This window comes from Amia ocellicauda, chromosome 4, assembly GCF_036373705.1.
Source record: "Amia ocellicauda isolate fAmiCal2 chromosome 4, fAmiCal2.hap1, whole genome shotgun sequence".
NCBI lineage: Eukaryota > Metazoa > Chordata > Actinopteri > Amiiformes > Amiidae > Amia > Amia ocellicauda.
The window spans coordinates 39,072,468-39,188,024 of record NC_089853.1 but is presented as its reverse complement, the minus strand read 5'-3'; the positions used below and the strand labels follow the sequence as shown (position 1 = coordinate 39,188,024).

General features: G+C 44.7%; 2 protein-coding genes across 5 annotated transcripts; one reads left to right on the top strand and one right to left on the bottom strand.

Moving 5' to 3' along the window:
• The first annotated feature begins 25,159 nt into the window (after nt 1-25,159).
• On the top strand, nt 25,160-31,267 carry eif2s2 (eukaryotic translation initiation factor 2, subunit 2 beta). Of its 2 annotated transcripts, XM_066702106.1 has the most exons (10): nt 25,160-25,313; nt 25,870-25,932; nt 26,457-26,637; nt 27,094-27,194; nt 27,449-27,581; nt 27,738-27,838; nt 27,955-28,103; nt 28,540-28,596; nt 30,156-30,241; nt 30,442-31,267. In XM_066702106.1, the coding sequence occupies exons 1-10, from the start codon at nt 25,299-25,301 to the stop codon at nt 30,615-30,617; spliced, it is 1,062 nt and encodes a 353-aa protein (XP_066558203.1). In that variant the 5' UTR covers nt 25,160-25,298; the 3' UTR covers nt 30,618-31,267. The 2 variants fall into 2 exon arrangements, with proteins under 2 accessions (XP_066558203.1, XP_066558204.1); XM_066702107.1 differs by lacking the exon at nt 25,870-25,932 and having other exon boundaries at nt 25,165-25,313.
• Nucleotides 31,268-35,056: 3,789 nt separating this feature from the next.
• Nucleotides 35,057-103,797, bottom strand: raly (RALY heterogeneous nuclear ribonucleoprotein). Of its 3 annotated transcripts, XM_066702105.1 has the most exons (9): nt 103,712-103,797; nt 46,060-46,462; nt 43,493-43,565; nt 42,688-42,735; nt 41,351-41,508; nt 40,920-41,033; nt 37,902-38,035; nt 37,621-37,666; nt 35,057-36,577 (listed from the first exon to the last, which is right to left on the bottom strand). In XM_066702105.1, exons 2-8 carry the CDS (start codon nt 46,313-46,315, stop codon nt 37,625-37,627), a joined length of 825 nt encoding a protein of 274 aa, XP_066558202.1. In that variant the 5' UTR covers nt 46,316-46,462; nt 103,712-103,797; the 3' UTR covers nt 35,057-36,577; nt 37,621-37,624. The 3 variants fall into 3 exon arrangements, with proteins under 3 accessions (XP_066558202.1, XP_066558200.1, XP_066558201.1); XM_066702103.1 differs by lacking the exon at nt 37,621-37,666 and having other exon boundaries at nt 35,058-36,577; XM_066702104.1 differs by lacking the exons at nt 37,621-37,666; nt 103,712-103,797 and adding an exon at nt 102,728-103,654 and having other exon boundaries at nt 35,058-36,577.
• Between the last annotated feature and the right edge of the window lie 11,760 nt (nt 103,798-115,557).

The window sequence follows — 115,557 nt, the reverse complement described above, 5'->3', positions numbered from 1 at the left end:
CAGACTGATTAGGCACTAAACCGCATCTGACTGTAGCAGCGCATGAGTCTGCGACTGGTGGCACTCCGGACTGCAGGATGTATTAATTGCAAAGTGACATTAGCGATGGCAGTTATTAAATCAAGCAGTAATCAGGGAATGTTATCAAATGAGTTTTCTTTCCTGCAAAATAAACAGGATAACTTGACTAAAACAACAACCTTTCTCTAGCTTCGGACTGACTACGCTGATTTCCAAAGCTTCTAATTGGAAAAACGCCACCATATGTATCTTTTCAACATACAACCTCATATGTTTGGAAGTAGGCCTGTGTGAAGCCACAGACACTTATTTGATGGCTAGTTCTTAAAACCTTTACACACACACATTCACGCATTACATATGTGTATTGCTCAGAAAAGTATTGAATACATGTTGCCTGGCAGTTAGAAGCTTGTAAAATCCATGTTTAACCTTAAAATGTATTTCTGAAGAGTGAGAAGTCTGTCCATTTTATGATGGTCTTAAAACAGACCTCATGGGTAGGATTTAAAGTTGCCTTTGACAGGAGTGCCTATTAAGCCGGAATATTTAAAGCATGTTGGTATCTTGTTTGACTTCCTCCCACTACTGCACTGAGTAGATGATCATGTTTTAATGGTCGTGCACTAAAATAGTGGAACTGAAATTGTACCAATAATGTACCAAAAAAGCAAGCCTCCCATCTGACCTGGAATGTCAACACCCAGGGGGGGGGGTTTCCTTGCGAAACTGGGGAGAAGGGGGGTTGTTTCTAAGAAAAAGAGAGTGAACATCTCGTTCTCTTGCTCCTTGTTAGGTATATTTATAGATATAAAACATATACGTGTTGCGTTGTGACCCAGAAACCTGCCGGTGCGTGTACTGATTTGTGGGTAAACTATAAACTTCTCTGCAGCTGATTTCTGACCCAGACAACATCCCGGGCTGACTCGGATCTCTTTCTGCTCCCAGGAGTTTTACGATATCCGTGGATGTCTTTGCCTCATCTCTGCAGGCCAAGCCGCTGCCTGTGTAATTTGTTTCAGTCGCACTCACTTAATTTTCCTGTCTGTCGTTCGTGAGCATTGTGAGCCCCCGGTCATTAGTGGTTTCAGTCAGCTTATTGTCAGTCTTACGTTTCTTAAGGGCTTTTCAAAAACATTGCGTTTAGTAACATTTTCAAATGTCAGCATTAAAACAGATGCTGAACTTTCCAGTGTGTGCTGATATCCACCCACCTGTTTTGTATAGGAAGACCCACTATTGTGATTATGTGTTCTCCTCCATAGAGGGGGGACTTCTGCCACAAAATGGGCATATCTGATATTCTCTTGTATTTGTCAGCCTTTCATTTGCTGCATCGTAATGTAGGAGTGATAGATGTTGTTTAAAGAAATAGCTTTTACTGTAACATTGCGTAAATGGAATACCCTATCTATATTTAAGTTACAGTATGAATATGTTACACATATATTACAAATGGACGGATACGCACCCCTATGTTTAGTGCTTGCTGCCTCTTGGCCTGCGCCCTGAAGCCACAGCATACAGTTGCTTGGGCTGAATTTGGTGGAACTTCATAAACCTTGTTGGCAACATGTTTTTGGCAGACTTATAGATATTTCTAATGTTATTTTGGTCGTATGTGTCTCCTAAAGACAATGCTGATTCATAAGTCATGTGGCGTAGTAATCGTGTTTACCAAGGGGAGCCTGTTTATTTTAATAGATATTTAAAGTGACACATTGGCAAGGGTAAAGACCCAATAGACGCATCATTAAGGCCTGAGAGTTTCCCAGCCTTGAGTGCCTGCGAAGGCTGAACCCCTTTGTTGAGTTGCTGACAAAAGGAGCGACTGATGTGCCTGAAGAAGAGAGCGGGGAAAAGGCCACAGCAAATTGCTTCATGCTGTAAAATCTGTGTGAAAAATAAACGAGTAAAGCTGTTTCTTAGTCTAATAGTATCATTGAAATGTTAATTACCATAATGTTTTTAGTAGTAACTCGGTTTAAAGGGTGATATAGTCATTTATATCTGTCAGGTTTAAGAGGGCGGGTTCAGAAACTAAGAAAAGCAAGTGGAATTGAGAACAACAAGCCAATAGTTGTGGATTTAAAGACAATAAACTCCACCATTGAAATGCAAACAGGGCCGCAGAGTGACTGTATCCAGGTGTCTGAGAGGGGCCTGGTTCTGCTGGTTTTTAACTGAGGTGGGAAACATTCAGACCACCTAGAAATTCACGAATGAAAACCTTGTGCTTTCTTGTGTTCAAATCATAATCTGTTATTCTCACAGGACTTGTTAATATGTAACCTACCTGAAATAAATTATAAAAGATGCTGAATGGATTCATTAACACAAATCAGCCAATTGGAATACACACACATGCATCAAAGTGTTACAATATAATAACACAGCATAAAAAAATGCACAAACTATGGGGTTTAGAGATACATGGAAATACAAATCTCTAAAATAAGACAATCCTAAATAGAAAATGACAATGCCTTATATCACAAACCCAAAAAGACTTCCTACCTACACCAAATAATGTTTTTACACCCTGCCAGCATGAGAAGCCATTGCCAGCACTTAGTGAAAATCATATACACACTGATGGACATTCAGCAGGTTTAGGAAACAGTTTCGGTCAATTAAATCAGAATCCCGTCCCATCATCTTTGTGGTGTGGGCTCTTTCACCCAAACCTCACTCTAAGCAAATGGGAAAAACTTTTCCTTACAAACAAACATACGACAGATCAGCTCTTTGAGATGGAAATTCCAATAGGAGATAAATAAGAAACCTAAAACCGATGGCTCTTATTGGGACAAACGACAGGAAAACACGACTTACATGAACTTGCTCAGTGTGCCGGGAATGTGTGCATCTCCGAAATCATGAGGAAGGCCGCTGAGCATCCGGTGTGTGGTTGTGATCGAATGGCATGTCTGGCTCCTTAGTTACAGACGAGCGCTGCGGATCCCCGCTGAGGTGTGAAACCACAGTGCGCTGGTGCGGTTAGTGTCTGATGTCGAGGGAGGAATCTTTCTGTCTTTATGGTTAAATTCACATAATCCTTGCCAGTGAATCTACAGTTACAAATGTGCTTGATGGGCGATGAAGAGAGAGGAAAACCTAAAAAATAAAAATAAACGGAGACAAGTGTTGGGTTGTGTTGGAATGCAACACATGCTTGTACCCACATAAGTGATACTAAGTCAATAATATAACAAGTGCCTCCATCTAACACTGACTCAGAGCAGGTTCAGTGCGTTCCTTAACTTCACTGGTTAATTTTCCTCTCCGTTTTTTCTCATTTGTCGAATGTTTTCCCTCCGATCAAAGAGCAAAGCGACCTTATAGAATTTCATCAGACAAACAGTCCATGGTTGTGAATCCACCAGTGGGGTAATAGATTGCAGACAAGCAATTAGCTGTGAAATATGCAATGAATAAGGCAGGTTCAAAATGTGTATTTATTCAGCTTCTCAGCATCAGTATGAACTCACTTTTTATAATGAGCTGGGATTATCTGCTTTGAAGCCACAGATTTGGGGCAGGTTTATCAGCGGGTCAAGATTATGTTGCTCTCTGTTTCAAAGCTAGGAGCAAATTATCTTCGATTACTCAGAGGAGGAAATCACTACCATAAGGAAACACAGTGATACACCTGAATATCCGTGACCCGACACACAGGTCTCATTGCTCCCAGTAGGGGTAGAAACACTTGATTTAAAGAGTGAAAAAGCAGGCGATACATTCACAGTGAAACTGTTACAAATGCAAGCCTTAAATGTGATACATGTGAGATATGTTTAAACTTGCTTTGCAGTCATTATTATTAATAATTATTTGCCAGAGTGGCATCGGAGCTTTATTTGATGAGGTGTGTGTGCGTGAGTGTGAGTGTGTTTGTTTTCTATACAGACACAAAGAAGGTACTCCTGTTGTAAATACTGAATACTATTACATAACCTATTGTGAGCAAATGCATTCAATTTATCAGTCATTTATTTTTGTTGTTATATAACAAAATGAATTTGTTGTGCTTCCTGCAAAACATAAGAGAGTATATAGTGCCACAGATCGTGGTAGCTACTCTTAAAGGCACAACCATAACTACCCAATCTTGTAAAAACTCAAGATTCATGTTTGTGTCTAATACTGAAAGGAAAAATAAATAATAAGTGATGTATAACTATAACTACATGATGTCTGGCAGTGATGAAAGGTTGCTGCGGAAATCTGAAAAGTACTGCTGATAATCCTTTTAGACTCTATAAAAGAACCACATTACACATACATGCATATATATATATATATATATATATATATATATATATATATATATATTTTATTATCTCAGCACCTTCTTGTTGTTGAACTGAATTGACACTCCATCTGTCTGCAGGAGGTAACACATACATGTGTAGCATGCACACAAGCCAGACGAGTTTGAATATCTTTCAAGGAAATTAAATGAAGACCCTAATTGGTTTTGTGGAAATAAATGTATAGAGAGTTAGAATGTACACACTACTTAAGGTGGGGTGAAATAATTTAGGCTATACATCTATAAATACATTAGTGCAAATTAGTGTGCAGGTAATATACTTCCTGTTCTTCCATTAGAACAGAGGCAGGCTAAATGTTTGGGGCTGGAATATATGTTCTTGTTGTTGTTATATTCTGAACCATGATTACTCCCCAATTAACTCATAATTTCCTGTGTTTAAATTATTCACAGTTGGCCCATAGTATTGAGCTTCCAGGGACTTGTTGTGATCCTGATTTTATAGGGACTTGGGAGGCATCAAATTAGTATTGTAGGCACTGTCTGCGGAAAGTGCAGAGCGTATTTTGATCTTTCTGCATCTGAAAGGTTGAAATGTGAATACTTGAGTTTAAAACTGAATGCTTTGTTTTTAAATTGTTATTGCAGGCTATGATATACTGTTTCAGGCAAATTATTTAGAAGAGGGTAGGAAACATCAAATATTTGAATATCAGAAGAGATAATATGGTAGGTTAAAGATGTGTCTCAAACCCATTAGGGATTGTAACTGTATTTGCAATATATACAATGAATTTGACTGATTATTTCCCAAGGGGTGTAACTTCTGGTTTCTATTTCCTATTTTCCTTCCAGCTCCAGTTAAATAGTTCATTATTTTAAATAGCCTCTTTCCCCAGTAACATTTTGTAACACTGAACGAAACAAGTCCTGCTCACGCCACTATCTAAATTAGTTTAAAGTTGTGGTTCTATCTCTGTTAATGTAGAGATTCCAGCCTCACAATTATTTCCCCTTTGACGGGAACTCTGATCTCTCGGTGTTTAGGTCAGACTTGGGTTGTAAAGAGCAGTGAAAGATCACTAAACAATAACCACAGATCATTCACTGACAGCACATTTGTGAAAACAAATTAGCCTTCAGAAGAGCCTTTTTTAGTACAGTAATATATCCTCCACTAGGTGGTACCATGGGTTAGTTTTCATGTTGAGCTTTAAAATGCATAATATTTGCTGTCAAGAAACAATGCAGAGTGTGACGTAATGTTGTTTAGTATGTTTGTGTTATAATCTATGGGGTGCCACTCACCCCCCACCCACAGCACTGACCTGAAGAATTAATTCAGTCCTGAGAGACGCATAGAAAAGGACTGAACTGACAGAGCAGTGTTTACAAGCAGAGTGAGAAGTGAGATCACAGACCTCTCCCACTGTTTTGGTCATGCCAGGTTTGCACCCCTGTGTACCATTTGAATCTATCATAGGAACAGGCATTGTTCACTTTATTTCCCATAAAGTTAAGTATGGGAGGGTTTATTTCCACATTTAAATGACAGAAAGGCTGTGTGTGATGGGGGAAGGCCACAGAGCAGATGAGAAGTTGTGTATCAGGTCTGGTGATGGTTTTGTGCTGTATATCACTCGTGAAGTGTAACATTGCGTGCAGTTTTTCATAACGTCAAGCACAGGCAGGCTGTGAAACATTAGAGCTGTGATTCAAAATAAATGAGATGTGTTCTCGAAGCTGAGAGGGCTCTGCTGCTCCTCACTCTGCATAGGAGACGTTTTGTGGGATGAATAAAAAACTGTCTCCCTGGCAGCATCAAAACGGAGTCCAAAGTATCCCAGTGAGAGTCGTACATTGAAGTGTAGTCTAAGATCAGAATCTCCTTCTCTTTTGTCCACTTTCAAAAGATCAATTGATGTTAAACCCAGGTGACAACTGCGGTCTCAGATCCAGATCAGTTTAAAACAATAAATGCTGTGTCTCTAGGAGATGCTGACCCATCATCATGTGACTGTCTGTGTTGTGGTGGGATTTCACTCTGCATGTTTCATTTTCCTTAAATCTCTGAAACAGACAGCTTGCAGGGGAAACCTGAGGATAGTTAGTTTGGAGAATATATGCACTCTTCAGACCAACTGGCAGAAATTAACTTTAAAATAATAATTCAAGGATTTAATGGCATTATTATTATTATTATTATTATTATTATTATTATTATTATTATTATTATTATTATTATTATTCATGCTCTTTGTAAATGTAAACATGTATTAGATCATCTTCAAATCGAAATTGGTACGCCTGAAATCAAGATGGAGGAACAGACCAATTAAAATGAATGATAGTAACAAATATGTTTTGAATATTCAAACAAACGCATAAATAAATACTAAATTCTGTTTTGATTCATTGGTTAGCGTGTGGAATGCATGAATGAATGCATGGGCAGAGAGGAGTCAGGGTTGGCATCTGTAAGATTGGGAAACACCCTCCTGGCACTCTGTAGGATTGTCCTGAATCTAATCACTCGAAGCAAAATGTCTCACACGGAGGACGAAGCAAAAACAAAGTGTTCCTCGAACTAGGATTCAATACACTGTTTCTAATGATTAACACATGGTACTGTTTTTAAAAATATGTAAGCATATTATGTACTTGTACTTTTATTTCATTTTGTTTGTTCAATCCCAACATATAGCTGTACTTCATTTCAAAACAATTTATGAAGTATTATGTTACATAAAGATAGAATGTAAACATTCCAAGCTAATCGCAGGAGAAAATATCTTATTTCGCCCATAGAAAGTAGAGTGATCCTATATAGTATGAAAATAAAATTGAATCTGACAGACATTTCCTGAAATAGCACTTCATAACCGTAAAATCCTGCCACACTGGAAGCAACATGGGCACTCTCCCTCACTTGGCCTCCGAGTTGTGACTGATCATTTTGTGTACAAATGTGGGAGACAATATCGTCCAGCAACATGTAGTGCAGACAAGTGATTTAACAAACATATCTGTGTTTTAATTGAAGGATGAAGAGGGGGCACAAATGGACACTGGGCTTGTTGACAATTTGGCCATAGTGACAACAGGAGCTCCCCTGTGCTCTGCTGGGCGGTGAATGTGTGCTGTCGAGAGGATGAGCGTTGTCAACCAAATACTGTGTTGCTGTGAATTTATCAAAAGCACAGAAACCCCAATCCCTTCTCGAACAAAAACCCTGTGGAAACATGTTCTGGAGTTGAAGACACAGATGCTACATTTCTTCTTGGCAAATTTTGATATAAGGTTAGTAACGACAAAACAACATCTGGGCAGTTCCATGTGTGCCGTACTGGACTCCCAGAAGGGGTTCACTTGCATTGCCACTGAGTGGTTTCTGCTTGTAGTGACTTATGGGAAATACAAAATCAGCCATTTCTGGTGCTACTGAAACAACACATTAATGTGCATGTGTATGGAACACACAATTACATTGATATTTAACATCTTCAGTTTCTAAATTCCTCATTGCGTGTCTATACAGGTCATTTGAAGCTAAGGTTTAATGCTTTTTATTTTGAATAATAGTAAATAAAAACATTTCTGGTGTTCAAAAACATGGAATGTGAATGAATTCACCTCACAATGTTAATAACACAATCACATGAAAATCCTAGTGGATCCTGTGATTTAATACATATGAGCACCAACAATCAGGCATTTTGAGAGGTTAGCATAGATGTCCACCTTTTCCTGGCATTGCCCATTTAAGCATTTTAGAATATACTGTAAGAACAAATCCATCATTCATTTCAACTGTCCCACACAGCTGTCCTCTCACATCACTGTCAATCTCACCAGAGTTTGGTCCAGAAACGGGCTGTAAATGGTACTTGCACACAGTCAGTGCAACTGCTATGAAAGCAAAACCTGGAAGTCGTTGCAATTTCTCTGGAGATCTAATCTGATCTAATCACGACACTTAAACGGACAGCTGGATATTGACAAGGAGATATTTAACCTACAAACAGTGCAGAGTTAATTACTTGCATTACTGCAAAATCTCTTTCAGATGCTGGAAGAGTGAAGTGTGCGTTGGGGTGAAAGTATGATGGAGAAACTTTACAAAATATTCCCATTACGAGTGGTAGGTAGAGAATAGTTATTTGTCTTTCCTCTAATGTTAAAAATATATATTTGTCATGTTATGATTATATAGCACATCTGTGCACTGCTTCCCCCCTGGGATTCATTACAGACTGTGTTGTCAATGTAAGCAAGCAGCCCCCAAGCGTAAGATGCGCAGCACGCAGGAGCTGACGACGATCTGCCTGGAGAAGTTACTGAAAACGCTTCCAGAGCGGTTGATGAATCTATTTAAGAGCAACAGGAAGAGCCTCCTTCATTTTGCCAAAGCCAGAGGAGGACTCACAAAGTACTGATGAGGTCTGGTATTTAGACATCTGTGATATCGAATCAAATCATATTTATATGACACCTTCTATACAGTCTGTTTCTCAGAACACTGTCCAGTAAAGCATTTACAATATAATACAACATATTTTCAAAAATAAAATATTAAATCCATTGTCATATAAAGATCTAGTTGATGAAAGTGACTTCAGTCCTAACTTCAAAACAGTTTGAGTGATAGATACATGTATATCCTATTGATACATATGTAAACATAGTTATATACATTCTTAATATGTTACCTGTATATGGAGTGTTCACATGCATTTCCATGCTAAACCAACTTTAAAGGTATGAATAAATCTGGAGACTGTGTTTTAATCAGTTATCCCCTATTTAGTCTTAAATGCATTATTAATTAAAGATTTTACTATCTAACAAAGGAAGAGTTGAAATCAGTGAATGAAATTTAATTCCCTGAGGATAAATTGCTAGTGAGATGACAACATAACTGATATGTACATTCTTTTTTTTATTATTATTTTAAAGCAAGAAATGTACATGAGCTCGATGGTGAGTTCAGAGTGATTGTGGCAGCTCAGCTGTGAGTGCGAGTTGGAGCTAAAGTTTGCTGAATACATTCCTGCCCGTGTTATTGTAAAATATAATTCGCAAAACCCCTTTTCTCACAGCAAAAACGTTCAGATAAATCTACAAAGTTTCCCCCATCAGAGCTGCAGTCTTTGTAATGACATAGGGAATATTGTGATACGTAATTACGGAGTGAGATGTCAGGATTCTCAGGGCACCTTGTTCAATTGAAGTCTCTTTTCTTCTGACCAAGCATGTGGTTAACATTTTCCATTTGATCTATAACTAGATGCAATGTAAGTTCAGCATGCTCAGCCTAAAAGATGAGTTTCACTCCTGACAGCCATGAAATTAAGCAGAAGGCATAAACGCCAGTGCAAGCCCAGAGAGCGATTTGCCACTTCTGTCTTACCTTGTAGAAAGATGAAAGATGAGTCGACGTTTAAGTCTTCCCTGCTGCAAATCTTGGATGTGGATCTGAGTGAAATTCACGAGGCGATTTTCACTTAAAAGCTCCTGGAGGCCCTGGCACCCTGCATCACCAACCCGAAAAAGGTGTGTGCGGAGCTGGATCAGCTGATGCCTTCAAACCCTGGGTCAGCACTGGCTTGCTATGAGGTAGGTTAGTACTATTCAATCAAAGTACTACAATTAAACCTCCCTGGACAGAATATTCAAACTTGGATTAAAAGATTAAAGAAAAAAAAGTATGTTCCACATTAAATGCAAAAGAACAATGTATTGTATATAATATATATGTAAGCGTTCTGATCCGATGGGAAAGTGAATGGCTGCGGAGTAGGTCTAGTGTTTCTAATCTTTTGGAAGAAGTTTGAGTTTAAGCCCCTGGTTGTCTGTTCCTCAGAAAGCCGAGCTCCTGTCAGAATGGGCTGTGGCATTGCTACCGAGATGGTTTTGTAAATGAAGTTTTGGACCGTATGTTTGCTGGCATGGTTTCGTATATGTCTGTAGGCTGCCTCGTCCTCCCACCAATCGTGTTCTCAAGAAATCCTTTAGAATTCAAGACGTATGGATGCCGTTTTGGTCATAGCTCTAATCGAATTTGTTTTTTTCAGTCTGTCTCCCAAATAGCTTTAATCACGAACGTCTTACACGGCACACAGCTCAAAATCTATTTTTTTTCCTGCTAGATTCTAAGACATGCTATCGGTTTGACATTTTCTGTTAAAATCCCACATACATTTAGTTCAGCTCCTAAAGCAACAAAATGTATAACCCGCCTATCAACTAGGAAATATTTTGCATAAATGCTGCATGAAAAGCATTACAGAGAAGCCAGTCTCCCCAAGCGGATGGATCTGAACAGTTTAGTGGTAATGAAACTGGGGCTATTCCATAATCCACACAGAGTGACAGAGGAAGAGAGAGATTCTGAGATTTTCTTCAGGAGCTGTATGTTTGAGTATTTAGTTTCCCTCAGCAATTTTGAAGAGCTTACTGGGACTGTAGGGGGGGTGTGAAAAATACAAGGAGTGGGTGAATATAAACTTGCTATTGCTACCCAGGTAACAAAATATGTACGAAACTCTGGAAAGAAGCCTGTTGCTTCAGTGGCCTATCAAGCTGCTTCAAAACAGTTGTTTTCCACAATGTGGCTGGTTCAAAACTCCCACCACGTTGTACACAGTTTAAACTCTTCAAATTTTTCCGCCTGCAGTGCACTTGTTTGTGTTTTAAGCAGTTTGTGTCGAGGATTTCAATACCTTCCCAAGATCCCCTCAAAGGTTTAACCGCTCAGAGGTGGGGAGACTAGGTTCGGTTAACCTCTCTGTGCAGGACGTGCCGCTGCAGTCCAGGACTCATTCAGGCACCTCTCATTAACTCCTTCCAGTGCAGCTGGGTGTTTTTTTTGTATAATGGAGCTCAAAGCATTAAGGCATGACCTGTCAAAATGTCTTCGGTGACCAGTCTCTCTGTCTCAAAATCCCATACCTTTCTGTCCTTAATAGGCAGACTAAAATCGCTAATAATCTGACTACAAACAGAGTTTTAATAAACTACATCCGACTTGCATAACAGGAACAATTTGGATCATAAATTACTGGATGTTCACAGCAATGGCGGTTATAGAATTTCCTTTGTTTACCCCTTTAAATGAGACTAGGGCACAGACGTGAGCGTAGCAGTGTATTTGCTGTAACAGATTGGACACCAGCCCAGAGAAGTGTTCTTTCCCAATTTAATTATGTTCTCTTTCTGATGCTGTGCTGACAGTTTTTCATATGTGTTACGTTGGCCTGATGTAATTTATCATGATGTATCACAGTTCCTGTCTACAGTGTTTTAGATTAGATAGAAAAGGACTTTTTTAATCAAGAGCACAATCAGTGATGTTAAACTTTCCTTTAAGTGTGCCCATTTTGTTGTTAACTCACTCAGGGATACAGTATACATTAGATGCATAATTATAACAATTGGCAATTCCTTATCCATCATCATGCATGTACAAGCACTGAGGATCTGGAATGCCATTTTTCTGAACTTAACCCTTTTTTGTGGTTGTGAGCTTCAGGTGAAATTTTAAATATTTTAAATATCTGAGGCAAGAAAATTATAACTATAAAACAAAGCAATGAAAGCTGAACAGTTTTCCAGTGCTGAAGCAATTAACACACGTGTTGCTGTATTTGTCTTCTAATCATTTATGAACAGATTCCTCTGCAGTTAGCTAATGTAGAAACATGTTTTTATCATGCTAAAGCTTTTCCATTTCAATTCCAATGTAGCGTGTTTTATGAATTATGAGGTGAATGCTTTGGCCACTTATCCCATGCCATCCCCCTATTCTGGCTGCAGAGAACAGTTCTTTGCAGTTCTCTGATTATTGGGACTGAGGCAGAGAGGCTGCTCCAGTTGTTTGATGGGTGGCCCAGAGTGCATTTTTGAATGCCAAGAAGAGGGGAAATCTATATTTTTGGAGATAGTAAATAATTTTCATTTAAAGCAGCAGTTCACGCTGATTATTCCTTTCTTCACTGCATTTCAGTTTGATTGTCCATGTGATAACTTAATCATCTCTTCCGTATTTGTGTTTATAAAAAGTCTCACTTGTTTTCCCATGTGATGTCTCTCTTAGAACTGAGTGTTTCTCTGCAAGGAACTTGCATTGTTATGAGTACAGAAAACGCAGTGACAGGATGTAGAATTACTCACATCTAGCAGATTTCTATTGGTCTCTGATCACAGTCCTTGAAACAAACTCACCTGCTTATCATTCCTTTTTATTATTTATTTATGTAAATGCTTATGCACAACACACAGGAGTTCAGCCAAGATACTGTCCATACAAAATAAAAAAGGTAAATAATGATTGATCTTTCTAGGTATTTTAATTGACTGTGTGGATAACTGCATTGTATCGTACATGGGATAGCTTTTATGTGATTACATGTAGCATATCGAATTTTTTCCACATTTTGTCACAGTATCCTGTAAAAATGTATTTATTAAATCAGTTGCTTTTTGTCCAAACCTACATTATAGATTTTGACTTTTCCCCCCCAGACATTGTGCATCTGAATAATGTGTTACCTTCTGGAAATGTATATGCCCACATGGGTCATCAATATATAATTTGATCAATTTTTATATTCCCAGAATTGGTATTCTATGCTTCAGATTATATTTTAAAACCAGGATGGAAATATTTTCTGATTATTGTTCTTGGTGCCACTGATTGTATCTGTGTTGTGCATCTGAGAAACTTGACATAGTAAAACCGCCAGTTTATTAAAATGGAAACCGTTAGGACGACGGATTTAACAGCTCTGAGATGTGAGCACAGCAGAGTAGGGCAGCATTATCTCTTTCTCTTTGGCAAATTCCTGCAGTGTAACACACAAGTCCTCTGTGATTAAAATGTTGTTGTTCTCTTGCTTCATAAGAACATGTATTTTGGCATTTGAATTAGATCGATTACGAAACACTCCCTGCAGGGAAGCTGTCAACAGGTTGTAATTTAAAACTACCTTTTTATAGAGGACCCAGTAGTACAGCAGTTAATCACTGGTTGATGGACGCTGAGAAGAGCTCCAGTAAGAGAGGCTGACTTGGCCTCTTTGGCACCTGGGCAACAGAACTCTGCTGCAGTGATCAATTGATTCCTGCGGTGAACGAGGTGAGACCTCGGGCCAGGTTAAATCAAAACTTTTACCCACCCACTAAGAGCAAACAACAAATCTGTACTTCCTGGTTATTATATTTATGAGTAGGGGAGAGAAGCAACTGACAAATCATAAAACCGCCAACGAGTTTAGGTTGGTGCTTTGCTATTACCAGGTGGGATAAAGTGATGAATTAATCTGGCCCTAGTCTGTTGCTTGTCACAGTGTTGATACAGGAGGATCAGCTTGTGATGGATTCAAATACGATAACGTGTTTGCACTATAATCAATCATGGCAGGAAAAAAACAACATAAAACACTCAGGACAGATGCTCTGACAGATAAAGACATTGACTTTGGCTGCCTTTGCTAAAAATAAATTAACATATGATAAATATAAATATGACATTTAAAAGTTAATAATATTGTGGTCTTTTTAATTTGTAATTACATTTTTATTTTAAGCATGACAATTGGCAAGATATAGGATACTCTTTTCTGTACAAATCGCATACTGAGACATCACTCAAAACGTATTGAATCAAAGAAGCATCACAAAGCCGTATGGGCCATGTGTAGAAAGAGAACCACTGGTTGCTATGAGCTCTCTCCCAAGGAACCCAATACCTCTGCACTACACAGGGACTTATCTGCACTTGGCATACAGTTAAAAGAGTATTTAACTGTTTTTGTAATACATCCTCACTGAAGACTGTCTCAGCCCATTGCAAATAAACCCCAGAAACTAAATATCTTATGTCAACACACTGTGTGTGCTCTGTGATCTGGGCATTATATGTTCAGATAAACAGATACAGGCTTTTTGTGAGAACAAATTGTCCCCGCTTGTAGGTAGAAATGTATATATCTTTTTGCTCCATCTGGACTTAAGGCTTGAGCCCGGAGCACCAGGAAACAACAAATAGAGCTATTGGGCTCAGATGTAGCAGATTCAGTACAAACAGGCCTCAGAGCTGTAATAAACAAGACATAATCCAGGGAAGGCCTCTGTAGAATTCATACATTCACTGGCGGGGCTTGTGAAATTCCAATGTGCAGATAAATACCAGCGGTTGGGGATGATATATTTCATGTTTTATTTTTATAATTTCCCACCATTGAAAGATTAATAATTTAGGAATGTTTTGCATGTTCAATGAATCTGTCTTTTTTCTGTGTTAATTAAAGATGATATATCTGCGGCTCACATGTGTATCTAATCCATTGTCTTGGGTGGAGAATCACAGTCTTGGACCAATTTTATGCCTCTGGAAACTGGCAGCCATGGGAAGGCTGAAGAACAACAGACTGTGGGTTAAAGGGTTATGCAGCGCCTCTAACGATTTATGACTTTGAGCATTACTCAGTGTAGCTGTCTCCTATCAAAAGGATCCCTTCTCCACTGCTCTTGTAAGTGTTTCTCTATCAGCTGGAGATCGGGAGGCAGTGTACATTTATTCTCACTTCATCATTTCAGATTGGAGGGGATCCAAAGAGTCGCACTGTCACTGCAACGGCATCCACATGCATCGTCTCTCCTGCAACAACGGCCCTTCTGTCTCCTGGTGTTACACACACTCAGGATGGCAGGTATTGACTGAACTCGTGGCCTTTAAAAATTCCCTCACTCCCTGGTGACGACATCCACTTCCAGGGATACTGAGCTCCAAGTCAATCATGTCGTTCTAGAACGCTTGGAGATGGGAGAGTTTGGTTCAAGTTTGCTCCTGAAAATAGCATAATGTGGGCATAGGTGCGAGAAGATATTTTGAGCAGGGGGTGCTGCCAACTGAAAGTAAAATAATGAGGTCATTGCCATTGTTAATTATTAGTTGCTTTATCAATATTTTTGTTTATGTCTTTTGCATGGAGGAGCGTAAGAATAGTTGTATAATACACATACACCAGCTACACACACAAATCATGATCACAACAATTAAAAAAGAAACAGAATAGCCTACAATAATTCTACACACACTTGTCTATGAGTAGAGGATTATAGTTAGCCTACCAAAATGCCTGTTAGCAACATGGAATAAACACATGCCTCAGCCCACAGAGTGCAGAATAAATCACAACACTGGATATAACAAAAACAATGCTTCCATAATACACAACACTATAGCCTAGGCTAACCCAAAACTCGCTTTTAGCACTCGATTATAGCCGATACGCACTTGCCATCTACCAACACAAATGTATAACTGAATAGATTGCAAACAGAACAATAAAAATGACAATGTATTGACGATGGCTGCACTTGACCCTATTTATCTTACCAGCTGCACATAGCAAAGGGTAAAAAACAGCAGCACATTATAAAACATTCTGTGGGGCGGCAGCGTATAAAAAAATATATACTGCTCTCTGCTAAAGGCGAACTTGCCATCTACCAACACAAACTAAAATTCCTAGTTCCACATAAAATTCCACGTATATTCTAGGAAACATCTGTTCTGCATCTTCCCTTTGAGCTGCTATGCCACCGCACACCCCTCTTCCTCTGTGGACTCAAGGCTGTGGTTCCCTTATTTCTCTCCTTTGTCTTTGCCTTCTGACTTGCTGCATTTCTCACCAATACCAACTACTTGGTCACCTTTTATAGGTGATTATAGACTGATTGTTGATTGAACAATTGAGCAAGGAGGTTCTGCACATGTGCAGTAGAGATGCACACTTATGGAGCCAGTGCTATCTTCTGTGAACAAATGATCTAATTTTGTTTGAAAAGACTTGTGTAGAGTTGTTTATTGTGCATAAATGTGAATGGCATTTGCATTTTGTGAGAAAGCAACCATACATTAATTACTGTTTTACAAAAATGTATCTTGTTCTGGAGTGTTAATAACTTAAAATAAATGCCTTCTAATTTTAGTTGACTAAAATGGGATGAAACGAAAATTCAACACAAGACTAATGGACAACAGTATTTTGCGAGGCGGCCGGGTAGGGAGCTGTTTCATGGTCTAATCATAATCATGCATGCCTTGACTCAGTCATTGTGTTCGCTTAGCGCAGCTAAACGCAGTTCTGCGCAGATCTGCGCTGCTCTACCATTGGGATCGGTGGGATTCTGCAGATCTGCGCAACAGAATCCGACCTGATTGTACACAAGCGTGTTTCGCTAAACGTTGAATGCTCTTGATGAGATTTACGGTATTGGGCTTAACGTGAAGTTGATACAGATTGTGTGAAGTTAAATGCCTGTTCTTTTGTATATAGGACTGGTAAGTGCAGGTCTTGTAATTAGTAAAGTTATGATCTAATTGGTTAACCTATTAGTACAGTTAGTTAAGACAAGTGAAGACAAGTTAATTCACGCTTGGCTACAGTAGTGCTTAACAATACGCTTATGCTTTTAATATCACTTCAAACATGCAATATTTTGTGTATTAGCGTAGGAAGTCTTTGAAAATTAAATGTTAATGCAAAAGCCATTTGAAATGTTAATATTGTCAGTGAATGTGCGTACTGCAATATAAAAATACAAATGGATGATTGTATTTGCATTTTGACCTAAATAATCTGTGCATTAAAAATAATAATAATAATAATAATAATAATAATAATAATAATAATAATAATAATTTAAAAAAAAATGCAATTGTGGGATTACATTTGCATTTGAATGAAGTCCTCTATATGCTTCCATGCTGTCCTTGGAACTCTATTCTTAAACACACATTTTCAAGAGAGACTTGAAAAATGTGAATCACAGTAATTTGTGACCATGAAGTTTACAATAGCTGTTTGTGACATGATTTCAAATCAATTCCAAATTAAGTCAATCAATAAGTTTGATTGTATCCATCCACTAATTGATGTAATGACATAATGCATAATAGTGATAATGAAGTAAAAAAAAAATACATTGACTAAAGTGTGACTAAAATTACAGTTCTCGTCGACTAAAACTAATGAAAGATGAAAGGACTAAAATGTGACTAAAACTGATAAACACTTCAACATTTTAGAGCATGCCTGCTCTCCTTGTTTTGCACTTGTGTTGTTGACTTGTTCTTCCCAGCAGGCGGACACGAACCCACGGACACAACGACTGTGCGCTGCCAAGTACTGTTTGTTTACTTTGTTAACTTTATTTAATTGTATTTCTACTGCACCTATATTCGTAAGGGCAGCTACTGTTAGTTACTGTCTTACTTAGTGCAGTTTGAACCATATATTGACGCTTGCATGCATATACTATTGTAGAGAGAGATTGCACAGTGTTGTTGTGGGCTTAGCTTCTCCTTTTCTGCAATCAGAAGAGGCAATTATGTAGAGTTTAGCATTCCAGACATTCCAAGCACTTAGTTTGTCCACCGCTGTACTAGGGCGTGACTTGCGGGATCTGGACAGAGCAGTGTAATCCAATGTAATTCAGTTGTGCTCTCTGCTAATTAGTTATAGGTCGGCAATTTAACAGACCCCCACCCCCAGTCCTCTGCGCCAGCAGCCTCAGTGCCCCCCTTCTGAAGGGCCATGCTTACAATGGGCAGGGACTCTAGCTGCGGGACTGCCACTCAGCTTCCAACAAGCCTGACTTCATCTCCACTTTTGCCTCCCACCTCTCTCTGGATTCCTCCCTCTCACTGAGACATGGATCTCCCCGGAGAACTCAACCACCCCTGCCGCCCTATCCTCTCTGTTTGTCCTGTCCCACTCCCCTCATTTTACCGGGTGGGGAGGAGCAACAGGGATCCTGCTCTCCCTTCTCTGTCTCCCCCTTAATCTCCTCTATCATGACTAAAAGCTTTGAATTCCACACAGTAGAACTCATCTTTCTGTCTCACCTCTTCCTTCTAGTTCTAGGGACCAGGGGGGCAGGAAGCTCTGACAATGGGACATGTTCCACCAAGGAAAGAAAACCAAGGGAAACTGCTAGTAGGAAAGTCCTGAAATGTTTGTACCTCAATGCCAGGAGTATAAGGAACAAGATGTTAGACCTAGAAGCCACAGTGCTGGCATGTGACTAAGATGTTGTAGGAGTGACAGAAACATGGCTTACAGAAAATGATGGGGATGAATACAAGTTATACATACAGTTTAGGAGAGACAAAGAGAAATCAAAGAGGTAGTGGGGTAGCATTATATGTCAGAAATGACATTGAGGCAGAAGAACTCAAATTAGATCCTAGTAACTAAACAGAATCTTTGTGGGTTAAACTTTTGAACAAGTGATCTGGGGAATTAGTGGCAGGAGTGTGTTACAGACAACCCAACTCAGATATTCAGAAAGATGTTGCATTGCACAGTGTAATCAGGACTGCATGTAGCAAGGATGTGGCTGTTATAATGGGGGATTTTAAACATCCCAAATATAGACTGGGAAAGCCCAGTTGGGACTACAGAAGCAGAGATAGAAATGGTTGAGATGGTAAATGACTGCTTTCTAACTCAAGTTGTCAGGGAACCAACCAGAGAGAGCGCATGCATTGACTTGATCTTTTCAAATGACCAAGACAGAGTCAGAGGGACACTAGTTAGAGAACCAATTGCAAACTGATCACAATATGGTTAGCTTTGAGGCATTCTTTCAAAAAACAAGGACCAAGTCTAAAACAATGGTCTACAATTTTAGAAAAGTAAACCTTGAAGGTATGAGGTGGCACTTAGAATAGGTAGACTGGAGCACACTGGATAGAGATTCAGTTGAAAATGGATGGGTATATTTTAAGAATATACTACTTGAGGCTCAGGATAAATTTCTACCAAAACTTAGCAAAGTGAGGACCAAAAGACACTGGCCAAAATGGTTTAATAGAGGTATGCAAAAAAATATCAAGAGAAAGAAAATGTTGTATAGCGCATACAAAAGGGATAGAGACAAAACAAAATACATAGAATATGTTGAGCTGCAAAGAGATCTTAAGAAAGGGATCAGGAAAGCAAAGAGGGAAATAGAAACAAACATAGCTCTTAGAGCTAAAACTAATGCAAAGACTATTTTTCAATACTACAACAGCAAGAGGACAATAAAGGAGGAAGTGAAACATAAAGGGAAAAAATTGAAGTATCTTGGAAAACGAACAAGATGTGGCAAATGTTCTAAATTAGTATTTCACAGGTTTTTACAGAAGAAAAAACAGATAACATGTCAAGTTAACAACCAGTCCAGTCAAACCCTAAGAGAGATCAGGATAAATGAGGAGGAGGAGAAGGTAATGACTAACTCTGCCTCCTCTCCACTCTCCTTCCTCCAGAGCCGCTCTTTTTCATCCCTGGCCCCTAAGTGGTGGAACGACCTTCTCACTGAAGTCAAAACAGCAAAGTCATTGACCTCCTTCCGGCGCTTACTCAAAACACATCTTTTAGGATAGGACTATACGTCTTAACATGCTTCTTGCGTTACTTGTACTCGTATTATTTTGTTTTCCCCTTTGCTCCCTTTCCCATAGCCCTTGAATGTGATCTTTTATCTTGTCTGCACTGAACTGAACTGAACTTTTTCACTCTGGAATAGAGGAGACTACGTGGGGACTTGATTCAAGTCGTCAAGATCATGAAAGGCATTGACCACATCAAACCAGGGGAGCTTTTCCAGATCAGCAGGGACACACGCACCCGGGGACACAAATGGAAATTGGGCTTCAAGGCATTCAAGACAGAAAACAGGAGACACTTCTTCACACAGAGAGGCGTCACAATCTGAACAAACTCACCAGCGATGTGGCTAAAGCTGAAAATTTGGGAACATAAGAATAGACTGGATAGGATCCTTGGATCACTTAGTTATTAATGGACACCAAACGAGCATGATGGGTCGAATGGCCTCCTCTCGTTTGTAAACTTTCTCATGTTCTCTACCATCCTCGTGGCCCACTTGCACATGAACTCAACTTTCTTCTCTCCTCCCTCCCCTCGCTGTCCTCACCTACCATTCTCCTGGGAGACTTCAACATCCAACCAACCAACCTTCCTTTTCTTCATTCTCACCTCTCTTGGACTCTGAACTTCCTCTCTCCTCCTGTAGGTCACAAACCTACAACGTGTGCCCTGGACCCTCTCCCCACTTGCCTCCTTCAAGCGACTACTGAGCTACTCCACTTCATCTTCTCCCTCCTCAACTCCTCACTCCTCTCTGGCTGTTTCCCCTCTGCATTTAAACAAGCTGCTGTCATCCCACTCCTCAAGAAACCTACTCTTGACTGCACCTCTCCTCAGAACTACCGCCTTGTCTCCCTACTCCCCTTCCTCCCAAAGACCCTTTAGCATGCGGTCCACTGTCAGCTCTCTGCATTTCTTTCCCATCACTCACTCCTCAGTCCTCTGCAACCCGGCTTCCACACAGCTCACTCCACTGAGACGGCTCTCCTGGCTGTCACTGACTCTCTCAGCTGTGCTCAGGTGGCCTCCCTCTCCTCAGTCCTCATTCTCCTTGAACTCTCCACAGCATTTGACACCGTCGATCACTCCATCCTCCTCTCCTGCCTCGCTGACCTTGGAATCTCTAGTACTGCTCTCACCTTGTTCTCCTCCTACCTCAGCAACCGGACCTACAAAGTGTAATGGCGAGGTTCCTCATCCACCCCTCAACCTCTCCACACAGGTGTTCCCCAAGGCTCAGTCCTGGGCCCGCTCCTGTTCTCTCTCTACACTCGCTTCCTGGGCCCCCTCATCGCATCCCATGGCTTCTCCTACCACTTCTACGCTGATGATGCCCAGATCTTTGTGTCTTTTCCCTCTTCTGACCATCTCATCCCCTCTCGTATCTCTTCCTGTTTTTCTGCTATCTCCGCCTGGATGCACTTGCATCACCTCAAGCTCAACCTCACCTTCTGCTGATCTCTCCATCTCAATCCCTTTGGAATCTACGATACTATCTCCTTCTTCTTCCGCTAAGAACCTAGGAGTCACCCTCGATCCTGCGCTCTCCTACACCCAGCACATCACCACGCTGACACGCACCTGTAGATTCCTGAGCAACATACGCCGAATCCAACCCTTCCTCACCAACTATTCGACTCGTCCAGTCACTGGTCCTCTTCCGCCTGGACTACTGCAACTCCCTCCTGGCCGGCCTGCCTGCATCTACTACCCGCCGCTCCAGCTCATCCAGAACTCTGCGGCTCATCTGGTATTCTCTCTGCCCCGATTCACACGCTACTCCACTGCTCTGCTCCCTCCACTGGCTCCCGATAGCGGCACGCATTCAGTTCAAGACACTGACCCTCACCTACCGCTGTCTCGACCACACTGCACCAAGCTACCTTCAGTCACTCGTCTCTCCATACATCCCCTCCAGACCACTGCAGTCTTCCGGTGCCAGAAGACTAATGCCTCGGTTCCACTGGCTTAAGCACCGTGCCATGCCATGCCGGATGCGTCCCAGAGCTTTTTTTGTAAAACCAGGCTGTTGTGAAGCCAATCCCCTCTTATGGGAGGAGCGGAGCGATTGTGGGTTTGGTTTGTGTTTCATTTTAAAAACAAAGACAGGAAACACTACGAGCGATACAGCCTGACGTGGAAAGGTCTATTTTATTGTTTCTGCTTTACATGATTGTAAACAGCGTAATAAATACACGTTTCTGTTAAGAGAGATTAGGAAGAGCTAAACGTGTATTGACATTATATTCAGACAAGCATGTTCCCATAACAAAATGTTTCCATGTGCAACAATAACTACATATTTGCTATTTAGTATTAATATTATCATCGTTTGTGCTAGTATATATGTATTTTAAACGGCACAACACGACTCCCTTAACTTATTACTCTTTCTGCAGATAACTGCAAACAATACTTTTTGCCATATTATTTATAATTTACTTATCAGACGTCCTTGACCAGGGTAAGTTACAGTTGAAACAAAATACACACGTTTCACGATTAATCATCCAGCTACAATATAGAAGGTTGTACTTTAACTAAAGTGCGCACGTCTCAGTCATGGCGTTTATGGACGCATTTATTAAACCAGTCCTTAATGTTTTAGAGGGAAACCCACATCTGCTGTATTAATGTATTCATTAATTTATCTTGTAACTGAATCATGTTCCTTCACACCGACTGTCTGCGGATTGTCCTGCACACATTCACACACACAGCCTGAACACCGGCCAGCTGTTCATACAATATTAATACCATTGGCTGCTACCGATCCGATTATTATCCTTCAGTTTATTTTAACTAGTCACAGCACTGCACCGGTCCTGTGAAATCCAAGTTTTTAATACACTCGGATATTAACTGTAAGTAGTCATTGTTTCTGTATGTGGATTTCACTCCGTGCTGCTAATAAAACTAATTTCTTCATGATCGCACACGGCACTTGAGATGATATCTTCCGACACAATGTCTCTGATCTCTTCCCTGTCTGTCTGCAAGTCAAGGTCACATCTTCGCTTTCAGAAGCGGAGATATTTCCTCAGTGGTCGTGACGGACCCTTACGGCCACGTCTGGCACCAGATAGTTAACCGTCCACAAAACACGGACGAGTCCGGACGCGTCCGCCAGTGGAAACAGGGCATAACTCTGCCTCCTCTCCACTCCCCTTCCTCCAGAGCCTCTCCTTCTCATCCCTGGCCCCTAAGTGGTGGAACGACCTTCCCACTGAAGTCAAAACCGCAGAGTCCTTGACCTGCTTCCGGTGCTTACTCAAAACACATCTTTTCAGACAATACTTGTAATTCAGTCCTTTACTCTTCTGTAAGATTGCACTTATACAACGTATTTTCATACTACTTGCCTTTGGTTACTAGTCCTCATATTGTTATTTTGATTTCCCTTATGCTCCCTTTCCCTTGGCCCTTGACTGACTTAACATCTTGTCCGCTGTCAACTTTTATAATCCAGGATTTAAGACCTCATATATTGCATACACTTGTGTAAATTGGAATTTGTAATGTTTTATGCTTTGAACTGAACTGTATTTTTGCACTTTGTATTGCACTTATATTTTGTAAGTTGCCCTGGATAAGGGCGTCTGCTAATAAGTAAATAAATTAATAAATAAAAATAAGAAGAAGAATATTCAAAAGAGTAAGACTAATCGAGTAAAATTGTAATTTGAACTTCGTGTAATGAGAAATATATTTTAACAGATACGCCATTGATCCATACAATATTCACAGCCATACCATTTTCAACTCTTTTATTTGTATTGAAAAATGCTGAGTGTACATCTACAGTTTCTTCCTTAATCAACTTCTTGCTACATTTTTGTGAGGCTCCGATCCCAGAAGTGCACAGTACATTCCGCTGGCAGAATACAGATGCTTTCTGACGCACACAGTCTTCTGCACAATATCATCTCACTCTTCATATGTCAGTGGTTTTGAGCACAGCACTCCTTGGTCCACAGACTGCACTGTGAAAGGCAAAACCCCATAGGAAGTTGAAATTGAAAACATCTGGAAACTGTAAATTGAATGGGAAAATAAAGGGTAAACACCTATGCATTGACATGGATTTATTTAGTTTTTAGGATTTTTTTTTTATTATGGCTGTGAAGAAGTGGGACATTTTAAATTTTTCATTCAGAACATAGGGTAAATTCAAGAGTATATCAGGTTAATGTGGCAGTTTTCAAGGCCACTGTTTACCCAACCACAGTACTAAGACATTTAGATTTATTGGAGTTTAATTGTAAGACAGGTCTAAAGTAATTAATGTATGAGTGTGTATTATGTTAGTGATATGTACAGCTCTGGAAAAAATTAAGAGACCACTGCAAAATTATAAGTTTCTCTGGTAAAATGAACATTTTTGTTTTATTCTATAAACTACTGACAACATTTCTCCCAAATGCCAAATAAAAAATATATATATTTAGCAAACTGAACGTCAGCACAATCCCACAGTTCTGCAAAAGTAGCTGTAAAATAACAGTTGGCTATGAAATTGTACACAGAAACTGCAGACTAGCTGTCTATGCCAAACATTTTTGAAGACCATTTTGGGCATCTACATTTTTGTAGCATAGCTAACAAGAGGCAAAGTGTTTGATCCTGAGGTAGAGGCAGAACCACAGCTCACTTCCTGGCAAAGGGGCTGCCCCTGTCAGCATGGCCATGTGTTTGTGTGTGTGATTATAAAGGGGAATTGAACAAGACAGGACTGCAGTTATTGTAATTGTAATTACATATTATAAAACACATTCTAAAAACAGTTTAAATAATCCCAGGGCTATTTCCATTGTATGATGATGATATTGATATTATTATTATTATTATTATTATTATTATTATTATTATTATTATTATTAATAATAATAATAATAATAATAATAATAATAATAATAATACATATGCTTATAGTAACTTACATACTCTCATTAACATGAATATAACTGCTATTATACTATAGCTAATAACTATTTCATGCACATGCTTTATTATTATTTCTTACCTTATACCATCTCAAATTATTTGTAACCGATTCAAAATTCAAATAATGAAGCTGACACACAATTCTCGAAGCTAAATCCACTGTATGATCAATAAATACTAATAAGAGATGAACGAGATTCTCACTAAAATAATCTCACTGAAATATGGCAAAATAACTTCATAGACGTAAATTACCTCTGTTGTTTAATTTTTACTTAGCTATATTTCAAAATAATATATTAAGATAATATGTACATAGAATTTGAAAGGCATTACGTATGTATCAGGAAAAATGCAAATTTCCAAGATTCAGAGATTATATAATAATTAAAACCTTTTTTGTTTCGAAAACTACAGATCCCGGCAGGCTTTGGTCAGGCTGTGACGTACGCGCGTTGGGAAACGGGAAGCCCGCACCTGCGCAGTGGGCGAAAGCTGATGCAAGAAACTAGTCGCAGTGAAGGGGGAGCAGTGAGGAGAGGCGCTGAGCGATTGAATTTCACAAATAACAGCAAAGCAAAAACAGCGAGACACGGAAACCAGACATGTCGGGAGACGAGGTGAGTCGGCCGCTGTTTCGGTACATCATGCTGGTTGCCCTGCCGTGCATGTCGGCCTGTGAAGAAGGCCAGTGTGCAGGCGGCGCGGGTCGGGCCTACTCGGGCTGGCGGCGCTCTCTCCCGGGTCCCCATGTGAGCGCCGTCCATGCTGCCGCACACGGGCTGCAGCCCCCGGTGCAACGGGCAGCCCCGGCAGAGCGGCGTGCTTGGACACCCGCGGGGCGCAGAGTGCGAGACGGAATGAATGACTGCATGGCGGCCGCGGCTGGGCTGAAGGCCTTTCTAACCGTGTGCTCCGAGGGGAGATAGTTTGTAACAGGCCTTGCCTTCAGGACGAGTTTCTGACACCCTGACGAGCGGTCCAGTCCACTGGGCCTGAGGCAGAACCGGATCCGTCTCATGCGGTGTCCCGTCCTGTCTCTGACTGTGACAAAGACGTCCCCATGCTCTCCATTGGCCCGTCATCCCTGTCCCTGACCACCCCAGTGTAGGAAATCCGCCCCACACAACGCCTGATCTTTGATCCTTGTATTGCTTCTTTTCTTTTTTTAACAAGGAATTTAGTTTAACCCCCCCCCTCCAGCAGGGCTCCAAACCACCCTCCAACAGCGACCAGCAGGTATAGTAGAGGACAACATACTGTCTTTATGTCTAATGAGATGTGCAGTGGGACAAAACGCAGTATAAGGTTTAGATTGTGGTCCCTGTTTATGTTTGCGTAGAAAGGTAATGGGGAATGATGCAGTATTATTATTTAAACTAGGGGTTCCCAATCCTGGCCCTGGAGGCCCCCTACCCTGCTGTTTGTTCTTCCATCTGAACTCTTAATTACTTAATTGAACCTTAATTGAAGTAACAATCTGCTTAGAGTTGACTTTATATGGTGTAATATGAGCTGGTTCATTAATAAGGTCTTCATACAATGCTGTACGTAACTTAAAACTCCTACTGTTTAAAATAATTAAGATTGATTTAGGAAATGAAGAGTTCAGTAAGGGTTCAATTAAGTAATTGAGAACTTGGTTGGAACGAAAACCAGCAGGGTAGGGGGTCGTCTAGGACCAGGGCTGGGAACAAAACTGCTTTAAACAAACAGATTGGGGGGGCGGGGGTCCACGGTTGTAATTGTCGCTCTCTCTGCAGATGATCTTCGACCCCAACATGACAAAGAAGAAGAAGAAGAAGAAGAAGCCCTTCATGTTGGAGGAGGAGGGAGGTGAAGCGCCCAGTGAGGACACCCAGCCCCCCGAGACCAGGGAGGCCGAGCCCGAGGTGGGGGAGGACCGCGAGCTGGACCTGGACGAGGACGAGGGCAGGAGAAAAGGTTAACTGTTAATTGTTATGTTAGTGAGTCGCATGTATACACACACACACACACTACATGGCCAGATTAATCAATAAAGGAATGCAGTGGAGCAGAATACGGGCTGTGAATCAATAAAGCCCCCTGGAGGTTTGAACTCGGGTTATTCAGCACAATAATGTCAGCTCCTTAATAATCTTGACCTTGAACGCTAAAACAGGATGGGTCAGGGTCTTCCCTGGACAAGTTTCTCCCTAAAGGATATAGCCTTCCTTGAAGCTGCTCTATCTAGGCTAGTGTAAAACACGGTCTTTGTGACTTAATCATGTCTCTCTGGATCTCTGGGCAGAACCAAACCGCACAGCCACTGTCTCTGGTGTCCTGCTGTGTTGTCACCCGTCCCTGGTGCTCGTTGTTTCTTTGACACAGTTTATTTAAGTTTATTTTCCTCCTGTCTTGTTTTTACATTGTTTGCAGAAGCATCAGATGATCTGGACGACTTGAACTTTTTCAACCAGAAGAAGAAGAAAAAGAAACCCAAGAAGATATTTGAAAGTGAAGTGGAGGAAGGCATCAAGGTCAGTACCGATTCTCATCGATGGTTTATTGACGGGGGGGACGTTCCGAGAGTGAGAGCCCTGTGTGCTACTGTGCATTGACACTGAAGACGGGAACCACAGCAGCTGAAAGACTGCCATTGTGTGTGTTTTCTTTTCTGAGCTGCTGCTGAAATAGTGTTGAATAAGAGCTGTGAGAATGCAGTGCAATAGTATTGCTACTGCACCTTTTCATTAGATCCTCATCATTCCTCTTCCTCTGTGTTTTCCCCCAGGAGCTGAAGATCGAGGGGGAGCAGCAGGAGCCCATGGAGGAGGACGACCTGGACCTGGTGCTGCCGGCTAAGAAGAAGAAACCTAAGAAAGTGGAGTTCCAGGAGGACGGGGAGCTGCAGGACAGAGACGAGAGTGAGTGTCGGCCCGGCTGGGTCACCGCCGCCTGCAGGGAGGGAGGTGCTACTGTATCTGTGTTTTCAGTAGTTGTGTTCAGTTGTGCTTTAAGATGGGGGGGGACTTCACAGGGCAGTGGGACGGGAGGGTGACGGCTCCGCTTGTCTCTCACAGCTCTGGAAGACGAGGACGGGAAGAACAACGACGGGATCACCTTCAGCACGCAGACGGGTCCGGCCTGGGCGGGCACAGAGCGCGACTACACGTACGACGAGGTATGGAGCAGCTGAGCACCACCGCACGGCCCGGGCACGGGAGAGCCGTGGCCACTCTTGGAGCTCTGTGGGCTTTTGATAAATAAAGGGGATTAAAAATCATCTTTCCTCCTCAGCTCCTCAACCGCGTCTTCAACATCATGCGGGAGAAGAACCCGGACATGGTGGCCGGGGAGAAGAGGAAGTTCGTCATGAAGCCGCCGCAGGTCGTCCGCGTTGGAACCAAGAAAACATCATTCGTCAACTTTACAGATATCTGCAAACTGTGAGTGCAGCCCCTCCTGTCCCCGGCCTCTGTCAGCCACTGCGGTTATTTATTTAAGTGTTTTATTACCTAAATTCTGGTCGTTTTAGCTCTGCCATTGCAGTTTTCTTTATGTTTGTACTCTAGAACTGTATTTGAAGCCCCCCACCCACCAGTGCTGAGGAAACCTTGAACATATTTAACATGAAACGCTAGACATGTTTCTAATGAAGAGCTTGAAACAAATTGAATGGAAAATCTTGGAAGCATTCAAATTGTATCTGGCATCGTTCCTACAGTAGTCCTTCTGTTGGCCAATGCGTTAACTGTTATTGTTTTAGTCTGATGTTAGATGTAACCTTTTGAGTCACACTTGTGAGCCCTGTGTGCGATGGCGTATGCAGCTGGGCCTCTACCCTGTGTCTCACCGTGTGACCCCTTCCTCTCCTGTTGTTAGGTTGCATCGTCAGCCCAAGCATCTCCTCGCCTTCTTGTTGGCTGAATTGGGAACAAGGTAAGACTACCAATCACAGCCTTTGTGTTTGAAAGTCCCGCCCATCGGTAGTCTGCTGACTCGGGGTGCTGGGGTCTCCGTACCGGGGCCGTGTTGGGGCTCAGTCAGCTGACTGCCGTGGCCAGGGTAGGGCTTTGCTGGCTTTTTTGTTTCAGTATTTAGTATTGTTATGATAGGAAGTATGTGTTTGCATACAAAGGTGTGAAGTCACACACACAAACTATGCTATGCATAATTCCACCCTGTGCTCAGCAAATACGCGGGGCACCCCTCACCCCCGCTCAGACTGACCAGTGACAAATCTTATGCATTGACGTTTTGAAAACTTGAGAGCTATGTGGGTGTGACAAGCAGGCTTTACAAGTCATTCTGCACAGAATCTGCAGGAAGTCTGCGAATTCATTGGCTAAATTGTCACATTCTGATGAAATTCTGTGCAAAATGGTGCAAGTCTGCACGACACGCCGACAGAGCTGTGCCTGGTAGTTGGTAGTTTTCTGTAGGAAGTCTTCTTACAGGCATGTAGCCGGAGTCATGGATAAAAAGGAGAGGTTGAAGAGTTGTAAAACAGACTACAACTTCTGTGGGTAACTGGGATTTAATAAAAGGCTGTTTTGGAATTGTTGTCTGACTTTTTAGAAGTATTCAATCTAAAATAAAGGGTTTAATTTATGTAGCTGCTGAATTGAATACGTACTGTCTTATTTATGATTGATTTATAGCTCTATTGGGATTTTATTTATCTAAGTTGTAAGTGAATATTCAGTGTTTATAATTTATTATAGCGCTATTTGCTTTTAGCACAGCTTAAGAATTAATTTCTAACAAAACGTGTCGCTGGTTATAAGCTCGAAGAAATGCCTGTGATGAAAAGTGTGTGATAAATGGACGGGAAACCTTAGGCTCCATTTAAGAGTTGTTTAAAAAAAAAAAAGATAAGCAAGACATGGCAACTGCAGTGCAATCATCATTAAAGCCTTACAAAGCCAGTGCAAACACAGCAGCTCAGTTTAGTGCCCTGCTGAGAAACACAGAAGTACAGCAATGAAATCAGATCAAAGAAGACAGTGAATCACAGGTGTATTGCCCTGTTTTAACAGATACGTACATTAAAACCACAGCACTGTAGTAACTATTTGATCTGTATTTATTAAACAGCACCGTGAAACTGAAGGGCAGTGAGAGAAATGAAATGCTTAAAACAGAATAGTAAAATGCTTGTATGTAAATGAGTGCATTCATCTAGTGCTGCCCGCAGCCAGAACCTCCACACACATCACTGAAGCACACATTTGTAACACTTAACAACCACACAAACCATGAAATTGATTAATTTACATAATGTTCTTGCAATATTTAATTTAAAACTAAAAAGTGTATTTTAAGTTATCATTTTAACGTCTGGGATCTGCCACCTTTTCAGCCGGGCACTCTGATTTCTCTTGAGGCTGCGGGTTCCCAGGCGACTGCCAATCAAAAGCAGAACCATTAATTATCAAGTGTTTAGTGGGGTTAAAAAATCCTGGTTGATTGAATGCTGTTTTGTCTTGTTTTCACAGTGGCTCCATAGATGGAAACAACCAGCTCGTGATCAAGGGCAGATTCCAGCAGAAACAGATTGAGAATGTGTTGCGAAGATATATTAGTAAGTTTTCTGTCCTTTTGTTTTTTGTTTCAGGTTTGAAACGGTTTTGAACGCATACCTCTCCTGTACAGAGAGAGTGCACAGTGCTTACTCTGCACTCCCTTCTCTCTTGGGGGGTGTGATAAACCCACGCTCAGTGCTCGAGCTCTGAGGGTCTGTGTCTAGGTGCTGATGTGTCTGTGTGTCCCTCTGTCCCACAGAGGAGTATGTGACGTGCCACACCTGTCGCTCCCCGGACACCATCCTGCAGAAGGACACGCGTCTGTACTTCCTGCAGTGCGAGACGTGTCACTCGCGCTGCTCCGTGGCCAGCATCAAGACCGGCTTCCAGGCCGTCACAGGCAAGAGGGCGCAGCTCCGCGCCAAGGCCAACTGAGCCCCAACACGGCACCAACCGCAAGGCTAGCCAGCGGCCTGGGGGGGATGGGTGGGCGGTGGGGAGGGGAAGGCCTGACCGGACACTTTTATGGATTCTGGGTGGGTTTATTACTTTTTGCTTTGCCAAGAAGAAAAATAAAAAAGGAAAAATTAAAAAATGCAGATGAAGACCGGCTGGGTCGCCATGTGTTATTTTGCATTCAGTGACCCTCCCTCCCTCCCTCCCACTCCCCGCCCTGCTCAGAGCAGCTCTCCTGGGCGACACGCTGACACCTGGTGCCCCCCACCCACCTCATTTATTTTGTTTTTTTTAATCTTCAGATGATCCAAATATTAAAATGTTAACACAGTTTATGACAATCTGATGATTATTTTTCTGTCCCTGGAGTAACGAGATCTTTGACAGCGCAAAAGACATCTGCGTAACATTTTCCTTCGTCCCCGCTCAGTCTGCTGCTGTGGCTTGTTCCTGCTGGAGGTCTGTGTGTCTGTGGTCTGTCAGACTCGCAGCGAGAGGGTTTTCATTTAGTCTCTCCTCATAACGGGAAATCATACAGGAAAGCGATGGAGATTTTGTGCTCAGTGTTTCTAGGATCGTGAGTGAGAGTTCATGTGAAAATCTGTGAAAATAAAGGAGTGGAATTTGAAGCGATTATATAATGTTTTTAATAATCAATTGGGGGGAGCGATAGGTTGATACTTCGAGTCTTCGCTCTAGAAATAATGAGAATCCTAATCCTGCTTTCAGATGAGTTACAAGGGCTCAGCAATATTCAAATTTCAGAAGCACAGATGAAGATGCGCTTAATGCATCTCCACGTTCTAGGTGTGTTTTTCTCTGGCCAAGGCAGTTTGCACCCCGCATGCTTCATCTCCAATAACTCTGAACCGCAGGATGAACCTCTCTCCGGGGGGCCGGGTTTGATCTGGGAGCTCAAGCTGTTTCCACCAATTTCATTTCAATGTCTAAAATGCAATGTGGCAGCTGTATTTGTCCTCCCAAATTACACCGTTGATAGTGCAAAAATGGCAAGTGGTGTTTACAAGAAAGTGAAGGCTGAAGGAGTGATTTATATTGATTTCTTATTGTGTTTTATGTATTTTGGCCGGTTGAGCCATGAGGAAGGGTGCTGTGAGAGTGTAGCTACTGCAGAAGTGTGTGTGCCGCATCACAGCTGCTCCCTCTCCAGTCTGTGCTTCACTGAGCTGCTGATGTCTTTCAGGTTTTTTTGCCATGATGATTTAAAATAAAGTAACTCTAATAAAACCTGACACCCCTATTGAGCCTCTGTTTCTGTCATCCAAGCTGCTCAACACTAGATATTGGATGGACTGTGGACTAGATGACCTGAAATGAGAGAACAAGCTTCTCTCATGTTATTCACTGCAGTGCCTGTTGAGTTTTTGTTTCTATTTTGGGCAACAGTTAACTTCTGTTGTTCAGTGAATGAGTGAAAGTTTTGCTGTGAGGGCCTTGTTCACACGTGGCTCTCTGTGCTGGGCAGTGTGTGTAACAGTGATTCAAGATGGATAGCATCCTAGACATGACATCACCTGTTGAGAATCCCATAGTTCACCTCTGGGGTGAATTGGAATGGCAAATCACTAACACACACACACACCTAGAAGACTGAAGACCGTTGTTTCCTGTCAGTCTACGTAAACGTGGTAAGGGTGAGAGAGGGCTCACCCCTCAGACAAAACACTTCAGGATGTAAGCAGCCACCTGGATGCTTGTGCAGTGGCAGTGCATGATGGGAACTCACTATGGTATGGTGGCCTTGTGGAGATGCCCAACGTTGCTTTGGTTTAGCAGGAGCAGAAAGTGTAAGTGCATAAATCACTGACACTCTTCATCTGCAAGACGGGGTGTGGGGAAGGTTAAAAAGTTGCAGCTTTTCATCTTGCCATATGAGGCAGGTATCTTTGCCCCATCTGCCAAGCTGTTAAATTCCAGCATCTCCAGCCTCTTCTGTGCCGAGATGAAACATGGAGCCTTTACTTCTGTCAGGTCTTTACGTGAGGTTTTGCTTTTCACTCTCCTCTCCAAAGTCCGGGAAAGCTTTATTCAGAAACAAATTCCAGATGCTCATCATAAATTAACTTTGAACATGTTTTATTTTAGGATATTTTCCCATCACAGAAACCCCCCCTCCCCCCCACTAAAAACGTTCGGCCCATATTAGGTGTGCTGACATGGCATGGTTTTTGATTAATCCGAGAAGTCTATAACCTCTAATCAAGAAGATATTGGCGGCTTTAGTCCAAGTTAGAATCACTGCTGTGGAGGACAGGTGAAAAATGTGAGTTATGGTCTATGGTTTATATATAAAAAAACATCCAGACTGAAAGCTAAACAAAAGTTTTGTGGTGTGTTGTGCATCATAGCAGTGCAAACCAGGAAGCCTACAGTCAGACCTCAGCCAGTAACTTTGGTTTAAATCTAATTTTAGGTGAACTATTCCTGCCCCCTACCTTGCCAGATGTCTGTGGACTCGGGGGTGTATAGTCTCGTGAGCTGCCGCACACTTACTGCAGGGTCACCTTGGGAGTCTGTGTTTGTGTGTTCTCTGTTTTGGAAGTTTCTATGCAGGGCATTTATTTATTTATTTCCCCAAAGATTTCTACTTCTGTTATTTTAAACTCTTTGTTTCTTGTTGGACCTCTGGAACTTTTTGCAGCGTGTGATTTGGTAACGTGGGCCTTTGCTCTGCTCATTCTCGTCTTCTCTCCAGCTCTCGTGTTTAGCATTTGCTCTGTGCCCCCTGCCTCGCTCACCCTGCTGGTGCGGAGGCCGGTTTCCACTCCATAGCGAGAAGAAGGGTGAAAATTGGATATCTAGTCTTTTCTGCGGACGTCTTATGCTTGCATTGGGATGCTTTTTAGTTGCTGTAATGGTTTAGGTTCTGTGTTCGGTCTGTTGGAGTGAACCAGGCAGGATGGGTGGGAGGGACGCTCCATCCAGGTGGTTGCCGGTGGTGCGGGAGAAGTTCTGCCAGAGTTGGCGCGGTTTCTGCTCTCCAGTTCAAAGGCGGTTCCCGGGGGGGCTTGTGTGGGTGGAGGGAGCCGGGGTAGGCAGGCATCGCGTTCAGGCACTTCGCCGCAGATGGCCGCTAGCAGCAGAGTTTCCACAGAACGGCCTTGGCACCGCGCAGTGTGGAGAGACAGGAGCTCCTGTTTAAGATCACTGATCACTCAGTCCTCGAGGTGATGTTGAGTAATGAGCGGTTCTGGCTGCTTCACTGCATGGGAACGGTGTGTGTCAGCATTGGAAATTTCACTGGGGTTTCTGCTCTCCCTCTTCATGTTATTTTCTTCTCTTATTTTTTCTTTAATTAATAGATTTATTTGCTTCTATGTAATTCTCGAAGGCATGCACACATTCCAGCAGGGTCCTGTATAACCCCTGCACAGACGAGCTCAGCATAAGGGAGGCAGTGTCCTGTTTTTAACTTTGAAAAGCCCTGGGAGGGGAAAGGATTAAGGGCTCAACGATACAGGGAATCCACATGCTGATCTTGCCACCACATTTTGATGCGTGGAGTCTGCTCTGATTGTGGCTATCACTGGAGCCTGTGCAACATCAATTAAATCCTTTAGGCCTGCGCTCTGTGTTTGTTTGTAGTATAGTAGAACCTGATATTGCTGTTTATTATAATGTTGTTGTTGTTGTTTTGTTAATTATTCTTACAAGTATATTTATCTAGTTGGCCCATCCTCAGAAGAAAGCACCGTTGAACACCAACACAACCTGCAGGGGCTGCCTGACAAGTCTGCACTGGGACCAAAACAAAAAGTCTCAATTTGATAATGCTATGGCTCATTACAAGCTAGAGGTGTGAGCTGCTTGTGTCTCTGTGGGCAGCCTGGAGGGAAGCAGTACTGAGTTAATGAGTGAGGTAAGGAAGACTGCATTTAAAAATGAATTTCTGAAAGTGGAGATAATAATCATAAAATAATGACAATAGCAGAATGGGGTTGTCCGAGGTCACCGCACAGATTTAACGAGCGACGCCGGAGAGAAATACATTCTGGAACTCGTCTGACGCATCTTTGTAACAATCAAAGCCAATTCCCCAGATCCTTAGGTATTTGCTCTTAATAATGATGAGATGTTTTGTTAATAATTCTTCATCTCCTCCACAGAGAAACAAACAGATGTTTGACATTACCAAGAAAATAAATTACACTCAAAATTGGAACCTAAGTTAATATTTTCACAAACAATGCGCTGCCAATCTAATAATTGAAAATGAATCAGTCCCTCACAGCTAATAAATGTTTTATTTTATTTCATAAGAAATTAGCTCAATCTTTTTTATTACTTCAGCAATGTTACCCAAGGCCATTTTTAGAATGGTATTAATTTTGCATTCTTGTTATTGGTCTTGAGTTTCTCATAACTATTTATTTATGGGCTTAGTATTTAGTGGGAAACAATTTACACTTAAACACTGTCCAAGGACTTACACACTGCTTGGTTCATACAGGCTCACTCCCTCACTCCCTCATGGAGAGTGGCGGAAATGGACTGACACCCTTAGAGTGACCCACAGCGCGAGAGAAGGCCCGGGACTCGAGTGCTGGTGGAGAGGGGAGAGGGGAAATCGGGGAGCTGGCTGCTAAAAGTCTGCCGTACAGGAGGGAGCTATAAAAGCCAGGAAACAGGATGTTCTTACTCTTGGCTCAGACATTCTTGCCTCTTTGTTCTCATATATAATCCGAAGATCAAGTGCATCTGTGCTTTGCGGTCTGCACCTGTTGGCGACTGAAAGGATTGGTCTTCTGCAGTCAACTCGTTCTCTCCTGCCCTTCTCATTGTTTTTTCTCCATTCCGGTTTCTTTATTTCTGAGATCCTGCAACCAGGGACTACAAACTTACCTGTCCTAGTGTTCACATAGGGCTGCACTGGGCATTTAGCTGACCAGCTGGCAGAGTCCCGAGTTACCCGGGCGGCTCTGGGAGACGCAGCAGTCTGATCTGTGAGAGTGGTTTTCCCCTGCAGATTCCATGAGTCTAAAATTGGGTTTATTTTATTGGCATCTGGTATAATCTGAACCTCGTCTTAAATTCTGGACGGTGCAATACCAGAGGCCATATAATCGGAGGGGCAAGTACTGTCTTCATTGCATCAGCAGTTCTGTGTTCATCATGTACAGCACCAGCTGGCCTGTGTTTCAGGGCGCAGCTCTGTCACGGCCATCGGAGTGCATTGTGGGAACGCACACAAATAAAAACAATCTGGACACAGTAGCGGCCGGCCAGCGAGGGGGACCAACACCCGGGACGTGAATGCTGATGCGTCACTGATGCGCAGAGAAATGAAACTGATCACAGTTCAGAACAACCCACTTTCCTTTTTACAGCTCTCAGTTACACAGATTCAGGCCACAAGTTAACTTTTCGTTTATTTACATTTGTAAAGATCTCTTGCAGTCTTGAAAGTGCAAGCAGAGAATATGCACAAGTAATTAAAAATAACCATTTTCATTTTTTTTCTTTTTTTACATCTATTTTAGATCCCATATATAAATAAAACAACAGGAAGATTACGAAAACACAAGGGATGGTGGTGGGGGGGTGGTGGAGGCGTGGTGGTCATGTTCTCGGGGTCGGTAGCACTCATAAAATGTCCTCGTTTATGAGAATGCTAATATTCCACATGGTTGGAAAAGTTTGTTTTGAACCCCACAAGTTATTGAACCTTTGTTTTGTTTTGTTTAGTTTTTCTTTTGAAGCCCAGGAAAGCCAAGTTTTGTTGTGTGGTAGATTCAGGCAGTAGAACAGTTGACTTGTCTGTTTCCAGGGAAGCTTTCTACTTCAGCAGGCTGGCTGCTCGGTCTCTGGCGGAGGCTGGTGTTGAGACTGACGTGCCCGTGGAGGTGCGTCTCAGCGCTGCGCCCGTGGGGCTAAAACAGTTCATTTCCAGTCGTCAGTCTCTTCAAGCACCCTGCCGTCTGGACAAGGAAAGGAAGAGCAGTGTTAAGGTGTGGCTCAGAAAAGGGGGCCACACGCACAGACAAACAAACAAACGCACGCACACTTGTGTGAGAAAAACACACACACAGCAGACAGCGGTTTTGTTCGGTATGTTTACTGTAACATAATGTAAAAGAAATGCATAAATCCCCCCCTGGCATGCTTCCTGAGAACCCAGAACATTCACTCCCTCTGCTGTAAGGTCTTCAATGGTTTTCATATTAAACATAATCAGTCTGAAGCTCCCAGAGTAAACAAACTCCTGAGTGACAACGTGTGAGCCAGTGCTGCGGCAGCCTGGCGGGGGAGCGGGTGCAGGCCGAGGTAAATTGGTGTTGAGGCTGCAGGCAGCGCACAGGGCCAGGAAAAACAAGCCTGGCTAAGATGGGAGATCGCAGAGGCGTGACGACAGTCAGTCCTGCACACTTACTGCTGGAGACGCTGTGGAAATCAGGATCAGGTTCACAGCCTGGCACCTTCCCTTATTTCTTTCTTTTCGGAAGGATTTATTGAGTGTAAGAAATAAAAAGAGAAGTGTCTGCACCCGCGCAGTGCAGCTTACTCAGATATCAAAAGCGGGAGGAAAGAGACTACCTGATTTATCTTTAAAAAAACAACCCAAACAAATAAAGAGAAAAGTGAGAATTTCGCACTGCTTCGTACAATCACATCTGCGCTTGCTTTTGCAGTGAGTAGAGGGAGTCTAGCGGCATCGTGCATCGTTCCCATACCTCTGAGTGAGCGAGAGGCGAGACGGAGGACAGACACCTGCCGAACAAACAGGCAACGGTAATGTTTTGTATTTGATGTGCTGCCGCCGCTTACACTGGATAGCAGAGCAGGGCAGCTGTGTTAAGGTTCAAGATGAAGCCAGAAATGCAAAGCGCAGGTGTGCCTGCCTCCCGTCTGGCCAGGGGAAATGTATTTCTCTTTCTCGTCAGTGGTCTGGGCTGGTGTGTCTGTAATTAAGTCAACACGAAGGATCGACCACAGGGAGCAGCGAGCAGCTGAGAGAGCTTACCCTTCTACTGCAGGATTGACTCAATTTCTGAGAGGTGATTGTTTTCCTAGAAAATTTAAACAGAAGGAAAAAAAAAAATGAAGATTGAGTGATATGGTGGTTTTGTATAAAAATGTTTCCACACACTCCCTCTGTGCCTGTCTACACCTCTCTCTATATAGCAAACCCACACATTTATCTGTTTATATTGGATTCTAAATGTATTACAAATATATTAAAAAGTATACACTGTATATGTTGTACATATGAGTTTTCCATACAGGCCACATTCCTTCCCTTACCAGGTCGTCCTCGCACTCGTCCTGTGTTCCGTCCCCTCCGTCTCCGTTCAGCGGCTCCTCCGTCAGGTCCTCCGTGTCCGAGGCCGAGTCGTCCTGAGAAACCTCACTCTTGCTCTCCTCCGCTTTCCGCATCTCTGAGACACAGTCACACTCGGTCAGAGCCACAGGGTTAAAGCAGTGAATAGCATCTCGGGCATTTATTACAAACACTACACACACCTTTTTAAACCTCTAGCTCAGAGGTGGGGAACGTCCGGCCTCCGGGCCGTATATGCCCACTGAGGCTGTTTGCTCCGGCTCTAGAGTCCATTTGAAAAAAATAATTTCTGTGACATACACTTAACACTAGAAGCGCCGAGCTTATGTAATAAACATTTCTATTGTGTTTTAATTGCATAAACACGAAAATAAATAAGTTATAAACACATTTACATAGAATAGCCAAAATCGGGCTATTTTCACCGGTCATTAAAATACATAATAACTCAGATATAACCCATATTCCTGCCTTCCCTTTACAATAGAGTCAGTCTGGCGCTCCAGTGGCGATCTCTACCTGTCTACAGTCTTTCATGTGCTTGAGAAACACACATTGTACAGCATTACAGATGTTTTCTTACAGCTGTATTCAGATTGAGCTGATACAGTGATTACCCGCAAATAAACATGGATTGGGAACGGAGATTGAAGAGAGCTCGTTTTGGAAATGCGGTGTATATGAACAGGACTGATACAGGGGATCAGTGACACTGGCAATGACAGATCACTCGTGGGTTTGTGTCAGTGCTGTGAAAACACTGCGAGTGAAACGCAGGTCCGAATGGCACCGAGTGCTTTTACTCCACTGATCAATATGCGACGCTACTGCACAGTACAGAGAGCAATAGCGCAGCACATCCAGCACAATAATGATTCAGGACATTATCAGCGGAGCAGCATTTATTGCGATGCTATATATTCGTGCAGTAAAAGTGTCACCTGGCGAGGCTGTGAAAATGCAGTGTGAGGGACGAGCTCATACAGGGAAAGTGCAGAAACTGTCCTGTGTGGACTGTCGAGCTCTCAGGTATTCAGGCTAAATATATAGTGAATAGTTTATTGAAATACACTGATTTTATTCGCTATAGCTTTAAGTTTACACAGTCTTGAAAATGTTTACTTTAGTGTACAATTATGTTTTGATAAATGCAATAGTTATTTTTTAACTATAGAATATTGCTTTTGAGCATTATTCTAATATTTATGTTTACACTTTGTTTAATTCTCTTATTGTATGCTGTTTTTGAGCTTTTTGCTTATTGTAGGCTATATAGTTATTTATGTTTTGACTGCAGTGTGTGCGTTTAGTAAAAAGTGATTTGTTCTTGCATTGGAATGTAAGTTTCATCTGTATTAATGTTTTGATGTAGGCGTATTAATTAAGGTTGCGGCCCGTGAATACATTTGTGAACACTCGAATGGTGCTTGATAGGAAAAAGGTTCCCCACCCCTGATCTAGCTCAAGACATTCACGAGCTCCTAACAGGCAACGGGCGAAGTACAGTGAATTTCCAACAGCGGGTCTTATGGAAATCCCCTCCATTTCACCCGGGTTGACCTGCCACTCCACTGACAACACAGACACACAGACACATGATCCACAAATCAATCTGCCTCATCCCTGATGTTAAACAAGCCAGATCTATTCATTTACCCAATTATTGTCAAGACCGACAAAAGCTTGGGCATCCTGCTAACGGTTTATAAGTCGCTAAACCAAATTAACAAAGCAAATTTCCACTGGCGCCTTCCCCCAGAGTTGATTATCCACAGCCCGAGCCACGGCGGAGCTGCCAAACAGGGCTTAAATCGCCACCAGAAATCATTACTGTGAACCGCTAGGTGTGGGGATATCCTATAAAGATTCATTGAGGCCCGAGGCTTTCCTCCCACACAACAAACAGAAAACAAACGTTAACTGCGCATCAGCTGCAGCTCCTCAGGTGTGAGGGCAGTAAACGCACGGGGCCACAGTGTGTGATAAACGGTCTGCAGGAACCCCGGGCCCTCGCACAGAATAACAGCATCCACAACACGAGGGAGTCTGCCCTGCGCTCACTTCCCCTTCCAGTCAGCATGCAGCGGCCGTGTACAGATCGACTGCTGGAGTGGGGCGCAGCTGTCCCCCAGCAGAGACGGGGATGCCCCGCCCCGGGCCTGGACTTGGCTACGCTGGAGGCCAGAATGATCTGTACCGTCAAACTGGAGTCTCATGGACCGCGGAAAGGAGAGGGAAGTTAAAGAATGAAATGGATGAATGAAAGGGGGCTCGGTTTGCTCACATCGAGGTGATTGACAAGGCGCTTGGAAGCGTTTCGGAAAAGGGAGGTGTGGCTTTTGTAGAGTTTGACTATTGTGTTCATCAGCTCAGGGAGACCCGTTTGACAGCCTGGTAGCTTTGTCCATACTGTGCTGAGCAATGGCACCATCTACTGGTGAGAGAAGCCATTACATTACAACCTTCACACAGAGCCAGATTTCCTTTCATTAGCCTTCTATCTGTATCTGATGAATTTTTACATCTTGCATTAGTTTTTTATTTATTTGATTGTATAAAACATGGTCTGTGAAATATTTAATTAACATGTATATATGTAGTATATAATTGGCAAGACTGTTAATTGTAAGTCATGCCAATAAAGCACCTTAAATTAATTGTGAACGAATAGACTGATATTAGATTTAATTTCCTTTTATTTATTCTGTGTTTATTCAAGGCTAATGCAGCCACACGCTCAATCCATTAGATTCAAGGCCCTAAACATGGCTGGACCGGCGCTGATATCTGTCCAATGAATGAAACAATAATGTCAATTGAAAAGGTCTGGCCAGAAGTCCTTGGATAAAGACCCCTGGGGAACACTTTCCTCTGTCACGACCGTGAGCAGCACAGTGTGTGTGTGTGTGAGTGTGAGAGAGAGGGCAGTGTGTGTGTGTGTTTGTGTGTGTATTCCTCTGTGTGCCGGCAGTTCCACTGACCTATGAGGCTGTGCTTGTCGTCTGTGATCTGCTCCAGTCTGCCCAGCAGAGCGTCGATGTTGGATTTGATCTGGGTGAGCTCTGACTTAATTGCCTGGAGTTCGTTGGATTTCACTGCAAAGTCAATTAACAACAGCAATTAGCAAGTAGAAAAAATATGTATTATGTAATTTCTTAAATAATATTTACCCAACACAATGATTTAACATGCCCTGAGGCTTTCTTAATTTATGCTGATTAATCTATTAAAATTACATCATTTACACACACCTCTAAAACTCCCTCTTTTTCACTTTCCTCCTGAAATCGCCCCCCACCCCCAGCGACACCACACCCCCTCTCAAATACACCACACCCCCCCCAGCAACACTGATTTAATCGCACTCTCTCCTCCCCCACCAGAGACCCCATCCCTCCCCCTGCAGGCTCACATTTCTGCTTGGCGGAGCTGTTGGCGATGGAGGCGGATCGTGCCAGCAGCTTGACCGGCAGCGACTTCACCCTGCGCACCAGCGGCACAGCCACACGGGGGCGCTTCACCGGCACCACACGAGGGACTGGGGACACACGCCCTCTGTACTCAAAGAGTCTGGGAGAGAGAGAGAGAGAGAGAGAGAGAGAGAAGAGAGGGGAGGTGGAGATGGGAGAGAGACAGGAGTTAAAAAAAAGGCGTTTTTGATGACATCCATCAAGCAACGTGCCAGCTTCATTAACTTGGTTTAGCAACTGAAACAAAGGCTGGAAAAACTGGGCCGAGTGCGGCGCTCCCAGGATCATCCTCGCTTTCCTGAAGACAGAGATCGGAAACTACGCTGTGCTCGGCCCGTCAGTCATGCTTTCACTCCCCCTCCCTGCCAGGCCACCCCTGCCACTTCCACAGTGAAAGGGCTCAGTGGCCAGTGCCCCCAGCCCCCACACCTGGCCTTCAGCACGGTGTCAGAAAGCCTTTGAGATCACTTGAAAGTGAACAAGTGTTTACATTTCTGTGTGGCACTGCGATAATATACTGGCATATCAAAGCTGACTCGGGAGCAGTTATAACTCATGGTGTCAACATCACAGGCAGGCTGTAAATGAACACGCTGGCCTGTTTCAGTGGTTTACATGTGTTCTACACATGGATATTATGTCAAAACATCTGCTTACACAGACGTCCTGCTGGGTGCAGCCAACCAAGCCAGCCAGCCCACCCGCCCGCACGCGCCTCTCATCCAGCAAAGGCTGAGCCAGGAGAGACAGGACAGCCAAACTCAGCAGCTCCTTGTGCGCACGTCAGACTGTTACAGGCGGTTACCAAAAACCTCGGCTGCACCAGTGAGGTGTTGTACGGAGCCTGCTGAAGGTTGAACCGTCTTACTAGCTACGGCAACCAGACCTCAGCTCTAAACTGGACCAAACCAGTTATACCATTGAACCTACAGCTAGTCCCAGTTCATGTTATGCCTTGCAGCTCCGAAATGCCACAGTGCTCAGTGTGTGCTGGAGAAGGACAGAACTTCAGGTTCAACACCAGGGAGAAACTTGTTGAGAAGTATCCCTCTGGTGTCACTGTCTGTAGCGAGCAGTTTAACCACAGTGAGACATAAGGACAATGTCTTCGGCACTCCGCCCGTCGGTTTGAGCTGTACTGCAGCTTTATCACAGCCAGACTGCCAGTACACACACACACACACATGCAAGCAAACGCACAAACATGCACAAAAGCACACGGGGGTACAGCAACTAAAAATAAGCGAGAGAGAGAGAGAGGGAGAGAGGTTGATCGTACCTGTCATAGAAGTCGTCTCTGTAGTAATCGTAGTCAAAGTCATAACCACTGGGAAGCAAAGACAAACAGCCAAAAAACAAAAAACAAATCAAACAAACATAAAAAACAGACCAACAAAATAAGTACAGCTATAAATAACCTCATCACTGGAAATATCATACTCTTGTAATCCTGCTTTGTCTCAGTCTCAGCACTACAGCGGTCCAGCACACTGAGTGAAGAGGAGCTCAATGGGAGTCCAAGCAGACCGCCAAGCAGGGCCGGGCGAGGGGCCGCGCACTTCAAAGCCCGAGTACATGTTTAAAGTCACTCTTCAGCTCAGAGACCTTAGCGTGTAAACACAGCATGCAGCCCCAGCTAAAGTCACATTGCCAGTCAGCTCGAGGCAGCGCCATGACATACAAACAAAAATGCATCTTCATTGTTTTTGTTCCAATATCTACCATTATTTTCCCGTTATTTGTCTCACACTGATTTAATGCATAGGATCAATAATGCTGATCACCTGTTCTCTGTAATAGTTGTTTTTAGTCCCTGCACTGGCTCATATACAATAACCACATTTCATTTTGTTCCAGAACGAAGTGACCAGCTGGACACAGTCATTTATGTATTGAATTAGTTCTACCACAGCTGAGTTTTGCATTAGTCAATCAGCAGAATGAGACTAATGGTCAGTGTGATACTTCGTAGAGTCTCTCAGTACAGGAGATTATCTCCTGTGTGATGGTATGGAGTCATGGGGTCACGGGGTCATGGGATCGATTAGTAGCTCCCCCCACAGACAGAAGCCAGTGTGAATCACCTGTACAGAGCTGCAGCTGATCGCTTCAGTCCTTTGGGCCGGTTGGGTTTGGGCTCCCCGGCCATGTTGATATCTGAGAGAGAGAGAGAGGAGACGGAGGGAGGTTCTGTTAGAGTGGTCTGATCCCCATGGGTGAGAACAGAATCACACCAGAGCTGAACACTTTACTTATTGCATTAATTCACTCTTTTAATTAATGCACTTTAAAACACACACACAAAGCGATTAGCAGGAAAAACACAAACAAAAAGTATCACTTTGGGGTTGGGTGATAAACAGCAAATGGCATAAAGTAGAAAACACAATTCTAGCGCATATCACGTCACTGGACGAGGCGTCACGCCTCCCTGGCAGCAGGGTCCCTGTCCTGACGCGTCGGCTGTGGCTAAGCCTGCTCCTGTCCACCCAGCCCAGCTGTCCAGTGTGAGATTAATAGCACTGCAGCCTGGCCTCTTCCACACTCCCAAACCGACCACTTTAAAGTCTGCGTTGCCCACCAGCACTCAAACAACAGCCCTGAACTCTGTACACTGATTCTGAATTGAAAACCGGCCACAAGCTAGGACACTGTGGAAATAAATAAACACACACACACACACATGCATACATGATTTATTTAACGGCGGGTGTTAGAGAATGTGGAGTGCTGGCTGAGGGTTACGGGGCTGTCCCCTGGCTGCGCGGCTGTGTGGCTGCATGTCAGTACTCCAGGTCAAATGAAGGGTGAGCGCGAGAGGAGCAAACGCTGCAGGGAGAATAATAAGGCATTGTTTCCATAGCATACGATGCATTGTTAATGTGACTGCAATGCACCTCCATACCCACTAGAGGGTGGCGCAGCATCACCTCACGCCAATTCGCTACACTTTCAGACTCTCTCTGTCTCTCTCTCTCTCTCAGCTCCAGCCTTGAATCTGAGCATCTTTTCCATCTCCACCAAAGCCCCCGGGGGGGATTCCCGAATGTTCTCGGTGCAGGAAGCAATGGGATTAGGGTAAGACTGCAGAACCTGCACTCAGCTTTTGGTAAAGGATATGAGCCACTTAACTTGACCACGAAAAAGATCTGTGCCACAGGAAGGAGTCGGGGGGAGAGAAGCAGAAGGCATTAGAAGACTAAGCAGCCCATTGTGTTAGTTTGTGTGTGTATGCGTTTTATCCCGTGGAGTGTGTGGAGTGTGGATTATGTACCGGGCCCAATTCCATTTCCTCACACATCTCTACTAAGCAGACTGACGCAGGTGGCGCCTTTTCCTGTCACCCCTTTTCCTGACCCTGATTTGGAGGAGAAGGTGGGAATGTAACGGAATGGCAACAGCAGGATGCTCCGGTCGCCGAGTGAGGTAACGCTTCGCAGACGCCACCACTGGGCGAGATGCAGGTCGGTCTGGTTAGCAGAAACAACCAAGGTATTGCGTCCAAACACTGCCCAGCCTGGACAACCTTGAGCACGACAGCAGGCTTAGTTTAGGGACGTAAAGGGCAGCTGCATGTTTGGGGACAGAGATAATGGGATTTCTCCGGAGGACGTGGGGGGGGCGCGGGGGGCCTTGAGGGGACCTGCCTGAGGTTAATCCCAGAATGTCAGCAGCCAATGACACCTGTCAATAACACACTGCCTGGGGGGATGATAAGGAGAGCAGAATTGATGAGTATTTCAGACAGGCGGCTCTCACAGCCCCCCACGAGGTGCTCTCCCATCATCAGCACCGGAGTCCCCTCTGCCCTGAGCCCTGAGCCAACACTAACCCCCTCTCCACACCAACCTGCGCTGGCAGAATGAACCGCACAGTATTTCTGTCAGCCTGATCTCACTGACACTCATTTTGTTGTGTTTTTTCTTTTGGTTTATTCACCCTGCAGTTGCTCTTTTCATCCACGGCTACAGCTGAGATGACCTTCCCCATTATCTAGGCACGTTTCCTAACCGCTGCACTTTCATTCCAGCCTGTGGAAGTAAATACCTGATCTGAAATTACCACTACAGACAAGATCAGCCCGCCCTGCTGTGTCCTGTAATGTCTGGGGTCAGTGCGTGGGGCTGCGTGGCAGACAGCACAGCCCCGAGGCGGGACAGAGACACGGAGGGGACCGTCACACTGAAGACAGAGCTGTTGAGGACGGCCATTGGGGACCTCCTCAGAAAGCTCACACTTTGAAGCCCCTGTTAAGCAGGTTAACTATAGGAACAGCTCATCTCTTTGAACAGCTTGTGTAACATCTAATCATGCCTTTCGTCAGGATAACAGAAAAAACAAAATCGAATTTCCAACCTGGGCCTCAGATTAACAAAAATGCTGTTGGCCTCCAGAGCTCCACTCCTCCTGGGGACAGAGAGAGGAAAAACCCCAAACAAGCAAAACCACCCACAACAAGATTGTAACAAAAAACAAAACAGGTTTGATCAAAAACAGCAAGAATATAATAAACAGATGTATAAAAAAAAAGAAACAAAAAAGGATAGAAAAGAGAGGTATCCCCAAAAAGCATTAAAAAAGTGGTGTGGTGGGGCGGGAGTTGGGTGTGTGGAAAAACAAGGAGGATGCTGAGGAGTGGGAGACGGCGTACCCAGTGTCTGCCCGGCCAGCACCCGCCCGTTCTCCCCCAGCACGGCCCCCCGGGCGTGCCGCTCGCTGGCGTACTGGACGAAGGCGTAGCCCTTGTGCACGGAGCAGCCCAGCACCCGGCCGTACTTGGAAAAGATGGTCTCCACGTCGGTCTTCTTCACCACGGCCGTGTTGAGGTTCCCGATGAACACCCGCGAGTTGATGGACTTCGGGTCGTTCTTGTTGGTGATGTTACTGGTCTGGACCTTGAGGGACATCTTCGCGGTTTCGCTTTCGCTTTTCCTTTGTTTTTGGTTCTCTCACACCTTTTAAATGTTCTTCTTCTCTCTCTCTCTCTCTCTCTCGCTCTCTCTCTCTTATTACTGTGTCTTGTCCTCGTCCTCCTCCCCTTTCTCGTTTTTCAACTGCACAGTACAAAAAAAAAAAAAAAAAAAAAAAGAGAAAAAGAGAGACAAACCCGTTACTCATAGGCAAGAAGCAGTGGTATATGCACATGAAAAAGAAAAAAGAAAAAAACCTAAAAAAAAAAAAACACATTTAACCGCTGCAAAGGTCTGAGCATGATACTGCAGCTCAAACCAGAGCCATGCTTTTTTGCAGGAAAAGGAGAACAGATGCCCTGATCGCTGGCCCGCTCCAGAACCAGAGGGCCTCTGTCCGTCCTGCTCACCGTGATGAATGAGACGAGTGCCGTGGCAGCAGGTGAGAGGATTGGGGGCTGCTCTCGGGTCAGCAGCGAGATTGCAGAGACTGCGATGGACCTCACCCGTTCCGTATCCTCCTCTCTGGCTGCACAGAGCCAGCGCTCACAACTCATTTACACAACACTGCTGGTCAGAGCCCGTCTGCAAAAACCACGATGACACTCTGCCAGCACTGCAGGAGGGATTGTTACGGGGTATTGATGTGTAATAAAAAATAAATAAAATACTACTACTACAAATAATGATAATTTGATATGATGTTGCCGCTACTACTACTAATCATAACAATAATAATAAAAAGATGAAGGGCTGGAGCAAATCATGCCTTTGAGCTGCAAAGTGCAAACCTGAACCCTATTGCACTTTATTTGAGTGTCAGAAGCCACTTTCTACTGCTTATAGATCAAAACACGACAGGGTACGAGCTTGTCATTGTGGCCAACCCAACACCAACAACATGCCAATAACAATGCAGGACATGGAAACAACACGCACTAAAACAAAAACAAATTACCACTGAACTTTCACTCAGTTCCACCTGTGCCCTGTATATCATGGTGGGACAAATGGGGACCCTGCCTTCCCCTTCCTGTCGGGACTGTAGTGACAGAGAGAGGCCCCACCAGGTCACCAGTCCCTAAATAATTCTGCCATTGACAACAACGCTACATCTCCAGGGCTGTGACATCATTCAAAACAATGCCGAGGAGAGGGAGTGGGGGTGGAGGGCAAGCCTGTTCTGTGTAATGGGCATTTGAGGACATTATTTAGATTGAATACCCTGATCGAAAGCCTCCTAATGTCCTTCTACTGGAGCGCAGCCAGGTTACCTGATGAATCAAACCAGCTGACAATGGCCGGATGGCAACGGGGAGTCTGTGCTGAAAATAGATGACCAGGCACGGTTACCCAGTCTACTCCCCGCTATCGATTTTCGAGCCGCTCCATCCATCCCAGCTGGGCTCAGGCGCTCAGTGGCGGTCTCTGCCAGACAGGAGGAGCTGGCGGGATCTGGAGAGCGAACAGCGTCGACAGCTCGGGTGTCGCAGGAGTGTGAGCCGAGCTGAGCGAGCAGAGCAGGGCAGAGCGCGACAAACAGCACAGTGTGGTTTAGCTTTCATTTGCATTAAATCCTCTTAAATCCTGCCTTCGTTTGTGGTGTATTAAACTGAGATCAGCAGGAAGCCCTCGGACTTACAGAACAGTGTGCTGGCCCTTACACAGAATATGTACATAAACAGTAATTGCATTTGGCTATTGATTCCCCAGCTGCGGTCTGTGGACGCAGGAGGGGGGGGTCCTGGGCAGTGCAGGACCATCTCTCTCCTGCTCTAGAGACAGACAACGTCTCAGACCGTAAGACAGCAGGCCCTGCTCACGGCCCCTCCCTCCTCGGTCGATGTCATAGATTTCGACAGGGTGCCCTTTCCCTCCGCTGGCCCCTGTGTTGCCTGCCATTGCTCGGGGTCATATTGTTTTTCTACCAGCCCGTACAGCAGTCCTGTGTCTGGAGAGACGGGCTCCTGCAGTGCTAGAGGCAGCCGGGGCGCTGCTGCTGTTGGCTTTTCCCTCCCCTCTCTAAAATCCAGCTCAACCTCTTTCTAACCCCCTTCTCGGGAGGCTCCCCCATCTGACTCGATGCTCTGTCATGTGTCGGGTACGCAGTGTGCCGACAGCCTGCCAGCACGCATGAGCCACGGATTGAGTCCACGGGAACTTCTGAAGGACACTGAACTGGGACTGGGAGAACAAAACTCTGGTAAACTGCTGGTAAATACGGCAGTGTGGGAATGCCCCAGTGTCTCACTCTGGCTCTGATCACTGCAGGTGTGTAAAAGCCAGCCCCCCAGTGCAGGTACAACCACACACGTGTTTGTGTGTATTGTGTGAATTGTCATGTTTGTTCTATTAGATTTGCTGAATTAAAAACTCTCTTCACACACCAGAATCCCCCTCCTGCAAACATCTTGTGTACACGGCGAGCAGCAGTCTAGTAAACACAACCGATTTATTAATTTATATTTGCACCATGGGAAAAACTCTGATGCGCCACACGAGAGACCCGCAATCCCGTGCGAGACGTGGCGTGAAATGGCCTAGAAGAGGCAGCCCGTCACTAGCACTTCATTAATATTACACAGGAGTCAATTTACCCACTCGCTTTCTTTTCGTTATCTCTACTGAAATAAAAAGGAGCGTGTCAATAATGAGGACACGCTTAATTGAAATCTACTTAATTGACAGCAGTTGCCGTGGGACACTTATTTCTAATCTTTCTCGCCAGTTTTTTTTTCTTTCTGTTCTGATAATCGCATTTTGCAGGCTTACTCCACTGAGGCTCTCACAACTCTGTGGCTGTGCTGGTGGGCTCGGTGAGCGACACACACCAGGGAGACCAGAGGGGAGACCAGCGGGGGGACCAACCGCGCAACGGGGGGGGGGGGCTGTGGTGCCATTAAACCGTGCACCGGGAATTGGAGCAGGATCTACTGGGAACGAGCTGCGCAGCACACGGGGTCAGACAGTGCCATCATGCCAGAGCCAGAGGGGAGTTAAAATGAGGAAAACCAATCAGGGTAGATCCTTTCTGACACTGGCCTTTCCGCTGATCTACTCTCTCTGTCTGTTATCTGAGCCATCCATCTCTGAGTGTTCTGATGTGCGCAATATTTGGGGGAGGGGGGATCATATTTTTTTTAATGATTTAATTTAGTTGTTGATCACATTCGGACGAAATGGTGGGGTTGATCTTCTGATTGAATGTTTGCCCTGTGCTAATCCCAGGGGTCGGGTTAAGGGGAATCGTTCCCACGGAGCCTGGTGTACAGGGGAACGAGGTGCACGAGGACCCAGCCCGGGGGGGAGGCGTACAGGGGCGAGCAGCTGGCAGCCGCCCCAGTGGGATTCACAGAGTTTGATGTCTTGCTCACCAGCATCCCCCCCCACCGACTTACTCCAGGGGTGGATCTCGCACAATAATTAGCAACACTTTACAGCTCTGGAGGCGGTGGCGGCGTGAAGGTCGCCCTCCATCATACCCCAGCGCCGCGCTCTCACTGCTGATCGATCGGCGGAGAAGAGCGATTGACTGCTATTCCCCAGGAGTTATGGGGTGACAGAGCGCTGGCTCGCGCAGACTGCAGCGCAGGCACTTTTCTTCTCTTGTTTTTTTTATGCTTCTTCTTCCTCTTCTTCTTGGGCGCTGAGCCGCCCCCCAGCGCTACTCCGCTGGCCTCTAATTGGACACAGAGCCGGAGCAGGGGGGCGTGGGGGTCTGGGGGCCCGTGCGGAGGTGCCTGAGCGTTTATCGACTGAGAGACTGGAATGGGCGAGTTGTTCAAACACACTGTATGTGGTTGATGTTCGGAACTCCCCAAAATACATACCTCTCTGACATTAGCGAGGCAGTCCGTTTTGCTAGCCTGTTGCTACAGTCAGAAATACCCTTGTTGCCTGGAGACAACGATGTCAACTGTATTTTGTGGTTCTTAAAAATGCTGCCATTTTGTCTGTTGCTGATCTTTTCCTCCATTGTTTGAGAAAATAATTAAATATTCCTTACTGCCAGCGATATTTCCATAGATACACAGACACAGACACATATATATCTATATTTATAAAGAAAAAAGAAAGTAGTCACTTTAATTAAAGAGCTCTGCTGCCCCTTGTATTACAGAATATGATCGCATGCTAGGACTGTGATCGTGGCCTGGCTGGGATGAGGCAGTGTCAAGGCAGAGCTGGGGGCCCTAGGCCAGAGCTGGTGATGCTGATAAAGTCAACACAAGGCTGCCCGCACAGCGCATCACTTCACCCGGAGCAGGGTAATCGAGTGCCAGGGCGGCGGCGCCCCCGGCCATCCCACAGGCCACACACTGCCTCCCTCCATTTAACTTTAAAACAGTAAATAAATGAAGATCTCACATCTGCAGAGCTGGCAAAGTTCATTCCGAGTGCAGGCGCTGATATTCCGCCGCGTTAGCCGCCCCCAGCCCTTTTCTTTGCTTATCTGTGTTTATCCAGCTTCAACGGCCTGTGTCTCTTCTCCCTTCACTGCCCCCCCCACCCCGGCATGGCTTCACAGCCGGAGGAGCAGAAGGTCAGGACTTCTGCAAAATCCCTCTTCCATTCGAGCAGAATCGTGAAAGGGAAGCAGAGCAGGACTGCGCCCTGGCACCCAGCTGCATTACCGCCTGCGCATGAGGACACGCAGGACACGCTGAGAACATAGGTTGCCATACCATAACACAGAACCCCCTCCACACGTGTCTTACACACACGGGGGCTGATACAGTTCAAGAACGACAAAGACTTTCAAAATTAGAATTTTTCTTTCATTAGGTTGCCAGTTGTCATCAGCACAATATCTTAAGCTGGAACTCAAAGAAGGCCCACGTGGCTCAGGGAGGAGTGATTCAGACGAGCACGCATGAGACCGCCAGTGAGATGTGCTATTGTTTCTCATGCTGCATGCGTGGCATGTATTGAGTTATGTTATTGTTGATGGTTAATACAAGTTAAAAAGCGATCTGATCATGTTATAAATAGCACCCTGTGACCTATATAACACCATCTGTTATTAAACGAACACTGCGCAGGCTGGGAGGCAATGCTGAATAAAGCACTGCAGTTGCTGTGTGTCAGTTTGCTTCTAGGGGACTCCTGGAGACGGCAGAGCGGCCCCCTGCGCTCGCTCACTCATTCATGCTCGGCTATTTTCGGAAGAGGCTAAGAGAAAATCCTAGTGTGTCAGCATTGGCGAGAGAGCTGAATTCACAATCATGCTGTTATTGCCATGCCTTTCTTTCTCTTTCTTTTTGTTTTTGTTTCTCTTTCTTTCGTTTCTAATGCCCAAACCACCTTGCTGGGGAAGCCTCCATTCTCTCCAGCCAAAAACGTAGACCTATATTTAGCTCTCTGCCCCATGCACTGATTTGCTGCTGCAGCATTGTCCTGTCTCCTGGAAAAATGCAACCCAGTTCCCGTCGTGACTGAGGAACACTGGGCTGTCACAGTGGAGTGCGTGTGTGTGTGTGTGTGTGTGTGTAGAGGGGGGGCGTGAGATCTGAGCTGAGGGGAAATTGGGGAGACAGCAGCACAGCATGCTGAGTCGAGAGCCCTATCTGACTGGCTGGCGGCCAGGGACACAGCCGGGTACCTCTATCTGATAACCCTTTATCGCACTACACTAGTCAGCCTTGTTGCAAGTTTACTGCTTATTCTCTTAATGCTCTCCAGGCAGGAGTGAGTCAGGCACAGCCATTCACAGTCATATCAACACACACCACTTACAGCACACTGAGCTGTTACAATCAAAGGGCAGTTATCTGGGGAGAACTGTCACGAGGACGGCTTTGCTGTGTGTAACATTACTGGGTTTCGCTGATATATGTACAGTATACTCTTTATATAAAAAGAGAGCAAGAGAGAGCTGCACTGCTGCTACACACAAGAGTCCCTGTCTGCAACACACTTGACCACAAAACTCACAAAATCGGTCTTTTGAACAAAGCCAAAACCACACATAATTGCCGATAAGTCCCCCCACACACACAAGGACTCTGATGCGACAGGATCAGTAGCTTCCCTCCGGGTGTGATGTCGGGCCCGGGCTGTTTTCGAGTGGACAGAAGTTGCCTAGCCCTGGTCTGCCGTTCCCACTCTACCTCAGTCCTCCAGCACCTCGGGGACACGAGCGGGAGGGAGACGGAAGTAACCATGGCAACACAAGGGAGATCGCAGACGATTTCCTCTCAAGGTAATACGGGAGTCAGTGAGTGGCTTCCGAGTCAGAAATCTGTGACTTGTTGTTGATTTCATGTCATTTCACTATTTATTTTAAGCACGACCTTTAAAAGTAAAGCTGGCGCCCATCTATTCATCTTCACTGTTGTGTAGTTCCCTTCCAACACACAAAAGCCTTAAAGGTGCGGTAGGCAGACAACAACAAACACCCACAGATCTGAACAGTAAGAGGTAACAGTCTATCTCTGCAGCTTTCAGCCATCTTTCCTGACCTAAGTGGGCCTCCTCATACATTAGCCTCTGTGTAAACAGCTTCAATGTCTTCACAAATGCTTCCATACATACATATATACACTCACCTAAAGGATTATTAGGAACACCTGTTCAATTTCTCATTAATGCAATTTTCTAATCAACCAATCACATGGCAGTTGCTTCAATGCATTTAGGGGTGTGGTCCTGGTCAAGACAATCTCCTGAACGCCAAACTGAATGTCTGAATGGGAAAGAAAGGTGATTTAAGCAATTTTGAGCGTGGCATGGTTGTTGGTGCCAGACGGGCCGGTCTGAGTATTTCACAATCTGCTCAGTTACTGGGATTTTCACGCACAACCATTTCTAGGGTTTACAAAGAATGGTGTGAAAAGGGAAAAACATCCAGTATGCGGCAGTCCTGTGGGCGAAAATGCCTTGTTGATGCTAGAGGTCAGAGGAGAATGGGCCGACTGATTCAAGCTGATAGAAGAGCAACTTTGACTGAAATAACCACTCGTTACAACCGAGGTATGCAGCAAAGCATTTGTGAAGCCACAACACGTACAACCTTGAGGCGGATGGGCTACAACAGCAGAAGACCCCACCGGGTACCACTCATCTCCACTACAAATAGGAAAAAGAGGCTACAATTTGCACAAGCTCACCAAAATTGGACAGTTGAAGACTGGAAAAATGTTGCCTGGTCTGATGAGTCTCGATTTCTGTTGAGACATTCAGATGGTAGAGTCAGAATTTGGCGTAAACAGAATGAGAACATGGATCCGTCATGCCTTGTTACCACTGTGCAGGCTGGTGGTGGTGGTGTAATGGTGTGGGGGATGTTTTCTTGGCACACTTTAGGCCCCTTAGTGCCAATTGGGCATCGTTTAAATGCCACGGCCTACCTGAGCATTGTTTCTGACCATGTCCATCCCTTTATGACCACCATGTACCCATCCTCTGATGGCTACTTCCAGCAGGATAATGCACCATGTCACAAAGGTCGAATCATTTCAAATTGGTTTCTTGAACATGACAATGAGTTCACTGTACTAAACTGGCCCCCACAGTCACCAGATCTCAACCCAATAGAACATCTTTGGGATGTGGTGGAACGGGAGCTTCGTGCCCTGGATGTGCATCCCACAAATCTCCATCAACTGCAAGATGCTATCCTATCAATATGGGCCAACATTTCTAAAGAATGCTTTCAGCACCTTGTTGAATCAATGCCACGTAGAATTAAGGCAGTTCTGAAGGCGAAAGGGGGTCAAACACAGTATTAGTATGGTGTTCCTAATAATCCTTTAGGTGAGTGTATATATATATATATATATATATATATATATATATATATATATATATATATATATACGCTGCAAATAATTATACAAGTGTAACTGGTGAATGCATTTGCTATTAAGACTGTTTTGTGAATGTATAATTACATTTCACACATGGCGTGGTTATTGATGCTGAGACGCACAGATTTGTGAGTCTCACATGAAAGTTTTTTTAACCCCGTCTGCCTGCTTTTCTTTTTGCAGGTTTCTAAGCCCCAACGGGCGTCAAAAATGACGTTTTCCTGGGGGAGAATCGCAATAAGTGGTTAAAAACTGAACGCAAAACCGCAACAATCTGATACCTCAGATATCTGATACTTCAGATATTAAATTAAGACACACCATCTGCCATCCCCCTCCTCTAAAGGCTGGTTCGGGTCCCCTCGCTGTCACTCAGTATAATCACACACACAAAATGCAGTTTGGTTGTAAATTCTATTAATGTAAAAAAACAAGAGAAATATGAAAACAAACAAATATAAAAACAATCGGGGGAAAAAAACAAACACATCCAGAAGGCGGCAGCTATGTGAGCCCACTGGGGATAAAGCACAAAGTCCTTTACAGATTACTGTGAACAAACTGTGCTGGAGGAACATGCAGGCTGTCGGAGTGGGGCTTCCATGTAAACAGCTCAGTCTTCTGCGCAGGCATGAGCAGCCCTGATCTGATAGATTATATTGAGAAGCAAAGTCAGGATTAAGGCTGCTTATCGACGGACAGTAGAGATTTTACTTATTCCTTTTTTGTTTTGTATTTTTAATATGCATACATATTTTAGCGTGGTGCAAGTGCTGTGGGCTGCAGGAGCATGCGAGTGTGCGAGTGTCTTGGGGTGCAGCCACGCTCCTGCTGTCTCGCTGCTCTCTGGCGTTTGGCAGCTGTCACTCTGCCTCAGCACTAAGTGAGGCGGTTTTTCAGGCCCACATCTGAAACATTCCCACGATCACTGCCATTACTCACGCCCGTGGCAGTGACGCATCGCGCAGGCCCCTGCGGAGTGAGGCAGTGAGACTCATGTCCTCCTCCAGACCCATACCTCAGTGTATCGGACGCCGAAGTGAATCCAAGCCAGTCATGTGTTGTCCTGGTTTTAATGTTCATGTTTCCAAAGCTTTGTGCACTAATTCTAAGCTGAGGCTACTGTATCAAAAACAATCCAATTAAAATAAAATTATATATATATATATACAGTGGGGGAAAAAAGTATTTGATCCCCTGCTGATTTTGTACATTTGCCCACTGACAAATAAATGATCAGTCTATAATTTTAATGGTAGGTGTATTTTAACAGTGAGAGACAGAATAACAACAACAAGATCCAGAAAAACGCATTTCAAAAAAGTTATAAATTGATTTGCATGTTAATGAGGGAAATAAGTATTTGACCCCTTCGACTTAGTACTTGGTGGCAAAACCCTTGTTGGCAATCACAGAGGTCAGACGTCTCTTGTAGTTGGCCACCAGGTTTGCACACATCTCAGGAGGGATTTTGTCCCACTCCTCTTTGCAGATCCTCTCCAAGTCATTAAGGTTTCGAGGCTGACGTTCGGTAACTCGAACCTTCAGCTCCTCCACAGATTTTCTATGGGATTAAGGTCTGGAGACTGGCTAGGCCACTCCAGGACCTTACTGTGCTTCTTCTTGAGCCACTCCTTTGTTGCCTTGGCTGTGTGTTTTGGGTCATTGTCATGCCATCCACGAACCATTTTCAATGCCCTGGCTGAGGGAAGGAGGTTCTCACCCAAGATTTGACAGTACTTGGCCCCGTCCATTGTCCCTTTGATGCGGTGCAGTTGTCCTGTCCCCTTAGCAGGAAAACACTCCCAAAGCATAATGTTTCCACCTCCATGTTTGACGGATGGGATGGTGTTCTTGGGGTCATTCCTCCTCCTCCAAACACGGTGAGTTGAGTTGATGCCAAAGAGCTCGATTTTGGTCTCATCTGACCACAACACTTTCACCCAGTTCTCCTCTGAATCATTCAGATGTTCATTGGCAAACTTCAGACGGGCCTGTACATGTGCTTTCTTGAGCAGGGGAACCATGCGGGCGCTGCAGGATTTCAGTCCTTCACGGCGTAGTGTGTTACCAATTGTTTTCTTGGTGACTATGGTCCCAGCTGCCTTGAGATCATTAACAAGATCCTCCCGTGTAGTTCTGGGCTGATTCCTCACCGTTCTCATGATTGTTGAAACTCCACGAGGTGAGATCTTGCATGGAGCCCCAGACCGAGGGAGACTGACAGTTATTTTGTGTTTCTTCCATTTGCGAATAATCGCACCAACTGTTGTCCCCTTCTCACCAAGCTGCTTGGCGATGGTCTTGTAGCCCATTCCAGCCTTGTGTAGGTCTACAATCTTGTCCCTGACATCCTTGGACAGCTCTTTGGTCTTGGCCATGGTGGAGAGTTTGGAATCTGATTGATTGATTGCTTCTGTGGACAGGTGTCTTTTATAACGAGCTGAGATTAGGAGAGTCCCTTTAAGAGAGTGCTCCTAATCTCAGCTCGTTACCTGTATAAAAGACACCTGGGAGCCAGAAATCTTGCTGATTGATAGGGGATCAAATACTTATTTCACTCATTAACATGCAAATCAATTTATAACTTTTTTGAAATGCATTTTTCTGGATTTTTTTGTTGTTATTCTGTCTCTCACTGCTAAAATACGCCTACCATTAAAATTATAGACTGATAATTTCTTTGTCAGTGGGCAAACATACAAAATCAGCAGGGGATCAAATACTTTTTTCCCTCACTGTATATATATATATATATATATATATATATATATATATATATATATATATTTAGAAATAGGATTAAAGGATTACGTCAAATTGCCCTTGCCATAGTCTTACTGCTCTGTTGATGTTTGTTTACATTCATCCCTATCAGAAAATCAGCTGTTGCCCTGATACCGAGGCCTGAGCTCTGCTCCAACACGTCCTTCAGCACACCTCACTGGAGCGGTGCGTTGCGGCTGGGCTGGGGGGCTGCTCTGCTCTGGCCCTGCAGTATTTGCAGCCTGAGAGGAGGGTTGGGGGGGGACACTGGCTTTGTGAAACAATTAGACACTGCCATTACTGGATGAAAGTGGGGTGGGGGGGGCTACACAAAGCAGTTTCCTGTAAATTAAGTTTAAAAGTCATTAAGTAGTTTGTCATTCCTGAGTTATGAGCCTGCAACAACACGCTCTGCCAGGGGAGGGGTGTGTGTGTGTTGCACCGGTGTAACACTGTGGAGAGCTGCAATGCTTCAGTGCCAGGAGGCTGTAGAAACAGACCATGCACAGTGATGCACCGCCTCCCCTCCACATCGATTGCCCCAACACTGACAGCCTGACCCTCTGAGGCCCCAGCCACCCCTCTGGCAGACCTCCTGAAACAGCACCGCCTTGCAGACCCATGCCACTGCGCCCCATTGCTCAGACACAGGCAGCACTCAAAGTGCGTTTGTCCAGTTTTGATCACATGGAGAGACCAAAGATGGAGTTGCCATCTTACTTTAGTTTTTGAGACACGCATCGTTGTCTTCGCTGTGTAGGGTGAACCATGGTTGAGCTCAACCACAGCAAAGAGGGGACACGGCATCTCCTCTGACCTCACAGGAGAGCGTGACTGCCACCACCACTGGATAAACACCGCTGGCAGTTTCCCCCTGGTGTTGTTATACAGAGAAGCTGCCACAACGGCGAAACTTTAGGTTCTGCAAAATCACTTGAATTAATGGCAGCAGCTCCTTCCATTAAGCGTCCCAAGACACAGAGTGTAGCCTACTTAAAATGTAATTATTATAATTACCATACGGTGTACTTAATGTGTAACATCTTACACAATGTCACTTGTGAGCAGTTGCTCATTTTGTGTAGTGTCTGCATATATACTGGTGTAACGGGGCATGCGTTTACAGTGCAAGCGCTTTAATTAGAGACAGGAAGTTGGAAAACATGAAAGGCTGCTTCACCCTGGTTTGAAAAAGCACGCTTATTAATGCTGAGATTCACAGTTACTTATTTTTAATTAATAATGCAAGTCCTGATAACACACCACATTGCACATAGCAGTCACTGGTGCCTTTGCAAGCTTCAAACCCCCAAACCAGAGCGTCACGCCAGCCCTGCCTTCGCTGCAGGTGACTCCTGATTCCTGCCGGAGAGCAAACCTCATGGATTTATTGGCAATGGGAAGGCGGCCTCTCTATAAATAGCAGAGCGTGTTTGTGTCTGTGGTGCCATTCACTAAATCAGCCGCCTCCTCTCCAGTCCAGCGCTCACTCACCAGCGCCTCGGATCTCCAGGATCACTGCGGTGCAATCCTGTTTGCCTTGGACACGGCTCAGTTAGTTTCCTGTTACCTCCCGCCTCTCTTATAATGCCGTATTACTCAACAGTACATTAAGGTGCTGACGCATTAGTCAGCGGAAGACATCGGCCGTGTGGAAATTGATGTGCTTGGTACAGGGTTCTGGCTTTGAAATGTGCTAACCATACAAATCCTATTATTATTATCATCATCATCATCATCATCATCATCGAATAATAATAATAATAATGATTTCCATCACATTGCATACATTTTGAGACCGTCCACAGCTCTTGTGATGAATGCTGTCATTTCCACTCCCACTGGCGCTGAGGGCATTGTAATCCGATCGCCAAGACAGACTCCATCTCTACCCTGCTCTGCCGCAGAGTTGTAGCACTGATTTGTGCGCTCTCTCTCACTCTCTCCCTCTCTTTCTCTCTATTCCTCTCTCCCTCTCTCCTTCTCTCCCTCTCTCCATGAGAAACACTCCCCTACTATAAACCATGTAAATAAAACTAGACAGCTTAATCTGCCAGGGGGTGAACGTGGAACACGAGGCCACCTAATTAAAGCATCTAACTTGCAACACAATTCATTGCATTTAAAACCCAGCTGTTAGCTTGCTTCTTTTAATCAGATAATGGTAATTTGATTCCCCTGGCTCCAGTGGGGGGGAGTCCCAAGCCATTTCCTGCTCATGTCTATTTTTTTTTTCATGAGTTTTAATGTACAGCACTTTCCCCAGCGGAGCCAAATGGCATAGAATAAAAGAAGAGCAAATTGGCGAACGGCGGCTCGGAGGGACTGAAACATGTCGCGCCTGGTGCGGGTTCATGCGGAGACTCCGCTCCCTGCTTAGGGTTGAATTAATATCAACTCTGCAGGCATAATGCAAATTCTAGAAATACTCCCTCACACACAGCATGGAGAGGTTTTGGATGTACGTATGTATTAATTTATTTATTTTTAGCAGCAGTTATTCTAATTTATAAGAACAAAACAGTGCTGCGGCAGAAGTGATTCCTTCGGCTGAAGTGTAATTACACAGCCGCGCTCCTGCCCTACGAGGCAAGTGAGCCGCTCTGGAGCTTTTGAAAGTGAGCCGTAGTTTGGGTGCTCGCGCTCCGGCTAAATTTATCGGTTCTCTTTTCTTTTTGCATCTTGTTCTCACTCGGCCCATCCACTCCCCTTCCACACCTCTCCCCGTTGCCCTCCACACCGATCTGCCACAACAGAAGCGGCCGGGACGGAGCGGCACTGATTTTTCTGTTGAGCGAAAATGTGTTTTTCAATTTGACACCGAATTACGGACCCTTTGTTGCTTTAGTCCTTTCCCTTGAAAACCACTGCATAAGCCCTTGAACACAGAAAGCAAGCTTGCACTGCTGATAATGTTGCTCGACCTGGCAGCTTCTCAGAGAGCGAACAGGCACTTCCATGAGGACATGAGAGGTGTAATCGCCATCTTCCTGCTATTGGTGTGGGAAGGATAAGGCATGCGATGGACCCTGGCTATTTATTATGGGTTGGTATTACCACCGGTCTCAATCAGTTTTCTTTCCTCCCCTTGTTTCACATGATGTACGAGGTACAGAAACTCTCATCTGTCCAAGGGGCAGGTTCATTTATCCCGCGTTTGAAAAATAGATGGTGTATGAAGTGTAATTTGGTGCTGTAGCCGAGCCCTGTCCCTCTAGATGTGTCAGGGGAGTTTGATTAAATCCCCTTTATGGGAAATCAATACATTCTTCATTAGGGCTCTCAGTCTGCAATCCCCCTCTTTGGAAGCACGTGTCTGCTGTGCAAGGATGCTGCCAGAGCCCTACAGAGGCGCCAGCGGCGACTGGCACAGTGCATAACGCCCACAGTCTCGCTGTCCAAATTCTTTGATTGTGTTTGCACAGCTACAGTGGATTAAACATAAGCACAGGAGATCTGCATGCAATATATCCGAAATGCTAAAGCCACTCAGAGTCCATAGTCGAGCAAAATCTTGCTCCAGGTGCTAAGCTGGCCATGACAGCTGCCAATCAGTGTATCGTGTGCCGCCAACTGCCAGGCAGAACAGCCCAGTGTCCGTAGCCTGACCGACTCACTCTATTAAAGCAGGGAAACCAAAGCATGGCTCTCCCTCTCCCTCATTTGTTACCTGGGCAAAACAAGTGGGTGCTCTGATCCTAAGATACCCACTAGGTGCATCACTGGCCTTAAGAAGAGACACACTAATCTGTTCTGTTAGGACACGGATTAGTGTGTAGAAACAAAGTGTAGAAATGAGAACAAGGACAGTAATGTTCAGACTGTACAATGCACTAGTTAGAGCTCATCTGGATACTGTGGACAGTTCTGGGCTCCACACTTCAAGAAAGATATCGCTGCTCTAGAGGCAGTTCAGAGGAGAGCAACCAGACTTATTCCAGGTCTGAAGGGAAAGTCCTACTGAGAGACTGAGGACCTGAACCTTTTCACCCTGGAACAGAGGAGACTACCTGGGGACTTGATCCAAGTCTTCACAATCATGAAAGGCATCGACCACATCAAACCAGGAGCTTTTCCAGATCAGCAGGGACACACGCACCCGGGGACACAAATGGAAATTGGGCGTCAAGGTATTCAAGATAGAAAACAGGAGACTCTTCTTCACACAGAGAGGCGTCACAATCTGGAACAAACTCCCCAGCGATGTGATTGAACCTGAAAATTTGGGAACATTCAAAAATAGACTGGATAGGATGCTTGCATCACTTAGATATTAATGGACACCAAACGAGCACGATGGGTCGAATGCCCTCCTCTTGTTTCTAAACTTTCTTATGTTCTTATGCTCTTCTTATGACACTATTTCCAGTCAGGTGGTTTCAGCTGAGAGATCTCTAAACACACTTGTAGAGTCGGAGTTACTGCTCGGGGGAACTCCTCAAACCTGCCATCCTGACCATGCCAGCACTGCAGGCACTCAACGCACGTAGTCCGAGAGCCCAGGAACATACAGACTGTGGGCACGATGGGAAGGCATGGCACCACTCTTCTATCTTGGGTGAAATGAAATACTGTAAAGAGCCCAAACTGCTGAATGTCCACAGAGCACAGGGAGTGCGATCCGCCTGGCTGTCCGCAACACATTCCACCTGAACCATGCCGTGGAGGAGAAAGCGCTCAGCCGTTACTGGAAACTGAAATAATCCAAACCACCAGCAACAAGCCTGCACTCCAACCCTAACACTTCCAGCACTGCAAGCGAGAGAAACACTTCAGATTCCTGTATAAATATGCACTGCATCTGAAGAGCCTTCGTCACAGGTTCGGCTGGTTCACCAAGGTCTGCCGCTACTGACTGGAGGAATTACAGCACGGGAAGGAAGTTCAATGAAATATTTAATTATTATTATTTTTTTTTCCCTGATGAGGTGCCAGCCATGCTCGAAGTGTATTGTCTGTGCAAGGGTATTTTAATGAGCGTGGAAGTGTCACCTGCTGTCAATTCTCATTTCGGCATAAGAGATCCCCAGAGGCTAATTTAATCTTCTAGTCGCTGTGAACTTGCAATTTGCGGTTACTCGGGATGTGGCTGGCTCTGTAACCAGCCGAACCCCTACATCTGTCTTGCCCGCGGTGTGCTGAAGGAGAGGTTCATTATCCATGGCTTTATCTCCAGCACTTACAGAGGACATCCAAGGTTTCCGCTGAGGAACGGCAACATTAATCAAGGTTCCTTACCTGCTTGTTTTTTTTTTTTTTTTATCAGCTGGATCCAGAGCAAAAGGACAAAACGACTGTCTCTTCATTTCTGGCAGAGCATCATGTATCACCCCCCCCCCCTTTTTGTATTTTCCCCAGACTGGTGAGAGTTAGAAGTTAAAAGGAGCCGATTGGTTTGGGGTCAGCTTAGGTGTGTGCGCAGCGGGGGGGACACAGGCCTGGGGAGAATTGCAGCCCAGCGCTCACAGCAGGAAAGAGAAAAACCATGGGAAAGAAACCGCTGTCTGTCTGGCTCAGGAGAAGAAAATCATCAACAGCCCCTTTTCTGAGAGGCTCCGCAATGACGGTGAAGACATCACATCCACACGGTTTCCACACTTTGATAAATTCTGACGATTCTGGGGTCTGAGCGGCTCTTGACAGGTGTCTTCTGGAGAACTGGATGCAAGGGGGAAATCTGCAACACCATCTGGTGCCTGAGGTCCGATTGGCTTCCCAGCACTGCTGGGGTGAATGTGACTGGACACACCCAGAGAGCTCGGATATACCGCTCAAGGCCGGCACTAAATTCAGTCTCTCCCCTCCCACTGTGCTCTGTATTAAAGGTAGTTTAGGAGGCTGTTTAGGTTATTTCTAAAGCTCTTTCTGTTGTTTTTATTCACTATGAAAAATGCCGTCTGTGAAAAATCAAAAAACATCTGCAGAGAACGCCAAGCCCGTACAGTGCAGCTCTGCAGCTATCTCAGGGAGACTGTGGAGGGGTTCAGTTTGCAGAAGTTGAGTGTCAGGAGCTCATGTTACGGCGCAAAGAATGTGCTTACTGGCCAGGTTCCCTGGTCGATATTGCAGAGCATCTGCTCATTCCACACAGAGGGACCCGGTGGCCTTGAGCCCCCTTGTGAGAGTAATAAATCACAGGCACCCAGGGGAGCAGGTCAGTCCTCACTGCCTGCAGGTGACCGCAGCACAGAGCCTTCCCATGGTCCCCTCAGCCTCCCCAGCACAGACACTGACACCCTGCTAAATACACTGTGACTGTCTCCTGGTATACGTCTGCAGCCCCACCTCCTTTGGTAAGTGTCTAAGCAACACAACACCAGGCACAGAACAGAGTACGCACAAACACTGCTGCACTGTATCTGGCAGCCTGTGGCTTATGCATCAAACAGGGCACCCCTCCTCACATGCACAGATGGAAGCCGAAAGCTGATATTTATGGCACAGGGAGGGAAGAGCGGCCGGCGGCTAGAAGACCCCTTGTGTCCCAGAGAGCTCATTCTAATATGGCAGGGCTGTGAGTAACTGGAGACTGTTGAGAGAAAAAAAGTGCGGATTTGGCAAAGTGACACATACTCTCTCTCCAGGTAATTACCTCTCGGCCCTATTAGAGGACTGGGCTAATCTTGATACCACTAAATAATTTAAGCTGATGAACTACTGCAAACAGCTGTAATACCGATTTTCATCCACAATCTCCTGGGGCCCTTCTCTCCAGTGTTTGGTCAGAGGATAATTAATTAAACTTGTTAATGGTGCTCTATTAGCAAGCATACCCAAAGTTGTGTTTTTTGCACTTCATCTTTTAAACATACATCACACCCCCCTCCTCCTCTGTCTTTATCTTTTTTTTTTTTTTTTTTTTTTTTTTAACTTAAGTAACCAAACTTTGCTGACTCAAATGAACACAATCCATAACAATTCCCCAGGTAGCCGCATTAGCTTGCCAAGGAGTGTGCACACACTGCAGACGCCCAGCCAATTAGGGGGATGTCGTCTTATCTCCACCGTGACAAATCTAATTTGTAGTTCTCAGCTGTCAATAGTAATCGCCTTCCCTTTTTCATGCACAATTACAAATAAATATCTAAATAAAATATTAAATACATATTAAATATATAGATGTACACACACACCGTGATAGATAAATAAATAAATAAATAAATAAATACTCTAGAAAGTGAGTGGGCCGTTAAACCTGACTGACTCCCTGACATTTGCAATGCCTACCGACAAGCACAAAAGGGGAGACAGCAGGATTAGAGAGCAGCGGAGGCTTCTCGAGGACCATGAAATGAGAGAGCCAGCAGCACACTTTATCTATTCCTGTATGCCCAGAGTCTGCACCCTTTAAAACAAGTTTAACCGATTTCTGAAGTGCCATCTTTTATAACTAATTTAACCGTTGTTAAACACACCACCACCAGGACCACGTATGTTTTCAGACCCCCACAAGGCCCGCCATCTTAAGTCCAGCTCTGAGTAAGTGATCCATACAGCCTTACCAACGTAGTGACACCAAAGACCTTTTATCTTTATCTAAACAACATAGTCAACTCCACCTATTCAACATGGGAACTTCCTTCATTACCGCATTACCGAAGTGGTGCATTGTGGGATTGGAGTTCTGGTTGTGATCTATATAATGGAAAATCTGCCTCATTTAGAGGTTCTTTGGTGACACGCCTGCCATACTGCGCCAAGACACCAGCCCCATGACCAAGATCAGATGACAGGCTCGTGCCACACACTGTTATAGATACATATGTATATTTCTCTTAACTGAGTCTCCTACATTTGCATTTCTGTGAATCACGCAGCGTTCCTACGAAGATCATGCCGAACTGCAGAGACGTTACTGTTAATAAAGAGGCTGCGCTTGCTCTCTCTCGGTCTCCGCTGTGTGGGAACAGACACAGTTGGGTAGCCTGCGGTGACGTCATGGCTGACCTGGCGGAGGGGCCTGAAAGAGAAGGACCAAAGCAACGCGAGTAACTGTTAAAACCCGAAAAAGAGGAAGATGAAACGCCGCAGTTGTAAAGGTAATGAAGTAAACGTTTGCAAAAGCAGCAGCCGCGGGCTGCAGGAGGAAGGAAAGATCTCCAATTTGAGCCGGAGTCGTTTGAAGTGAGAGGAAGCTGCGCTAACAGTGAGTGACAGTGCAGCCGTTGTCGGCACCGCGCTGCCTGTGCTGACAGTACAAAGCGGCCCGGCAGCGCGGTGCCGACGACGGCTGTTTGAGGCTGCTGAGCGGGGGAGGCCGAGGGGAGGAGCCTCAGTCTCAGGAGCGCGGGACGTTTCTGTGATGGCTTTCATACACTAATTAAAACAAGCAAAAACTTAAAATAAAATAATTAATCCCCATCAAAACACAACTTTAAACTTCAAAAGTTGTTAAAAAAACAACAATGGCACATCAGCCACCGAGTCGGTTAAGCTGCAGTTCACAGACTTGCACATCTGCGGCTGTGTGGCTATCATATCTTACAAGAAACTGGGGAGAATTTGTTAACTGAGCCAATGGAATTCTCCATCCATGATGCACAAAGCTTATATAATGTGTGCACTTACAATGCGTTACTAATACCACTTAAAGAGATTTCACTGCAAGGAAACAGTGTTGTAGAGTTTGGCCCCACAACGGTTACTGCACAAGGCCCTTGTCCCTCTCCGCTCGGCCGTGAGACCAGAGACCAGAGACCAGAATGTGTCGGCCCAGAAGGATACGGGGAAAAAAAAAAAATGACACAAATAAAGAAATAAGAAATTTTAAAATGGAAAGCCACGCAGAAAGAACTGATTTAGCATTTCTGTAATTAGATTTCATCACCCTGACTCCTGGACAGGGCTCTCTCACACGCAGATATACATTCCTCCGTCATAATGGATTGCTGATCATTGCTCGGTAGGAACGGGTTGAGTGCTAATTTTATTTTAATTGAAAGAAACTGCTTTACCTCACAGGCAATTTATTTGACTGTAATCAAATCACATCTTGACTGAGGCAAGCAAAGTTGTTGTACAACATCAGCTGTCTCGATTTCGACTTCCTTTAAATTCAAGTCAGACAGGAACGCATCACTGCCCCCCCCACTTCCCTTTTTCGCCTGCAAGGGACACAGCTTCTAATAACCTCAAAGAGACAGACGATTGCCAAACAAAATCATCTCTATCTCGTTTCTCAGACCCTCTGTAGTCGTTTTTTTTTATTTGATAGAAGGTTTTTTCAGGAATACATCAGTGTCAAATATTGGATAGGAAAACAATACAAAACAATCAGTGTCTGAATATGGAAAGCGGAATGTAAACAGCACTGTCTGAAAATTATGGGTACCCTTCTTATGAGTTCAGCTGCCTGTATTTTAATATTTATATAATATTAAGTTTTGATAGTTTCTTCTTGATTCTTTTTTTCTTTTTTTGCTCGTTGAAATTTTCAACTGAAAATCTCATCTGACAGGCTTACAAAGATGTTTCAAAAATGCATTGAGTTTGCAGGAGCACCATCAACATATCCATCAGCTCTCATTAAAGAGACAGAGACAGAGACAGAGAGCGAGAGGGAGGGAGAGCGGGAAAGCAACCCCTCAACTTTGCTTGCCTTCATTTCCTGCCAGTGAGAGGCATCGGACTGACTGCGATACAACAGCGAATTAAATCTACGTCTAATGCTCAAGAGCCCCGCAAGAACGATGCTGCAGAAACGAAACAGAAACCAAGCAGACAGTAATGAGAAGTCGAGAGATTTTGGGAGCAGTCAGCACTGAGCCTCTACCGCAGCGCTGCTGTCAAACTGACCACAGTGGGTCGACGGCCCAGGACAAGAGGGGTCAGTGCTGCAGTCGGTCTACACACTCTCACTAGAGAGTATTTCCCATCACCTGGGGGGGGTATCTGTTTTGAATCTCGCAGCAGCAAATAAAACAATGCAATTAATTGCTGCAGTGCACAACAGGTCTGAGGAACAGGGCCGTCTCTAAAGCTCGGCTCCAGTTTACTGAACCTGTGAGAAGACGATTGGCAAGATTAGCATGCCACCCTGAACAACGCAACGTGTGTACAGATCACGCAGCCGGTGTTGGTTTTCTCCACACTCCCTTACATGTCTTTGCTTATGCGTGAGGAGTGACAAATCCCTGCAGTTTCAATTTAGCAGAGAAAAGTCGGTGAAAAGCACCTCGGCTCAGACTGCGAGTGCCTGGCAAGTTTTTACTCCGCAGTAGTAAAGCATGCACACCGATTCGTCACAGAACAATTAGTGCAGAGACACTTTCTTAACGAGCAATTGTGCAAACAAAACTGAGGCTGCTAATTGATAATAGCTGCCTCCCTGGGTACTGGCCCTTGTTTGCATGTTGTTGTTTTTTATTTTTTAATTGAGAGCGTGTTCATTGTTTGGAAGACATCGCATTACAACATGAAAATATGAAATTTCAATGCACTCTCAGTAGGCAATTATGTTAAGGACACATTACAGTACATAGGAAAACAGTAATGAGAATTATACGGCTGGAAACACCTGTAATTTCCCACTCTGAACTGAGGGTCTCCATCCCACGGTGGGGTGATTTCTCAAGCACTCAGAATTGTGTGCGTTCCATAATATGCATCAATAACGTCCGCGGCACGAATGTTGAAGGGTTTTGCGAAGCGTACGTTCTTTTGCTTTTGATCCATAACCCCCACGTTCATTTATAATGACTAGTGATCATCGCTGAGCGCCGGCAATGCAGGGCGTAGGGCGGCTCAGATTGATAGTGACGGCCGTTCCTCACCGCGTCAGCATGGATACAGCCAGAGATGAAATAGATTATAATGAGCGTGGCTGAAGAAAAAATGGCGATGTAACATAAATTGCTCCTGATTTTATCCCCATCGTTAGTTCTGCAAAAATGAAAAAGGAACATCCTAACTCATACTGTAGCCCCCCCTGCACTATTGTGGGTCAATGGCACTTCAATCCCCAGCTACTTGTTAGCGAAGATCGAACCACCTTTTCAAGTCTGCCGGCATTGCAAAGAAAACATCAAGCGGCGCTGCTTCTCAGTCTTTTACATTTGTAGCTGAAGCCTGCAGCCCCCAGAGGACCCACCGCGCGGAAATCTCTGTGCTCCTGTGATCATCCTAACCCTCCTCTGTGCCAGAGATCTGATAATTAGGCCTGCAGAGCTCTCACTCACCACTGATGATCACTTGCCAGTTACTTGAAAGGGATTAATTCCTTATCCTAATTAACACAGAGTGAAAGGGTGCTTTTGGTATTGAGAATGAGAGGGAGTGTGAGAGGGACAGAGAAAGAGAGAGATACCCCCCAGCACGTCATGAACAGCATCAATGCGGAGATCTCCCAAGGCTGCGCCGAGCTCCCCAGCGTGCACCTGGCACACCACCCCACTCTGAGCACCCTGCACCTCTACGACAAGGTGCACCTCAACCAACAGGGCGTCACAATATTTGCAAAGACCCTGAAAGACTATGCACTTTCGAAACCCAGCCAGCCCCCCCCCCCCCCCCGCAAAGATAGACGCAGGGCACGCCACAGGCAGGAGCCAATGAGGAACTCCCAAGGGGAAACCTTCCCACACCAGCTGAACATCACCAACCTACAGTACGCCCCCACAGGCCGGCCCAGACAGTCCCAGTCATTGTGTGGCACAGAGGGGAACAGGCCGCCTCAATCCACCCAATTAAAAGAGGAGAGTCCCATATATGGCTGAAAATAAACAAAAATATCACATTTTCCCAAAAAGATATTTACTTGTGTGCACCATACATCCCCCCTTCTGACTCTCCATATCACAATGAGGAATATCTCTCAAACCTCCAGACAGAAATCTGCCATTTCCAGGCCCAGGGTAATGTGCTGCTTTGTTGGGACTTCAATGCCAGGACCGGCTCAGAGCCTGACTGCATCAATACAGCCATATATTCAACCAGGCCCCTCTGTACCTCACACCCACATTCCTACACAGAAACAACTCTGACCGTGTAATTAACAACAATGGAAGAAAACAAGTGCATCTCTGTTGGGCCCTGGGTATATACATCTTTAGGTAGATTCACCTACTGCTCAGCTCTGGGATCCAGTGTAGTGGACTATGGCATAACAGACATGGATCACTCCTTAATAAATGCATTCACTGTCAGAGCACAAACCCCCCAGTCAGACCACAGCCAAATCACTGTGTTCACACAGAGAACACAGCCCTGTGAGCTGTACAACCTCAACCATTCCTACAGATGGGCTCCAAACAGCGCAGAAACATACAGAGAAGCAATTGGCACTAATTAAATACAATCACTGATCTACACATTTACACAAACACAATATCGGCACACCAAAACAGGTGTAACTCAGGCTGTAAATGATTTAAACCAGATATTTAAAAGAGCAGCAGAAAGATCAAAATTAAAACCGTAAATCATAAAAATAACAAAAATGATCAATTCAAAGACAAATGGTTCGACGAAGAATATAAATCCACAAAGAAAAAACTAAGACTGCTATCAAACACTCAGACAATACAAACACACTCTCAGACACAAAAAACAAGCACACATCAACAAACAACTCAGCGAAATTGAGGAGTCAATAAATCGAAATCTTTTTTGGGAAACATGGAACAACCTAAACAAATAAAGAAGAATTGGCTATCCAAAATGGAAACATCTAGAATAATCATTTTGAAAACCTTTACAAAAAAGTAGAAAACAAAAAAGAAACTCAAGATTTCTATCTGTGAAAAATGAATACAATTAGAATCCTGTATTAAAGACAATCAGAACCCCTTGGCACCCCAATCACATCAGAGGAGCTGAGTGACAAACTTAAGGCCCTCAAATCAAAGGAAGCCAGCGGGCTAGACTGCATCAATGCAGAGATGCTGAAACACAGCAGCCCTGAGCTGCAGGAGGCCCTTCTTAAACTGCTCAATTTCATACTGAGAGCCGGGTATTTCCCTGAGACCTGGAAACAACGCATTATAACACCCATATATAAGAGTGGAGACAAATTGGACCCCAACAACTACTGGGGCATCTGTATGAGCAGTAACCTGGGGACGGTGTTCTGCAGTATCATCAACGCCCAGATACTGGCCTTCCTTACCACACAGTGTCCTGAGTCAGAGTCAGATTTGCTTCCTACCAAAACACCATACAACCGATCATATTTACACCCTACACACCCTCACAGACATGTCAACCAAAATTAAAATAAAATATTTGCTTGTTTCATAGATTAATAAAAAGCATTTGATTCAATCTGGCACGAAGATGTATTTTACAAACTTCTCCAAAGTGGCATAGGGGGTAAAACATATGACATCATCAAATCAATGTATACAGGAAACGAGTGCAGAGTTAAAATCAGGCACAAAAGAACAAAGTTCTTCACTGCAGTCTGAGCCCAACGCTATTTAATATCTACATCAACGAATTGGCCACAGTGTTGGAGCAGTCTGACGCGCCTGGCCTCATCCTACATGACACAGAAATCAAGTTCCTGCTCTACGCAGATGACCTGGTGCTGCTGTCGCCCACAGAGCAGGGGCTGCTGCAGAACCAGGCCCTGCTGGAGAAGCACTGTCAGACCTGGGCCCTGGCAGTGAACATGAAGAAGACAAATATTTAGATGTTCCAGAAAAAGGCCAGGCCTCAGGGAAGTAGGTACCACTTCAGCAAACAGCACCATGGAATACTGCACCCACTACACCTACCTAGGCCTCCCACTCAGCTCAACAGGAAGCTTCAACGTGGTGGTGAAGGCAGGGCCTTCTATGCTATAAAGAGACAAATTAGCATAAAAATACCTGTACAAATCTGGCAAAAAATATTTGAATCTGTAATCCAGCCCATTACTCTGTATGGCAGTGAGGTGTGGGGTCCCCACGCAGGGCAGGAGTTCGCTCAGTGGGACAAACACCCGACAAACCCTGCATGCAGAGTTCTGCAAAAATATTCTACAGGTTCAAAGGAAAACACTGAACAATGCAAGCAGGGCAGAATCAGGCCAATACCCATTATTAATCAATATAATCAATATACACAGAAGAGCAATTCAATTCTGGCTCCATCTAATAAACAGCAACCCACACTGCTACAACCACAACCCTGCAATGCCAAGAGCTGAACCCAGAGAGGAGCCCCTCAGCCAGCTGGTCTGCAGACTCACTGCACACACACACGCTGACACCGGCCAGCCTCAGGACAGCAACACACGCACACTGTCAGAGTCAACCACATTATCACACAGCACAAAGAAAACTACATCACCCACTGGGAAACACACACACAAGCACAAAGTAAACTGCAGTGCTATCGGGCCCTAAAAAGACACTACACATTGGCAGAATTAGATTAATAACGAACGAAAAACACAAAAGGATCCTGACCAAATACAGGCTCATTGAGCACAGCCTGGCCATCGAGACGGGCCGACACAGGCAGACCTGGCTGCCCAGAGAGGACAGGCTGTGTCCCCACTGCCAACGCTGAGAGGTCAAGACAGAGCTGCACTTTATTCTACAATGTGAAAAATATGAACATTTACGAGCAAAATCTTTCCCCAAAATAGCAGATCTCTATACGAGATTTCCAGACCTGCCAGACTCATGAGAAGGTGCCAATCCTTCTAGGAGAGGAGACCAGCTGCATATTACTGGCAGCCCAGTGTACAGCTGCCTGCCACAGCCTGAGGGACACAGTGGACACCCAGTCCACTCACACAGGGGACACTCCTGTACACAGGCAATGACACCTATGCTACACCCAAGTATTATTATCAGTATTCATTTTATGTTTCTCTGAATTATTGTTTAATTTTACTAATTTAACAGAATCGGTTAATTGATTACCATACATATGTGTATGTATGGATGGAAATGTACGTATATATATGTTTTAAAACTGTTTGTTCTGTCACCATTGCTTTGGCAATACTTATTTCTGGTCATGCCAATAAAGCACCTTGAATTTTAATTTTAATTTGAGAACGAAAGAGAGACAGAGAGAGAGAGAGAGAGAGAGAGAGAGAGACAAGGGGAAAAGTAATGGGGGAACTTTTCTTCCAGCTTAAAGGAAATCAAAGTCTCCAGTCGGTGAATGTGTCAGAGGTGTGTCTGAATATAATCTCTGTGTTGGACATTAAGATGCTGGGGAGGGCTGGGGGGCGTGAAGGGGGCGGTGTGGACTGAATCAAGATCTGCACTGAGAAGTGGCAGGGAAAGAAAGGAATATTAAAAAAAGGAGCTCCTGGAGTGCTCCTGAAAGCTTGGGAGTTATAAAGCATTTACAAGCTTGTTAATGTTTTATGAATAATATCCCAAGCGTTAGAAAACAGAATTATCCGCTATGCTAACACTGCGCACCCACAACCACAGTCCTCTCAAAACATTTATCTGAGGTTACAGCCCAGCCCAGGCGTAGCATGGATTATAAAACACACCAGAGCCGGCGAAACGGGCGCCCTGACCCCCGTGGAGCTGGGGCAGAACGGCAGGGTGAGGAGAGGAGCTGCAGGGAACTCTCGCCTGGTAAATAAATAATGACATAAATAATAAGCTGTTGTTGAAGCCACGCTTAACATGGATTTGTTACCTCCAAGTAAATAAATAAATACATAAAATAAAACGGAGGTCTGATCTTGTTTCTCATTCTAATTCTCCTTGAGTAAAACATTGGATTTGTTATAAATCGAAGATATGAATCAGACTCAGAGGTCAACGGCCCTGGTTATGACACGGATTCCTCAGTACTGCGCTCGTCTGAACGCGCTCTCCTCGCTGCGCCGGTGGGCGGTCTGGAGCGGCCGGCCCTGATCAATGTAAATGGCTGTAGGATTAGCTCTGGAGGGGGAGCCTAGGGCATCACTTAACCCCCCCCTCCACTTTGAATCCGCCGCCACTGGTTTAATTAGTCCGCAGGTGTATTTAATTACTCTGGGGCTTGGCGGAGAGGGCGGTGTGATAATGAGCCACTACACTGTTCTGCATCACGTCTCCTCAGCTGGGGCTGATTGGGATCAGGGGTCACCGAGAGGCCGCTCTCGAAGAATAGGGTTCAAAACACAGAGTCGAACTGCTTATCTCGACGCCCTATTTTCAACCTGGTCATTTTTATAGCATAATTTCTTTATTTTTCATTTCCTCTCAGGACTGCAGTGCGGTATCACAGTTCAGAGTAAAGATTCGGAATTTCATTTCCATATCTGCATTTAATGAAGATTTGGATATTTAAGAACAAAAAATAAGAAAAGAAACTTTAAAATGTGGTCTTAGCTAGGCCGTTGTTGGGGTCTAAAATATTGGTATTGGTTGCCTATTGATTTCATACAATTGTTTAAAGCGTCAAGTCTTTTGGATTCACAATATTACTAGTATTAGGATAATACATTTTTATCCACGTTAGAAGTAAGATCGCTATGTTTAAGGTAGGTAGGTAACCTATTGATGTGATACAATAAGACACACCTACTCAACTCAAGAACGTCACAGCTGTCGATGCCCGGAGGCACACCGGTGGGCCACAGCACGGTGGCTGGGAATCACTGGTGCAGCAGCTCCTCCAGTCTGTGTCTGGATTGTGCGTGACTTCAAAACGGCACGACTCTTCCAGAAACAGTCTGCTCCCTGCGTCTTGCCCCCACCCTGCCGATTCACAAACACGGCTCCCACACTCAGGCCGATGCCAAGACGGGGGGTCGAAACTGCTAGGCATCTTCAGAGGGAGGTCCAAAGAGTGGGACTCCCCCACCCCTCCACTGCAACCCCAGCCCTCCTTCTTCTCCTCCCTCTGCACGCCTTGTTCTGCGTGCTCTTACTGTAAACTGCATTTAGGAAGTGCTGCTGGGAAAATGCACTCCAGACTGAACAAGGAGCGCAGCTGTTTATCGGTGCGTAAGGAGAAGGCCGTGCGGCCGGCTGTCCTCTCCGACAGCGGTTCAGAACTGTCAGGAACCATAATTGTTATGCTAATAAAAGCTATTAACATCACGCAATGAGATTACCATGTAACAACCCCGAGATATGGGGATTAATCCATTAAAACGCAGCAAGAATAATCAACCCTGAGAGATTATATTTTGTTTTAAGGTCAGCTCTGCTTATTACCGGTGTACATTACAAAGCTCTCTCACACAGGTCAACCCAAATCTGGAATTAAACGTCAGAATAAGCTGTAAGCCAAAGATAACACAGAACAGCAGACCAAGGTTAGGCTGAATAAAACACATAACAATCATAATTTGTTATTGGATAAGCGCTGGGTGGTCATATTTAAAAAACAAAACACAGCCTGAATTGAGTGAGAACAATTAAATCACAGCAGGCAGTGACAGTTAACAATAAGAGTCTGGATCATGACCAGGCACTATAAATTATTTGGTACGGTTTGTTAAATGAACCCACACCACTGTTTCCTGTGAGGCTGTTCTGCAGGGCAACAGCAACCACAAACAAACAACCAACCAACCAAAAAAGTGCTAGTTTGACAGGAAAAAATAAGATTATTTCCACTAATAAAATTAGATCCTTCCAATCCAGCGCTGCTAGACTCGAGCCCGCACGTGGATTTCATTATCGATTTCCCGTGAAAGTCTCAGCCCTCCCCCTCCCTCGCAGTCAGTGATTGCCTGCACCGATGCCAGGGCCACGAGGGCAGCCTGGAGACAGCCAGGGCACCCAGAGTGTGATGAACGCCCAGCTGCAATCTGTAGCCATCTAAGCGGCCCGTAATGATTCTCCATTAGCAGAGTTTGCTCTTGGAGACCAGCAATCCCGTTCACAAGACGTAGGACTGCACTCAAGTGGGAGTAAGTGCTGATGATTTATATCTTCCAGGAGAGAGAAAAACACAATCAGGCAGCACTTGCACAGTTTATTTTTTAAGTTTATTTATTTTTTTAATCTCCTCTTCTTCTTCCTCCTCATCCTCCTGCTCTCTCTGCGTTCATACAGTGGCAGTGAAGGATCCTGAGGTCACAGATTTTGGGGCAGTTGTGATCTTGGCATGGCTAATCTGACAAACACTAAAACTGTGCCATTGTAGAGGCAGAGAAAGCAGCGAGTCGGCTCCGCCACACAACCCACTGGGTGCATCGGCACTGCTAAAAATACACGAGAGAGCGAAAAACAAAGAAACAAAAAAACTACCTGGTCCCTTTTGCCACAGCTGTTGGGCTAGGATAGGTGCTAAGTGTTGTCTTACAGGCCTGGCTCTAAACATAGGCTGCAAAGTGGCTTGCTGTGCAGCTCTGATAATGCCACTCGGGGGAACAGAGAGAAAACACATTCCCCACAGCCGCCAAAGGGCCCCTGCTCTCGCTCATGCCCTCGCCACTCTGTGACACAGCATCCGCAGGGCACGGGCTGCGCGCTCCGACAAGAGGAAGAGACTAAATGCATGCTGCCTTCCACAGCCGTCTTAACCTCTTCCGCTGCCCCTTGCCACCCAAGCCGGCAGTTCACTTGCGGTTGTCTCTCCTCGTTGAAGAGCCGCATGGAGCACATGCACGCCCCCAGCTGAACGACAGAGAGGGTTATTTTTATCTGCATGAAAAACCTAGGGCATGATGACAGAAATATAAATTAAAGCACTAATATTAGTACGATCATTATATACACACATATGTACCCTCTGTCTACATCTCCGTGCCTATCTGTTTACCTCCCTGTCTATTTATAGATCTCGGTACAGTGCCGCGAAAGCTACTTCTGCCGCTGCTGCTTCTCCTGATATCTGCCAGACAGAGGGACAGACACAAGTCAGCGTTGACTACGATGTCCATACAGTGCGCTGCAGGAATGCGAGCTGCGCGGTGTTAGTCTTCGCTCTGGGATCCTCGCAGCTGCCGGGACGCTGCTGGGTGTCAGAGGAGCCCTCGAGGACCGCAGCTGACAACTTCGACAAATCTCTGCCAGTCAGCGGCCCGACTCAGGGACGGCTGTAATGCGGTGTCCTTCACTCACCCCCTCCCCCTCTCTCCCCAACACGCCTGATAAAGGGATGAACCAGGCTGTCCTCTCCCAACTCACGTCTCCCACAGTGCTCCACTGCTCAGTCATCAGGACTAAAGCCCAATTAATCCAGACTTTAATAAGGGGTTCAGGCCATTTATCAGCCAATGCCTTCCTACCCCTTCAAGGATTAGCTAAGCAGCGTTCTTTATTATAAGCCGCAGCGTGACTGGGCCAGTGACCTTCTTAAAGAACGCTGTCTAGCGCAGCATGTTACCGGAAGAGGCACAGAGCAGATCACTCTGTCGAGCAAGCAGGGCCTTGAACCTGGTGCACAGACGGTGTTCTGATCCGCTTTGTCAGTAGCATTCGTATCCCAAACAGCGTGCAGCGCAGTGTGTCCTTCTGCTGGCACTGCTGTCAAGACTTCAAAGGCCTTTTCATTTTCATCCCCAATTCTTTTATTTAGAAAAAAACGAAACGCAAAGACAGACAGGCAGGCAAGGAACCCAACTAAAATGAGGCGCAGTTTAATGCCGCACACAGATGTGCCAAGCTGTAGGTGGACTGAAAAACAGCATGGCACAGGGCTTTGAGAGATAAGTAAAGAAATTACAGCTTAACTCTGCGAGTCCTGTTTGGAAAGTACAGAGCTGATCTCTCTGACAGCACAAGAAGAGGAATAATGACGTTGCAGAAATCGCACTTCCTGACAGAGGACCAGCAGCCGGTCTGTGAGGCTCCTGGATGCTGGGAAACTCTAAAACAGGTCTTTGATTGACCTGCATGTTTGAACAATCACTGATAAACCCCCCATGCTCAGAGCAAGAGCCCTGGCACAGCTCGCCTTTTCATCTTTCTGCTTCTCCCCCTCGGAATCAGACGTGTCATCACACTGTCAAATCTCTAAAACTATCCACGCTTGAAAGCTAGTAGCAAAACGTTAACCATCCAGTTCTCTTTGCAGAGAGACATCACAGGCCAACACACACACACAAAAAATACAAAACAAAACGCCTTTCCTAATGCGATTCAAACAAGAACGAATACAGAAGCTACCCACATAGTGTAGTGCTTTGTTTCTTGGTCTCGGATTTGTGTGTCTGATGCCACCCAGACATTAGTCACTCAGCAGTGTGCACAGAGGGAACTGCTTATCCCGGCAGAGATCAATAGAATACACTTAAAGGAAAACCACAGCTCCTCTGTTTATAAGCCTCACGCTCTCCTGTGCAGAAGAGCAGGCCCCGCTGTGTCCAATCAGAGAGGGCCAGGGCAGAGGTCAAAGTTCTACAAAACCTCGCCCCCGTGAGCCCTGGCACGAAGCTTTCCTACAATATTAACTCTATCTGTGCTGACAGTCTTACTCGAGACGTCAGGAAAGGGAAAGGTCTTATCAGTAAAAGACAAAAGTCAGGATCCCCCCAATCCTCCTCCGTCCCCCTCTACTGCTTCCCTCCCCAGCTCTGTCCCAGCCACAGATGGGTCCCCTTCACTCGCCAGCAGCAGAGCAGATGAAGGAGGCGCGCTCCAGTGACGCTGCATGCCCCTGCATTAATCACCAGCCCAGACGCTCCTAATAGGCAGCTGCTGGGAATCACGCCTGGAATTAAACACCTGGCTGGCAGTGTGACCAGAGTAACCCGTGTGACCAGAGCTGGGGACGGACCCCAAGGGCAGAGTGGTCACCATGGCCACCGCAGACTGTCAGGCGTCCCATATGTACCGGGTTCTCCTGCACAGGTCCGCAGCGACAGACACTTGCCACAAACCTTTACAAAATAATTAAACAAATAAATACAGACGTAAGTACGAGAGCCGGAGTGCTTACACGCTGGCCGTGGCCAGGACTGTGCGTCACATGCTTCAGTGGTACTGCCAGCCCGTCCCTGGTCACCACAACTGCCACCTGCTTGGCCCCTCCCCCAGTCAGCCTCCCGACCTGTGGCTGTGGAGGAGTGCTGTGTGCTGGGATCTGAGAGTTGGCTGTATTTCCATCTCATCCTGGCAGGAGAGCAGAGCGGAGTTTTAGCCCACACGGCTGACAGTAAAGGTCAGCGCTCAATAGGCAATCTGTTAAGTCATTTAAAACCCTATTGCACACATGCATCACATACCTAGATTATTGCGCTCTCCCAAGGTGTCTAGCGCTTCATATACTCGGAGAGCCAGTCCACTGGTATTGGACAACACAGCCCCCCGGTGCACATCTGCACGGTGGGGCCACGCTGTGTTCAATCACTGCGTTTGACGACATGCGGACCAGTCTTGTGTGTTTGAATTGCGAGCACGACGCGCTTTCCATGCTCGCAAAACGTTCAGTAAAGGAAGAAGCCCGGTCCTCGTGCACTGCGTTGCTCCTCCGTCCCTCCTCGCCCAAGAGAACAAACGCAGAGCTCTGCCTGCAGCTACAGCACCACATGTTACACTTACATTGAAGTCATTCGAAACAGCACAGGTCTTTCAACTGACAATATCCAGCTTTGGTGAAACTGAGTCTGCATCTCTGCTGGTTTGCTGGTGGAGGGTGGGTGGGGCATGGGAGGGCAGAGACTGCTGGGCCCAGTCCGGGGTTGGCAGCCGGTGCGCCACACAGCTGAGCCTGACAGCAGTTGTGGGGGAGGGGAGAGGGCTGACCCAGCAGCTGCCCTCTCCTGACACACACACACACACATGCACACACACAGGCAGGGTCAGGTGTTCGATAGACTTCTGTCTCAGGGACGTGCAGAGACACTGTAGGGGGCAGTGGTTCAAAAATTAAAAAGGTGACTAACACACCCTGCTGGGTGCGGACGGGTAGTCGAGCAGGGGGGTGGTCTCCCTGCCGCCCCCTCTGCACGTCCCTGTTCTGTCTGATCGCAATGCCACTAAGTCCGCACAAGGTACATGACAGCTTCCTGTTCCTGATTTCTGTGTTTGAGTTATTCTTCCATTTCAATTATTATTAGAAATGTTGTGATTAATTATTATTATGATTATTTTTGGTGTTTCTAGCAGAGGTTGTGGTAGTTGGTTTGACTTAATAGAAAAACCACCCATTCATAGAAAACTACAGCAAATTCACAATGAATGGGAAACTGCATACCTTGTCCTTTCAACAGAGGAAATACAGTAAGTGTGATGACTAATATAGTACGATGAATCACTGTGCAGGCGCGTAAGGACAGCCAAAACTCTGGCACTGAGTCACGATGGCGGGACGGATCCAGAGCCTGGCTCGCGTGCCCGTCTGCTGACAGGACCGACGCAGCAGCCCTCCCCCACTGAACATCTGGCCTGGAAGCCAGAACTCAACACAGTCTGCTGGGCTTGTTTATAGACATTGGTGTTGAACGTCTTTGCTAACTGTTGCCCAAAGTTGCTTTCCAAAGCAAATCTTCACAAGTCAAGAGATTTTCTAGAAACCGGAATTACTGGTGCATTTTCTTAAAATGATCTACTGGATTAGCTGCCTTATTACACTACAAGCTGTTCTCTTGCTGGTTTGCCAACGAGACATAAACTCAGGTTCATTAGTGGGCTGAACAACTACAATGAGGAAAAACACTGAAGAAAAGAAGCACAAATTTTGCTACACAGATTCAGCACCCGAGAAATAAAGCTGTAAGGTTGCCGATCCAAGAAAAAAAAAAAAACATTCCTCACTTCCTGCCGAGCACGGCTTTTGAAATGCAAAATGTATCAATTTTTAAGAGCCTAAGCCATCCCTCCCCCCCCACCTTTCTCTCTCTCAGCCGCTCAGCTGACGGCCTCCATCCCCCTTGTCCTTCTCCTCCGCTGATCTAAAGAAACAAGCTCACCTCAGTCACTACGAGGGATCCCCAGCCCTGACATTTTGGCAAACGGGCTGCACACTGGCTTCATTCCACTGCACTGATGTGACGCTAATTGTTGCTGAATATTCCTGATCACTTGCATTCAGACCCCGCTCTTCTAAAGGTCAGCGCTGCAATGTGGGCTAGAGCACGTTGTCGTTCTGGTTTGGATCCAATCTGTCAAACCTACCCGTTTTTGAATACAGGAAGCTTTTCCCCTTAAAACACACAATGCCAGGTCTTCGTTTTCCTTTCAGAATCTCCCCCCATGATGGTGGAGATTTTTTTTAAACGATTTTTATCTATCTACTTATTTTGTTTATGTATTTATGTATTAGTTGGTTCATTCATTCATTCAGTCATTCATACCATGACAGTATAACTGAATTCTCCTGAGCTAAAACGTTGCCCGAGACACCGCCTCCCTGTGCCCAGCAGCAAAACGGAAGATCAAGGGGCACTGAATCTCAATCTCCCTGGTGGACTGCACCGTCTTCCCTGCTGCTATTCCCTAGAGTGCCAGCCTTCCCGGGGACAGGGGTCACAGAGATGACGTGTAACCGTCCCCTCAGCCTCCATGCTGGATATAAGATTCTGTTGGAATCTCAAATTCCTGCCAGGAAAATGTGCAGATGAATGAATTAGCAAGCAAACATTAAGCACCTGTCACCATAGTAGAAAAAAAAGGGAACATAAAACATCAAAAAGTCCTTCATTTGAAAAAGGTGAAATTCCAGTACATATATTAAGACGGAAATTTGCCAAGGCAGATGTATTAAATTCCCCTTAAGAGTAAAAACGAATCTGTAATTCACGTTTTGGCAAATGTTCTGTGTTTAAAAAACATAAACTAAACATCTACAAAGATGCAACCTGACAAACGTTTGGTTTTACGCCTCACATATTTGTGTTCGCCTGCTCTGGATTATTTTCTTAATTTATCTGCAGAGATTACGGGCCACATAAAGCAGCTCATTTACATTTCAGAAAAGCAAATATTTGAAGAGTGACTGTGTTCTGTTTGCAGCAGCTTGTGGGAAAAAAACAAACAAACAAACATTTGGTCAAAGGATTGGTCGCCTTATTGTTTCCGAAGTCCGCTGGCGGAGTTTAAATTCGCGACCTGGTTCAGCTAACCATATGCTCTGTCCTCAGCCCTGTCTCTGCTGGAGCGAGCTGGGTTTTATATTTCAGCAGCAGCACTGGAAGCAGTTAAAAACTCTGACATAAGCGATGCAAGTTAAAGCGTTACAGCAGCAGAGATGAGAACTTGGCTGTTAATTGAAGTATGAGTAAGCCGGGCTGTGCCTGGACTAAAGGGCAATTTGTATTTAAATCGAAACAGTACTGTTCTTGTTTCTCAGTGCTGATTAGTAAATAGCCACAGAGAAGCAGAAGACACTTATTAATTAAGGCTGTCCTGCAGGCATGTGGCATTACACTGAGCAATTACGATCGTTCTGGAATTGAGGCCAAAAGATGAAATTAAATGGAAAGGTTATGCAGAAGCAGGCGATCTTATACAGGCAGGCCCAGCCAGCCCTGAGCCAGACCAGTGTGTGCTTCACATTCCAGGGCACCGACCAATCGGATTGCATCTCTCCTGGATGGCAGTAGGTTAGACTTGGTCACTAGGCCAATCCTGTTTAGCCAAAAGTTCATTTTGCAGCCTCTGCTTACACTCACATGCACTCAGTTGATTAAATGTGTGAGGCAGGGACGGCTACGTTGTGTGTGTGCGTTTGTTTCTAAGTGCACATATGTTTCTGTGTGTGTTATTTTTCTGCGTGTGAGAATTTGTGTTTGTGTGTGTGTGTGTCTGTCGTTGTCCTGCAAGCCTGGCTGAGCGAGCATAACACCCGTTGTATGAAAACAGTGCTTAACAAGAGCTCGTCCGTTTCTGTCATGTCTGCTCAAACCTCTGCTCAGCCGCTGAACGCCCCCCCACCCACGCAAGTGCAACTATAGCTCCAGTTATGTCAGCTTTCATCTCACTACCACAGCACAGCTGGACCATGAGAACAGCACACATGCAAAGAGCCAGACTCACAGGGACACAGAGCTCATACAGACACACTACCATAGGCCCCTCGCCCCCTGTCTATAAGCAGCGTGTTGTATACAAAAGGAACAAAAGTATTATTATTGTCATTATTTATTTATTAGCAGATGCCCTCACACAAGGCCAATTACAGATGTCACAAGAAGCACTTCTCAACAACTATAATTTCCAGGTTGTTGTTCTGCTCAGTAGTGTATTAATATGAAACCTATGCCGCTCTACAGTCACCCACTGCGAAGGCCAGGAAGCAGGTCATCTCTGCTTAGCTTATTCCCAATTTTAAAAACAATTAGGCGGGAAGAACCCGGGCAGCTGGGTAGGGGCACCCACTTAGAGGATAGCCGAGGCCCCCCCGTGCGACACCCTGCTGTGCCATCGGCTGGACAGAAGCGTCTGTGCTGTAAACAGCCATCAGCACCGAGACGCAGGGACGGGACGCTGGCCTTTCTGCTGACATGCGCTGCTTGTCAAGGCTGGCTTCCCTGCAGGGCCTGTGCCCCTCTGTGACTGGCACCTCCATCTGAGGGCCGGGGAGGGCAAGACTGCCGGCTCCGGGTGACAGTCCCCCCACCCCCTCCACACAACACGAACCCCCTCCCCTGGCAGACTGCAGATGGGAGGTGTCACACAGTGTTAAGTATCTCTCGTCTGACATCTTGCCCATTCTGTTGTCGCTCCCACAGCAGCGCTGTTCTCACTGAAGACTCCCCCCCAGACTGGTGCTTCATGTCTGTCCCAGCCACGCTTATTTATTTCACACAGACGAAGGCCTAGACCAAATCAAGGCCTGGAACTACCGCTGAACCGCAAACGACATTACCAAGGAACGACCCAGCAAGCACCCACACTGAGTACAGGTTTGTAATGTGCATTTTCAGGCCAGGCCAAAGATTTTTATGGATTAACCGTTACTCATTGTACGCAACAGACCACAAACTGCCAGGTCAAACCGAGTTGCTCTCTGGGAAGCTGTGATGCTGTGCATTGACTTGGATTAACGGCGTCGGCACAAACAACGAGAACCCAAACAACTGTGACATAACAGATAATGAAATTTAAAAAACATTCAACAGAATCACATCTGCTTCCTGTTGCGTTGCGGAGAGAACGATTGATCGAGCGTGTGAAGATACCGAAATGAACGGCGCATCGGGGCTGCTCTCTCGCTGAGTGCGAGTGCCTTTTATTACAGGGAAGCTTAATATAACAAACATAAGACAAACGTACAGGAAGATAATGGACCTCAGCAGGAGTGAAGTAGAGTGCGTTTCAAGCACGAGCTCCTCTGTTGCAATCAATAAGCCATTTGGTTGATCTAGGCGGCTTCAAGGTAAAGTCAAACTCTGCAACCTGTTTCTTTGCAATGCGGAATGACCTCCAGTGATTTCCTCCTGATCAAAGGGGTTCAGTGTGTCAGCTGCAGACTGACGGGGAGCAGACTGTGTGCCGATGATCTATAGAGGACTCGCACCAAGAATAGATGGCAAGTGACACAGTAGGACACCTACGGAAAGGATAGCACCCTATGATGGCATAATCCCATGGCTAATGCTACTCTGTAAAATAAAATAATGAAGAAAAATAATTCAATACCTCAAGTCTGACAGTGAAACATGAATGAACACTCGAAGGACTCTGGTATTACTCTCAGATACTCAGACTCATTCTGATGGTAATGAAACTGTAAGACAGAGGTCTTCTTCTCTGCTACACTGCTCAAGGTAATGGAAGTATCATGAGATAAGATATTTGTATTTCGTTTGATTTATTTGTTTACCTGTTTATAATGGCTGGGCTCTCCTCACTGAGTGTAGAGGGTTTTCAGCTTCACAGCAGATAAGTGTGCTCTCTGAGGCCAGCCCCCCTCAACGTGTCTGTAAATACAATCCTTCAGTTAACCAGGATCTGAAGCCACACTTGCTAGGCCCAGTGTCAGCCTTCTCAGCAGCCCCGGCGTTCACACAGTGAAAACAGGCCCCTTTCTAAAGCCCAATCTCTGACCTGGTCACCCTCAGCACAATCCAGAGCCAACACTTGCGGCCCCCTTTCACATTAATTGAATGCAAAAAGCCTCTGCCAAACATCTCTGTGTCACCGCTGCAATTTGCTGCTGGAGAGTGGGCCGAACTTTTGATTTAATCTCGTCCATAATCCTTTCCAGCTAATGACACATAGCTGCCAGCAATCTGGGTCTCTTTACAGGTTTCAGCAAAACAACTTGAATTACACCAGTTTACCACATCATCTTGAGAAAGGGGAGCATAATTTCCAAGAAGCACCTCATAATTCTATCAAAACCACACACAGCCCCCCATACACATACATGTATGAGAGACAGACAGGAGAGACAGGGATTCTTTTTCCCCTTAAATGTAAAACGTGCCTTAACTTTTGTGATCTTTCTAATCGGAGAAAACAATTGATATCTCTCTGTGAAATGCCAGAGAGAGAGAGAGAGATGCCATTACGGGAAGATATTCAACCAGATACAGTAGCATGGGTCGAGAGCGGTGCTGGACTCCTGCGACAACACCGTCCGGACGCACAAATGAAGCGGCGGAGGCCAGGCAATTGGTGGAGTGCAGCGCCAGCAGAAAGCAGCAGGAGAGCGAGTTAAAATAAATTAGAATGAATGAGCACAGGCTCTCTGATAAGGCCTCCAAGTTGTAAGCCTATCGTGTAATAATGCCTTGAAGGCTCACCCTTTAATAATTCACCAGCCCCTTGTACGAGGAATCAAATATTGTAATGTGTGTGTGTGTGTGTGGGGGGGGGGTTATACAAGCCTATCCATTAGATTTTTTACCCTGAAGTCATTGTTTGCACTCCCCCCCACACCTTCCCCAGACAGTGAGATGAAATGATGTGGAGGAGAGTTCAGAAACTGTCAGTCTCACGTCATAGCACAAAGTTACTCTGTCAGTCAGCGTACAGAAATAGACGCCTCGCTGCAGAAATCCCAGCTTTATTTATTTTGCCACCCAGAGAATTGCAATACAATAACCTGAAAATGTTTAAATATATTTTATTTTACTGTTTTGAGTCAATTTAGAAGTACAGCTCCTCCAAAAAGACTCTACATTACAGTTGCTTGGTTGACCTCTGGAGCTCTTTAGTTGATCCTCTCGCTCACTGAAATAAAGATCAGTTTCTAGAAAAAGATTTTTTTTTCCCAGATATGGGATGCAATGCTGTACAGCCTTGCTACGTGCCTCAATTTCCGATGCCAAATGAGGTGGAGTAATCCTCACAAACCTCCCCCCCAAAAAACATCGTCCCTCTCACACATGCACATGGCTGCTTGAGGACGAACTCAGCTACAGTAGCTCCAGCAATCAAAAAATAAAAAATCACCACATTGATTAAGGTCATTTTCAATAGCAGAACACAATGGAATTGAATTCAATAGAATAGGTGGCAGTAAATCAGGACCTGCTACTGATAACATGACCAGATATAACTGAACATTCCCATCTTCCACATGCGTTGGTCCAACACTGTCATATCACTGGTCCTCTCGTGTCACATTTTTCAGGAAAATGCCTCAAGCCAAATAAAATAGTTTATTTCTGCATTGTTACTCTATCGATTGTCTTCCACACAAGTTACACCAGGAGTCTTAATTAGTATTATCATTATTATTACTATATCACTGCATTTTTACTTTCGTGTCAGTCCTGACATAAGCTAAATTGGAAGCTCGCTTTAAAAATTACAGCTGTTTCGGTGCGCTATAATTAGGGACTCCTCATGCAGAGGAAGACTTTGCAGCAGAAACAGACAGCGAGGGAGGGAGGGAGCAGACAGGAGGACAGCCGGTCCTCACTCAGCACTGCAGCTACCCTTCTGTTTGGCAGGATGCTGTGCTGTCCATATCTCTGCCCAGATGGACACTCAGCCGCGTGGTCAGTCTGCCTTACACTTACCGCACAACACTCACACCTTCTGCGCAGACACCTGACTGCCAAGGGAAGACGAACCTGAGTGGCAGGGTGTGCTCAATATTAAACACACATCACTCTGAACCCCAGATGGCGATGCCAGCCTTGACCGACCGGCCGCACATGCCATGCAAGACTCCCGCGCGCGTAAGGCAACCCACACGAGGCGTCTCTCTGCTGAACAATGTCTCTCGCCGAGTTTTGCGGACGACCTTTGCTTGTCCCCGAGAGGCAGAGTGTCTGCGGGCGAGGAAGGTACGTCTTCATTAAGGAATACATTAAGGCTGGTGTCAGCTTTTCATACCGACTAACTTCAGATCTCCTGCCCTTTAACATGTTCCCTGTAATTAAGGCTAATAGAGATAACTGAGCAGTGAGGATAGATTGCAGAACCAGTGGCCTGATGTGTAAAAGCGCCCGGAGAACCGAGCTAATGCCATTTTTTTTTCTCTTGGTTTTCAGACGATCAGACCTACAACCACAGAGCCAGCACCCAACCTGCTCCCTGTGCACCCGGTCTTTCCCAGTGCTACCCCCAGCAGCCGAGTCACAGTGAACAACCCCCTGACAGCACCGAGCACGTGGCGGTGAATTCAGTATGCACAACAGGAACGGAACGAAAACTTGCCTCCTGCTTGATGCTCAATGAGGGGAAAACATCCAAAGCTTTAAACAGCTGTTAACATGAAAAAAAGGAACTATGTCTACAACTACAGACAGATAAGCAACTCAGGTAAAAGCCTTGGTATGTTCACAGGGACGGGACGGACACCATGCATTTCAAACACACACACAAACCCGTCGACTGCGCCTCGCAGCTGTCACTTCACCTGCCCGTCTCTGCATCTTTCCTTTTGTCTTTCATTCTAACTGTCCAGCTGTCTGTCTGGACTCTGGGTTAATGAAAGTGGAGACTGGATGGATGGATAGATGGGTGGCCCTTATCAGTGCAGCAGTGTGCGAGGGCCACCCATCACGAGACGGAGGTGCTGGCGCAGACACGGCAGAAGGAAGCTCTTTAATCGGAACATCAGTGACATAGGGCAGAATCGCAAATCCTTTCCGAATCGTGAAACTAAAAATGTTTTAATAATAAAAAAGAAAAAGGTTCCCCGTGAAGGTTGTCACAGGGGTGAAAACTGCCGCTACCGTCTTTTCTAAAGAGGAACTTCAAAGCCGGCGACTGGGTTGACAGGCAGCTAAATTAGCCAGAGAAATTATGAGAGACCAGCATGAATCAGACTGGCTGTCAAGACGGCACTGGGCTACGGCTGAAAAAAGCAAAAAGGATTTTCTTCTGAAACTGTTTAGACAAGCGAGCCCAACAGGGAGGTCCATCTTATTTTATTTATTTTCTTATTCCTGTTCATTAAGTTGCTGCATATCTCCACTGGTTCGGAAGGTGCCAAAGTGTGGAGAGCAGACCAGCTATTATTACTTTCAACCCCCACCCACGGCTGCCAGCTCCCGCATTTACACTCCAAGTTGTCTCTCTTGTTGAAAGACACATGCATGCATTAATACTAAAACAAACAGAAAAGGAACGAACGCAGCTTGGGTTTTTAAGTTGAAATTTAATTTTTTATCCTCCCCCCCCCGCAAGATGGATTTTCTGCTTCACGATCCCTCGTGCCATTTTACATCAGCTTCTCTGCCGTCTCTGAGCCCGAGCGAGACGAGGCCCCCCGGATAGCTCCGCATTAATCTGAACTGCTACACTCGCAGGGCTCAGTGTTCAGCTGCAGATTATCAACGAGTGACACGCCCTGCTCGCCTCTCGGGGGGCCTGCGGTTGAGGAGGGGAAAGGAGAAGCCGACAGTAAGCTGAAGTGGCAGATGGAGCCTGGTCTTTTATCCTGCAAAACGTTTTCAGAGAGCAGTGGGCTCAGTGCTAAATCAACTGAAGACCAGGGGATGGTGCACAAACGCTGAGAGAAACAAAACAAAAAATGAAACACTAGAACATTAAATTAGCTGTATCTCGGGCAGGACATGTGAGCTTTCTACATCCCCGGTTATCCGCCTGGTCAACTATGGGAGTTTTGTCAGCGGGGGGATTACTTCCAGGTCGCCTCATTGACCGCGCAAGGTCGGCTCTCCACAGGGCAGGAAAAGCTGGTTATTAACAAACAGACAAACAACAACATGAGAGACCGAAGCTTTGAGGACATCACCTCCCTTCCAGGTCCTGTGCGATCCGGTCAGCAGAGGGCTGGGCTCACAGTGCAGGGCCCGATTATTGAACCCAGCCCCTAGAAAGGTTTACAAGCTCTCTACATGGAAACTACTACAGGTTCTCCAGCACAGCCTCTTCTCTCAGCCTCCCCAGTTCATCCTGCGACACACACAGCTTTCTTATATCTGCCCTTCAATGACTGTTTTCGCAGCGCACCAAAGCTGTAGGGGACAATTATTTAAATGGGGAAATTATTTAAACTTCACTGGACCAGCAGCCAGGACCTCACCTACAATTCTTAAGCCAGTTCCCAAAGAGGATTTTATCGACTACAGACTGCACCCTGAAAACAAGAGCTCAACTCCACCTACCCCCCCCTCAAAAAAATACAACAAAACAAAAAAGCCATGAAAGACATCTCTTTTTAACACATCCAGGCTTGTGTCACCAGTTAGTGTCCCACACCAAGCTCATTAACACACGTAGGGGTAACTTTAGAGACCAAGAGGAAATGGGATTAAACAAAAAAAAGATATTGACAGTCCTATAAGCAGTGTTTACAGGGTGCTCTGTTCGGGCAGAAATTCAATACAGATAGTAAAGTGATTGATCATTCTGAAAACTGCTTCCCCTCCATGTGCCCATGGTCAATATGGACACTGCTGGAAAAGAACAACAACAAAAGCAAGCAAAGAAATCGGTACAGCGCGCTTTTTCTGTCCGGTGCCACTTTCATAACATCTGCCCCCGTCAGCATTACGACCTTCAAGAAATGTTTGAGCACAGAAAAGCGTGGACACAGCTCTGATATCTGGATATGAAATAACAGGGCGGCTTAATAACTAATGGAAACAGAATTGATCCGGGATCCTGTTCTGTAATGGAGAGACAGCACTTTCCACTTTCTGTGTGAGACCACATGCGTAACTTGATTTTTGCACTGTAAAACAGCATTACGGGATAATGCATTCTTTTAAGTTTATCCCTTATACTTTAAAAGCTATAACATTTGCCATTTTTTCCTACCCAAGTTACTATTATCCATTAGTACCTTTGTAATGGTTGCTGTGTTTCTTGTTCCAGTGGAGCAGATAAATGGCCTAGTAGTCTACTCTGAAAACACGCTTGAAAAAAATAAAAATAATGACACCCAGAACAAATGAGAACGTCCATCCACCCACCAATTTCCAATCACAAGTCACTGACTTAGTTCTTGATGGCAGGAGTGTATTAGGCAGCAGAAGGAGTCCTCTGTCAAAATAAAATAAAGAAAATCCTCATTGGAAGTAGTTTCCAGAGATAGGTGGTTGGGTCTCTCAGCTCAGGGCAGGCCAACTTGGGTCAAAGAGGAAGACCCAGTGCGACCACAGGGGCTGAATCCGTGCCCATCTCCGTAGACGGTGCCGAGGAGAGGACAGGGTTCCAGACCAGGCTGGGCAATTGTCTCCAGGTGTGAACCAACTCGCAGATCGGACTTGTGCCAGGGCTCCCCAGCAGCCCGTTACTGTCACGGGCGACACTTCCTGCCCCGAGCAGAACAGGCGGCAAGAAAAAAAAAGTTTTTCAAGTTATAAATAAACAACTACAGAAAATCTTTAATAACAGGGCTCTTAGGTATAATTCAATTGCACATATCTGGTTTTGTACCGTAAAGCCCATATTTCACTGTTCAGGGAAATAATTGCTTTAAAAAGTGTTTAGAGTAAATAGGCTTCTTCCCCTTAAGACCCTGAGAATAAGAAGCATTTTATTACAAACGAGAGGCCTGGAGACACCAGAGAAAAAAAACAATAAACTGCCAATGCAGACAGGGAACGCAGCCGCCAACTGGTGGGCAGTAAGGGGGCTGGGGGCTGCAGATGCATATCTATCTGGTGTAGATAACTGGGCCTTTCAAACAATGACTGTAAATACCGTGTTTGAGGAGGAATTCATACGAACTTCATACCTTCCAGACAGCGCCTGAATGTCTCCTATACTCGATTACTAAGCTGGATACGTGTCTAGTGGAAGGGGTCTAAAGCTCTGTGGTCCACATCAATTTGATATTACACATATCAAATAAAAGTTTATTACGGCCCCATCAACACATATACACTCGCACACATATACAACCCGGCTTCAAGAGCCTCTTATTATGGATTTAAAACTCCATGCCAACCACACATGACAGACCACACGTTAACCCTGCTGCGCTATTCCCTCTGTTCAGCTCTCCAAGAGTTACCGCCTGGACAGACAGAAGTAGCTGAAGACTTGACTGATAGACCAAGTGTCACTTCTCCTCTCACATCCACTCTCACGTCTCTTCCCTCCTATTCCCCAGCCCCACACCGTAGGTCATCATCCCCAGAATACTGGTCTCAGCTTCTGACATTCCTCAATCACCCAATTAACATTCCCAGTCACATGTGCACTTCCTCCATCACTCTCTTCTCCCATTGGTTCCCACTCCCTACCTCTGTTACCTGCTTCCCTCTGCCCCTGTATATATGTCCCTCAGTTTCCTTAATTTATTGTGAAGTTTTTTCTTATCTTCGAGCCTTATCATCATCATCTTCTATGTCCTTCGGTACCTTGACTCTTGTATTCCATTTCTGTGACTACTCTTCTGGATGTCCTGGTTTTGTCTGTTTGCTCCCTCGTTTGACCACTGGACTGTTTACTAACTCTACCTTCTGGATTTGCCCCTTTGGACTGTTTGCCTGGTTTCGCTTCCGTGATCGAGTCTGCGCTTGGGTTCTCCTTGCCCTGTCCGGGTAACCGTGACACCGAGGAGCAGGAAGGCAATTACGTATTTAGCCGCTATAAAATCATACAGCGTCCCTGAAGCTCTACCTTTACAAACACACCCCACCCCACCACCACGATGCAAAAATGATGACACCATTATAAGAGGTCAGATATTTGTGTTCTTCCCCAGCTGCTTATTTATCAGGTCCATCTCTCGGCCGCCTGAATCCACTATCATTTGCTCTGATCTCATTCTTCCGTCTTTTCAAAACCACAAACAAACCCCCCCAACCAAAAAAAAAGAGTGGAAACAAGCGAATTGAAGTATCACAAATAAATCAATTGGAAATCAAAGCTCAGTTAAATTATAATTGCTTGGCTGATCCGCAAGCTCCGGGAAGCAATTATTCAGCCGCGGCACATGAGAGACAGTCTGCGCGGGAGGGGAGAGGGCCTGGGGGGGACAGACGCCATCGCAGGGCCGTCCGATCCTCTCTTCAAGGTGCTCTGTCACAATTGGGACAAATTCGGCAAATTATTTTTTCAAACGACAGGCCGCCAGCAGGACAGCATCGCCCCACGACATGGACAAAATCGCTGAAGAAACTTCAACATGCAAAACTAAAACTCCTCCCAGACAGCAGCACAAAGGAGGAGGCGATCCAGAGAATATTCTCTCACCCTAATCCTAACCGTCATCAAGCCAGAAAGCAAACATGAAGTTCAGGGGTCTCATCCACACACAGACACGGCTTTCAAGGTGCTTAATCTTTTTCTACATGATTAACAGCACTTGAAAATATTAATAATAATTATGAGCACCTTTCCTAAGTTTATCCCATTCAAACAAAATACAAAACCAGAAGAGAAGAAATCCAAAGACACACAAATTCAATTACACATGTGAAAACGGAAAACAGTGTTGATATTTCTGAAGAGAAATGATTTAAGATTAACTATTTTAAGCCAAAATAAAATATACACTTGGGCTTAAACAAGGATTTGCTTTGCAGAATATGTTTTAGAAATGAGAATATAAACTGATAAATTAAAATAATATTAATCATGGAAAAATGACAAATTAAAAAAAAAAAAAAATTAAAGACATAATTAGAATTTCTTCCCCCACCAAGCAATTATTTCTCTCACACATGATATATCTGCATTCTTATATCAAATTAGACTGCTAATTGACTCAACAAGCACATAACTCCTCCAGCCCCCTTTCCCTGTGCAAACCAAGACCCATGAGAGCTGCGCACTGATGTAGCGAAGATGTTTGACAAATTTTAATGCATGACTAACACTTTCATTAAAAAAAAAATCTAGATGCATTTATTAGTTACTGCCCCCTCTTTCAATGTGATAATTACAATGAAATAAAATAATAACAAAACACAGATCAAACATAAAATAATACGACAAATAATATTCATTTTAACATAAAAATATATCAAATCCACAAATCCCACAATGCCACCCAATGGCAGTAGGTCCTCTGGCTGTCAGATGCGACACTTTGCACTGCGTCCCTGATTCCCATCATTGCCAACGCAGGCTGGCAGGGGTGGCGCAGGCTGGAAATGCCGGGGAGAACCGAAGGGCAGGCGCGGAGACTATCTGGATATCAGACAATCAATACAGGAGAATATCACTGTGTGGTTTATCTCTCTCGACTTCAAAAATTAAAGACTTCTAAAGCGCTAAAAAACAAAATGAATAGGAACTTATCATCTGTTGCACTTCTTTGTTGTTGTGGTTTGTTTGAACCCATATGGAACCATTTTAATTTTAACCCAAGTGGTTCCCTCGTAAGAATAATTGACAGGATTATGGATATCTGCCCACAATTATTATTAATATTACACATTTTTCTCTTAAGATAATGAAATACTTGGAGAAAATTAAGATGGGCAGCTTTCCCAGTCTCGTTTTGAAGTTTCCAGGATGTTCGGGATTTTCCTCTTTGATGTGGTCTGTATGTTTGTGGTCTGCGTGTGGATGGGGGGAGACCGACGGACGGGGGGGCTCGTGGTATTCACTCCCAGCTTCCTCAGCTTAAAACCTGATGAAACGCGCATCTCCGTTAAGACTTTGTGCGGAGGGTGTGCTGCTAGAAAAACATAGATTCTCCAAAGCTCCACAGCAGATGGAGGGGATAAATGAAGGATGATTTAATTTCATTCAGGCTGCTCGGTGCTATATTCGAAAAAAGGTTATCCATTTAAGATGCGCATTATGAGCCTCTGATTATTGCTGTTATTTTTTTTGTATTATTCCTCCCCCTCTCCCCACCATATAAAGGCTTTCTAGAATAAAAAAAACTGCTAAATAACCCAGGGTACCTTTGCTGGTCTCATAACAATAAAACCTCAGACGATGAACAGCGGAAATCTCTCGTTTGACCTGTTAAATAACTGAAGTAAAAAACGCAATAGAGCTACAAGCGGCAATCACACCTGGAGGGCGTTTAGCTCTACTTTTTTTTACATCTCAAAATGTACAGCACATATCTTAAAATACCCCCTCTGAGGTCATAACCGCAGGAGCAAAGTGTATACACAACCCCCGAATTTTAATGCAGCTTCCCCCTCCCCTCTTAAAACAGAAGAGGAAGGTTTTGCTGTTAGAGATTCTCATTTGTGAGCATCTGCATTCACATCACTGACCTACAGTGCACAAAAATATAAAAAACTAACAACAACAACAATAATAACAATCTTATACACGATTTGCACCCACATGCCCCCAAATAGGAGAAGTTAAGTTAGATATAGAATGCTGCTGTTTACTGCCAGTACTTTTAGCAGAATGCAAAATCAGATTGCATTAGAGCTGAACTGTATGGAAGACTGTAAATTCAGTGCACTTGTCATTAAAACGAGGACGGAGTCGGAGAGCTGCCTTTGAAAAGACTGTCACAGCTTTGCTCTCCTGAGAGTTTTAATAGAAGCAAGAAATCAATCATGCTTAAGAGCTGAACTGTGTACCAACACAGCGCAGAGGGAGAGGGGGCAGACGAGGAGTGGGTGCATGGCGCTATATAGAGGAAAAATGTAGCTTTCTCTCATCCTATCACGGTGCTCCGTAGGTTTGCATCCTATTCTTAATGCCACTCAATCACTGTATTTTTCCACCATTTATTTATTTCATTCTCTCTCTATATAGACTGATTATATTGTTTTCTTGACATTTCCCTTTACAACCGCCCCCTCCCTGCCCTCCACACACACTGGAACAGCCACTCGGGGTTCCAGTTCACACACCAACCTCTCAGGCTCAACAGAATAAAACAATAAAGCGAGATTCACACCTTAGTAGTAGATCGGTATGAATCTCTCTATGGCTCAGAGTCAGTCAGACAAACTCAATGTCACACACCCCTCGTAGTGCCTGAAGAGAGACAGTGCTGGTAAGAGAGAACAGAGGACGACCCCACACTTTCCAGGATAGACTGTCATTCGCAATCACGAAAAAATACCCCACCCAAAACCCAAAACAAAACACCCTCAATAAAACAGCCTGGCAACGCCTGTCCCACAATCCTACAGTGCGAATGACAAATGTTTGGGTGAATCTATACAACAATGTGTAGCAGATCTTGTATTCCCCATCCTCTCCTCTTATACTCCTTTCTCAGACAAATTGTTCGATGCACAGCCGTGTTCGCCAGTGGAAAGCAATAAATCTACATCAGGTGAGCACAGGGTCAATACAGATAACCCATTAACTGGCAACAGCGATAATCAATCTGTCAATGCCTACCTCAAAAACAGCAACACATCCCCTGCCACAAATCCCAGCATCAGATTTTTTTTAAAGTGTTTCAGCGATAAGCTCACCACACTAGACACACCGCTCAGATAAATGTATTGATTGAGAGGAACTGGGCATGGTTTCCCCGTGGAAAGGCTGGCAGTCCTGAACAAGATAACCCTCAAAGTCAATCTCGCCGAGAGTCTTGTTAGGATGAAAGGAGAGAGGAAGCTAAATGATGTTTTCATAGCATGACTGACAGGCTGCGTTTGCTAAAGGGTAGCACACCACTCCACGCCCCCAGTTCAGATGTGTGATGGATTTAAATCTATACATCCCAAGACTATGTGCTATAATGGAGCATTTTTTTCCAGTTTGGACACAACAAAAAGTACTTATTCTTCCCTGAGCCTTCCCTCGCCCCTCGTGGTGTGCCGCCCTCCTGCAGACCGAGTGAGACGGGCGCTGTGTTCACGCACACACACACACACACACACACATCAAATCACTTTGGATTACTGTTACACTCTGAACAGGAACACGACCCACAACAGCGTCATTTCTGCTGGGGACATCTCGGGCCGAGGCGTTTCGGAGCTTGTCTGAACGTGATCGTGCCGCAGAAGTCAAGCGCGCTTCCCCCATTAGCTAAGCAGTTGCTAATTAGCCTGGTGAACATTTCTGAGTCAAAGCACAGGCCGCTGTACACAGTCCTATTTTTATTATTAGACCTCGAATCTGAGCAGTGGATCAAGCTTCCTCATTATGCAAAAATCAGGCTGTCATGCCGGCAACACGAGAAGAAATCGTAATGACTAAGAATGAAAGACAACAACAACAACCACCACCAAAAAACTGTTACAATAATTAAGGTTAACAAAGAACGCAGAACCCAATTAAATAGTCTAATTGAGAAATTAAGGAACAATATAGCCTGATTAGTTCCTCCTTTTAACTGCTATTAAACCCTCGAAAGGCTGCCGGAGTGAAAAGCACCTCATCCCCCAGCTCTGAGATCAGTCTTTCATGTATGATCTGACACAAATAGAGCAACGCAAAAGGAAAGAGCATGAGACACGATAACACACCAGCACCGCCTCATCTCTGGGTTCTAGGGGATGCCGGGCAAGAGCCACATGGTCCGAGGCAGGGGCTTGTGCTTCCTGCAGGGCATGGAAATGCAGCACGGAGAGCCATTTGTCTCTTGGAACAGCACTTTGTCGGTTAATAAATCATATTTAGGGTTTGAGCAACAGGAAACAACCATACCTGTGTAACAGAAACAAGGGGAATGAATCTTTCAGTTCTGTCCTGAAAGAATAATACCTTTCAGCCATTTTGCTTCCCAAATACTACTTTCCCTTGTAAGCCTGAACTCTCCTTCTTTGAAAAGGGAGAAACAAGGTAGCTGACAGGAGCCCAGCCACAGGCGCTCACCTCTGCTGAGGATAATGGATTTCACAAACTGAATAGTACTCCTATTACTCAGACTCGGCTCTCGACAGTCATATGAACTGTGGAGTAAATTCGCATTGAACCAACAGGCGAGGCACGGAATCTTGGCATCCACTCCAGAACCTTCGATCCACTATCTGCAGACTGTCCTGCTGACAGATCATCACGCTGCCGTCTACGGTGTACAGTGATACCGTGTCTAAAAGCTGGCCAGCGACTGCAGGATTCATTACAGGATGCTGACCACAGCTGCGGTCAGGTACGCGCTCTGATTCGACCTTCAAAGCTCCCCTGTGATCCATTATCAATGGCTGTGGTTCTGTCCTGCGAGGAGGGGGAACTGGGGTCAAAAACCGCCTCCCCAGGAAGGCCCTGTGCAAGCCGTACTTTTTAATGTGGCGTGAAACCCAATTCCTAGGCCTTAAAAAGTTTTAATTTAGCCCCGTTATTTAAAAGCAGACGTGCATTATAGATCTGGAGTCTGCATTACAGACTCTCGGGCTGCAGATTAAAGGCATTGGAGCTGCGACAATAATAGCAGTATTATTACTGCCAGGCTGCGGTTGCATTATATTTTATAAATGGTTATTTTTATTGTGCAGCATTCACAATGGGAGCTTTTTAAGGCAACATATAAGCATGGCGCTTCCCTCTCGCCTATTCATTATCCTTAAAGCTCACATTGTGAGGACTGAGAAAATACATTTAAAATAATGCCACTGTACTTTCGCTCTGCGAGGAACTGACAGGTAGGAAGGGAGAAAGGCAGAAAAACAAAGACAAGGAAAAAAGAAAGAGAAATCAAGGCAGAAAGGGAAAAGAAAACAGACAGATGGAAAGAAAGGAGGAAAGAGAGAGAGAGAGAGAGAGAGAGAGAGAGAGAGAAGGACAAGAATAAATGCTTAGTATGCTTTTCCTTCCTAGGCTTGGAAGAGATTTTCAGGGGAAAGAACACATTCACCTCCCAGCCTCATTTTTTTTTTCTTCTTTTAACTTTCCATCTAATGACAATGCAGAATGCTGGCCTCTCCCACTTCGTCTGACTGAAGCAGTGCTTCTAAATCCAATTACAGCCCCGGCGGTGTGGAGACGGTGGCGATCGCAGCCGCCAAAGCCCTGTTCTAACAGGCTGCAGCCTCTGATCAAAGGCAAAGGACAGGGATGCTAGGAGCTGGGCTTAGTGTTTACGAAATCACGCTGCTAAGGACGCACAACTGCACACACGCCTCACGACTCTGCACTCGCACTGTGGTTCCCAAAAAAGAGTCCGTTTTTCTTTTTTTGTTTAGAAACAGCCCTAGCTATATCACTAACCTCTTTCAGACAGGCAGTCAATCTCCTACTTAATTTGATAATTACTCATTACAAATATGTAGATACATTTATACCAATGCATTTAGTTTTAAGAGCAAGCTACAGATCTCACACTGAGTTTACAGATACATTTCACTTTTCCCATCTCAGATCAGACTCACACCGCCACTTTCTGCTAAAACAATCTAGATTTGCCAGAGGGAAAGGGTTCACAACCTTGGAGACACTGGGGACAGTGGTCTGGCTTCAGCCCCTCACCGCTTCAGGTAGCTCAAGTTACAGCACACTGAAGAGGCTGCAAACACGGCCCATGCTGCTCTTTGGGCTTCTAGTAGCTTCTTCACTGAGCCTCACGTTTCCTCCAGATGATTCTCCAAAGATCCCAGAGATCCCAGCTAGAGCTAGAGCAGATCCCTGACCCTCACAGCTCCTTGTGCCAAAGAAGAACCATTGATCCTCAGTCCCCAAAAACACTCCTTCTTGTCACTTCCCCTGGATTAGCAGTTGACCTTGAAGTAGTTGCTGGGTTTGACTTTGTCTGAAGCTCATCCCTCACTGGGCATATTCCCACCACCGCAGCATGCCACAAAGCTCAGTGGCTCCTCTGCAGAAAATCCCTGGACTGCTTCATGGGGCTAAAGGGGTTTCAATCTAAAAAAAATGCCAAAAACTTCACACTGTCTTCCAATGGATCAAGTACCTTGTTCTTTTTAGTCACACACTCACACGTGAAACAATGCACAGATGTGTTTGTATATATATTACAAACACATAGAGAAATAAAAGAATCTGTGCTCATCAGCTGCTGTTCAATGAGCATCGCTTAAGTCAACATAAAAAACATCAGTTCTGTACTGTCCAACTGGCCATCAGGATTTTTAATGGAATCTATTTAGAGTCCTGTCACACCTGTTTCCTAAGTAACGCAGATTCCAAAGACTCTGTGACGTATTTCCTGTGCTTCTCTTATCTGCTTCCCCTTTGTTAGTCCTGAAGGTTCGGAACACATCACCGTGAGAAGGTTCGAAACTTCAAAGCTTCGTTTGGTGCTAATTTGCATACTTTACAGATGACGTCACATTAGCTAGTATATAGATTTTATTGACACCCCTCCCCCCCTTTTTTTACAGGTAATCCATATAAACAAATCATCCTTGTAGTTTAAAATAAATTATCGAATAGTAATCATGTTTTATTTATTTGTACATGCACACAGTGACCTTACTGAATAACGAGCACCTTAGTCTTACGTCCAACTAGGCTGTTTTACTACTACTACTACTACTACTACTACTAATAATAATAATAATAATAATAATAATAATAATAATAATAATAATGCATGATAATTTAAACTTACTGGTCACATGATCCCGCAGATTGGTTGTTCCTCTGTGATATAACAATTGTCTCTTGCACAGCATACATTCCGTTTTTTGGGGATATTATTTCCATTTATTTAAAAATCGCACATGGTGTGAGACATTTGTTTTAAGTTCCCGTTTATATTACACAACGCTCTGCTGTAAAGATGGCGGATAACAAAATAACACGGAGTGTCGCACATGCATGCTGGCAGGTGCATGCAGAGGGTAGAGCTCGTTTTCAGAAGAAATTTCAAATTAATACATTAAACAGTGTAAGCGTATATTTCTGTTTTTTACTTATCATTTCATATCATGATAATATATTTTACAACATTCATAGTTTAAAGTTACCCCTATGGTGTAACATAATGGTGTGGTCCACTGTTGCCAGATTGGGGGATTAAGTACCCACAGGGAAATTGTCTACTCTTCCACTGCTGAGATAAGATACAATGCTGTAGGAAGCCGAAAATACTTCACCAGCACCTTCTGTTAACAAGAGAAAAACAAATCGATGTGATTGTCACCTGACGAGCCGTTTGGGAAAAAACAACTCAGAAGTTCTGGTTACTGAAGGAGCCTTCGAACCTTCTAAAACAGCCCTAATTATTATCATTATTATGATTACCATTATTATGATTAAGCATCTGTATTATGATTATCATCATTATATTGCTAATCTGCGCTGAACTAATAGCAGTGGCCAGGCCCCTGGCTCTGTTCATGGTTGTTAATATTATCTCAGTGGATTCCTGACTCCGGTTGGATTTATGATTTTTCTTTCCCACTATATATCAACTGCATTTCTCTATTTATTTTTCAATAATAAATAAAAGCCAGATTACGTGTCCCTGTTGAATTTCCACACCATGCCTGTTTGATGCATCACCTTCAGGGGAGAAGGACAAACAGTTCTGTCACAACTGCAGCAGAGCGAAAACAAATGCACGCACAAAAGACGACAAAAGATTAATTAATCAATTAATTAATTACTGTGTTGTGAATAACCAAGATGGACAGAAAAGAATGTGAAGAGGTAGATCTAGGATATCCCATCCAACACAACACAACACAGCATTATGAGGTTCAATTGGTGCGCCCAACAGGACTGCAAATGCAAAGCATTTGTTTCTGGGATCTGAGGGCCTGGCCGTGTAGCTGCTGCCCACTCCCTGGAGCCCTGCAGGTTATGTGCTGGATGAGCTCTCAGGATACCCCAGTGACGCAGGTGAAATGGGAGGAATGTAGAAACTCCTCTGGTTCATTCATGCCCTCTCTGATGGTCTTCTGCTCAGTGAGATCAGTGTTCACACAGCAGAACAAGCTCTACCCGTCCTTCACTGGCCCGGTTTCCACCACAGATACCTGCCTCACACATAAGCACAGGATGCGCCCCCCCCCCCAATGTTGAGAGAATGTTAAATTGTCCCCCCCAATAATGTATGCCCGGCTCCATAGGCATAGGGGATGTATCCCCCCCCAATATTGACAGCATCCTCACCAATTCAGAAACGAAACCTAAGCCCCTGCTCACATGCCTATTCAGGTACACCCTGGAAACACAAGCCTGTAGATTGTCTAAGAGAACAGGTGAAGGTCTGGACAACCCCCCCATTTTACTTGTATACCCCCCCCCACCCACTGCCTGACTCAAAACTGACAGCTTTACAAGTTTTCGTTTTTTTTTTTTTTTTTTTTAATTTTACTTTTGGAATAGCAAATAATCTACTAATGCAAAACAAAACACAACACAAATAGCTAAAAGAGGGAAGAAAACTGGGCTTCTCCCGAATCAACAAGACGCAAGACAGATCTCCTATTCACTGAAAGGATACAAATTATACTTCAGGTGCCAAGCCCTGGATGAACGCGGCTTCTGAGACCCGTTCATCACAAGCCTGTCAACGTTGCAGAGGCGTAGCCCTGATGCTGATTCATTGGAAACCTTCAGAAAATGCTCAGATGCTATTTCTGGAAACAATTATGTCTTAAAGAATGTTATACCTAGATGGACTGCGCGGCCTTTTCTTCCCCTTGTGCACTGACGTATAAAACCATAGACCAGAAGCCTGCATTGCTGCTCCCCTCCTGGCACGCCACTTATACTAAATGACTGTTCAAATGGTTTACACTCTTGTTCAAATGTATATATACAAAAAATAGTTTAATATTGCGTGATAACAGAAAAAGCACAAACACTTGCCAGAGAGGGAGGGAGGGAGGGAGAGCGTGACTGAGCTCAGTCTTTCACAACGTATGGATTCTATGTTATTAACTGGATACAATATGCATGCGTTCCTGCAGAACACAAACACACATACAAACAGGAGGAGCAGCTCTGGCATGTGGCTGCATTTGCACTGAGATGCTTTCAGGGTTTCCAGCCTCGGAGGCCAGAGCAGGGAGGCGGGGAATGGCCAAGAGCGGCAGTGTGATCGGGTTGCCTGGCACAGGGCTGGCCAGGGATGCAGCATGCCAGCACTTGCAGACCCCGGCCTCTACAGCTCCTCCTCCCACCTGAGCTCTCGGTTACATAACCAGTCTCCTCTCTCAGTCAGCTGGACGACGCTGTACATTAATTTGCAGACACATTTAATTAGGGTCCACTGGAGCCAATAATCACGGTGGCCCAATTAGCCCACACAGAGTGGAGGGGGAGACCTCACGGGCGCTAAAGATGGACCACTGCCTACGCCCTGGCAGTGGAGAAAATACTGTGCACAGGGCTGCGTGGGTTTAGGAAAAGCAACTGCCTGCTTTGCTGTGCCCTTGGTTTTGTGTTACTGAGTTTATGCAGCTGGACCTCAGAGTTGAACCACTGTCTCTGACTTGCACACCTCTGAGTGCCTGAGCAGCACAGAGCCAGACCAATCCTGCTACATCTGTAGACACCTCCACCATGCAGCCCCCACCACCCCCAACTCTACACTTTCTGTCTGCTAAGAAGTAAAAAATAACAATACAGCCCTGTTTCACTGTGATTGTCAATCACTGTACTAGGGATGGCCGGTGCAATATTGTGGGTCTCCATCTCACCCATCACCCCCTCTGAAGGATCAGCCAAAAGGTCATCAACGATGAATAAGACCATAATGAGCACACTTTCTAAAGATCTGGAGAGGGGGTCGGCCCGCTGTGCTTCAGAAACCAATTCACTTGTATTTGTATCCAGATTGTTCGTCACAGACTGGTAGTAAAAAAAAAACACAGAAGGAGTCCAGGGCTGGGCAAAGCAAATAACAATTCATTGATCTTCTCATCATATCATTCTAATAACTAGATTTGGTCATTCACTCAAAATAAGAAAAACAGGAGGGAACTTGAAATTGCTAGTTGAAATGTGTGGCTGCTAATAATAGTTATATACATACACACACACCGACATGTATGAAGACCATAACTGCAAAACAATGTGCATTTAAATACATTAAGAAGCAACACTGAATAGGACTCAATCTTAAAGCAACATTAATACAGGAAGAAATACAAATAAACACATGCATATATACAACCCTGTTTGTCCATCACGCCATGGGTACAGTATCTAAATCACAGCAGCTCACTGGCCCACACTAAACACCATCACACACCAGTATATCCCAGCACAGGACAGCGGGCCACAACCCGAAAGTGGCCACAAACAGCAGCATGGACACGCCGTGCGCACCGGGGCTCACTGAACGCGTATCCATCCATGCGCTTTTCTCCTGCACACCCGCCCGGCAGCTCGACCATTTCCACACAAAACCAGAAGCACACGACTGCCATCCCTCCCCACCCCCTTCCCCCCAAAATGACTGTTAGCAGTCCCTGAGCCGCTAGTTATCCACTTGTTCAATATTTATCCTAAGCGAGCGCCCCGCACATCGCACCGGTCCTGGGAGACGAGCGCAATTACGCAGCTGTAATTAAAAACGAGAGAGCAAATGGGAATGGAAATGGAAAGCGAGTTTATTTCCTCAGGGGTGCAGGACAGTGCTACTGATTCAGGACAAATACAGTCAGGTCCCGTTCAAACCAGAGCCCAAGAGCCGCTTCATTGGGTTCCTCTAGTACAAAATGCAGAAGCAGTGCAGAAAATAACAATCAAATATATATGAACACTATAGATATATGTGCCCATAGTTATGAATGATACAGGACATACTGTAAGACTCCAGGACCGCTGGGATGCACGGTATAAGGGGAGGATGCGTTTACAAACTTACAAATAATAATAATAATAATAATAATAATAATAATACACAATTAAATACTAATTACCATATCGCCCAGTGCTGAATCTCGGAACACGCAGGTCTGAACTGGTACCTGGCAGGAAGACGAGTCAAGTAGCCTATACATCGTCCAGCCCACCTGTCTTGGGTACAGGTTTTATTTTATTTTAGTTCGGTTTTGTTAGTTTGTTTTCCGACGTGCAATTGTCCTTGTTTTCAACATCTGTTTAAGGTATGTTGAATTGTGCGCCCCTGTGCACAGTGCACATCAGGGGGTAAAAAAAGAAGCGCACAGTGACTCCAAAACGCGCTTTGCTTTCATGCCACAAAAGTCTTCCTGTTCTCGGCACATCTGTAGCACACCTCTTAGAATAAAGACAAAAAGAAGGACAAAAAGAAAAGCAAAATGAAAGAAAAGGACAGGTAAGTTTTATTCGAGTGCAGGTCTTAATGCGCGGCACTTTTTGAGTGGAAGCAAATAAATCAAAAGAGAAGGAAAAACAAAAACCAAAAGACGAGATTATAGCGAGAAACAAAAGTATAGCATCGGCACGGTTACTTTAAAGAAAAAAATAATAAAGAATAACACAATTCAGTCGCAAGGAAGGCATGTTCACGTCCCCATGGTGTAACACTGTTATTAATATGAAAAATGTCACACAAAAGGAGAAGATAAAAAATGAAACAATGTAGCTGCCCCTCAAACAAGGTATTCTAGTGTCAAGTCTTTATACAAAAAGGAAAGAAAAACAAAAGAAGGCATCCTCCCGGACAGACGTGCTGGAATAACAGTAATATCAACAGCTAACCCAGAGGAGATATGGCTCTTTCATTTGGATTATTGTGTGTGTGAGTGTGTGTGGTTTGTTTAAAAATGAAAAATAAAAATCAAAGATACCGTGCAAGCAGCGAGATCTCAAAGGAAAATGCTTTAAATGCAAAAACAAATGAAAAAAAGAAGAAGAGGAAGAAGAAGAAGAAGAAGAAGAAGAAGAAGAAGAAGAAGATTAGAAGGGGGAAAAGTACTCACCAAGCAAAATTTCAGAAGCAATAAAAATGCGGAGAGCAATAAGACAGATGCAGAGGCACACAGACACAGCCGCAGCGCCGCACACACGCACTGGCAGGGCGCTCTCCGCAGAACCTCTATCAGCGTGGACTGAGCCAACGGCAGGCCGGGCAGGGGTGGCAGGGGCTCACACATTATACATTGTGTCTGTTATTTCTAACGCCCTCCCCTTTATTCATCCCTTTGGGTAGGGTACCGGGAGAAACAAAAGGATAAAAACAAACAACATGCGTGTTCAGTCAAACCGTTCACACTGCGCCTTTACAAGGTATTTTAGTGCAACCCTGTGTTGGGAATGGAAGTGAACAGTATTTAAAGAGCTAAGACTGCTTCTGGAGTTCAGTCGAGCTACCTGCGGTATACACTAGTGGTCCTCAACCCTAGTCCTGGACGACACCCTGCCCTGGTGCATCAGATTCTTTTCATCATTTAAACCGTAGGGGGTTTAAGTTAAGTGTATAAATGTATAAGGAACTTATTATCTTGTTATGGAACCAACTTTTTTTATCAGTTACACAATTTAAAAAGTGAAATGTGAGCAAAATATTACTTAAATGAAGGGTTTGATTAAGTAATTAAGATTGGAACAAACACCAGCAGGGTAGGGTGTCCTCAAGGATCACTGCACTACACTGAGTTGCTGTACTGAGTGTGCATCCTTAGACAATTCTGATACATGCACGCATTCACTTACTTATTCATGGTTACACTTATTAATTGAACAAAAATGAATGAACTACTTAACTGTTAGATTCATAGTAGCCACCCATTGGAACCAGGCAGTTTCACCTGTGGGTTTAAAGGGACAGCCCATGTGTTCAGTGCAGTGAAGAAACGCCTGAAAAAACACTAAACCTCAAATATCATGATTTTAAAGATCAGGTTTTAATCACTGGATTGGAACAACAACATCAATTAAAACAAATACAACAATAAATACCCGTTATGAGCTCCTCTACAATAATCACTTAAGTATGAATTAAATTTAAGCTCAGTCCCCTGGGCTTTATGCGAGTGTTTGCCGGGTCACGTGCTTCAGTGCTGGACAATGTGTAATTTGTTAACCTGCCACTCTCGGTATCAGATGCTTGTCCAGGGTTTTTCTTTAACACGCCGGGCCCCATTTGTCTTCCTCACACCTTAGGACTGACAATGAAGCCTGTGAAAAAAGGCTGGGCTTGGGAAGACTAATGGCCCAGATGGGCATGCATCCGGACACGCCAGACTGCCTGCAGCAACACCTGAAGTGCACAACACAACACCACCATTTCTCACTTCGCAGCTATCTTTTCAAGCCTGACCAATGCCCCCCCACCATCGTAAACACACATACAGAACCCCCCCCCCCACATGTACCATTAGCTTTTAGTTTTTAAATTCTGCACGGCTAGAAAAGAGCTTGCACACATCGAACACCTTGAAGTAAATGCAAACCATTGAGTATGTAATGTGGTGCTGCAGCAGGGGTGTACAGTACCTGACTGGGGGCTGCCAGCGTCCAGTCTCTGGACTTGTAGGGAGGTGAAGAAGGGACAGGCCTGTTTAAAATCAATCAATTTATCAATTGCATGTATATAGCGCCCTACATACAGAAAAAAGCACCTCAGGTTAAAACATGCACAGGTTGAAATAATACTAGGTTCTAATACCATAATAAATAAATAAACAGAGAGATAGATAATTCAATAAATACATAAATAAATAGAGCATGTGATTCTCTTTCAGCGGTGGAAGCTGATGTTGTTTTTTCCCCCCTTTTCAAACTCGAGTGCTTCTATCAAACGGCGCACAAGTGCTTCATATTCAGGTGAAATATGTCCAGTGCAGTATGTGCAAGTGCCCACTCCAGCCAGTAAACATTTAACTTCAATCACAACTAATTGCATTGGTAATTAGCTGTGGGGCTGCCATGCCAAAATGCGGTGAACAATGCAGAACCGGTTGGAAATAATTACAAAAGTGTTTACAGGAGTCTTTTGTCTATTCCTAGGGGCAAATTACAAACCTGATGTGCTTGAGGACATGCGTTTGTGTGCCAGCGGCTGCTCGACCTCCACTGACCATCTGCGAGTGTCAGAGGTCAGCTTCAGCCCAGGTCCATCCCCTTGCTGTAACTCCACCTCAGTAGACCCATCTTCCACCCATGAATTTATCATGATCATATTTTATAGCAGACACCCTTATCCACTGCAATATACAATTGTTACAATATATATCACATTCTTTTGACATACAATTGCGCATTTATACATGGAAATCTTCCTATTTTCACATTTATATTGCTGTTTTTTTTTTACTGGAGTAATCAAGGTACAGTGCCTTGCTCAAAAGTATGACAGCAGTGTCCCCCACCTGGGAGTGATCCCACAACCCCCCGCTCAGAAGCGCAGAGCTCTGAGTCCTGCACCGCACTGCTGCCTGCTGCGTTTACCAGTGTGTACATTTGGTACAGCTCAGAAACAATACTTGTACTCTGTCCAAAATAAGGAATTACACTGGCAGAGATTTAGCATTTCTTACTGGCTCACGCAGTGTCTTTGTGGGGAGAGTGTGAAACGGTGATGAATATGGCCTGCCTCCCAGACCCTGGGGATTAGGGGTAGAGAATGGGGTTCCAGGACCAGTGGTTCACATCCACACCCTGGGCTGTTGGCTGTCTCCCTGTCCCCCTGTTTGACCCAACGAGGAGATAGGAGCTAGAGATGTGTGTTTGTGTGTGTGGGGGTGGGGGGAGGGGGCTGTTTGCAGAATCAGAGAGCAATGTTGGGGCAGAAGAGCCATGCCAATTCACAATTTTTGACATAAACCGATAATAGTTTAACAGAATACATTTCTATGTTTGGCGATGAGCAATCAGAGCTGTCCCTTCTCCAGGACTTTTGGAGCAGTCAAAACTTGTGACGGAGCATCTGAGGGTGTGGGGGCCGAGTCCCACACTGCAGACTGGAGCCAGGCAGGAACCACTTCATCCCACATGGGCAGGACTCACGTCACTGAGCGGAAGGACATGGAGGAGACTAATCACCTCCCGAGGAGTGGTGCTGGGACCAGAAGCCAGGCCACGTGGGCAGCTAGTAAAGCAGAATGAGCGCTTCCCTCCTGCCAGGAGACAGTCAATGATTGCACACATGTTCCAGCTTAATTGGCTATTTTCCCAGTTAATGAAAGTGTCTGTGCAGGCATCAGTCAGAGAGAGTTTTTCTTTCTTTCTATTTATTTATTTATTGGTGTATTTTAAATGAATGTGCTGCTCATCGTGCTCATATGCCAGGTGTCAGCGAAGGTCGAGCGCAGGCAGGCAGACGGCCAATCCGAGCGCGGGTGCTATTGTGGACGTCCAGGAACAGGTGTTGCGCCGGGCGCTGCAGGAATGAGGTGCAGAGGGAGTGCATTGCACGGGAGGCGGGGGTCACTCGGTCTAATCTGGGATCCCTGCCTGAGCAGCAACTGCGTCTTTGTCTTGTGACTTTAATAAAACCTCGGTGTCCGTGCAAAGACAATAATGACACATCTATTACTGTAATAAACAGGCAAAACTAATCTCTACTACACCTCTGTTGCCGTTGAACAAAAAGTCACTCGACAATGGGCTGAGATCCCTCTGGTCGTTCAGACTGGTTAGAATCCTGTTAGTTTTAGCACAGCTAGAAAATGATCCTATTAAAAAAATAGACTGGGATGAAACCAAAAAGGATTATGCAGTTACAATTGTTATGCACTGAGCAACTGTCATTGAATTAGCAGAGCAGAATTACCTTATAGAGAGCTAAGCGCGACAAGCTCTTTGAGATTTAATTGAAGTCGTAAAAAGCAAATAAAATCAAATCCGTTTAGCCCGGCCGTCACTTGATACACCATTGGCAGAAGCTAATTTAGGAGCTCATAGCTTGTGAGTGAAAACTGTGGACACAATCATAACCTCAGTGTGTATTTTTGTCACATTTCTCGATTATAATCAATACTACGAAGCTCACTGATCTGTCTGTTGGTGTGTGTGTGGGTGTGGAGGGGGGCACTCTGAGTAAAAAGAATCCTGTGGGGATGCCGATGGATTGACTCTCCTGAAAGCCTGATGCTTTTGTTTTGTTTTCACTTACTGTGTAAACTGCAAATACCCATATCAAACACGTTACAATATTAATGTGGTGAAATGCAAATAGAATTGACGCAGAACATCATAACGCAGATGTACTCAATGAATCCAGTCAGCAGCGTGCTGTACTGCACAACTTCGCAGGCGTCGTGCTCAGGAGATGACAGTGCGTGCTGCCCACTGTTTATACGGGAGGGTTCAGACCAGGGAAACACAGATCATCGATTGCCACTGAGCTGACAGATGTATTTTAAGTGCCTTCTTAGTTATCCTGACTGTATCTAGCTGATTTGATAGATTTGTTTCTGATTTGTGATTCAGTGATCTTGTTAATGGTAATACTCTTTTCTCCTGCTGCTTCCTTGGACGGAAACTTAGCGTAACCTTTGCAATACAGATTAATACAGATTTTTAAAATACACGGCAGATTCCTATCCATCTGGGAACAACCTTTTTTTTTCAAGAAAGGAAAAGAAAAACCTTTCAGAAGCCTTTTTTAAGGTTGAAATACACACCTCTCTGCTGCAGAATTATTTCTCTGACCTTAAAGGGAGGAAACTTCAGCCAGCTAAGATGCTCTAATATGGAACAATGAGGTTCGGCAAATTCGTTTTTTGTGAACCAAGTAGCCATGACCCTTGGTTGCCATAGATACTCCTGGGGGTGAGTTCTCTTTGTGGGCCAGCGTCAGGGCAAGGGCAATGCCTGAATGGCAACTGTCAAGCCCGGAGGCCCTGGCACACACACACACACACACACACACACACACACACACACACACACACACACACACACAATCATTTTCACCTTTCGCTGAGCTTTGTCGGATTCTATTAAATTACATCTATTAAGTATTTATTACTAGTCAGTCAATGTTACAGCTTGTAATACACTCCGAATAACCTTTAATGAGCGCAGACCGATAATGCATTCTCTGTTAATGTTTAATTAAAGTTATTGGACATCCCTGCTCATGAATTAATGATGGTATATGGCTGTACAACAAAGTACAACACGGAGACTGTGAAAGACGGAATTATTTTCTTAACCTCGGCTCCCCTAGAGTTAGCTGGGAGCAGGAGGCGGGGGGGTTCTCCACTGAACTGGAGGGTACTACTAGACTGTTTTAAAATCCGGTGCACAACCAAACCGTGACCTTCACTGTAATAAACAAAAGTGCTGAGCGGCTGATTACAATCAAAGTGCAAGTCCTGCCAGCACCAGCCACTACCGCTGTACAAAATCAGAGGCACGGGAGACAAGAACAAGGAGGAAGCAGAGGGAGAGAAGCCTTGAAGTAAACTGTAGATTACAGTCCGAGGGTCAAGCTCATTGGTTTGCAAAATCTTTCGAAAGATACATGTTTTACATCCAGCCAAACTGTCCGCTGATCACGTTGAGTACTGTATCTATACATGTTTGCTTGGTAAGGTTTTCATTATTATTATTATTATTATTATTATTATTATTATTATTATTATTATTATTATTATTATCATTAAGTAATAACATAGTATAGTGAATCTGAAGCATTTCTAAGAGACCTGGGCCTTTTAGTGTGGTACGGTCACTGCAGTGTGGCATGGGAGACCAGGGTTCATTTCCTGCTGTGCCCTGAAACCCCCACCCAGTACATTACATTGGTGTCAGTAATGGGATGCCGAGCCTACGTTGGTCCATTCTCAGGGTAGATGTTGGTGCAGCACAAGGACTCACTCTAACCTCTGGAGGGGGGTAGTGTAGTGGCTCTGAAACTTCGTTAAGAGCCCTGGGCCTTTTAGTGATGTGGTAAGGTCGCTGCTGTGGCCCTAAACCCCCCAGTACATTACAATATAAATACATATAGGCACAGTGACTTCCTACTTAAGATTGTGAAAGTGAAAGGAAACATTTTGTCACTCCTGGGACTGGAAGCAGGCACATTAATGTGGGGTGGGGGGATGAAAGGGGTGATGATCCCTGCCCCTCCGCCCTGCCATTAAGAAACCTCCTCCTGTAGTTCTGAAGTGCCCCAACGACCATCATCCATCATCCCTGTTGACAAACCGTCAGCACCCCTCTGTTGACAAATTGTCACAAGTCCCCTTTCTTTCGCCGTTGCCCTCGTGGGACTCTGTGCATGGGCTTGACTAGAAGTAATATAAACAAACAGACAAATAAATGAATATCCAGTCTTTCAACTCTTGTAACACTGTGCTTCTCCAATGTGCCGCTGTTCTTTATTTTACACTTGATTACAAAGCACCACAAATACAGCTGAATGAAAAGATTCCTTTCAAAGAAAATATGTAAAGTAACTTTCAGAGGATGAAGCTATTAAAAATTCATTACATAAATATTTTCTGGAAGGCTGGGCTGTCACTGATTGAAATCCTTGCCTGTGAAAAAGCACAACTCTGCCGGTGAGCAGTGAACTCACTCTCTCCCTCCCAGATAGAAAAGCCTGCCTTTAGTCAGGCATGCACAATCCATTTTGCACCAGTATAACCTGTAGCCTGCAATACACTTGTGTCGTATTCAGGGGAGGTCAATTCCATCCTCGTTTGCCTCCTAAGCATCAGCTCCTTTGAGCCATTTGCTTCTGAGATGATGAGCTTTATTTTATTTACTTATTTATTTATAAATTTTGCATGGCTTATAGTGTATTTCTTCTCAAGAATGCCAGGCTTCTGGTATTTGCTAACAAATAGACAAACCAATAAACAAACAAGAACTCTCTTGAGTTACACAAACATCATAACTGGAAAAACAACATCAAGAACAACGGCAACTGAAATATTTATAAAGGTATCGGCTTGTCAAAACAGCGCCATCTGGGTGGGGGGGTGCTTGTTGTGCTTGCTGCTATTGTGGATGTTTATCCCCGCTAATGGCCCCGTCTGCGGACTTTTTTCCTTACAGCCCTGCTTTGATAGAGCTCTCCCTCTCTGGTCTTCCTTTGGTAAATAAATCATGATGCTGTGTAAGTGCAGGCTATTAATTAATGAGGCGATTTGGCGGCCATTAGCATATTAATGAAGGGCCTGCCTTGGTTGCAATCTGTTTCTTGTGTTTTGATCTCTTCGGAGAGCTCATCTCCTCCTCCGGGGGGGGGGGGGCGTTTCCTTGTCCACTGATGAGCCACATGGTCTCTAAGAGACCTACACTTGTCACATTACTGTGAAACAGATTTAGCAGCAGCATGCGAGCATCTCCAACACAGAGCCAACTCCAGCATGCCTGAGCACAGGGGGCTAGCCTCCATGGACGCCCGGCTCCTGTATTATGTTCCTTCAGTGCTCCGCACTAATCAAGAACATTCCTTACCAGTGATCTATCCTAACGATGTGGTCGGTTGCAGTGGCGACTGGTGCGGTGCTTCAGTAGCTCGTTGAAACACGCAGGTTATGTTTGGAGAGCACGGGGGGTTCTTTGTAAATACCTGCTGTGCTCTTTTGGGTGTTATCATTTTGTCCTCTTTGCAAATATTTTAAAAAAGTAATGAACAACAAGGAAAAAGAAAACCCCCTCAAATATGTTTTACTTTATCGTACAACACCCAGTTAACAATCAAATTTGTGCTGCAAGGGACTTCCCCAGCACGGAGATGAAAACCAAAGCAGATCAGTCACATGCAGTTGTCTTTGTTTCGCTCTGCCCAGAACTGATCTGCTGTACTGGAGCACAGTGTTGGTGGTGGTGGTAGTGGGGGAGTTAAACACCTTTGGGCCTACAGTTCCTAAGGTGTGCTGCCTCCCAGCAAATACAAATTAGTCTCCTACTCTCTCCTTGTCCTGCTTGCATCCTGTTATTCCTGCAGCATGATTAAAAGCTCACTGCCTGGGAGGACGCAGTTATTTCACATATTCCAAACTGACATTTGACAGTTGCAAGACTCTGGGAAATGCAGAAATGAGCTGACAGAGAAAGAAAGAAAGAAAGAAAGAAAGAAAGAAAGAAAGAAAGAAAGAAGAGCTTTGCATATAAATGTTCCTGGTTATACAATTCTATTTATTCATGTATTCATTTCAAGTATGGATTTATCTATTTCTCCTTGTATTCTTCTGTATAACAATATACATTACATTATTCAGAATTGGGCTCAGTCAGAATTTGAAGGTTCAGCTGGAATTTGTGAACTGCAAACAGAAGCAGTGCTTTCACAGGCAGCGCAGGCTCGGTAGGATAATGTGAAATGCGACAGTTGTGCGACTGCAGGATCTTCCCGGCTGGACACAGAGAGCCCCAAACAGCAAGCCTCCTGACCAGGACCGGTCTGGTTGCACGATCAAGCAGAAGCTCTGCTCTCTAATTCTCTGTACAAGCAGTATGAGCAAATTTAGAATGCATGCATAATTTAAGAGGTTAACAAAAAATCTGCATTAGCTTATTGAGCAGGTTAAGACTCCAAATTATGTTGTCTGCGTACTGGTGGGGTCTGGCACCATGCTTGTGTGGAAATATATAATAGATTCAGCTCCTTTAAAGGAAAGTTCAGACCTTCCGTGGAAGGCTGTGGAGCTGTGAATTAAATGATGGAAATGCCAGATCTATACTGTTTACATATAAAATCTTATCATGAAAAATAGATGGGGAAGAGAGAAGAGTAAAGAAAAGACAGCCCATCCCTTAAAACGCAGTGGGTTGCAGGAGTCAAGGAGGCCCTGACAAAGAAAGAGCCGGGGAAAATTCCTCCTGTGTGCTTCTGGAGCTTAAAGGGGTGGATTTGCGCTGGAAGTTAAATGAAATGTAAATACCCAGCTCAATAGGAGCGAGCACAGAGACTCATTTGTATGACTGTATCGCAGCAGCCATTGTAGCGCTTTACAAAGTGTGAAATAAATAAATAAATATATAAACACATAAACAAATCACACAACAAGCTCATGAAAATATCTCTGTAATAGCGCCGTCCTCATCCAAAAGTTTTACAGGGAAAAGTTAAAAATATGGTTTAAAGACACGTCAGCTTATTTGTGTGTGATCTCCATTCTATCACGTCTGTACACCCCCCCCCCCACATCTCCCACGCAGCGTCAGTATGCTTGAACTTATGATATTCACAGATATATGAATGTATTTCAGGCTTACTCATGCTGATACTCGCCGTAGTTTCTGAGTGCAATCTTTCATGGACCTACTATCGCATTAGTTTTAAACAGCCTTCACCCCTCACCTGAAAAAAGAGCCCACTCGGCACATTTATCTATTGTTCTGTACGGGGGTGGGGAATGGACTCTGCAGAGACAGACTGCAGACTTAGGATTTCTTGTGTCTTCCTCCTCCTCATCATTATCTTCAGCCATTCTCCATACACCGCGTAGACAGCAGGTGTGAACGACCCATAGGGACATGGTCACGAGTCTGGTTATTACTTCCTCCGTTCAGGAAAATGCAAAAATAAATACATTTATACATAAATACATACATACATACATACATACATACATACATACATACATACATACATACATACGGCACAAACCTGTCTCGAGAAATCCTTGCAAATCTGCAGGAAGCCTTAAAATGCTGCAATTATTTACGCAGCCCAATTAAGCAGTAACACTCGCTTACCTGTTCTCCAGACAAGTGAATATAAATCACTGCTCTGTCTGTGCCGTGCAGCTACACTGGGTTCTCGAGCAGGAACCCTGTGGTGTGAGAGCAGAGAGGGGCTTTAGGCAATAAAGATGTCCTGCAACGCATTCACACCTGCTTCAAGCACACTGAACTCCAAACACAGGTGTTATTATATGTTTATTACATATTGGTAACATGTAATTGCTTAAATCTATTTGTGTGCACAGTTCTGCCCTTAATACACTGTGAGCATATATAACAACTTAATTACACTGTAATCATGCTGCACAGTATTCTGATTGCAACCTATTGTAAAAGCACGGTGGCCATTTTTTCATAACTGCAGTCAGTATGTTCACACAGGGCAGTCAGACCCAGTGCCCTGTACCACATGTTTAACTTCAGGTATCTGATTCTGTTCTGCCCCCCCTCCCCCCACAGAGGCAGGCCTTTTGGACCAAGCAGTCTGTCTGTAGTTTATTGACACCACAGTCTGTCAGAGAGAGCGATGCTTTGCTCCCAGAAGGCCTGTGGAATTCATGGTTGTGTAAAAGTTAGGCAGTGGCTGGCTTAGGAAGTTTTCTTATAGGCATATATTATTATTATTATTATTATTATTATTATTATTATTATTATTATTATTATTACATTATTTATTCAACTTACAGGGTTTAACAATCAAAACATATAATGTTCTATATGTTCAGAAAAGCACAAGGGCACTTCAGTGTCTTCTTCTGTGCCTTTTTAAAAAAAAATGCTGCTGTATCTTAAGTAGCACAATCAGGCTCACTTCGCATCCCCCCCCACCCCCCGTCTAACACAGACTGCCTGTCAGCGTCCTCTCACCGGCGTTCAATACAACAGAGTGCGAATGAAGTGTGAAATCAGTGGAGCACTCCAAAGAGCAGCTCCTGAGCACCTGGTGTCACACAGGCCTGGCAGTGCATCTTCTTGCTGGGTTTTACACCTTGCACTCAGAGGTATGTGACGCTGGTGTGAGTCTTTTGCTGCTGATGCAGTGCTTGAGCTGGCACTGCCTGCCCTGTCACACGTCTGTGGGCAGCCAGCCTGGGATTTCCAGGGCAGTCCTAACGTAACCCCTGTTCTTATTCTTATTCTTATTTTTATTGTGATTACTAGGATGGTGATTATGAAGGGCACACTGAATAATCACAGCACACTCAAAAGGATGTTAACGTCTGAATGCCAAAGGACGAACCCTGGGATTTCCCGTGCTCTCCCTCTGAGCTCCGATGAAGCGGCCCCTACTGTACCTTTGGATTCTTAATAGTAAACAGGCGTCCCTTAAAAAGGAGATGTGACCCGATAAATCATGCTCTACAATGCACAGTATCAAGCTATTTGTGCCACATCCCAGTGTAAGAGGCAAGTGCATTTGCATAGACAGGTTTAGGTTATTTAAATAAATAAATACATAAATGACAGTAGAATGACAAGCCTGTCTTTAAATAGCAGTTTTGCCGGGTAAGCACAGCAGCCAGGAAGAAGAGGCAACTGGAGAAAACGATCTGCAGGGTCCGCAAGTGTGTTTGGCAACACAGTGGGTTTAAAGCACTTTATCTCTGTTTCGTGTTACAAAGGGCACTGGAAATGGGACTGTAAGCACGCTCTACTTACTCCCAGCCATCTGACACGTAGGGCATTACTTCCTGGATTTGTGCCCTTCAGTGTCCTGAGCCAAAGGCAAGGGCTCTTGATGAGTGACGGGCTCTTCAGTGTGTGTGCAGTTTCAGTCAGCTGTGGAGGATATTTGTGTTACCGTGCACTGTAAATCTCTGTGTGTTTGTTCTTTCTTTCTTCTTTTTTTTGAGAGAGATGAAGGTCAGCTACTGTACTGTTACATCACTTAGAGTTTAAATAACTCCTACCACACTATGCTGCTTCAGCTGCCAGCCCACTCCTCTCTCCTTGCCTGTGCTGGTTGTGCATCTCTGTATGTGTGTGTGTGTGTCAGTGTGTTGAGCTCTGTCTGCCACTCCAGATTTGAACTTCTCCTTCCTGAGAACAGTTCTGCGCAGGGTAATCATCACAGAGGCTCGGCGCACACTTTCTGCAGATTAAAAGGACAATTTGCCAACAGGAGGCTTTTAAAGTATCACTCTTAGTGACCAGGTTTTGGTAGCATCCTGGA

Excerpts from the sequence above, each read along its gene's own strand:
- raly (XM_066702103.1), bottom strand. The coding sequence starts at position 46,315 with ATGTCCCTCAAGGTCCAGACCAGTAACATCACCAACAAGAACGACCCG. Across the intron at positions 43,566-46,059 it reads GCTGGCCGGGCAGACACTGG|ATATCAACATGGCCGGGGAG; the intron begins GTACGCCGTCTC and ends TCTCTCTCTCAG. Across the intron at positions 38,036-40,919 it reads CGACAAGCACAGCCTCATAG|AGATGCGGAAAGCGGAGGAG; the intron begins GTCAGTGGAACT and ends ACTGTGTCTCAG.
- eif2s2 (XM_066702106.1), top strand. Across the intron at positions 28,104-28,539 it reads TTTACAGATATCTGCAAACT|GTTGCATCGTCAGCCCAAGC; the intron begins GTGAGTGCAGCC and ends TCCTGTTGTTAG. Across the intron at positions 28,597-30,155 it reads TTGGCTGAATTGGGAACAAG|TGGCTCCATAGATGGAAACA; the intron begins GTAAGACTACCA and ends TTGTTTTCACAG.